This window comes from Suncus etruscus, chromosome 4, assembly GCF_024139225.1.
Source record: "Suncus etruscus isolate mSunEtr1 chromosome 4, mSunEtr1.pri.cur, whole genome shotgun sequence".
Taxonomy (NCBI): Eukaryota; Metazoa; Chordata; class Mammalia; order Eulipotyphla; family Soricidae; genus Suncus; species Suncus etruscus.
Genome location: NC_064851.1, coordinates 44,848,810 through 44,992,988, shown reverse-complemented (window position 1 = coordinate 44,992,988; position 144,179 = coordinate 44,848,810). Strand labels below are relative to the sequence as shown.

At 38.3% G+C, this 144,179-nt stretch overlaps 2 protein-coding genes and 1 non-coding gene across 4 annotated transcripts in view; all 3 read right to left on the bottom strand.

Annotated features, from left to right (window-relative positions):
* Positions 1–48,133, bottom strand: part of EPHX4 (epoxide hydrolase 4) — a 53,073-nt gene extending 4,940 nt beyond the window's left edge. Inside the window, exons 1-7 of the mRNA XM_049772263.1 lie at positions 47,860–48,133; positions 45,301–45,386; positions 26,185–26,342; positions 22,624–22,752; positions 16,634–16,737; positions 10,987–11,135; positions 1–254 (exon numbers count right to left, since the gene is read on the bottom strand). The exon at positions 1–254 is cut by the window's left edge and continues 1 nt beyond it. Of these exons, the coding sequence (XP_049628220.1) occupies positions 23–254; positions 10,987–11,135; positions 16,634–16,737; positions 22,624–22,752; positions 26,185–26,342; positions 45,301–45,386; positions 47,860–48,090 (1,089 nt within the window). The 5' untranslated portion in view covers positions 48,091–48,133 and the 3' untranslated portion in view covers positions 1–22. The remainder of the gene's footprint in view (positions 255–10,986; positions 11,136–16,633; positions 16,738–22,623; positions 22,753–26,184; positions 26,343–45,300; positions 45,387–47,859) is intronic.
* LOC126007436 (U6 spliceosomal RNA) lies at positions 28,846–28,949 on the bottom strand. The gene has a single exon (XR_007495009.1). It is a non-coding gene; the product is annotated as a U6 spliceosomal RNA (small nuclear RNA).
* A 10,948-nt stretch (positions 48,134–59,081) lies between the features above and the next one.
* Positions 59,082–121,239, bottom strand: BRDT (bromodomain testis associated). 2 transcript variants are annotated; one of them, XM_049772194.1, is made up of 18 exons: positions 121,051–121,239; positions 117,593–117,730; positions 107,503–107,617; positions 104,965–105,137; positions 103,961–104,314; positions 100,441–100,569; positions 98,429–98,617; positions 97,291–97,463; positions 96,927–97,213; positions 96,718–96,831; positions 96,486–96,644; positions 77,662–77,723; positions 75,706–75,753; positions 74,357–74,522; positions 68,094–68,194; positions 62,188–62,393; positions 61,088–61,253; positions 59,082–59,150 (listed from the first exon to the last, which is right to left on the bottom strand). In XM_049772194.1, the coding sequence occupies exons 1-18, from the start codon at positions 121,237–121,239 to the stop codon at positions 59,082–59,084; spliced, it is 2,838 nt and encodes a 945-aa protein (XP_049628151.1). The 2 variants fall into 2 exon arrangements, with proteins under 2 accessions (XP_049628151.1, XP_049628153.1); XM_049772196.1 differs by lacking the exon at positions 75,706–75,753 and having other exon boundaries at positions 74,357–74,532; positions 77,669–77,723.
* Positions 121,240–144,179: the final 22,940 nt, after the last annotated feature.

The window sequence follows — 144,179 nt, the reverse complement described above, 5'->3', positions numbered from 1 at the left end:
CCTCATAGATGATATAGAAAAATCAATTTCTTTTTCTTGTTTCTTCTTTTAAAAATGTCCATATCAATTTGTTTACTATGTCAGGTTGTTCTTGTTGAAGCCAGTGACTGGTTTCTGACAAAATGGTTAGCCTGAAATAGTTCTTAACAAAAACTTTTGTGACTTCAGCCATCTCAACCTCCATAAATGCGTCTTTCTCTCCCCATAGAAGAAGGGTTGGAGTGGTCACCATATGATGCTTGAGCGGCAGGCAGCTATGAACACAAAACACTTGGGTGTTAAATTCATGGAAAGGTTAAAATAACATTTCCCCCATAATGCTCCATTTGGCCATAAATTCTCTTTTTTTTGGGGGGGGGGGTTTGGGTCACACCCAGCATTGCTCAGGGGTTACTCCTGGCTGTCTGCTCAGAAATAGCTCCTGGCAGGCACTGGGGACCATATGGGACACCGGGATTCAAACCAACCACCTTTGGTCCTGGATCAGTCATTTGCAAGGCAAACGCTGCTGTGCTATCTCTCCGGGCCCTCATTTGGCCATAAATTCTCAAGAAAGGAAACATTTCTGCCAAAATGATCAAAATGATTATTGGGAATGAAAAAAATCTTATATATATTGTGTATATGAATTTATATATGAATATGCATAAATAATCATATATAAAGAAATGAGTTTACTACAGGTATACCTATCTGATCCCACCAGATAATATGCTGGGTGATATCACCAGGGCTTTTCTTGGACAAGTGGGAGAACCCTCCTCAAATTTCCCTTCTTTAAGAAAAGCCTGGCAGCTGTAACCACACCCACAAATGCGATCACCATATTCCAACCAGACTTTTTAGGAGGACCTGCAGCTCAGTATATGTATAAACATATCAATATGTTTCATAAAAATATATATTTGTATTAAATATATAAACATATGTGAAATCATATATATATATATACAACACATATCTAGTATTTTCTCTCTCCCAAGAAACATTAATTATATTACAATAAAGTAAACATATACAGGCATATGAAATTTTCAAGGAATGAAGGCAGTTAGGAATAAGACATATAAAGGCTCCTTTGGAAGGTTGATGATAAAAAGAGATGATTGAGAAACACTGCATTAGGCAACCAATCTACACCATAAAAATTTTTAAAAGATCTAATAAAATTCTTAATTGTAGGCTAGTAAAATTTATAATAAGGTATAAATTAAATACAAAATGTATAAGTATGAAAGATGATTTGCTTGAAAAGGCAAAACCAATAAGTTTCTTGAATACCTGAAGCTCTCCTCAGAGGCCCAAAAACCTGTCAAGTAGAGGCAGCAGAAGAGTGTGGCCGCGAAGTGAAGTGGAGCAGCCACGTACTCTTTGTAAACAATGAACCCTACCACAACACGCAGGAAAAACCACACTACAAGCATGACAATGGGGAAACCTCACAGGCAAACACCATGCATAGAGAATGAACACAATAGCTCGGATGACCTAAAACATACCAACCATCTGATTAACCTCTCGAATAAGGGACTTAGAATAGAAATATGGAAGATATTTGTAGAACTCAAAGAAAGCATAGATTGATCTGAACAGAACACAAAGACAGAAATCAGAAAACTCCAAACTGAAATAACAGATCTGAAAAACACAGTAGCTCAACTGAAAATATCAGTGGATGGCCTCGCCAGCAGGGTAACAGCAGCTGAGGACAGAATTGACATGCTGGAAGATGAGATGCAGAAAAACTCAACACAGCAGAAGAAATTGGAAAAGAACCTTAAGACAAATGATCAGGCAATGAAAAAAGTACTCAAGGAATGCAAACAGATGAAAATAGAACTCTTTGATAAACTCAACAGAAACAACATAAGAATCATATGAGTCCCAGACACCCAGGTAGGAGATCTCCAGGAAGAATCAACTGTCACAGACATCATCAAAGAGATACTTCCAGAGTTAAAGACTACATGCAATCAAATCCAGCTAAAAGAGATCCAAAGAAAAACACCCAAGATACATCCTCGTTACAATGACAAATCCTACAGATAGAGATAGAATACTGAAAGCAGCAAGATCAAAAAGGGAAATTACATTCAAAGGAGCATCCCTAAGACTTACAGCAGACATGTCACAAGAAACTCTCAAGTCCAGAAGACAGTGGTGGGATATTGTGACAAGACTGAGTGAAATGAATGCCTCACCGAGAATATTGTATCCAGCCCGACTCACGTTCAGGTTTGAAGGAAGGATACATAGCTTCATGGATAAACAATAGCTCAGAAACTTCACAGATGAAAAACCAGCCTTAAAGGAAAAACTGACAGGTCTACTTTCAGACAAGAGAGACCAACAAACACAGCAAACTTATCTACAAAGATGACATTAAGTCCTATGACAATCATCTCCCTCAATGTCAATAGACTAAATTCACCAATTAAAAAACATAGAGTGGCAAAATGGGTCAAAAAGATGAATCCAACCTTCTGCTGCCTACAAGAAACACACTTGAATAGTTAGAACAAACATAGACTCAAAATCAAAGGCTGGAGGAAAATCATCCAAGCAAACAACACCCTCAAAAAAGCTGGGGTGGCCATATTAATATCTGATGACACCAACTTTATACCCAGAAAAGTTGTAAGGGACAAAGACGGACACTATGTACTAATCAAGGGATATGTGCAACAGGAAGAAATCAAACTATTAAACATATGCACCCAATGAGAGACCAGCAAATTATCTAATACAATTACTGACAAATCTAAAAGAAGACATCAGTAATAACACAAAAATTGTGGGTGACCTCAACACGGCCCTATCAACACTTGATAGGTCAACCAGACTGAAACCCAACAAAAACATACTAGTCCTGAAAAGAGTAATGGAAGATATATATATATATATATATATATATATCCATCCCAAAAAACCTGGATACACATTCTTCTCCAATGTACATGGGTCATTCTCCAGGATAGACTACATGCTGACACATAAAACATACCTCCATAAAATCAAGAGGATAGAAATCTTGCAGGCTACCTTTGCTGACCACAAGGCTCTGAAATTAGATGTGAACTACAAAGGCACACAAAAGAAAAAGTTTAACAATTGGAAATTAAACACCCTGCTACTGAACAACCAGTGGGTCCGAGATGAAATTAAAGAGGAAATCAAAACTTTCCTGGAAACAAATGATAATGAAGACACAAACTGCCAGAATCTATGGGACACAGCAAAAGTGGTCCTAAGAGGAAAATTTATAGCTTTACAAGCACACACCAGGAAGGAAGAAGGGGCATACCTGAATAACTTAATGATGCAGCTCATAAAATTAGGAAATGACCAACAAAAGGAACCAAAAATAGAAAGACAGAAGGAAATAACAAAGCTGAAAGCAGAAATCAATGAAGTGGAAAACCAAAAAACAATCCGAAAGATCAACAAAAGCAGAAGTTGGTTCTTTGAAAAAATAAACAAGATTGATAGACCACTGGCAAAACTCACAAAGAGAGAGAGAGAGAGAGAGAGAGAGAGAGAGAGAGAGAAACATGATAATCAGTATTAGAAATGAAAAGGGGAAGATCACGACAGATATTGCAGAAATCCAAAGGGTAATCAGAGACTACTTTGAGAAACTTTATGCTACTAAACATGAGAACCTAGAAGAAATGAAAAAATTCTTGGACACTTATAACCTTCCACAGTTAAGTAAGTAGCATATAGCATATCTAAACAGCCCCATCACTATTAAGGAAGTTGAAACTGTAATCAAACATCTACCCAAAATGAAAAGCCCAGGCCCAGATGTATTTCCTAATTAATTCTTTCAAATCTTTCAAGAGGAGCTACTACCAATCCTAGCCAGGCTCTTCCATGAAATTGAAAAAATGGGAACACTCCCAAACAGCTTTTATGAAGCCAATATAACCTTGATACCAAAACCAGACAGAGATGCTGCCAAAAAAGATTATAGACCAATATCCCTGATGAATGCAGATGCAAAGATCTTCACAAAATCCTGGCAAATAGGACACAATGCATCATCAAGAAGATCATACACTACGACCAAGTAGGTTTCATCCCAGGAATGCAAGGATGGTTTAACATCCGTAAATCTAATAACATCATACACAACATCAACAACAAGAAAAATAAAAATCACATGATCATATCAATAGATGCAGAGAAAGCATTTGATAAAGTCCAACATCCATTCTTGATCAAAACTCTCAGCAAGATGGGAATGGAAGGAACCTTTCTCAATCTAGTTGAAGCATCTACCACAAGCCAATGGCAAATATTATCTTCAATGGAGAAAAACTAAAAGCCTTTCCTCTAAATTCTGGTATAAGACAAGGCTGTCTGCTCTCACCACTCCTCTTCAACATAGTACTGGAAGTGCTTGCTATTGCGATCAGGCAAGGAAAAGATATCAAGGGAATCCAGATAGGAAAAAAAGAAGTCAAGCTCTCACTGTTTGCAGATGACATGATACTCTACTTAGAAAACCCTAAAGACTCTACTAAAAAGCTTCTAGAAACAATAGACTCATATAGCAAGGTGGCAGGCTACAAAATTAACACACAGAAATTAATGGCCTTTTTATACAGCAATAATGATAGGGAAGAGATGGACATCAAGAAGGCAATCCCATTCCCATAAACTCAAATATCTTGGAGTCAACTTGACCAAAGACGTGAAGGACCTATACAAAGAAAACTATAAAGCCTTGCTCCAAGAAATAAGAGAGGACATGCGGAAATGGAAACACATACCCTGCTCATGGATTGGCAGGATTAACATAATTGAAATGGCTATACTCCCCAAAGCATTATACAGATTTAATGCGATCCCACTAAAGATATCCATGACATTCTTCAAAGAAGTGGATCAAACACTTATGAAGTTCATCTGGAGCAATAAACATCTTTGAATAGCTAAAGCACTCCTAGGGAAAAGGAAAATGGGAGGTATTACTTTTCCCAACTTTAAACAGTACAACAAAGCAATAGTTATCAAAACAGCATGGTATTGGAATAAAGACAGACCCTCAGATCAGTGGAATAGACTTGAGTTCTCAGACAATGTTCCCCAGACATACAATCACCTAATTTTTTATAAAGGAGCAAGAAATCCTAAGTGGAGCAGGGAAAACCTCTTCAACAAGTGGTGCTGACAGAACTGGTTAGCCACTTGCAAAAAAAGCAAGCATAGACCCCCAGTTAACATCATGTACAAAGGTAAAATCCAAATGGATTAAAGACCTTGATATCAAGCCTGATACCATAAGGTATATAGAACAACATGTCGGTAAAACACTCCATGACATTGAGAATAAAGGCATCTTCAAGGAGGAAACTGTACTTTCCAAACAAGTGGAAGCAGAGATCAACAGATGGGAATACATTAAGCTGAGAAATTTCTGCACCTCAAAAGAAATAGTGCCCAGGATACAAGAACCACCCACCAAGTGGAAGAAACTATTCACCCAACACCCATCAGATAAGGGGCTAATGTCCAAAATATACAGGGCACTGACAGAACTTTACAAGAATAAAACATCTAATCCCATCAAAAAATGGGAAGAATAAATGAACAGACACTTTGATAAAAAAAGAAACATAAATGGCCAAAAAGGCACATGAAAAAATGCTCTTCATTACTAATCATCAGGGAGATGCATATCAAAACAACAATGAGATACCATCTCACACCACAGAGATTGGCATACATCACAAAGAATGAGAACAAGCACTGCTGGCAGGGATGTGGAGAGAAAGGAACTCTTATCCATTGCTGGTGGGAATGCCGTCTAGTCCAACCTCTATAGAAAGCGATATGGAGATTCCTCCAAAATCTGGAAATTGAGCTCCCATTCGACCCAGCTATTCCACTCCTAGGGATATACCCTAAGAACACAAGAATATTACACAAAAACCCCTTCCTCACTCTTATATTTATTGCAGCACTATTCACAATAGCCAGGCTCTGGAAACAACCAAGATGCCCTTCAACAGACGAATGGAGAAACTGTGGTACATATACACAATGGAATATTATGCAGCCATCAGGAGAGATGAAGTCATGAAATTTTCCTATACATGGATGTACATGGAATCTATCATGCTGAGTGAAATAAGTCAGAGGGAGAGAGAGACACACACAGAATAGTCTCACTCATCTATGGGTTTTAAGAAAAATAAAAATCATTTTTGTAACAATCCTCAGAGACAATGAGAGGAGGTTTGGAACTTCCAGCTCACTTCATGAAGCTCACCACAAAGAGTGGTGAGTGCAGTTATAGAAATAACTACACAAAGAACTACCATAATCATGTGAATGAATGAGGGAACTGGAAAGCCTGTCTGGAGTACAGGTGGGGGTGGGGTGGGATGGAGGGATATTTGGGACATTGGTGGTGGGAATGTTGCACTGGTGAAAGGAGTGTTCTTTACATGACTGAAACCTAATCACAATCATATTTGTAATAAAGATGTTTAAATAAAGAAAAAATATTAAAAAGCCAGGAAAAAAGAAAAGGCAAAACCAATATTTATTAATAGTGTAATAAAATTTTAAATGTGAAATTACACTATACCAGATTTTTTTCACAAATATGGGAAACCCAAGGGAATACTTCTGTCAAGCACTTTTTTCTTGTTTCCTATAAGATTATCATTTTGCTAGATGAACAAAAATTTACCATACTGAATCACATTTTCAAAATCTAAAACTTATCTAGTTCTGTATTTGTTATTTGTACTGATGACAGATGACAACAGATTATAAATACCATACTTTTGTTCTGCTAATATAAATGATCTAATTCTGTATTTGTTATCTGTACTGGTTACAGATGAGAACAGTTTATAGACATCATGCTTTTGTTCTAGTTATATGTTTAGCTCATTAAACATATTTATATTAAAATGTAATATACTTAAATATTATAACATATTTAACTTAAATTTTTCATTAAATAATCTAAAAGATTTACATGAAAAACAGAACAGGTATATCAGAAAAATATAAAATTCTAGATTTAATATTACATGATATATTTATTTGGCAAGAAAAACTTTCAAACAATATTTTCTTTATGTAATTTCTTCTTTTTTTGTTTTTGTGATTTGGTCCACAGTCAGGAATTTTTAGGGTTTACTCATTATGGCTCTGCACTCTACACCTTCCTGGTATCATTCCAGGACAATATGTGGTGCCTGGGATCTAACCTGGGTCAGCAAGGAAATATAGTTACACATTGCACTGACCCCTGTGTAATTTCTTTAATACCCAAAAGTATTTAATAAAGAATAAAACAAGAAGAAAATATATCTAAAACTATCATAAAAAGATAACATTTTGGCTATTTTCTATGCATAATAGTTAAACAATAAATACAATGTAATAAATATATACATTATCTTTTATTCTACATATGAGAATTTTACATTAGGTTAGACCCTTATCACTTCATAAAGTTAAAAAAATAATTATAAAGCACTATGTTAAGGTCTAATGACCCAGAAGTTAGTTAAAAGTCCCTCTATAATTTACTATGTAGATTATAGCATCTCTTAAAACTTTTTTTTGTTTTTGGGCCACATTCATCAGTACTTAGGGCCTGCCTCTGGCTCTGAGCTCAAGATTTATCCTGGCAGGTTGGAGGACCAGGATGTATCTATATCTATATCTATAGATATATGGGAAATATATCTATATCTATATATCTATCTATATCTATATCTATATCTATATCTATATCTATATATCTATATGAAATGCCTTATCTGCTGTATGGCCTTAAAGCATTTTGTTTTAAGTGAGGCTGTGGTAAACTTTTTGTGCTCAAATCTTGTTGACATTTCAGATCACTTCTTTGTTTTGTTTTATTTGGTCATACCTCATTGTGTTTAGGTCTTAATTTCTGACTGCTCTCAGGGATCTCTCCTGGTAAGACTGAGGGGAAGGCATAAGGGATGCTGAGAATCAAACCCAGGTCATCTTCATGCAAGAGGCAAGCACCTTATCTGCCATACTATATCTCAGGCTCTAACAAATTATACCTATGGGCTAGACCCCTGGAAGTAGGACTCTTGAATTCTATTTATTTAGAGATCATCTCTTCCCCATCACTCTCCCATTTAAAATTTTTAAATGGACTTTCAGTTTCAGAAAATTTCCAGAAAAACTTGTTTACAGTTTTGATTGGAATTGCATTACATTTATATTTTAATGAGAGAAATAAAGAACTTTATGTTACTGAAGTTTCAACTCATGAACACAATAAACACAAGCTTATCATTAAGTCTGATTCAATTGTTATGAAAATACTTATATGAATATGAAAATACTTATGTATGACTGGTAAATAGCAACTACCTTACTTACTGTAATAATTCAGATAATTCATAATGATTATCATCTGGTGGAATTATTCCTATATTCCTAATATTTTTAGTTGATATTTTGGTGGTATCTTTGGGTTTCTTTTTGAGGTTTCTAGCTGCCACTAGATTACAAGATCATAACTTCTGCATACTGATCCTGTATATGTCAACTTTACTAAACTAATTTATTTATTTATTTTTGGTTTTGGGGTCACACCTGGTGATTCTCAGGGGTTATACCTGGCCATGCACTCAGAAATCGCTCCTGGCTTGGGGGACCATATAGGATGCCAAGGGATCAAACTGTGATCTATCCTAGATTAGCAAGTGCAAGGCAAATGCCCTACCCCTTGCCCCACTGAACTATTTTTGTTCTAATAATTTTTCAGTAAAACTCTTTATTTTCAGGCCCAGAGAGATAGCACAGCGGCGTTTGCCTTGCAAGCAGCTGATCCAGGACCTAAGGTGGTTGGTTCGAATCCCGGTGTCCCATATGGTCCCCCGTGCCTGCCAGGAGCTATTTCTGAGCAGACAGCCAGGAGTAACCCCCGAGCATCGCCGGGTGTGGCCCAAAAACCAAAACCAAAACCAAAACAAAAAAAACCTCTTTATTTTCTACATATATATAACCATATAGCTTATGAATTATCATGAATTATCCTTGCTTCACAATTCTTACATTTTTATCTTAAGAATTTCCATACAAAAAAGAATTTACATACAGTAATGAATAAATGCAGTTATAGTTCACCTTTAGATTTTAATGTTAAAGTATATAATTTTTAATATTTAGTCACAAAGTTTGTGACACCCTTTTGGAAGATAATAGTTTCCTAAAATTTTTGTAGTAATGAAAATGAATGATGAACAGAAAGATTAATAGAAAATATCACTTTTAGTGACAAAGAAAGAGCAAACTAACATACATAGGAGATAACTATAGATATAACTATAGATAATACTTCTTTCATTCTTTTAAAGTTTCTCATGGAAATAAAATTATGCACTATATCACAGAGTATTTTAACCTTATTTTTTAATTAGTTTCAACTCCAGGAATTATATTTTACATTTCTGCTAGTTTTCAGGTGCAAATAATCATTACAAACATCGCCAATGATTTATTTTTCCCCCTCCAACAAATAAACTAATGTAAAAGTCAATTTTCCAGAAGTACTCCTTAAGGAAATTGAGGCTTATCTGATTCAGTTGGGAAGATGGAAGATTATGGGATCTACCTATCCTCAGAGTTGAGCATTATTGTGTGTGAAATTTTGCTAAATATGTTGTATTAATTTAGTTAGATGATTGTATGTTCTGTTTAACTGTTAATGCTGTGAATATATTTCTAAAATTAGTTATATTTTTTGTTTTGTTTTAGGGCCACACCTAGCAGTGCTGAGGGATTACTCCTAGCTCAACATTCAGGAATTATTCCTGGTGATACTTGGAGGACCAAATGGGATACCAGAAATAGAATTCAGATTGACTGCATGCCTGCATGCAAGGCAAGTGCCCAACCCACTGTACTATAGAACATTCATTCTATTTTAATGCATTTTGGATTAGATTTATAACACCTGATTTTAAATGTATGAACATTTATTTATAATTGATTTTGAGCAACAATCTTCCTGTTAATTCAATTATTTCTTGCTTGAGCAAGAAAATAATGCCAATCTATTTTATAATATATAAGAAAGAGATTTTCTGAGCTGAGGATTTGGCTCAGTGATAGAACACATACTTTGCATGTATAAAGTTCTGGCAATGATCTCCACCCCTGCAGTGTTCCCCAGCACTGTCATAGCTAACAACAAAGGACTGGGATGTTCTGAGTGAAACTTGCCTATAAAATAATCTTAGTCCATTTGTGTGGGTGTGTAAATTTGTGTGTCTGTAGATTTATTTTAATTATATACTTCTATAGTATAGATGGCTACATATTATCTATATACTGTATATGTTATTTTTCCCTTCTCTTTGAAGCTGTTCTTGTAATGACTAGAGCTTACTATCCATTGGCTGCATCACTGCTGGGTCTGATAGCATTAAATATCCAAGATGAACACTAAACTGATTATCTAAGTATCACCAGGAGTGGTTCCTTGAGCACTGATTGGGAACTCTCCTTAAAAGAAAATATTTTCCTCCTGTCTAGGATGCATCCAGGTACAAGTCTCTTATCTTTCATGCTAAACTTTCTTCCTCTACAATTCTCATTTTGGGGAAGCACACCCAGTAGTATACAGGGCTTCCTCCAGAATCTGTGCTCTGGGATCACTCCTGACTGTCCTTGCCATTTAAGATGCTGGAGATTGTACCATTTATAGTCTCCCTAGCCCTGCAAAGAGGAATTCTTGAGCACAGAGCAAGAAGTAAGTCATGAGCACATCCAGATGCAGATCCCCAACATACAACAAAAAGATAAGCAGTGGCTTTTAAAAAATTAGACTTAAATAATTTATTGTATTCATTTATTTTTTTGTGAGTTAGTGAGTTTCAGACATTTGAACTGTGTGCTCTCCTACTGAGCTAATGGCCCAACCCTAGACTAAAGTGTTTTGTTTAACCAGATAGAACTCATACTGACCTGAAGATATTTCGGTAATGATTAATTGGGCCACTTAATGCTCCAGGCTGAGAAAAGACATAAATATAAGCTTCAAGATCTTCTGTGGTCAATCGGCATCCTTTTCTTCCAATGCCAGTGTTATGACTGGTAAACAGATGTTTCAAAGCCTAATTTAAGTGAAGCAAATAATTTTAAATTGTTTATTATGCAATAAATCGAATCCTTAGTATTTGAAAGTCAATATACAGTGCCGAATCATAATTTCTGCTCTAATTGAGTTGGGAACTTTATTTAGTTTGATCTCCAGCATTACATATGGTCCCCTCAAGCACCATCAAGAGTGATTCCTGAGCAAAGTCATTTAGAGCATCACCATCCTAACCTTACGGCCCAAATAAAATTAAATTTACATAGTACTTAATTGATTTACTAATTTATTAATAGGTCCTCACTTACAAATTGAAAAATACTACACTATACCAGAATTCTTTAAGATATGGATCTAAATCTAAACATCAATATCTTCCTATGCCCATTCTAGGAAACAATGTCATTTTCCTTTTTTTTTTCTTTTTGCTATTTTGTTGTTGTTGTTGTTTTAGGGCCATACCCAGTGGTGCTCAGGTCTTACTCCTAGCTCTATGCTCAGGAATCTCTCCTGTAAGGACTTAGGATACCATTGGGTATATATAGAATTTAACCTGAGTCAGCCACATACAAAGCAAGCACTCTCTGGGGGCCCTCAATAATGCTGTTTTGTCTTCACTTACTATTTTATACTCAAAAAATGCAAGTATATGAGCAACTAATCTTGGACAAAGGAGTTAAGAACTTAAAATGGAATAAAAGCAGTCTCTTCAATAAATGAAGTTGGAACAATTGGATAGCTACATGTAAGAAACTAAAGATTGATCCATATCTTACATCCATATCTTACATCTTAAAGTCCCTGAGATTAGACTTACATCCATAAAACTCATCAAGGAAAACATAGAAAACTCTTAGACCTAAAAGAAGTCTTTGATGGTAGGATGCCAATGGCCAGGGCATCAAATCTGAATAAATGGGACTATATCAAACTAAAAAGTTTCTGTATGGCAAAAGAAACACCAGTTAAACTAAAAGACAGCTAACTGAATGGGAAGATTTTTTTTCACTCAACACATCAGATAAAGGTTTGATTTCTAGGATATACACAGTACTCAAAAGGTTAACTCCACAAAACAAAACATCAAAAATGGGGAGAGAAAATGAATTTCTCTGAGGAAGACCAACATATGGCCAACAGACACATGAAAAAGTGCTCACCAGCTCTTATTAGGGAAATCCAAATCAGGACAACAATGAGATATCATCTTACACCAGTGAGGATGATACATATCAAAAATAAAGGGAATAATCTCTACTGTGGGGATGTGGTGAGAAACACTCATCCACTGCTGGTAGGAATGCTGCCTAGTCCAAGCCCTATGGAAAACAGTTGGAAGGTTCTCAATAAACTCAAAAGAAAGCTTCAATGTGACTCAGCAATCCCTCTTTTAAGTATCTATCCCCAGGACAGGAAAAAAAATTCATTCAAAAGGATCTATGCACTATTCATTGTGACACTCAGTACAATAGCCAAGAGATGGTATCAATCTAGATGTCCAACAACAGATGAGTAGACAAGTAGACAAAAACTAACCTAAAAGGTTTTCAATTGAAAAAAAGGAGAGAGGATGGAGAAAGAAAAACAGGAAATAGAGACACCATGAGATCTGAGTGTATCTTGTTTCACAATTTTAACTTGGAATTATATAAATGTCATATAAACTATTAGGAATGAAACAAAAATTTAAATTTTCTGGGAAGTACAAGCTAAGAATTTATGATATTTTTCTCTTTAAAAGAGATTAATGAGTTGAAGGAATATGGAAAAAGAGAGGATATATGTGATTTGAGGAGATATGTCTTGTGTCTGAGAGGCCTGGGGTTCTACCTAGTAGCCCTCAAACATTGCTAGGCCCATGTACTTCTGGATGAGTTCCATACACACGTGTGCATTTAAATTCAGTGTAGAGGAACAATATAGAAACAATGGAAACTCAGCAACAATGATTTGTCACCCATGTTTTGATTTATAAATGCCATTTTTAGAGCTCCTCTGAAAAAGTATTAATTTCAAGTATGGAACAGTAAATAAAAAATAAATCTTGTATACAGGTTTTCAAACATATTTGGCCCATTTCTTTTTCATAAAATAATTAACTAACACCAATTAAAATTTACCCTCTATAAGAAATCAAGCAGAAAGCACCCCACAATTACACCTGAGGCAACTATCAACCCCTCATATCATTCTAGCATCTCTCCTGGGACAGTATTACCCACTTTGGGAAAGAATAGTCTAGGTTCTAGGACATTAAAAATGGCAAGCTATTACTGACTGTTTTTCAGCTTTCGTCAAAAGAACACAGGAGCACAGAAGCCAATTTGAGAAGATTCCCACTTGCCTAATATGGGGCAAATTTAGGCTTCGAAAAGAATAATACCTGTAACTGATTGATGTGGGCCAAATATATATATTTAAACACTGATGAATTTAAAATGATACAGAGTAAAAAATGGTCATTGTCATCACTGGAAGTTTTAACCAAGTCAATAATGTATATATTGTTCAATGAAGGGAAACAATGATGGATTCATCCTACCATCCCTGTGTAGTTCAGTGTTCAACCATATTTTTACAACAGTTGACCACCACCTGTTCAGCATCCCAGACCATGGACCTATAAGTATAATCAAGGTGGCAGAGCAGTAGCATCCAAACTTTCTACATCTTCAGACTAACATATTTTTGGAAAAATTGAGTGAAGATCACTAGTATAAACTATACTTCAAAATAACCAACTAGTAGATAGGAAAAGGCTCTTCATGATAGAAGAACTTCCATTAATAAAAGTAGATGGGGAAAGAATTCCAAACCACTGAACTGTCTAAGATAGAATGATCTCTAGGGAAGTCACAGAACACAGAAACATTCTCACAATGGAAGCAGGTAGAATCACCTCACCCCATCAGAAGGCCCAGAAGCTCCCATCACACGGGAAATCTTCTGGCATAAAAACAGTTCAGCTATGAAAGGAGGTAAAGTGATATGCATTATATACCTTCAGTAACCATATTGAAAGTCAGCGTTTCAAAGGAAAAAAGAAAGAAAGAGATAGAGAGAACAAGAGAGAGAGAAAGTGAGAAGAAAAATGTCTTCATAAAGGCAGGGGTGGGGGGGGGAAGCTAAGGAAATGGCAGAAAGCAAATATGGGACATTGGTGATGGGAGCTGTGCACTAGGGAAGGCATGGATGCTGGACATTATATTGCTGAAATTCAATCATAAACAACTTTGTATAACTATCTCACCGTGATTTAAAATTTAACAAAACGGGCCGGAGCGATAGCATAGTGGTAAGGTGTTTGCCTTGCATGAGGCCAACCCTGGACTGACTGTGATTCGCTCCCCGGCATCCCATATGGTCCCCAAAGCCTATGGTCCCCACAGCCTGCCAGAAGCGACTTCTGAGTGCAGAGCCAGGAGTAACCCCTGAGCATCACTGGGTGTGGCCCAAAAACCAAAATAACAACAACAACAACAATAATAATAAGAATAAAATAAAAGTTAAAACAAAACAAAAAACAGCCCAGCTCTACAACTAATCTAAAAAAAGAACTCTAAGCTACTGACTCTTCCCAGGTCCTGACTCTTCCCAGTTCTGGCTGAGAACCCTGGGGCTTTCTTGGAATGGGGGCATGCAGATTCACCTCTCTGGAAGAAGGCACAGCAGCCCACACCTACACCAAACATCTTCTGGCATAAAAATGACTCTGTTCTATACTGAAACTCATAAAGATACCACTTAAAATTTTGTTGTAACAAGCAATATGAAGTAACTTTTCTTGTGCCTGCTAAGGGGGCACTTTTTGGAAGTGGGTGAGAAAGTAGGGTCATTGGCTAAGGAACAGTCACACTTATGATGGGATTGGGGTTGGAACACTGAATCCCTGACAGTTGTATTATGAATAACTTTCTTTTTCTGGTTTTGGGGTCACACCCGGCAGTGCTCAGGGGTTACTCCTGGCTCCACGCTCAGAAATCACTCCTGGCAGGCACCGGGGACCATATGGGATGCCGGATTTGAACCAATGACCATGCTATCTCTTTGGCTCCATGAACAACTTTTAACATTGTGGTGTTATAATAAAAACTAAAGGAAGAACGATGGGATTAGAACTTCACTATGATATACACACTAATAGTATACCTAGTCAATGATGGTCAAAGTATGCTGAAACAATATGATAAACAGCTGTCAGGAACTTTTGGTCAGGCTGACAACTTTTGAGTCCACATGCCATTTTGGAATTACTAAAACTAAGACGAGCCATTATGTGTGTCTCTAATGTGATGCCTTAGGAAATTTTGTAGTACCCCTATAAACCATTATTATTATTATTATTGTTATTATTATTATTATTTGGTTTTGGGGCCATATCTGGTGACCCTCAGGGGTTACTGCTGGCTATGCACTCAAAAATCGCTTCTGGCTTGGGGACTATATGGAACACAGGGGATCGAACCACAGTCTGTTCTAGGTCAGTCACATGCAAGGCAAATGCCCTACTGATATGCCACTGCTCTGGCCCCTATAAATTATTTTTGTTTAAGTAAAATCCAATCTATTTAAGTCTCTAGATCAGCAACACCTCCAAGCAAAGGAGACAAGGGTTAGCAGAACATGTTCCATAGCACCATGCTGAAATGACCATCCAAATCTAAATTTACTTCAAAAAAGAAAAACTGGGAGATGACTCAGGATTCAGGGATCTATGCTGTGCACACTCAAGGACCCAGCTTTAATTTCAAATACCCCTCAGTAAGCCCTGATGGCCTTTAGCATTACCAGGTAAGTAGTCTTGCACTGCTGATGCAAAGATAAAAACCATACTTCCCTGTTGCCAGAGTAACACTAGGAGTGGCCACCAGGCTCCTTATGAACTGATGAAATTTAATACATGGATAACTTAGGAGGTCACTATCTGAGGGATCTGTCCAGGAAACTTAGAGAGTTGTTGTTCTTGTCAGGTTTGACAATAGTAATAGAATTGAGATGGGGGTACAGTGAAGGGAGTCCTTATTTGTCAAAGTTATATATAGAAGTATTTCAGATAAAATACTATTGCGTTTTTCAAATCTCCCAGATATCCAATATGAGAAATATTCAGTTAGTCTCCAACAATTACAAGCTACCCACAACTTGTCTATGGAAGCACCAATAATACCTGTGTGCTTATTTTGTTTTGAATATTTTGTTTATTACCACTCTACTGCTCTACTACTCTTCTACTCTACTACTGGTGAATTCATCTATTTGACATTCAACTTCTCTCTTCTGTCCATGAGACATTCTCTAAAAAATATGTGTTCCTGTAGAGGCACAGACTTACCAAAAAACTCAACAAGAGCCACATACTACAAATATAAGGCTCTAGGAATAAGTAAACTTATAAATGATGCCTTAGAAGAAATACTTATTTATTGAGTTCTAGAAGTGGTCTATTTTTATTTCTGAAGGACATACTGTAATTTGAAATGTCTTTCATAATAACAATACACTATTTGTTCGGCTTACCTTGAAGTCATTTATTGAGAGCATAAATTCTGGGAACCAGGGTATTTGGAAGAAGTAATAATAGCTGGATTTGAACAGCTGAGCAGGGTGTCGTAAAATATATTCTGAAATTAAAATGTCATGTTAGACCTTATGCAAGGCTATAAATTACTTATTACTGAAAGAGTTTCTTTGTAAGGCAATTTCACCTTTAAGATAATCCCATAAAAGAATCCTCACAGCTTCTGTGTGTTTCTCTTTAAAACAGCTTCTATGCACTTATATTTTATTATGGGAATTTCTGTCTATTCAAAAAATTTGTAGTCAGCAAAAAAAAGCTTCATTTTAGAAAGTCTTGACTCAAAGGACCAAATTAACATTGCTTTTCCCCAAGGTTATTATTATTTAATTAATATTCTTCTTGGGAATATATTAGTGGTCATTTCCTGTTGTTTAAAAGATTTCCTTAAGGGCCGGGAAGGTGGCGCTACAGGTTAGGTGTCTGCCTTGCAAGCGGATGGACCGCGGTTCGATCCCCCCATGTCCCATATGGTCCTCCCAAGCCAGGGGTGATTTCTGAGCACATAGCCAGGAGTAACCCCTGAGCGTCAAACGGGTGTGGCCCAAAAACCAAAAAAAAAAAAAAAAAAAAAAAAAAAAGATTTCCTTAAGACTGATCTAAATATTATACTCTTCTGGCCTCAACAGAAGTTTAAGTGTTTTCTAGAAATTCATTCATTAAGCTAGATAATTTATTCCTTCAATGAATATATTAATATCTTCTGTTTGAGAGAGTATTTAATAGTGATCTAGACAGAAAAGCTTCCCACAAAAAAAGGAATATTCATAAGTCATAAGCTTTTCTCAAGATTATTTTAGATAGTAATATTGCCATTTTAAAAAAAGCAAGGTCGTCAGAGAGAGGCATAGTGATGTGCTGTAAGGGGCCTATTGGTTAGAGTAATCTCTGGGAGTATGTGGGCTGAGTTCTGAATGGCAAGAGAGCGTCAACTAGTTGATGATCTAAGAAGAGCTGCAGGAACAAAAAGCAGTGTGGGCGTGACACTTAGAGGATGAAATTGGAAGACAGTGAGACTCAGCTGTGATACAGGAGGAAAATTATATGAGTCAGAAAAGAGTAAAGAAGTTGGGTCAGAGAAGACCAGAATGATGACTATTTACATTCTCTGGAAAAAATGCAAAAGTTTTACACGGGAGCCTAATGTAATCATACATATTAAAAAATAATGTGCTTCTTGTATATGGTGTTGCATATATTTTTAAACTTTTCTTGAAAATAAAGGTCATTATTATTAGTTTTGTAAGTATATTTACTAGAGTTGACGTTTCTAGAAGTGGAATTTTCAGGTAAGTAGAGTATTATTATGGGATATTTTTTGTAAAATCATAATCATACAAGATTTGATTCAGTTCTGCTTTTAGGGGCATCAGGTGAGTTACTTAAAGACCTCACATTGACTTGAGCAGGGTTAAGTCTTTTACTGTTAAAACTAGTTGCAGAAATATATGACTGATAAAAGCATTGCAGAAATGTTCAAGCTAGCCTTGTACTGGCATGACTAATATGGACTAGTTTGACCAGATCCTGATCAATTGAACAAATATGTATCATGACTTCACTATCTAATGCAACTGAGACTATGATAAATCTTAGTATTATACTTCAGTCCTAAGTATCCATCCTATTACCTCAACATATTGATCAATTCAATCTGTAGTTAGAATTTAAACTGTAATGTATTGGTCTCTTTCTCCCTCACTTGTTCAGATAAAAAGAGAAATTGTTCTGGATATTTTTCATTCTCTATAAAGTTGCCATTGAATTACATAATATCTGAACCTTAGAAAAACTGACAAGAAAAATTTAGGGAAAAAAAGGAAAAAATTATATATTTTTAGTAGATTAAAACATGCCTAGCCATTACTTACAAGTAGGTCTTTTTGTTTGTTTTGTTTTGGGACTATACCCAGTGATGCACAGGGCTTAATTGTGGCTGTGCATGTAGGAATCACATTATAGGCTCAGGAAATTATATCAGGTGTCAGGAATTGAGCCTGGGTTAGTGGTGAGAAAGGCAAGCACCTTATTCACTATCTCTCCAGTTTCTTAAGCATTCCCTTTAAATCAGAGGTTCTTAAAGAACATTTTATTGGATACTGGAGGGCCTCAAAACTCTTTGAATGGACCCAAACTATGTCAAAATCATATTAAGACATTGTTCTCCTTTATTTTGTTACATTTTCACAGTTAATAGAAGAACAATAGTAGGCAAATTACTACTATCTTGGTATAAATCAAGGTGATGGCACTAGCAATACTAATCATCATTGTATTCTTTACCACACATGGTAATTTAAAAAAAAAAAGTAAAAAAATAATAATGGAATATAGTAATCTCTGGGCGCCTTTAGATTGTGGCCAAAATAAACAAACAAAAATGATCTTGGTTAAAGAGCAAAACTTAAATAAGTTAAATTTCAAATTTTGAAGACAGAATTTTTTTTTTTTTTTTTTTTGGTTTTTGTTGTTGTTGTTTTGGGGCCACACTTGGCAGCGGCACTCAAGAGTAACTCCTGGGGCCGGAGATATAGCACAGTGGTGTTGGCCCTGCAAGCAGCCGATGCAGGACCTAAGGTGGTTGGTTCGAATCCGGGTGTCCCATATGGTCCCCCGTGACTGCCAGGAGCTATTTCTGAACAGATAACCAGGAGCAACCCCTGAGCACCGCCGGGTGTGGCCCAAAAACCAAAACCAAAACCAAAAAAAAAAAAAAAAAAGAGTAACTCCTGGCTCTGGGATCAGAAATAGCTCCCAGCAGGCTCAAGGGATCATATGAGATGCAGGGAATCAAACCCGGGTCCGTGCCAGGTCACCAGTGTACAAAGCAAATGCCCTACTGCTGTGCTATCTCTCAGGCCTCAAAGACAGATCTTTTTTAACATTCCATGTAAGGAAACAGAAAGTACAAATAAAGAAAGCAGTTCCAGTGAACAACTAATCTTGAGAAAAATATTATATTTCTTTGCAAATATTTTCTCCTCAATAAAAAAAGAAAGAAAATTGTTATATTTCCACAATTAATTGATGAGCTAAATTAAAATAAAATGTAAAAATGCATTTTAAGTAGAATTCCACTTTCTATTTTTTCTTTCTTTTTCTTTTTAGAATTCCACTTTTACTTGAAATAATACTATCAGCAGAAAGTCTTAAGATGTTCTGCAAATATTTTCATAAAAATGAACAAAATGGGGCAGGAGAGATAGCATGGAGGTAGAGCATTTGCCTTTCATGCAGAAGAATGGTGGTTTGAATCCTGGCATCCCATATGGTCGTCTGTGCCTGCCAGGGGCGATTTCTGAGCGTAGAGCCAGCAGTAATCCTCGAGTGCTGCTGGCTGTGACCCAAAAACCACACACACACACACACACACACACACAAAGAACAAAGTAAGCATGACACTTAAACAATTCAGCATTTGTTGTCAAAATTTAAGCTTACAACTGAAAATAAAAATTTTGGAAACTTGTATATGCTATTGTGAATTTGACACCTTTAAAGTGTGTTTAAAGTTTAAAGACTTTCTTTATAATATTGGGGTAATATTAATTAATGTGAGTCTTTGATATTATATAATAAAATATGACCCAAATCTCCCTCCTCCCCACCCAACCCCTGCCTGTACTCTAGACAGGCTTTCTATTTCCCTCGTACATTGGTGATGGGAATGTTGCACTGGTGATGGGTGGTGTTCTTTACATGACTGAAACCCAAACACAATCATGTATGTAATAAAATTGTTTAAAAAAAAAAGAAAAAGTACTTTGCCTCTAATGTTTAAGGAGTTACATAACTTTTATGGCTTTAGATTGCTTTGTGTGCTGCTAAGAAATATTATGTATTGGGGCCGGCGAGGTGGCGCTAGAGGTAAGGTGTCTGCCTTGCAAGCGCTAGCCAAGGAAGAACGCGGTTCGATCCCCCGGCATCCCATATGGTCCCCCCGAGCCAGGGCAATTTCTGAGCGCTTAGCCAGGAGTAACCCCTAAGCATCAAATGGGTGTGGCCTGAAAAACCAAAAAAAAAAAAAAAAGAAATATTATGTACTACAATCTGGGGACTTGAGGGACAAAGTAATTGTACATGGGTTCTGTTTTATTTTTCTTAATGTTCTTTGGCTGAAAATTCAAAGTTAAGATTTCAGCAATGGGAATACTGAGAATTCTGTTTATGGGTGATTGTCCTTCCACTGTAACTTTACCGTGTATTCTTTCTTTGCATCTTTGTTCTCATAATTAAAAATAAAAAATTAATAAAAAAGAATTTAAAAATGGTAAAAAAAATAACATAAAATATGACCATTTATAAAGGATTTGAATAAATTTATGAGTCACTATATTCTCCTTCATGATGAAGAAAATAAAACATGGATATAAATCTATTTAAAATTCTAGAGAAATCAATGAATTTTAAAGTAACAATACAAAGTATTAATTAATATATCAGATCTATACTATTATTAATCATTAAGAAACCACCAACAGTCCAGAATGATAGCACAACAGGTAGGGTCTTTGTCTTGCAAGTGGCCTATCTATAATTTCTTTTATTATCTTATTTTTTTTGGTTTTTGGGTCATACTTGGCTGTGCTCATGAGTTACTCCTGGTTCTGCACTCAGAAATCGCTCCTGGTAGGCATGGGAGACCACATGGATGCTGGGATTCAAACCACCATCTGTCCTGGATCGGTTGCATGCAAGGCAAACACCCTACCAATGTACTATCTTTCTGGCCCCAGCCAAGTGTAATTTATGAGTGCAGAGCCAGGAGTAACTCCTGAGCACTGCCAGGTGTGGTTTCAAAACAAAAACAAAACAAAAACCCACCAATATTTAAGTTTCCTCTAGCATTAAAGAAAAAACCATTTATATGTAAAAACTATTACAATATTTATCTTTGATTAGAAGATTCAATTTCCAGCACCAAAACCAAACAAAACCAAATTAAAAAAAGACAAATAACCTATATGTGGCAAGATTTCCTCACATACTTCAATTCAGACAGCATATTATAACAATTCAGACAGCATATTATAACAGATTGAATGTAAAAATTTATCTATGAATCCAGCTGTCTATTAAACAAGGGTTTGAAAAAATATGAAACAGTGACATTCTTTTCACTAAAATTTTGTTTTAAAAGATGTTAATTTTATTTAAAGTGTTATTTATATTAACATGCATGGAACTTCTTATTTTTTAAGAAATATTATTTAATACATGGATATTTTAAATCTGTCATTTTCAATTTCATTCACTGTAAAAGACTGTGTATATGTACCTACAATCCATAAAACAAATCCCACGGTGAGGATATTTAAAAAAATTTTAAGAGTAGAAATCTTAGGACTGGAGGATAGTAGATCAGATAATATGATTGTCTTGTACCTGGAAGAAGGTTTGAGTCCTGGCATCCCATATGTTTGTTCGCTGAGCATTGCCAGGAGTGATTCCTGAGTACATAGCCAGAAATAACCCCTGAGAGCCACAGGGTGTTTCCCAAGGACAAAAAACAAACAAACAAAAAAAAGAGCATAATGAAGTCTTGAGACCAAGATTTAAAAAAATTGCTTTTCAGAGTGTGCCATTCCCGAGAGCCAAAGCAGTCAGGCAGGAAGAAAATTTATCTCTAGGCTGTCAAGATTCATTACTCTCAAAGTATTGTCACAACAGTTTTCCTTTTATTCTTTTCAAATTAGCAGTTCAATGTTTTCTAAAATAATAAAAAGTTACATAAGCAAACACAAAGCTAAAGATTTTTAGACATCAGGAATATTGAAAGTCAAGATTATTTGACATTGTCATGAAAAATTTTAGTTCTTTGATTTTTAAAAATGTAGTGCTAACCAAATACTGCTGCTTTTAATCTAAAATGTCACATACCATAGTGATTTGACACATTAACAAAGATGTGTTAATAAAATCTTAAACTTACCTGTAAATACATTTGGATGAGGGAAGTTAATAACAATGAGCTTCATTATCATTTCTGGGTAACAGATGGCAATCAGCCAAGCAATCATGCCCCCCCAGTCATGGCCAATTAGAACACATTTGCTATAGCCTGTGTCAAAAATAAAATATATTGACATCATTAACAGGAAAGAGGTCTATTATTGCTTACATTACTTCTGGAGCTATCTTCCTACTAGCTTACCTAAATTATGCACTTTGTATAAATATTGAGTTTGGAGGTTCTAAAATCTGTATGTCTGAATTTACCCTGGCAGATTTTTAGAAAATCCTCATATAAAAATTCCTCCACTCTAGTCCTACAAATTTTCTACCAGGAATACATATATATTTTAAGCATAAGATAGCAAGCTCAGACTTGATCTCATGGATAAGAGCCTAGACCACAGTAAAAACTACTACATAGAATTGGGTCATGAACATGACTGCATTTTCTTTTCTCTTCTTTTCTTTTTTAATTTTTGAGTCACACCCAGCCACCCAGCAGTGCTCAGGAATTACTCCTGGCTCTGCTCTCAGAAATAGTTCCTGGCAGACTCAGAGGACCATGTGGGATGCTGGGGAATAGAACCTGGGTTCATCCTGGGTCAGTCACGTGCAAGGCAAACACCCTACCCACTTTAAGGACTGAATTATTTTTGAAAAATAAAACATTTCTACTTAAAGTAAAATTATAAGTGCCCTTTTGATATCCAACTGCTAAATCTTTATTTCTAAGAAGCCTCTCTTTTCTCTAAAACTGCAGAATTCTATCTAGTATTGTAACTCCACACAGTAAAATGTTACTAATTTGGAACTGTGAATTAAATCGAATAAGTAGAAAATCTAATTATAGCACCAATTTTAATTTTGTAGCAACAAGTTTCATTTCATGTTATCGTTATGGTAACTTGAATTATGTTAAAATACTAATAGAGATTCCTACAGAATTTCTTTTGTGTAGATGGATAGGATCATTTGTAATATATTCACAAAGTATTTAAATTACTTAATTTTTCAAGTTCTCGTACCAATCAACCCCCACAACTATACTAAAAAACAAAGAGAGAAAAAAGATAATGAGAGAAAATGAAGAAAATTTATCTTGTATTATTAACTTTTGTATAAAATTGAATAAAGATGTTTTAGGAAAGATTTGAGCAAAAAATACAAATAAAAGATAATAATGATGGGCCAAAGGTGATAGCACAGCAGTAAGGCATTTGCCTTGCACACAACAACCCTGGAAGGACTCTGGTTCAATTCCCGACATCCCATATGGTCCCCGAGCTGTTAGGAGCGACTTCTGAGTCAGAGCCAGGAGTAACTCCTGAGTGTCCCCGGTGTGACCCAAAAACCAAAAACTAACAAATAATAATAATAATAATAATAATAATAATAATAATAATAATAATAATAATAGTGAAGTATGCCAGGAATGGCAGGGGATGGAGACAGAATGCAACAGGTAAGGTACATGTCTAGCATGTGGCTATCTCAGGTTCAATCCCCAGCACCACATATGGTTCCTAGAATCTCACCAGAAGTGGTCCCTGAGCACAGAGTCAGGAGTAAGGCCTAAGCACTGCTGGGTATAAAATACAAAAATACTGCTTCCTCAAAAAAATAAAATATAGATGTTGGAAATCAGTATCTCTAGATCTATTTTTATTGTAATCAGACTAAAAGACAACAGTACATTGGTACCCCTGACCTCCTGCATTTATCGTCTTCTAAGAATATTGGTCTGAACTACAATAATCTCACAAAATACCATACTGATGATAGACCTAGATTTTTGACAAAAGCAGTACAGAGATTATTATTGTTTTTAAAATTCTATTTACCTATATACTCAAGTATAAGTACAAATTTTGTGCTGAAAAATTGAACTCGGTTTATACTCAGATCATACAGGTTATTTGATTTGGTGCAATATACATAGTCTCCAGTGATTCTTCTGCCGTCTGGTGGAGAGGGCGGTGCTTCAGCTCAGTCCACATGTCATGGCTGAGCTGAAGAGGTAGGCGGCTCAACTGAACTGGATGCCACTGAACTATTTAACCCACAATATTCTGCACTTTGTATGAGACTAATAGCGGTGATGATATCTGTGAAGTCAATGATGACAATGTCTATGCTGATATCCTCACATCAGAGACTGCTGATGATGAGGAGGAGAAATTTATGTTTTGAAGGATTTTAACCTTTGTGATTTAGCTTGATTACTTATTAAGCTACGGTTTTCTGCACTTTATTTAAAGTTTTAGAGTTATTGTTGCTAGTTTACAGTTTTTCTTTAGCAATAAACAATGAAAAACATTTAACGTACTGATTCCTCAATTATTGTTATTGTTTTAGGTATATATTTTTATTTTTGAAATTTACCAGAGCCTGCTGCATTTTCCACCTCAGCTTATACTCAAGTCACTAAGTTTTCCCAGTTTTTAGGGTAAAATTAAAGGGGTCGGCTTATACTTGGGCTGGCTTATACTCGATTATATGTGGTACTTTTTTCTCCATTGCTCTAGAAGTTTCTTGCCCCTTTCATTTGGGATTTACTTTTGTCTTATGACTGGTGACTCATGGCTTTGAACTCAACTATTTAACTTATTTGCACCAATGGACTGGTATCAGAAACTTATACAACTGGACTCCATTCTCTTGCCATTTGTACCATAATCAGGAAGAAACTTTCTCTTAAGAAGCTACTTTTCCATAGCTTGTGCTCCCATAGCTTGTGCTCCAGCCCAACCATGAAGAGAAGTCAGTGCATTTGAACCTATGACCTGAGGTAGAGATCAGAAGTCCAACCTCTAATGGACCTGTAGATCCAAGAGCAAGGGAATATATACCCATAGCTATATACCACTGAGTTTGGAATGATTTCACATGTTCCATTATTGTTGTCCTAATTAATCAATACATGAAAGGTAATTCAAGTGTTTCTGTATTTTAGCATTAAAATATTTAAATATTGATTCTAAAAATTTGATTTCCTTAGTATAAGAATAAAATTTTCAATTTCAATAATGACAATTTGTAAGATTAGGAATGTTTTTTAAAAACAGAAAATTAAAGTCATTCTTGGAAGGCAGACTGAATCATTATTCTGAATATATTAAATTCCCTGCATAAGTTTTTTTAGCTGTATATCTGAAACCATGGTAACAGAATGCAAATAGCAATACAGGTAGATAAATATGTCCTCTCCAGGTTATCTGGGGCCAGAGTGATAGTATAGAAAGTGGGATGCTTGCTTTGCATGAAAAGATTGAACTTGCAACCCAAGTTCAATCTCAATATCATCCCCTGAGCTTGCCAGGAGTGATCCTGAATGCAAGTAGAGCTAGGAATAAACCCTAAGTTTTACTTTTTGGTCCAATATTGGACCAAATAGAACCAATATTTGGATCAATATTGGTCCAATATTTCTGCCTCCACATCCAACAAATAAATAAAAACAACAACAGAGAAATTTGATTATCAATTAAAAATTGGTTGAATGTATCCTAAAAATATTTAAAAAAAAACCCTAACCTACCTAAAGAATCTAAAATATCCTTTATGTCTGTTATTAAACAGTCCAGTTTATAACTCTCTCGATGAGTGGGAGCATCTGTTTCTCCATAGCCTCTCAAATCCAGTGCTACAACTCGATATTCACTTTTAAATTCCCTTAGTTGGTGACGCCAAGAATACCTGTAGGAAATATGAAGAGTAAAAATAAAAATAAAAAAACCAAACCACAGTAAGTAATATAAAGAATAACGTTAAAAATTTCTTATTTTGGAAAGTTTAGATGGTTAATTGTGAGCAGAAATGACAAATTCTATTTGAGAAGGGATCATTGATTTTTTAAATTCAAATTATTTAATCCTTTTAAGCAGCTCTAGTAAAATGTAACAAAAGGCTTATGTTCATAAAAACTGAAAAATGTCAAAGAGTAAAACCAATATGCTTACAAATGTACTTAATAAATGAATTTTCTCAGCTTTTTCAATGGGGGGAGATAACACATAAAATTGCATGCAGGACCTCACACATGCAAGGCAAGACACACTATCACTGAATCAGTCACAGACTGAGCTTTTCTTCAATTATGCTTATAGCTATCAGAGAATCTCAACCAACAAATGCTTCAGTATATTAGACTTATTTAATTCTTTAAAAACAAAGATTAAAATTTACTTCCCTAAATTGTAAATTTTGATTTAACCTTACTCAATGGTCAAGTAGAGCTCAACAGTTTTAAACAACAATAACAATTTACTTCATATAGAAAAGTCTGAAGAATTCAGCTACCTTTTTTTTTTTTTTAAGTTTTTTGTGTGCTATATATATTTATACCTAGTGGTGCTCAATCGAAAGTGATAAAAGGTCTTTGAGGAACCAGGGATTGACCCAAGGAATTCAAATGTGCAAAAAAACATGACACTTAAATCACATCTCTAATCAAATCTGAAGATTTAAGAAAAATGATTATCACAGATAAACATCTTTGTTAAAAATTTTTCTTCTGGGGCTGGAGAGATAGCATGGAGGTAAGGCGTTTGCCTTTCATGCAGGAGGTCATCGGTTCGAATCCTGGCGCCCCATATGGTCCCCTGTGCCTGCCAGGAGCAATTTCTGAGCCTGGAGCCAGGAATAACCCCTGAGCACTGCCAGGTGTGACCCAAAAAACCAAAAAAAAAAAAAAAAAAAATTTTCTTCTGTGTATAAGATTCTAGATCATGAGCAAAACCCAACAAATATTAACACACAAACACACACATTCTCTCTCTCTCTTTCTCTCTCTCTCTCTCTCTCTCTCTCTCTCTCTCTCTCTCTCTCTCACACACACACACACACACACACACACACACACACACACACAAAACACTGATGATTATAGTCAAACCCTGTAAGTTTGTGCTTGGTCAGGTATTTATCTGGTGAGAGATTTTCAGCTTTAACTGAATACAGAGATGCATGATATTTTATTTTATTTTTGCGCTCCAAAGCCATTAGTAAAAAAGAGAGAGAGAGAGAGAGAGAGAGAGAGAGACACAGAGGGAGAGAGAGATAAAAGAGAGAGACACAGGCAGAAAGAGAGAGAGAAAGAGACCTGGATTTTTAAAAGTGAACTCACTATGTTAGGGAATTCAAAATATGCAATAAAGAATGCATCTGTATGCACATCTGTTCATGGAAACAGCGTAAAATTAACTTAGACAAACCAAATGAGAGATAGTTTTTTTGGGAAAAAAAGTGGAGTTTGGTAGGCAAGTGAACACAATGTTCTGAAATTATAAAGCACTCATGAGCTAAACACTGCAAGGAGAAGAGAAAGATGCAAGATTAATGAAATAAATTAACCATTTATAAATAGATTATTAAGAGGTTGGATACATATTTGAAATTATGAAAGGGTATAGAATATTTAATTTATCACTAGGATATTTATGAAAATCTGCAAAAGTACTGCAGTTAGGAAGAATTTAAAAATGGTAATAAAATGTTTTAAGATTCTTAGCTAGCTTAATCTTGCTTCTGGTTCGTAACAAACACAAAAGCCATTACTTTTTTTTTTTATAGATACTCATCTGGAGGGCCAGGGATATGACTTGGGTGATGAAGCGCAGTCATGAGTAACGGGATTTTATCTCTGGCGCCACTTCATGTACTGAAAGTGATCCTGACTATACAAAGAGGGGTATTCATCTACTAACTTAATTTTTTTTATTTTTCTCCCTACTTAAAATATTGAATTGATTTTTAAAAGTCTTTGAAATTGAAGCCTCTTCATAAACCCTAGTGCCCAATCAATAAAGTTCTAAAATTCAAGTTTTTAAATATTTATTGAATCCCTTTTCCTATCCATCCCTGTTTCTATTAGCTTAGACCCCATTAATGCAACAAATTATTGATTGACCTGTCAATTTTTATTCCCATCAGCTCTATTTTCTACTAAATCAGGTTGTTGTAGAAAAAGCACTCATAGGGCTGGAGAGATAGCTCAATAAACTAAGTACCTGCTCTTCATGGAGGAGGCCTGTGTTCAATCTCTAGCATTCCACGGCATCTGATTACTGCTAGAGATTTATCCTTCCCCTTACTCCCCAAGCATACAGAAAAGGGTTGCCCTTGAGCATAAACAGGTATGTCTCAAATAAAGTCCCTCCCCCCAAATAAAGAACCCCAAACACAGCCTTTGTCATTTTTTTTTAATATGGAATGCTTCACGAATTTGCGTGTCATCCTTGCACAGGGGCCATGCTAATCTCTGTATCGTTCCAATTTTAGTATATATGCTGCCAAAGCGAGCACTTTAATTTTTTTTTTTTTTTTTTTTTGGTTTTGGGCCACACCCGGCGTTGCTCAGGGGTTACTCCTGGCTGTCTGCTCAGAAATAGCTCCTGGCAGGCACGGGGGACCATATGGGGCACCGGGATTCGAACCAACCACCTTTGGTCCTGGATTGGCTGCTTGCAAGGCAAACGCCGCTGTGCTATCTCTCCGGGCCCAGTCTTTGTTATTTCTTTAAAATATTTTCTTGGAGCTGAAGATTTATTTGTTTTTATAATTCATTCATACATTTATTTTATAGTCCAGAGGTATTTTCTTTTTTTTAAAAAAATGTCACTCATGGAGCCAGAGTGATAGTGCAGTGGTAGGGTGTTTTTGCCATGCACACGGCTGACCCAGACGGACCTCCGTTTGATCCCAGGCATCCAATATGGTCCCCCAAGCCAGGAGTGACTTCTAAGTGCAAAGCCAGGAGTAACCCCTGAGCTTCACCAGGTGTGACCCAAAAACAAAAACAAAACAAAACAAAAAGGCCCTCAAGGGATATTACAGCAGGTAAGGCACTTGTCTTGCATGTGGCCAGCCCAAGTTCGATCCTCTGCAACACATATGCTCCTGCACTCATCAGGAGTAATTCCTGAGTGCAGAGTTAGGAGTAACCCCTGATGATTGCCTGCTGTGACCCAAAAACTGAAATAAAAAATATGCCCATTAAGACCAGATACTAGAGCACAGCTTAAGCAGACATAAACTTACAAATATAGAAATCATTTCAAGCATCCTATAATAACACAATGTTATGAAGATATAAACTAACCATAAAAAGTGAGGGAAATCTCCAGTACTCACTAGCTAAAACTGAACAAAATGCTTCTAAATAACAACTGGATAAAATACAAACTTAAAGAATACATAAAACGATTCCTTGAAAGAAATGAAAATGAAAAAACAAACTATCATACTCTATGGGACACAGTAAAAACAATAGTAAAAGGGAAATTTATAGCAATACAGGCCTTCATTAAGAAAGAAGGAAAAGGGGCCAGAGAGATAGCATGGAGGCAAGGCATTTGCCTTGCATGCAGAAGGACGGTGGTTCGAATCCGGGCATCCCATATGGTCCTCTGAGCCTGCCAGGAGCAATTTTTCAGCGTCGAGCCAGTAGTAACCCCTGAGCGCTGCCGGGTGTGACCCAAAAACCAAATATAAATAAATAAATAAATAAATAAATAAATAAATAAATAAATAAAAGGAAAGATAGTGTGGGTGTACCTATTTAAGACCCTAGACCCACCCACTTCTGGGAGGGGTCTTGGGAACCGGATAGTAGGTGTAACCTTACCTGCTAGACCCTCCCATTCCTGGGAGGGGTCTGGGAAATGTTATATAAGGCTTGGACCAAGGGAATTCGGGCCCCCTTTTGGCTTTTTGCCCTTTTGGCTCTTTGCCCTTTTGGCTCTTTGCCCGTTCTGCGCTGCTGGGCGCTCTGGCTTTTGGGTTTCTGTGTTCTGGTCTTTGACCAGCATGGAGCCCAAAGGGAAGATGGCTGAAAGGAGTTTAGATGCAGGGCCAAGAATAACTAGTGCTTAAAAGGTTATGAGATAGGCCACACACATGTGGTGAATAGGACATGAATAAAGTTAATGCTTCCTGAAGCCTGCCTGTGAGTGAGTCTTGATTACGCCGATTACCTGGGCCTGGAATCCGCCAGCTGGATGGGAATGAAGCCACGTGGCTGGGGCCTAAGCACAAAGGCCTCCATCCATCGCCATCCAGCCCCATCGTTAATTATTCTATGCTACAGATAGAAGAAAAAGTTCAGATGAAACAACCTAAACAGACTTCTTAAGCATGTTGAGAAGGAATAAGAAATTAATCTCAAAACTAGTAGAAGGAAATAATATAAAAATACACCAGAGGGCCCGGAGAGATAGCACAGCGGCGTTTGCCTTGCAAGCAGCCGATCCAGGACCAAAGGTGATTGGTTCGAATCCCAGTGTCCCACATGGTCCCCTGTGCCTGCCAGGAGCTATTTCTGAGCAGACAGCCAGGAGTAACCCCTGAGCACTGCCGGGTATGACCCAAAAACCAAAACCAAAACCAAAACCAAAACAAAACAAAAACAAAAAAACAAAAAAAATACACCAGAAATCAATAATACAGAAATTGAGCAAACAATGAAGCATGAGCAGACTATTCATAAGAATAAACAAGATAGACAAACTTAGCTAGACCATATGAGGAAAAGAGAGAAAATGCCCAAATAAATGTGATCAGAGATAAAAAAGCAATTACAATAGTTCCCTCAAAAATTTAAAATATGTTGAGAAGTTATTATGTACAGCTTAATTAAGCTGGAGAAACTAGAAGAAATGGAAAGATACTTAGAATCATACAACTTCCCAAAACTGAATGAGAAGGAAATAAAAAATCAGAATAAGATAATCACAAGTTAACAAATTTAAACAATAATTAAAAATATTCCCAAGAATAGAAGTCCTCACCCATATGAGCTTACTGGTGAGTTCTAGAAATTCTTCAAAGACTTACTAACTTTATTCCTCAAACTCTTCCAAAACACAGTCCAAACAACTTCTATGAAGGCAACATTTTGCTAATACCCAAAGCAGATAGAGATACTACTGAAAAAAAAAATCAGATCAATTTCTCTAAGGAACATTGATACAAAATCCTCAACAAATTCTTAGTGAACCTAATCAAACAACATGTCTAAAATAGTTCACTCTAGAGACACAAGATTTTTAAAAATACACAAACCGGGGCCAGCGAGGTAGCGCTTGAGGTAAGGTATCTACCTTGCAAGTGCTAGCCAAGGAAAGATCGTGACCATGGTTCGATCCCCCAGCGTCCCATATGGTCCCCCCAAGCTAGGGGCAATTTCTGAGCCCTTAGCCAGGAGTAACCCCTGAGCATCAAATGGGTGTGGCCCGAAAAACCAAAACCAAAACCAAAACAAAAGAACAATAAAAATACACAAACCAATTAATGTAATACACGATATAAATAAAAGAGATTAAAATTATATGATTGTATCAATAAACACAGAAAACTTAAAAGCATACAACATCCACTCATAATAAAAAAAAACCCCTCATCAAAACAGGTATATAGTAAATTTTCCTTAAGATAGTAATGGCTTCCTATAACAAACCTATGGCCAGTATGAGTCCTAATGATTAAAATAAGAAGTACTCCCTTTGAGATCATGCACTATAAAGGATATCTACTGTCTCAACTTTCATGCAATATGTTATCACAAGTCCTAGTAACAAAAATCAGGTAAAAAATTGAAAAAGACTCATATATTAAAAACCATTAAACTATTAGTATTTTTCAGATGACATAATAACATATATATAAAAAACTTCAATAGCTTACTAAAAGTTCCTAGAAACAATAAACTAGTATAGGAAAGTAGCAGGCTATGAAGTCAATACACAAAAATCGGTTGCATTCCTTTTTGCAAATAATAAACCAGATGAGAAAGAGATTTAAAAAAAAGACTAAAGGAGAGGGTTCAGAAAGAATTTAACAAAAGATGCAAGAATCTTACACTTTGCATGTGTTTACAACAATACTAACAGCATGCTGGGTAACACTGTGGGAACATTTGTGATCCTTCCTTTTCAAACAGTGCTCATTTCCTTCATCTGCACAATATTATCTTCCTTGTATATGTATCTGCATTTGTATCTGCATGTATATGGCCAAAGGAACAACTCCGTGCTTTTATAAAGGTCAGAGAACATTTAGCAGGGGCCTCTCCTCTTTCCCTTTGTGTTGGTCATTCTGATGATTTACTGGAAGAGAGTGGTTCTGGCTAAAAAAAAACAAAAACAAAACAAAACAAAACACCACCACCACGGGGGCCGGAGAGGTGGCGCTAGAGGTAAGGTGTCTGCCTTGCAAGCGCTAGCCAAGAAAGGACTGCTGTTTGATCCCCCGGTGTCCCATATGGTCCCCCCAAGCCAGGGGCGATTTCTGAGCGCTTAGCCAGGAGTAACCCCTGAACATCAAACGGGTGTGGCCCAAAAACCAACCAACCAACCAAACAAACAAACAAAAAAAAAAACAAAAAAACACCACCAACAACAACAAAACAAAAACAAAAAGGCAGTTTTTAACTCCATTTTACTTATATAACATAAAGTACAATATTTTTTTATTATTCTAGATTAAAACCTCCAAGAATTGATTATTACACTATTTTTTCCTCTTGAATATTTAATACACTGTCAGTCACTGTAAAATGAGCTAGCATCTGAATCATTCTTACAATATGTTAAGTACAATTCTAAGTGCTTCACAAATGGTAATGTTGATATTCAAAACAAATTTAGGTTCTGAGTTGACTGCACAAGTGTCAGCGCTGAGAGACAAAGACCACCTCCCATAATGCAAAATGCAAAAGGGAATTCATTTGGCTAGCCGAGGTCCAAGTCTCATTCAACCAGTGGAGTCTTGACAAGGACCTCAGCTAGCCAAATAAACTCCCTTTTGCACTTGGCATTATTGGAGGTGGTCTTTGACTCTCAGCACTGACTTTGGGGTAGTCAACTTGGACAACATTTGGAGGCTCATCCGAGATTGACTCTCCATTGACCTGGGGTCTGGCCAGCCCTGATATATGGAGGATTAAAAGACTTGCAGGCAATCAAGAGTGGTCTTTGGGTAGACGGGCCTGACTAAGGGTGTCAGGAGCAATCATGGATTGCACAGTCTGAGTGTCAGGAGCAATCTCCAGATTGCATGGCCTGACTCAAGGGGAGGCACTGAAACTGGAGCTGGTTGGGAACTCCTGGCAGAGTGCTCAGGAAGATATTCTTGGCACTTTGTGGGTTCCCTCAGAATGGTGAACTTCATTCAGTAAGATCAGGAGGAACTTCATTCAGTAACTAAGGAAGGGAAAAGGCCTTGGGTTACCATATATGCCATTCTAGTGTTTGGTCTCATATGTGAAGCAGTGTCTATCTTCTCCTAGTCACATTCTGTGTTTTGCTTGTGTGTGCTGGCTGTTTGTACTGATCGTTTACAGTCCATTTATTGTTTATAACCTTGTCCATAATGTGGAACAGAACCACTTCACACCCATAACCATTCTTTTGGAGCATTTTTCAGCAGTGAAGGCCAAAGGCCAAAAGTTAGGTGTGACAGTGAAGAAAGGTAAGTTATAAACCTTTTGCTCCACAGAATGGCTTACCTTTCAGGTTGGGCACATTTGAACTACTCATAATACAGAAGATTCAGGATATCATAACCTGGCCTGGACCTCAGGGGCACCCTGATCAGTTCCCATATATTCTTCTTTAGCAGGAACTTGTAGAAAATCTTTGGATTTGCTGAGGACTTATGTGCTCTGGCAGGACTGAGGATGGTTACAGCAGCTCCAGTTCCCATAGAAAATTTGAGGGTGCTGGTGGCTGAAGTGAAATCCAGGAAGATGGAGGAAGAGAAGCTGAAGAAATCTCCCCTCCCAATCTTACCCAATTCTAACCATTACCCATCTCTTATAGATTTGGAGATCCCCCCTTCTTATAATGTAGGAGATGGACCGGACCTAGTGCTCCCTGACCCATTTCCTCCTCTCCTTCCCCCACTTTCTCCATTGGATCCTTGGGTGACCTCAGTGGGTCTGGAACCTACATCCCAGGAGACATGGGGAAGGACTCAAGAAAAATCAACTTTTCTCCACTATGATACTCCCATTTCAGGCCATTGGGTCCCCAAGGCCCATACTTACCAATATTGGCCCTTTTCTTCTAGTGAACTGTACCATTGAAAAGCCCAGAATGCCCCATTTTCAGAGAATCCTGGATGAGCCCCAAATGTAGGGTCTGAGTTGACTACACAAGTGTTGGTGCAGAGAATCAAAAACCACTTTTGATAATGCAAAGTGCAAACGGGAGTTTATTTGGCTAACCGAAGTCCTTGTCAAGACTCCACTGGTTGTATGAAACTTGGACCTTGACTAGCCAAATAAACTCCCTTCTGTGCTTTGCATTATCGGAGGTGGTCTTTGACTCTCAATGCCAATACTTGGGTAGTCAACTTGGACCCTACAAAGCTAAAAAGTAGTAATGTTATCTCTAATTTACAGATGAATAAACAGAGGAACAGAACTCTAAATTGATGTGCCAAAGCTCAGATAATTAGCAAAAAGCAGAGCGAAGATTTAAAAACCAATAGTTGGACATCTGAGTTCTCAGTCTACTGCCTCTGTGTTATAATATCTTGAACAAATATGGGTATTGTATTATTGCTGTTATTTTGCTTTTATGATATTTGTTCATTTGCTTTCCTTTATTTTAAATTTCATAGTTCACAACTCTGCTACTCCTCTAAGCCCTTGCTGTTCACTCATCATTGAACTCTTCTTCTTCATGTTGGAATTTATTCTAGGAGATTTCCCAGACAATTATCTTTCCAGTAGTCAGGTTTACCCCCTTCTAAACTCTCGTACCTGCAAATAGATTTGCAATGCACTTAATGATGAACCATTTTTGTATCGTACTTTAACTTGATTGTATGATTCCTCAATTGTATGCTAGGGTGGAAATCATTTCAAAGTGCTTAATAAAGATTAGTTAAATACGTGAAACAAAAAATAAAGTATAGAATCATGATATGCTGAGTACCATATATGTTACAATTCAAGTTCTGAATCAATGCCTATTAAAATCCCATCCCAAATTTCTCTTGGGGAATTATACTCAGTTTTTAATAAAACATATATTGTTGCTTATGCTATATGAAGAAAAAGCAAATTAGCTATTTCAAAGTAGATAAAGTATGCATGCATTGCTATAATGTCTTGAGTAGCTGCAACTTTATTTAGAATTAATTGTGAGATTTGAAGTTAGAGATTTGTTCAAATTAATGTGTGTAATTTTTTTTTTGTTTTTTTTGTTTTGTTTTGTTTTGTTTTTGGGCCACACTCGGCAGTGCTCAGGGGTTACTCCTGGCTGTCTGCTCAGAAATAGCTCCTGGCAGGCATGGGGGACCATATGGGACACTGGGATTGGAACCAACCACCTTTGGTCCTGGATCGGCTGTTTGCAAGGCAAACACCGCTGTGCTATCTCTCCGGGCCCTAATGTGTGTAATTTTACAGTAGTTCTACACTTAAATTTGTATAGGACATTGTGAATGAAGCCTCAGGCTCCAAAACCAGGACCAAGGGGCTGGAGTGGTAGCACAGTGGTGGGGTGTTTGCCAGACACAGGTTTGATCCTTAGGCATCCCAAATGGTTCCCTGAGTCAGGAATAAACCCTGAGCACTGCTGAGTGTACCCCCCCTCCCAAAAAACAAAAACAAAACAAACAAAAAAAAACAGGAGAGATGCGGGTCTGGAAGCAAATGACGATGCAGGAAAGAGTAGGGTAAGAACAGGGTCAGGAATTCTAACACTCAATCCAGGAATTCTTTTTCTTTTCCCTTTGGTTTTTTTGGGTCACACCTGGCGTTACTCAGGGGTTACTCCTGGCTGTCTGCTCAGAAATAGCTCCTGGCAGGCACGGGGGACCATATGGGACACCGGGATTCGAACCAACCACCTTTGGTCCTGGATCAGCTGCTTGCAAGGCAAACACCGTATCTCTCCGGGCCCCAATCCAGGAATTCTAACACAAGCCTTCTGCTCCAAGGCAGCTTTGTGGAGGAAGATCAGTGAATGAATGCACTGCTTTCCAGAGACCTGGGCTTTTTATTAGCAAGAAGCAGACCACACCCTGGGGTAGAGAACAAATACTGAGTAGGGAGGGACCCAGCAATTCAACACCAGATCACTCCCTGGGGTGGAGAGTGAATACTGAGTAATGTAGGACCCAGTAATCAATTCAGCAGGAGGTTATGTGAATAGACTATCTGCCCATTTCATTGCTTTATAAATTACTTAAAGTATTTTTTTTTTAGAAATTCAACTATTCGGGGCCGGGCGGTGGCGCTAGAGGTAAGGTGCCTGCCTTGCCTGCGCTAGCCTTGGACGGACAGCGGTTCGACCCCGGCGACCCATATGGTCCCCAAGCCAGGAGCAACTTATGAGCGCATAGCCAAGAGTAACCCCTGAGTGTTACCGGGTGTGGCCCAAAAACCAAAAAAAAAAAAAAAAAAAAAAAAGAAGAAATTTAACTATTCCTTTTATTAATTATAAAGACAAACAATAAATTGAGCTTTGCTTTTTTGGTGGGGCAGTGAAGAAGAAAGGGTTTGGGTCACACTTATCTGTGCTAAGGGCTTACTTTTTGCTCTGAGATCAGAGATCACTCCTGTTAGTACATAGGTATGATGTTAGGATCAAACCAAGAAACCCCTGTAATCCTCATCTACATTCTTTTCTGGTAACTTTGATTATTAACAGATAACACATTTTTAATAATCAACCAATTTCCTCTTAATATAAGGATGACTATTTTTACATGTGGAATTTCCTCTGCAAAAAGGAGCAAAGGCTGTAGTTTTCAGCCTCTATGTTCAGCTGTAAGCCCTCACTTGCCTCAATGCTTAATAACGAATGTGCTTCATATAGTTGCTGATAAAGATGAATCAAAGAAACTGCCAGCATCAGCTCAAAATATTTTTAAATTGAGATGGAGAGAAAGTGGGGAAAAGATCTTACTTTGGCAAATATCCTTATTTGGAGCTAATTTTGCTCAAGATCTCATAATCTGCATTCATATTTTTATTTTTATTTATTTATTTATTTTTGGTTTTGGGGCCACACCCAGTGGCACTCAGGGGCTACTCCTGGGTATGCACTCAGAAATCACCCCTGGGGGCCCGGAGAGATAGCACAGCAGCGTTTGCCTTGCAAGCAGCCGATCCAGGACCTAAGGTGGTTGGTTCGAATCCCGGTGTCCCATATGGTCCCCCCGTGCCTGCCAGGAGCTATTTCTGAGCAGACAGCCAGGAGTAACCCCTGAGCACTGCCAGGTGTGCCCCCCCCAAAAAAAAAAAACGAAAACAAAAACTAACAAAAATCACCCCTGGCTTAGAGGACCATTTGGGATGCCAGGGGATCGAACTGTGGTCCAACCTAGGTTAGCAGATGCCTTACCTCTAGCGCCACGCTCTGGCCCCTGCATTCATATTTTTATTATTTGGTTATTGGTCCATAGCCATGTGGGTTTAGGGATCACTCTTTTTTTTTTTGTTAGTTTGTTTTTGTTTTGGGGTCACTCCAAGCAGTACTCAGGGGTTACTCTGTGCTCAGAAATCTCTCCTGGCAGGCTCAGAGGACCATATGGGATGCCGGGATTCAAACCACATTTGTCCTGGTTCGACTGTGTGGAAGGTAAACACACTATTGCTGTGCTATCTCTCAGGCCCCTCAGGGATTACTCTTGCTTTGCATCCAGATTCTTTCCGTGGTGGGGCTTGGAAAATTATACATGGTACTGGGATCAAACCCAGGTTGGATGCATGCGAGACAAGCACCTTATGTGCTGTACTATCTCCATGGCCCCATAAATATATATCTTGCTTGATGTTTCCTTTAGGTTTTAGAAAAGAACACTCAGTTTTATTTTTTAATATTTTTGTGTAACAACTAAAAGTATATATTAAAATTTACTGTTTTTTTTTTTTTTGCACCAGAAAGATAGTACAGGGACTGAGGCACTTGCCTTGCACTTGTATAATCTCAATCAATCCCTACCTCTACATGTAGTGCTCCAACACAACCAGGAATGACACTAGAGTAAAGAACCGGAAGTAAACCCTGAGTATGACTGTTTATGGTTCAACTTTGCTCCTCCCAAGTAATTATTTTTCAATACTAATTTGAGGTAATGATAAAGTTATAGAGTACATAAAATTTGTATAATCTTCTGTTTAAGAAGTTTTAAAATCACAGAGATAGAACAGAGTAATATGACTTTCCTTGGATGTGCTGAACTCTAGTTTGATCCCTGGCACCACATATGATCCCCGAACTCTGCTAGGAGTGACCCTTAAACACAGAACCTAGAATACTGAGTTCTGTTACGATGGTCCAACACTCCCTCACTTCCCCAAAAGCAGTTTTATACATTGTCAATTTTTACTATTTACTAAGTAATTTTTTTTATTTTTTTAAGTAAAATATTTCTAACCTATTATATCTATTTATAGGTTTATAATTTCACATGTTCATATTTAGGCCTAACTGTATTAATAAATTAATAAAACTTATATTTATAACAAAATGAAACTGGCTTGAAATGCCAGACATAAAGCTTTCTGACATTTAAAGAGGAGAGAAATTCAGGAGAAGGAAGGGGTTTTTGGAAAGAGAGAAAATACAGATACTAGAATAGGTTAAATCCAAACAACTGTCCCTAAACTATAATTTAAGTCAATGTTTATCTGAAATGGAGGGCCTGCATAAAACAGACTTGTCTTCATGATGGATAATATAATGACATTTTGAGTAAAAGGAAAGACAGAAAGTATCAATAAAAAGTTCTTGGTTTAGGGAATGATATACTTGGAGTTTCCATAGCTGTTTTAGGGCTAAACGACCAAGGAGGTTTTATTTTATTTATTTTAGTTTAGTTTAGTTGTTTAGGGGCCACACTTGGTAGCACTCAAGGGTTACTCCTGGATCAGCACTCAGAATTCATTCCAGGCAGGCTTGGGGGACCATATGGGTTTCCTGAGATTGAACCCAGGTCAGTTGCATACAAGGCAAATGCCCTCCCTGCTGTGCTATTGCTCCAGCCCAACCTGGGAGATTTTAGTTTAAAATCCAACAATATTCCGTGACTTCAATTAGGTATATTTGAGTAACTAAACTATCTATGATTTGTTATTTAAAATCATCGCAAGCATAAGAGGGATAGTACAGCAGGTTTGCCTTGCACACAGTCAACCAGAGTTTAATCCTTGAATTCCATATGGTCTCTCATGTCTTCCAGGAATAACCTCTGAGCAAAGTTGGGTGTGCTTTCCCCTGCTTAAAAAAATTATAGCAAGTCTCAAGTAACAAATGGTAGAACTGGTGAGCAGAAGGGACTTGTTCAGTAGTCTACATATATCTCCCAATTTATGTATGCTCTTCACAATAAATATAACTTTAAAAAAGTTTAGGTTTGTTTTGGGGGCACACTTGGCAGTACTCAGGGCTTGTTCTTTGTTCTGTGCTTAGGGATCACTCCTGGTGTGTTCTTGGGGCCATATGCATTGCTAAAAATCGAATCCAAGTCAACTATAGCAAGACAAACACCCTACCCACCATACTACCACTGTGGCCCATAAAAACAAACAAACAAACAAAAAACCACTGTAGTAGAACAAATGCCTTTTTGTTGCTGTTGCTGTTTTAGGGTCATACCCATCAGCACTCAGGGCTTACTTCTGGCTCTGTGCTCAGAAATTTCTCCTGACTGTCTCATGAGACCATATGGGATGCCAGGGATCGAACTCAGGCCAGCCGTGTGCAAGGCAAATATCCTACCCACCATGCTATCTAGCACTCTAGCTAGCCCCTAGTGCAAATGTCTTGCAAATGTGAGGCTCTGATTTCCTGCCTGGCACCTCAAATTTTGGTGAGAAAAAAAACCCCAAAACTTAACTATTGCTTAACTATTGATTAATCCAAAAACTTAAACACTGCTACTGAAAGCAGCAGTACAGGGGTTAAAGCTTTGCATGTGGTCATCACTAGTTCAATACCCAACCATCACTGCAACTAGCCCTGAGGTCCTGAGCACATCATGACACCCCATATAATCTTTGGTACTAGGGGACCTGAGTAGCACTAGGCAGTCCCAGGAAGATAAAGAGAATGGGAATACAACAGAAATACATTGGAAATAAAGCAAACTGAAAAAAAAAAAAAAAAAGAAATGGAGAAAATGCACAGTGGGTAGGGCATTTGTCTTACATGTGGCTGACCCAGGGTCAATCGCTGGAATCCCATTTAGTATTGTCCATGTTCATATTCATACAGCTGATTAAGTTTCTAGTTTCCTACCCCCTGTTCTATAGCTCTGGCTCCTGCCTTGTACTCAGTATAGAGGAATAAAACAATATGATAAAATAAAGAGATTTTTAACCTTCAAATTTCATACCTTTATGAGGGGAGAATATTCCAAGTGGTACCCAGAGGACCTGGGGAAACTCCTGGGATCCAGTGGTTTAATATGAAGGCCTAAAGATATGCTGAACCACAAAACATACCTCCACAAAATTAAGAGAATAGAAATTGTATCAACGATCTTCCCAGACCATGATTTATTAAAAATAGAATTGAATTACAAACAGAAAGGGAGAAATAACTTTAATACATAAAAATTAAAGAGCCTACTCCTGAACAATCTGTGGATCAGAGAGGAAATAAAAAAATCCTGGAAGCAAATGAGAATAAAGACACGAAATATCAGATTTTATGAGACATAGCAAAAGTAATATTAAAGGAAAACTCATAGCTTTGCAAGCATTCATCAGGAAGGAAGCATGAGCCTACATAAATAACTTGATGGCACAGCTTAAGATATTGGAAAATGATCAACAAAATGAGCCAAATGCAGGAAGGCGAAGAAAATTATAACTTAGAGCAGAAATGAATGAAATGGACACCCAAAAACAATCCAACAGATCAATAAAAAATTGGTTCTTTAAAAAAAATAAACAAGATCAAATGCCATTAGCAAAACTCACAAATAGAGAGAACCCTAATAAAAAATAATAATAAATATAAAGGGGATATTAAATCAGATACTATAAAAATTCAAAGAGTAATCAGAGATTACTTTGAGAATCTTCATGCCACAAAACAAGAGAACCTAGAAGAAACATAAATTTTTGGACTCCTAGAATCTTCCAAGCTTGAACCAAGATGATGTGGAATACCTGAACAGACCTATCACAATCAAGAAAATTGAAATAGTTATCAAATAGCAAAAAAAAAAAAAAAAGGCAAAAAAGATTCTCCAGTGAATTCTTTGGAACCTTAAAAGAGGACCTACTGCCAATCCTCTTCTTTTCTTTTCTTTTTTTTTTTTTGCTTTTGGTTTTTGGGTCATACCCATTACCAGTGGCACTCAAAAATTAATCATGGCAGGCTAGAGGAACCACCTGGGATGCCGGGGATTGAACCTGGGTCAACTGTGTGCAAGGTAAATGCCTCCCCACTGTCCTACTACTGTCCTATTACTTCACTGTCCTATTACTCCAGTCCTGCCAGTTCTTCCAGAAAATTGAAGAAACAGAAACACTAACAAACAGTTACAATGAAGCTAACATCACCCTGATATTAAAGGTAGACAGTAGACAGAGACAACACATAAAAAAAGAGAATTACAGGTTGATGTCTTTTTTGAACACAGATGCTTAGATTCTTATCAAAATGCTATCATATAGAATTCAACCATTCATCAAAAAGGTCATACACCATGACCAAATAGGATTCATCCCAGAGATGAAAGGATGGTTTAACTTATGCAAATCAAGCAGTGTAATATACTGTAAAATGGTACCAAACTTTCAAACCCAAAGGTGTTCACCCAACTTCCTTTTTACTAAGCCTCTTATTTTGATATTTAAAAGCCCACATGGATTACTCGACCTTCCCCCTTCTGGTATTGGAAATTGATTTGAGTAAAATAAGGGCAGTTCTGGCTTTTGGGTCAGGCAGAAAGCACGAAGCAAAAGGCCACCATCCTTTCCTGACTGCTTGGTGTATTATTTCGTCGCCACTAGTCTGGGTCTTCAGATACATCTGCCTAAACGGTTAGAAACATGGTGCATGGAATGAAATCACAACACGTGGATTTACAATATATATACAATATATTTTACAATATACCACATTAATAAAAGAGAAAATAAAACTCATATGATCATATCACTAGATGCAGAGAAAGCATTTATAAGGTCTAATACCCATTCATGATAAAAAAAATTCTTTACAAGATAGGAACGCATTTCTCAATATAGTCAGTTATTTACCACAAGCACATGCAAGCATTATATTCAATGAAGAACAACAAAAGCCTTTCCTCTTGGTATTAGACAAGGTTGTCTCCTCTTGCCACTTCTATTCAACATAGTACTGGAAGTACTTGTCATAGCAATTAAGCAAAGAAAAAAAAATAAAGGGCATCCAAATAGGAAAGAAAGAAGTCAAGCTCTCACTATTTGCAGATGACACAATACCATATTCAAAAAATCTTAAAGACAAAAAAGCTGCTAGAAACAATAGAGTTGTATAGCAAAGACTATAAATTAATATAATTATTAATATAAATTAATATGCAAAAATTTATTAAAGAGAAGAGAGATTTAAAAAAACTCACTTTTCTATATACAAATAATAGGACATATTTAAAAAAAGGAGGGGGTGGAGAGATAGCATAGACATAAGGCATTGCCTTGCATGCAGAAGGACGGTGGTTCGAATCCTGGCATCCCATATGGTCTCCCCAGCCTGCCAGGAATGATTTCTGAGTGTAGAGCCAGAAATGACCCCTGAGCACTGCCAAAAACCAAAAACAAAACAACAACAACAACAAAAAAAAACAACAAAAAAAAACCCAAGTGAATAAAAATTTTTTTTCACTCACAATTGTGCCTCAGAAAACCAAGTAACTTGGAGTCAACTTAACTAAAGAAGTGAAAGACCTATACAGAGAAAGCTAAAAAATCATTGCTTCAAGAAATAAAAGGCATAGGAAATATAAACACACATAGTCTGCTCATAGATTGGGAGGACTAGCATCATTAAAACGGTAATATTTCCAAAGTATTTTACAGTAATACAATTTCTCTAAGGATACCCAATGAAATTTTTTTCCAAACAAATAGAAAAAAAAAAACTCCTTTGAGTTAAAATCCATCTGGAACAATAAATTCCTATAAATAGCTAAAGTAATCCTTGAATAAAAGAAGATGGAAGGTATCACTTTCTCCAACTTCAAGCTGTACTATAAAGCAGCAGTTACTAAAACAGCATGGTACTGGAATAAAAGACAGACCGTCAGATCAATAAAATAGACTTGAATATCCTGAGTCTGACTCTCAGGTATATGAGCAATTAATCTTTGATAAAGGGACAAGGAATATAAAGTGAAGCAAGGAAAGTCTGTTCAACAAATTGTTTGGGAAACCTAGTCGGTTACATGCAAAAAGTGCATGTAAAGCACTTAGCATTAAACACTTTCTGTTTAATGCTGTGTACAAAAGTCATATCAGAATTAATTAAAGATCTTTATTTCAGACCTGAAACTATACAGTACACAGAGTGTTCTCTATGATATTAAAGCTAAAGGCATCTTTAAGGTTGAAACATGACTGATCAAGCAAGTGAAAGCAAAGATAAACAAATGGAACTGCATTAAACAAACAAGTTTCTACACCTCAAAGTAAATGGTGACTAGGAAAAAAAAAAGACTACTCATGGAATCAGAGAAATTATTTACTCAACAACCCTTTCATTCACAAAAGAGCAATTAAAGAATACTAAGGTTATAACTTATTTCAAAACAAATAGATTAAAATCAAGATTTTAGATGACCTAAAGGAGGTTAAAGAAGGTGAAGAAAATGTCAGGGTATAATATTTGAGTTAGGAGTGATAATAATGGAAAAATGCAAGGATAGGACATTATGTCAGACCTTTGAAAAGATACAACATATTCTCTCTTAGAGTCAACTCAGAAACTTTTTTCACCCAAGCATTTTTTTGATTATTCGGTTCATGAATCATCTCAAGCTCAAAGCCCAGTGCTATCAAACATATGTTTTCCTTTTCAACACTTTGATATATACCACCTCCTTTAAAGATGTTCACCTTTGAAATGTTTAATCATGTATTGTTTTCATCTGTACTTATTTAGTTCTGTGGCATTTAAATGACAACCAAAGTTTTTTTTTTTCCTACGTAACTATTAAGTGTTTGTTCTGGGCTATGGATTTTCTTTCTAATGCAAATACTTAGGTCTTTCATTTGCCCTGAATTCATATATGCCTGTTGTTCTATGTATACCAAACAATTCACTTTCAGTTTCTTCTTTCTCTGCCTTTCCCTCATCTCAAATCATAAAAATTTCCCAAGAAACAGTCACTCTAAACCTTTAATTTCTTACAAGCCTCCTTGCCTCATCAAATTTTCTCATTTGTCCATCGCAAACACCATAAAAACTGTGTTGTTACTGAATATTTTAGATATTCAAAACATTAAAAAGATACTTCTTTTAATTCTCAAAAAGAACTAATATGGTAGCATTTAGGTTTCTTTAGAAAAACAATTAAATGATTACTATGATTTGAAAACATATAGAAATAATAACTGAGTAGGGGCTATTAAAATCATTATGAGAAAATGATATTCTGCTAAATCAGGCTTTAATGAAAATAAAATAATTGGTCAATTTACCAGAATTCTGGAAATCCATGAAGCAGCAGCATAAGTGGTTTGCCTCTTTCCCCAGCAGCAACATAGTGAAATCTTAACCCAGAATCCTATAGTAGAAAGGAGAGGGCATAGCATTTTAGGAATGTTTTGTATTGCTTGCCAAAATAGTACATTTATTATTACTATTTTATTAAAAATTCTAATGATTTCTAATATGAGAAAATAAAATATTATTTTAATTACTCCCTCAGATTTAGCACCAGTATAATCTGACAGATTTGTGTTTACATTCTCTTTCTAGAACCATCCCTACTAGGACTTATAAAGTCCATAGTATGAATTTTTGACACAGTGTCACAGTTTATGACTTCATCTTATCGAGGTGTCACATTTCATCTCATACCAATTCTGCAGGACATGTAAATAATTCTGATTGAAATTTATATTCCTGCCATGCTTCCTTCTATGTCAAGTACTTTTCTCAGCTTGCTTGTCAAGAGCTGTGCCATCAGTTATGTAATTCACACCTCCATTCCTTATTTTTAGGTATCTTCTTCCCACATTATTATTTTAAGTTGGGAGTTGTGTGCAGTTCCTCCACTGCTTGTTCCTCCCTTCATGCCCATGTATTTCTAACAGAAAAATGCTCTCAGTGTTCAAGTTTTGAGACTCTATGTGGAAGAGAAGACAGACCTAGGAAAATAAAGACAATGAGAATAGGACAGAAATACATTGGAAACAAAGCAAACTGAAAAAAGAAGAAAATGCAAATAACAATAACAAAACATATGGTAGGGGGGATCCTGAGAATCAAAAGCAATAAATGGGGGTTTATACCCAGTAACTTAAGCAAATTAAATTCAAATGTAAAAACAATCTTAAAGGTTACCGAGTTCAGTTGCATCACCTTTGCAGATTTAGAAAACAAGGACTAGGGGCCAGAGAGATAGCATGGAGGTAAGGCGTTTGCCTTGCATGCAGAAGGACGGTGGTTCGAATCCCGGCATCCCATATGGTCACCCGAGCCTGCCAGGAGCGATTTCTGAGCATAGAGCCAGGAGTAACCCCTAAGCGCTGCCCGGTGTGACCTCCCCAAAACAAACAAACAAACAAACAAGCAAACAAACACAAAAGAAAACAAGGGCTAAAGATATTAACATGATTCTTCATGGTGGTTGGGATCAGGGCTGGGAGCAGAATCCCATCTTGCTCTACCTCTCAAAGTTCATCCCATTTTCTGGTTTCTTTTCTCTCTCTCTCTCTCTCTCTCTCTCTCTCTCTCTCTCTCTCTCTCTCTCTCTCTCACTCTCTCTCTCTCTCTCTCTCTCACTCTTAATTTTTTTAATAAAAATATCTTTAAGCACCACGATTACAAATCATTCCTAGTTTCTGCACAAACTCTCTTGGTGAGCATGGTATAGAATTCCAGGAAACTCACCAAATTCCAAATGAATAATTCATCAGGTTGGATGAAGATACCAGTTCTAACTATGCCCTCAAATATAAATCACCTTCCTAGAAATTCAATATCTTTTATTGGTGCTTAGTCTTTGAAGATGAAGGGCTGTGCATTGATTGGAATCAGTTTAAAATAATTCCTTGCACTTACTCCTTGCCATGTATCAATTTAATTATTACTTTTTTTTTTTTTTTTTGCAAATATCAACTCCTTTAATTGCAATGCCAACAGCAGGCTGAATGAGCATAAGAAAGAAGTGTCCTTGGTCCTTCCAACTCCAGGACTGGCCAATGTAGCTCCTTATAAGAACCCCAGACACAAGGATATAAATGTCTCCTGTGTGAGAATAAATCTGAAAGGCCCTTGAGTCAGACTGCAGGGTGGGTGGGTGGAGGCACCATAAAGTCCACCCTCTTCCCCACAGAAATCCTCATAAGTAGGACTCTCTGTGGGCTAGGAGAAGCCCTTGAGGACTAACATGGACAATCAGAGTCTATGTGCAAGGTTACCAGTTACTTTTTAGCCCTTTCTCTAGGGGGCCCTCCTATTTCTCAAGTATCCCTCCTTCTCCCACAAACACTCCTTTTCCTGACTGTTGCACGTTGCTTGCGCGACCTACTGATGCTCCCAAATCTGCAGATCCGAACGAACAGATTCCCGGCGAGCGACTTGCTCTGTTTACTCTCCAGCCTTTTTTTTTTTTTAAATGTGGCGTGAGAGGAGTCTCCTGAGACAGCGGGGCGCCACCGGGAACCGTTCCCTGCCGCTAGCTGACGTCTAAAGGGCAAAAAGGTGAAGGGAGCCAGCCTCCACGAGATGACGGGGGTTATTAAGGTCAATGGGGGCTCGGGGTGTGGGGGAGACGAGGAGGATGGAAGAGTCACCGAGGAGGATGACAGGCACCCGGACACGCGCAGCCCCGACCCCTCTACCACCGCAATCGCCCCCAACCCATGGGCATCCTCTGGGTACCTGCACCCCCAACCGCGCGCCCTTCGAGCCCCGGCTAAAGTAGGGGACGCGGGGCGGGCGGGATGCCCGGTGCCCTCCCAGCCAGGATGCCAGCCGGCCACGCTCGCTCCCTCCCGGCACAGGCCGGGTGAGCGGCCGTCCGCCTTCACCTTGATCCGCACGTAGCAGTGGGTCCCCAGCGAGGGGTCGTTCAAGCAGGCGGGGGGCTGCTCGCGGGCGGCGCGCCGGAAGGTCTGCGCGGGTCCCCTGCCCAGGCTCCACAAAAGTTTGAGCAGGTAGACGGAGGCGCAGAGCCCGCAGTAGCTGTACACCAGGCACCAGAAGAGCAGGGAGCGGATGGCGACCACCAGGCGGGGCAGGCAGTCCCGCCAGCTCGCCATCGGGCCGGGCGCGCGGGGACCCGGCCGCCCCACCCGCGGAGGAGCCGAGCCACGAGCGCCGCGGTGCGTCAAGGCCCGCCCCGCGCCGGCCTCCCCCGGGCGCCGCTCCGCTCACAAGCCCGGCTCGCCCCGCTCCCGGGGACCACGGGCGGCCCGGCCCCCCACGCTCCGCTCTGCGAGGTCTACCGCGCGCAGATGCTTCTTTCTCCGAATCCCTTGCACCTTGCTCACGCTCGCCGTGAGATCTGGGGGTGCAGGGTGTGTGCGGCCGACCCTGTTGTGCACCCCTTCACCGGTGCAACTGTTAGGTTTGCATTGGATTTTTTTTTCTCCCCACGGATCCTAGAATTGGGGGGATCTGGGGAAGCCCTGTCCATGCTTCTGCTGGACTTGCTCACCTCTTTCCTAGCCATTTGCAGAGAGTGGCATTCTCTCCCTAGCTTCAGTGTCACCAGTGCTCATGTAGGCCTCTCGGCTTCTAAGTCAAGTTCTCCCACTGGAAGGGCATGGACAGAGGCCCATGCATTGTGCCAAATGATTCCTGCCACTTTCTTTCACTTAGAGTCATGCATGCATGGATGGAGATTCTCGGCTCTTTGTTCTATTGCATGTATTTGTTACCTTTACTTTTTTTCATGGCTGAGTCGTAGTATTCCACTGAATGATGTGCTGGAACTTATACATGTCTCAGTCCAGGGGCATTTGAGCTGTGCTTCCTTTTTTTGGTGGTTATGAAGATAACCGCTAAAATATTTATGTGAAACTTTTTGTTTGTTTGGTTGGTTTTGGGGTCACACCTGGCTCTGCGCTCAGAAATTGCTCCTGGCTGGCTCTGGGTGACCATATGGGAGGCCCGGATATGAACCACTATCCGTCCTGGGTCAGCTGCGTGCAAGGCAAACGCCCTAACGCCGTACTATCTCTCTGGCCTCTCATGTGAAACTTTTGGTTCTGGAAATCAAATGAGTTTTCCATCCGCAAAGCATAGCATGCACTCAGTCCTTTGCTCTCTCTGGCCCTTTTTTCCGAGATCTCTCTGGAAGTCCACCACTCTGGTTGAGTTGATAGTTCGTTGTGTTTGGGTGTTCGGGTTTGCATTGTTGACCATCTGATTTTGGGGAAACATCTACTCATCACCTCTGGTTTGGGATGTGTGCGTATGTTTTTTAATGTGTCTTTTAAATATCTTGGATATTAGCTCTCAGTTGTATGAAGTGAATGTTTTCTTCCATTCAGTGGAATGCCTTTTTATTTTTGCTATAGTTTCTTTACCAATGAAAGGCTTTTTAGTTCAATGTAGTTTCATTTGTTTATTTTGGCTACTCGGAGCCAATGACTTTCAATCATTAAAGATGCCTCTGAAGCTAATATTATGGATAGTTCTATGTATTCTTTGGTGTAATTTTTTAGTTTTGATTATAAGGCCTTAAATCCATATTTGAACTAAGTTTTGTGAATGGTGAAATAATGGTCCACGTTCTTTTTTTTTTTTTTTTGGCATGAGACTAACCAGTTTTTCTGGCACACCATTTGTTAGAGGGTTTTCTTGCTAATGAACCTAGTTCCTTTGTTTTAACTTTTCAAATAGCTGAAGATGGAGGGGCGGGACTCCCAATCATATTTTATTGGTATGAGATTCTGTCTATTCTAGTACCACATAGTTTTATTATGATATCTTAATAATTTAAAGCCAGGAATGCAAAGCTTCCTATCTGCTTTTTATCCTTCATAATTGTTTTTTTTTTTCCCCCCAGGGAGTTTTACTACACCATACAAAAGTATTAGTAGTATCTGTTCCCTGTCCTGAAAGAATTCCATGGGAGTTTTGATAGGATTGCACAGTATAGTGATTTAGGATGGTGGTTATTTCAGTGATTTGTAGCTTTGTTTGCATAGCAAGTTTACCCCTTTTGTTAAATTTAGTCCCAGGTATGTGGTATTCACACACAATTATAAATGGAATTTAAAAATATTTTCTTTCCTACCTCGTATATAAAATGTAACATTTCTATATATTCATTTCAGAGCCTCCAGTTTATCATATTTACTGTTTCTAAAATCTGGTGGGCTTGGGATCTTTTTTTGCAGTCTTTAGTTTTTTTTTTTAAATTAATTCACAGTAAGATAGTTAAAATGTTATTAATAGTTGAGTTTCAGCCATACAATGTTCCAACACCCATCCATTCAGTAGTGTTCATTTCCAGTCCCCAAGTTCCCTAGTTACTGTCCCATCCGAAGGGATATTATGCATATCACTTTACTTTCTTTCAATTCCAATTTCGTGTCCAAAGTGGTCATTTCCAAATATTATTGTCATAGTGAGACTTTATCTTAACTGCACTTCCCCTATTTTTTCTATTGTCTTTGGGTATTCTCATTCTCTGAATTTTTTTTTTTATATTCCACAGATGAGTGTGATCATTCTATGTCTGTTCTTCCTCCTCTGACTCATTTCACTCAGCATGATACTCTCCATATCTATCCATGTATAAGAAAATTTTAGGATTTCATTTTTCCTAATAGCTGCATGGATTCCATTGAGTAGATGTACCACAGTTTCATTAGCCACTCATCTGTTCTCAGGCACTTGGATTGTTTCCACATTCTTGCTATTGTGAATAGTACTGCAATGTGCATAGGAGTGTAGGTGACTTTTCAGCATTGTGTTTTTGGGCCCCAAGGGTATATCCAGGATCAGTATTTTTCTAGCTCTTTTTTGAGTAAAGTCCATATTGTTTTTCCCTAAATCTGGACAAGTCAACATTCCCACCAACAGTGAATGAGAGTTCCTTTCTTTCCTCATCCATACCCAGCACTGATTGCTCTTATTTTTCTTGATGTATGCCAGTCTCTGTGATGTGAGATGATACACATTGGTCTTTCATTTGCATCTTTTTGATGTTAATGTGGAGAATTATAGGGTTTTGTTGTGTTTTTTGGCCATACCAGTTGATGCTCAGGGGATACTCATGGCTATGTGGTCAGAAATCTCTCCTGGCTTGGGGGACCATATGGTAACGCTGGGGGACTGAACCACAGTCTGCCCTAGGATAGCACATGCAAGGCAGACACTTGACTGCTTTTGTCACCACTCCAGCCCCATTTTAGGTTTTTTTTTTATATATATCATTTGCAAATACTGATTGTCTCTTTCTACTTGATATCATTACTTTCTCATTTAATTGCTGTCGCATCGACTTTCTGTACAATATTTAATAATATTGATAAGAATGGCATCTCACGTCTGATCTTAAAGCTTTCAGTTGAGTATATTAACTGTGAGTTTGTGATGCTGTGGCCTAGAAAGTTCTATTTGTTCCTATTTTCTGGAATATTTTGGGGGGATTGGTTTATTTTTTTTATTTTTTTAAATTTATCATCATAGTTATAAGGTTGTTCATAATAGTTATTTTTCTCACAAAGTTGTTCATGATTAAGTTACATCTTTACAAATACAATAACCTTCACCAGTGCACAGTTCCTACCACCAACATCCCAGTTTCCCTCTCATCCTCCCTGATGCCCTCTCTAACTTCTTGTCTCTGGGGCATACATTTTTCTTCTCTAAAGCCATAAATGGATATTGAACTTTGCTTAAAATATTCACCTGTGTTTACTGCTATGATCATATATTTTTTTTTCTGCAGGGTGAGACACACCTGGTGGTACTCAAGAGTCATTCCTGGTGATGATTAGGGTATGGTGTTCCTGCAATTTTAACCCAGACTCTTTTTTTTTTTTTGGTTTTTGGGCCACACCCGGCAGTGCTCAGGGGTTACTCCTGGCTGTCTGCTCAGAAATAGCTCCTGGCAGGCACGGGGGACCATATGGGACACCGGGATTTGAACCAACCACCTTTGGCCCTGGATCGGCTGCTTGCAAGGCAAACGCCGCTGTGCTATCTCTCCGGGCCCTAACCCAGACTCTTATATACAGTGATGTGATACAGTCCTATTGAGTCATCTCTCCCTGGCTTATCTGATGTTTTTGGCTTTTGTTTTGGGGAAGACTTTTGATTATTTCTTTTCCTATGCTATCAATTGATTTATTCAGTGTAGTGGAAGTCTCATCCATGAGGGCCTGGAAGCTACACTGACACAGCAAATAATCCAACACAAGGTTGAAGAGATAGAACAGGTTCAGAAACTTCCACCACAAGATATCTACCACCAAGCAAAAGATACGAGCAGGCAGATGGAGGCTTGACCCTTATGGGATGGGTCAGAGCACTTAAAAATTAAAATAAATTTTAAAAATGGTTTAAAAAAATGGGCCAGCATATTGGAGGGGAAAGGTTTCTCAATTTCTACAACTATGAATAGATCTCTGTTTGTCTATAAGTGGGTATTAGTGTGTATGCAGTGGACTCCTCTATGTTTGCCTAATCAGTATAGTAAATAATCCCTGCTTATATATAGCCCTTCTTATTTATCATTCTTCACCCTCCCCCACCTTAACCACCTTACAAAACTCCTATCCTTTCACCTCCTCAATGATCCCTTGCCTCTCCCTATTTAACCCTCTTTACCCTTAGCTCTTAATTCCTTAGGAACTGAGATTGTCCCCTGCCTCATTAAGTTGCCACCTGCCTCCCAAAGTGAAAGGACAGCCTCTCAGCCCCTCCCCACCCCCTTGCCTGGGCAAGAAGCTGCAGCAACAGCTTCTGCTGACTCGTTTTATGTGGTCCTTTTTTTTCCACCTCCCCTCAATATGGACTGTTGCTTGCTACCTGATTCAGCTCTAGAGAAATCCCCAGCTTTAGGACACAGATCCCTTATTGCTGCAAACCATTTATTTCTAAGACTCCATAAGATCATGGTGCAGAATGAAAAATTTCCCCGGGATCTTATCCATCCCCCCAGACTATCTCAGGGGGAATATCAATATTTTCTTTGTATGTTTATTTCCTTAATAATTATAACTCTTGAGGCCAGAGCAATAGCACAGCGGTAGGGCATTTGCCTTGCATGCAGCTGCCCAGGATGGGCCTGGATTCAATCCCCAGCATCCCATATAGCCCCCGAGCCAGAAGCGATTTCTGAGCAGAAAGCCAGGAGTTACCCCTGAGCATCAATGGGGTTAGCCCAAAAACAAAAACAAAAATTTATAACTCGTAGTGTTTATTTCCATATGTAGAAGTAGCCTCCTCCATCCTTTGTTTGTTTGTTTTGATTCTGCTTAGTAAGAAATTCTAGTAGAAAAGTCTTGCTTGGGATAAGATCTTAGGACAAAACCAGGGCACAGAGATTGTATAAGACAATACAATAATAGTGTGAGAATCAGGCTAAAACCCAACAAAAATATACTGGCTCTGAAGAGAGAAATGGGAGAGAATGGCTGTGTGTGTGTGTGTGTGTGTGTGTGAAATATACTGGCTCTGAAGAAACAAGACATTAAAAAACAATCCCATTCACAATAGTGACACAGAAACACATTATCTTGGAGACAACTAAAGAGGTGAAAAGCTTATACAAAGAAACTACAAAACACTGCTTCAAGAAATAAAGAGGACACGAGAAACTGAGACATATACCATGTTCATGGTTGGGAAAACTAACAATTAAAAGGCAATATTCCACAAAGCATAATAAGATCTAATGAAATCCCTCTAAGAATACCTATGGTATTCTTCAAAGAGGTGGACTAGATGCTCCTGAAGAATGGCTAAAGCAATTCTTATAAAAAAGAAGATGGGATCATCACTTTCCCTAATTTTAAACTCTATTAAAAGAACAGTCATTAAAACAGTGTGGTGGAGCCTGATTGCTGCCAAATGTCTAGCAAGCAATGGCTGCTGCCCTGAACCTCAGCTGCTGGTTTTGGGACCAACCCAGCCCAGAAACATCTGCAGAAGCTATGCAATAGAAAGTAAACTGGCACCACCAAAGAAGAGTGGAGCTAAAGGAGCCTGGCCACTCTGCTTTGCTCAGTGGCTGCATGCATTTCCTAGTCAATGATCCCAGCACAACACTCAGAAAACATCACACTGCAGATGTGACTATGGGGAAACAACACAGGCCAACACCATGCATAGAGAATGAAGATGGCGGCTCTGATGACCCTAAAAGTATCAATCACCTATTTAACCTCTCAGATAAGTGGTTTAGAGAAGAAATATGGAGATGTTCATAGAACTCAAAGAAAGCATAGATCGAGCTAAATGGACCACAAATAAGAATCAAGAAGATATAAAAATAAAAATAAGAAGACTCCAAACTTAAATAGCATGACTGAAAAACATGGTAGGCAAAATGAAAACCTCACTGAGAGCCTGGCCAACAGAGTAACTGCAGTGGAGGACCGAATTAGTGAGCTGGAACATAAGGTACATAACAACTCCATACAACAGAAGAGAATGGAAAAGAGCCTTAAACAAATGATCAGGCAATGGAAAAAATCCTCAAAGAATGTGAACAGATGAAAATAGAAGTGTTTGATAAACTCAGTAGAAACAACATAAAAATCTTTGGAGTCCCAGAGACCCAGGAAGAATCAACAGTCAAGGAAATCATTGCAAAGAAACTCTCAGAGCTAAAGAGTGCATGCAACCAAATCCTGCATGCATGAGGAATACCAGCTAAAATAGGTCCACCTCCAAAAGCACCCCAATACACATCCTAGTCACAATGATGAATCCACAGATAGGAATAATGCAGCCATTATCAAAAAGGGAAATTACATTTAAAGGAGCATCCTTAAGATTTACATAGACCTATCATAAGGAACTCTCAAACTAGATGGCAGTGGTGGGACATATTGACAAAACTCAATGAAATGAATGTTTCGCCTATAATACTGCACCCAGCCAGACTCACTTTCAGGTTTGAAGGAAGTATACAAATAGATTAGAACTTTGATATCAGACTTGAAACTATAAGGTATATAGAAGAAAATATAGGCAAAACACTCCATGACATTGAGACTAAAGTCATCTTCAAGAAGGAAACACCCCTGTCCAAGCAAGTAGAAGCAAAGATAAACAAATAGAACTACATTAAACTGAGGAGCTTCTGCACTTCAAAGGCAAGTGACTAGGATACAAAGGTTACCCGTGGAATGGGAGAAACTATTCAACTAAATAATAAAGGTGATAAGGGGGTAATATCTAAGATATACAAGGTACTGAAAGAATTCAACAAGATAAAAAGAATTCTGCCATACAAAAATGAGAAGAAAAGATAAAAAGAATTCTGCCATACAAAAATGAGAAGAAATGAATAATTTCCTCACAAGAAATATCTATGGTAAAAAAAAGGGGGGGCAAATGAAAGAATGTTCCACATCTGTAATCATCAGGAAGATGCAAATCAAAACAACAATGAGTTATCTCACACCAAAGAGACTTGAATCACAAGAACAAAGAGCTACAACACAAAGAACAAGAACAACTAGTGCTGGTGTGGATGTGGGGAGAAAGGAACTCTCATTCACTACTGGTGGAAATGCCATCTAGTTCAGTATTTCTGAAAAAAAAAATACAGATATTCCTCAAAAAACTGGAAATTGAGCTCCCATATGATACAGCAATACCACCCTTAGGGTTATACCTTAGAAACACAAAAAAGCAATACAAAAGTGCCCTCTGCACTTCTATGTTCAGCACTATTTATGATAGCCAGAATCTAGCTTCACCCTGGGTGCCTGTAAACAGATGAGTGGCAAAAGAAACTGTAGTATTTCTACACAATGGAATATTAAGCAGGTGTTAAGTAAAATGAAGTCATGAAATTTTCCTATACATAGATTTGCTGAATGAAATGAGTCGTGAGAGGGACAGAGATAGAAGAGTCTCACTCACCTGTGGGTTATCAGAAGAAAAAAAAAACAGTATGCTAATAATATCCTGAGAGACTAGAGGGCCAATAGGACCAGCACATGATCTAAAGCTTACCACAGATTGTTGAGTGCAGTTAGAGAAATAACTGCACTGACTACTACCATGATAGTAGTAGTACCATGATAGTGATAGAAATAGAATGTCTGTCTTGAAGACAGGTGGGGGTAAGCGCAAGTATACGGGGGGCATTGGTGGCAGGAAACTTGCACTGGTGAAGGGTGGTATACATTCTAAGACTGAAAAGCCCACTATGAACATTTCTGTAACCACAGTGCTAAAATAAATTATTTAAAAATAAAAGCATTGCATGGGGCCGGAATGATAGTACAGTCCAGAGCGCAATTGTTCTGCACGCAACTGACCTCGATTCGATCCCCAACATCCCATATGGTACCCTGAACCTGCCAGGAGTGATTTCTGAGCACAGATTCAGGAGCACCTTGAGGCCCAAAAACCAACAATAAAAAGAGTTGCAGAGAAGTGAGACAGAACAGAGAAAGAATTTTTAATAAAAACAGTATTTTGTTGAAGGAAAACAATTTACATACAATGTTTCATGTATAAAGTTTATAGATGTAAATCCCTAAAGCAATAAGGAATCCATTTTGTACTTCAAAATAATGTCTGATAAATAATGTATGATAAATTATCATATAATAAACCAACATTCTCTCTAGTTCCTCTACTTTTTTGTTTTGGGGCCACACCTGGCGATGCTCAGGGGTTACTCCTGGCAGGCACGGGGGACCATATGGGATGCCAGGATTTGAACCACTGTTGGTTTTGAGTTGGCCGCGCACAAGGCAAAAGCCCTATAGCTGTGCTATCTCTCTGGATTTATAGTTTCTCTACTTTTTAAAACAAGTTTTTTGAGTGTCTATATTGTGCTAAGCCCTTCACAGACTAAAAGACAGGTTAAAGTGTCGAAATGATTAAACTAAACACTCTGAACCATAACACAGCCATTAGAAGAGCTATTCATTTACTTTTTCATTTTTGCAGTGCATGGTGGGGAGAATGCCTACATTTCTCAGTGCTCAGGTGTTGCTCCCTGAAGTGCTCTGTGTGATTATATGGTAGAGGGGATCAAACTTGGTCCCTTTTACATCAAAGCACTTTGAGCCATCTCTCAGCCCAAGTCATTCTCTTGAATATAAAAGGATGTTAATAAAATAGAAATTTGGAGGGGTGTCTTCAAGTGATACTCTGTCTCAGAGACACAGAGACATTCCCAGCAGTATCTGGCCTGGCTATGCAGCCTGTGGGTCATCAGTGCTTAGTGCCTTAAAGGCTACTCAGTATGCTTTTTAGGATTTTTCAATGCAGGGATCCAATTTGGAGTCTAGTGGATGCATGTGGCTCCTGCCCTCTGACTTATCTCCCCTGCCTGGCCATTTTTTTCAGATGCAAAGATTACTGATTGATAGTTTTATTACTTAAAAGTAATTGTTGAAAGACTTAATTTGTACTTGTCCTACATATGCTCTATTTTAATTTTCTTCAAGGTGGAAAATATTCCATAGATCATGTGTATGTAATCAATATTAAAAAGAACCAGAAAATCCAGAAGTATCTAAAGAAAATGAAAATATATCTGTAACCCTAACACCTAGAGGTAATCATTGTATATCTGATATATCTAAAATACATATTAATATATTAAACAGGGATATTTAATATGTGAAAACATAAAAACATAGGTATACTGATTTAGATAGCTATTTTAGGTGAGGTTCATTTGACTATGCTCAGGAATCACTTCTGACTCAGTGTTTAAGGCTTGCTTCTGGATGTGCTTGGTGAACCAAGTGATGAAGGATATTGAACTCAAGCTCTAAAAGAGATATTTTAGAAAAATAAAACAATGCATACCACTAGAGATTAATTTCTTGGTTAAAAACAGTATAGTTGATGGGGGGGCTGTGGATGTGACTCAGCAGAACACACATCTTGCATGTGTGAGTTCTTGGTTCTGATTCCCAGAAATGGCAAAAGGATTAGGGAAAAAATGGTATGGTCAAGTAAGTATAACAATTTCTTTAATTCTGGCTATATCTGATGAAGGCATATAGCCATCATTTTAGCCAGCAATCATATTTTAAGTGACTAACAGTTTAAAGAAATCTAAAAGTTATCAAATTGATTATAAAATGTCAGATAACATTTTTTCTTTTTTCTTCTTTTTTTTTTCTCATATTACACATACTTAACATTTTCACTTAGTATTAGTGCCACGCATATATTTTTAAGAGTCCAAATCTTGGGGCCGAAGTGATAGTGCAGAGGTAGGGCATTTGCCTTGCATGTGGCTGAACCAGGATGAACCTGGGTTCAATCCCCGGCATCCCATATTATCCCTGCAAATCAGGCGTTATTTCTGAGCGCACAGCCAAGAGTAAACCCATGAGCGTCACCGGGTGTAACCCAAAAACCAAAATGAGTCCAAATCTTTTAAAACACATGAAGCTGATACATGATTACAACTTGAGGATAATGAAACAGTCTCTTACAGATTTAAAATTAAAATATAGTAAGTAATGTTTTATACATTAATTTCTCACATAGGCATCATATAATTATCATAAAAGTTCTTTAGTAACTTATGCACATTATTAATATTTTTGTTCGTACTTTGTCTCAAATAGAACAATTTTCAGAAGTAGAGGAATAGTATCATTAAATTTCAGAATAAATTTTAAATAGAGAACTGGTCTAGAAATGTAAAAATAGACACCTAAAGAAACCACACTATTAGTTATAAATATTCTGGAGGCAGACAGATATTTAAGAAGTTATATACTCAGTAGAAATCATGTTTTCAATATATTTCTTATATATTCTTCATTTTTAAACAAGGGTCTATCTTTGTTGAATTTTCATTGCTTAGATAAGGCACGGTAGACAAATATTTGCAGGATGAATAACATCTGGGAATTTATTAAAATTTTAGGTATTCAAAATTATAAAATTCCCTATAAATTATGTCATTAAAATGAACATATTGCTATTAAAATGCAAGTAAAAATTGTTTAATCATTTTAAAGCAATCAAAATTACAATATAGAATTGTTATCTTGGTATCTAAATTATTTTACCATATGTATTTTAACTTCTGTAACATTTACTTTAAGATGATGGTTAATTTAAAAAGTTTTTAATCAAAGTTGTTTTCAAACATTGTCATAATGTCGCTCTGAAGAGTCATATCAATGGTACCCGCCATCTGTAGAAAAGAAATAAAATATAAATGTATGCCTTCATTTCATCTATATAAAAATGATTATGCTTCAATTGGACCATACAAAGTAAATATAATTTAGTACCATTGAGTTTGTATGTAATTTTTATTCTTTTTATTATATATTTTATTTAAACACCTTGATTACATACATGATCGTGTTTGGGTTTCAGTCATGTAAAGAACACCACCCATCACCGGTGCAACATTCCCATCACCAATGTCCCAAATCTCCCTCCTCCCCACCTGACCCCCGCCTGTACTCTAGATAGGTTTTCCATTTCCTTCATATATTCTCATTATGTATTCAAAATGTAGTTATTTCTCTAACTAAACTCATCAGGTGAGCTTCATGAGGTGAGCTGTAACTTCCAGCTCTTTTCTCTTTTGTGTCTGAAAATTATTATTGCAAGAATGTCTTTCATTTTTCTTAAAACCCATAGATGAGTGAGACCATTCTGCTTTTTTCTCTCTCTGACTTATTTCACTCAGCATAATAGATTCCATGTACATCCATGTATAGGAAAATTTCATGACTTCATCTCTCCTGACAGCTGCATAATATTCCATTGTGTATATGTACCAGTTTCTTTAGCCATTCGTCTGTTGAAGGGCATCTTGATTGTTTCCAGAGTCTTGCTATGGTAAATAATGCTGCAATGAATTTCTTGGGTGAGTATGGGCACCCTCTCTGCATCTTTCTTCTTCATGGCAGCTGAGTACATTACCCTAAAAGTTCCGGTTATCAATAATAGTGCTTTAAATTTCTGGACAACTTAATTTGTTCGATGCTGTCATTCCTATATGAATGTGGATAGACAGCTAACACCAAGAACTTACTAAAACTTCTGCCATTGTATTAATGATTTAATTGAAACTACAATAATTTTCACAAATTTGCTTGCTACTGAAATTTTTCATTGTTCTTTTTTATCTTCCTTTTTAATTTTTTCTTTCAATTAACTTTGCTCTCACTTATCTGGAAACAAATGTTTTATGGTCAATGTCAACTATGTGATTCATTTTCTTTAAATAAAGTATGAAAAACTGAAGGAACTCACCACAGAACAAATCTTTAAAAGAAGTTCTTTAAGAAGAAAAATTATGCCATTATGAAAATGGTAAGTACTAAGTAAGCATAAGGTTTTTCTCTAAGCATTAGGGATCCATAACTACTCCAGATCACTAGGGACCCCAAACTACTCCAGATCACTAGGGATCCCAAACTGTGGAGTCATTTTAGCCTCAAACTTGCCCATGATGCTTGAGTCATATGATGAATCCTAATATTTAACACTTTAAGAGACCATCTGACTACTTAAATAATGGTATGCTCCCACAAAAATTTTAGGGGATCAGAAAGATAGTATGAGGGTTACTATGCTTGCTTTGCATAAAGCCCATCTTGGTTTGAGTCCTAGCACAGATTATGGTACTGATCCCTAGCGCTGTATATGGACCCTTAAGCCCTGAGCACAGAGCCAGGAGTAAGCTAGGTATGATCCCCCCAAAAAAGTCCAATTAAAGTACTCATAAAGAAATACATGTAAATGATTCACCTTCACAATACAATTATTACTCCATTTGAAGATAAGGAAATTCTTTAGAGTACTCTAGTATGACATTATAGGTCTTACTTTTGTATGTGTGGGGGTACACCCAGTTGTCTGGGGCTACTCCACTCCTATGATCAGAGGTTATTCCTGAGAATCATTGCTGCTAGGACTGAACTTGGGGCCCTCCTGCCTGCAAAGCGGGTGATCATTGCATTAGCTCGCTGCCTGGATTCTGTCTCTTGACTGAACTTTTTGTGTTTGGCTCTGATCTGAGAGTCTAATTTTCATTAAAGAGATAATCTTCAATATGCAAAATATAAATTTGTTACACCATTTGTTAGGTTAGTAAAAAAAAATAAAACATACTGCTTCTCTTCTCCTTCGTTCTTGTTCTTTCTCCCTTGCTAAATTACGGTCCTTTAAAAGCCAGATTTTGCTTTTATCTTGAGCTTCTGATGGCTGCTGGTATTCTTCTCCAAGGCACTTGTTTTGTATTTTATTTGAAACAGGGTCCAGGGCGACTCCAAGTTCCCTTAAATAAATAAATAATAGTTCAAATAACATTTTCATATCCTTTAAAGTTTATAAAACATTTTATTGAAAGACAAATACAAAGCTATTAAAACAAGTTTGTGTGTGTGTATGTGTATGTGTGTGTGTGTGTGTGTGTGTGTATGCGCGTGTGTGTGTGTCTGGGCATATATGCAGAGGGGTTAAATTCAAAGCCTATGAGGGTATGAGTTCTACCATGAGCCACATATATTCCTTGTAGTGGAATTATTTTAAACGTTATCTTTCATGTTAAAATTTATATTGAAAACCCCTAGTAACAAATTTACATTGAACAACCTATAATATTCAAGATAAGTTCTTAGAAAACTGTGTCCAAAGTAACTAGTATTTTATTACATAAAGAATGGAAATGATAGCATAACATACATGAAAATAATGATACTTTATAATTTAATAATGTTCTGCTTGGCCAGAGAAGTAGCGCGATAGATTGAGCATGCTGGGGTTTGATTTTAAGTATCAAATGGTTCTCTAGGTATCACCAGAAATAACCCCCTAAGGTCAGGAGTAGCTCCCCCTATAATAATGGCACACTGCCACAAGTGGCTCTACAATACAGTTAGTATGCTAAATAACACAACTGATCATTGAATTATTTATAATTGTTAAAGCATATATGCTTTAAATATGCAATAAAGCATATTATATATAAAATATGTTTATATATTGCTATATAAAAATAATTTTCTGTATCCTACTACATGTCTGAAATATTATAGAACAATTCAATATATTTAAAATACATGTCTTATTTTAATATATTTAAATGCATTTATATATAGTTCAATAAACTATAAAACAATTTAAAATATTAAAATGCATGTCTTATTTAAAGTATATTTTAAAAACATTCATTAAAGACCTTTACTACTTTAATACTATATATTACTGACCTCTGGTTTTCTTGAATTGTTTTTGGTTCCTTAGTATTATGTTCCAGATGTTTCCGTATCAGTTCCTGTGTCCTAGCTTTTACTTCCTTTTCTATTGCTGCTTTTCTGAATTGGTTGAAGAGCTCATCTGAAGATTTCAGCACTCCTGATGTTTTTACTGGCTTGCCTAAACTTTTCCAGGAGTCTGCGTTCTTGATCTTTATGTCCTAAAAGTCCAACAAAAGACAAAAAAAATTTAAGTTATATGTCAAATTCATGCGCCAAAGGATTTTGCATAATTTTACAAAATTTGAGTGCTAGTCAGAAAAACATAAGAAAATACCCAGCCCAGAGCAATAGTACAATGGGTAGGGAGTTTTGCCTTGCACGAGGTTGACCCAGATTCCATTCCTAGTATCCCATTTCTTCCTTGTTTCCTGCTCTCCCAGGTCCAAGTTGCCAGGAATAATTTCTGAGTAGAGTCAGGAGTAATCCTTGAGCACTGCTGAGTATGACACCACCCCCCAAAAAAAAAGAGAAAAAGAAAATATAATAATCATCATCTAAACTTATATATTTATCCAAAACCAAGGTAAAAAGCATTTTCTCTTAGAGGTTCATAAGTATTTGTTGCTTATAAATATTCCCAAAGCTTCAACACAATATTATCAGATATTGCTTAATAATGTTTAAGAGAATTATATAATGATATACTATCCAAAGATCAGTGTGATAAGATATATTAATGATACATTAACATGTGGTCAAGAGCTGGGGAGACTTTCAAAAAAAACTGTACTATTTCACATGTTGGAGTCCTACATTCTAGCCTCAGTGCCAAATAGTCCCCTCAGCCATGAACAGAAATAGTCTCTTTGAGCATAAATGCAGAAGTAGCACCTAAACATTGTGAAGCAAATCATATAGTTATCTCAACTAAGCATTAGAAAAAGTCAACATTCTTTTATGGAAAAAATTCTCAACGTAGTGGTTAAATTTTTTTTTTTTTTTGGCTCTTGGGCCACATTTGGTGACTCTCAGGGGTTATTCCTGGCTCTGCGCTCAGAAATGGCTCCTGTCTTGGGGGACCATATGGGATGCCAGGGGATCAAACCATGATCTGTCCTAGGTTAGCGCATGCAAGCAAATGCCCTACCATTTGTGCCACTGCTCAGGCCCCCAAAATGGGTAATATTTTTATGTAATTAAGGTCTTATTGACTAGCTCACAACTAGTATCATTCTTCACTATGAACGCTTTTATTTCTAAGGCAAAGAATAAGATAAGAATGTTCACACTTTTATGCAGCACAGTATCAAAACTCTTAGAACAATCAGGGAAAGAAAAGAAATTAAAGCACTTAGGGGTCAGAGAGAGAGTACAGGGGTTAAGCCCTGCATATAGTCAATCCAGATTCAAACCTCAACAGTGCATTTGGTTCCCTGCACACAGAACTAGAACTAAACCTTAAGTATCTTTGGGTATGACAAAAAGTAAAACAAAACAAAAGCAGCACCTAAATCAGAAGAAAATGTCACTATTAACAGATGATATTCTATTACCATTAAAATACCACAAAAATATTTGAGGAAATAAATTCAGTACATTTACAAGCTACAAAAATCAATATAAATATCTTCTGGGGGACCAGGGATAGCTAGCTAGGTCAGTGGCAGACTGTCTTGTAGGCAATGAGGTCTCAAGTGCAATCTTTGCGCACTTTATGCCAAATCCAAGCCTAGAGGAATTGCCATTTGGGGTCACAGTAACATACCAAAGAAAATGCAGATCCCAGTGAGCATTGTGACTCCATGCACATGACCACCTCAACTTTGCAACACACCAACATATGAAAAAAGGGGGGACATAGACCCTTGCATTTCTATCCCCTGATAAAGAAAATGAGAGAGAAATTAAGAAAACAATCCTATTTACAATTACAAAAAAATAATGATCACAAGTAACTTTAATCTAGAAAGTGAATACATTTAGTACGCTATCAAATTATTGCACTGCTGAAAAAATTGAATATACAAATGAATAACATACTATACTTTGAATTTGAAAGAATGTTAAATTTAAAAAATACTGCTAAAATGTCCATACTGCTCAAGGAACAGAATTAATGTAATCTCTAAATATTTCAATGCACTACTTACGGAAAATAGATAAAATAGTCCTCATTATAAAGAACCACAAAATACTGGGGTCTAGAGAGATAGTATGAGGGTAAGTGCTTTCATTGCACTTAGGTGCAATGGTTCGTTCCCTGACACTCCATGTGGTTTCCCAAACTCTACCGGTGGTGATCTCTGAGTACAAAGTCAGAAGTAAACGCTGAGCACAAAAACAAATAAAAACACAAAGAAGAAAATAGAGGCATTACACTTTCTGGTTTGATGCAATACTACAAAGCTATAGTAATCAAAACAATAAGACATTTGCATAGACACACAGAAAAATTAAACTAAAAAAAGGCCAGAAATTAATTCACATAAATATGGTCAATTTATGCAGCATAGTCAAGACTATAAACTGGGTTAAAAACAAAGTCTCTCCAATAAATGTTACTTGAAAAAAATGAACAGTTTTATACAAAGAATGAAATTGGACCATATCTTATAGTATACCATGCATTTAAAAAAATCCTCAAACTGGATAAAAAAAATCAAACATTAGGCCATGTAAAACTCAAGCCAGAGCAGTGGTTCTCAAATAGTGGGGCACACCCCCCAGGGAGGGCATGAGGCTCTGTAAAGGGCGGTGCATTTGACCTCAGCAAACACTGTCATAACAAGCTAAGCCCCGTGTTTGTCTCTGTATGTCTCTGGAGCTGAGAGTTGCTGTGTCCTGCTTCAAACTCTGCTTCGAAAAGCTATGCATTGCAAAACGTGCTCATTGTAGCCATTAATCCAGACATCACCTCTGATTTAAAAAATCAGCTCAAATTATTTTATGTATTTTTGTTTTGCAGGTTAAATTTTTTTAAATAAAGATACTATTTACAGTCATGCAGGGGTTGCGATAAATGTTTTCTTCTTCCTAGGGGGGCATGACAAAATATTTGAGAAGCACTGAGCCAGACCAACAGTACACCGGGTTTTTCTTACATACAGCCAATCTAGGTACAATCCCAGGCATCCCATATGGTTCCCTGAGCCTGCCAGAGAATTTCTGAGTACAGTCATGAGTAATCCCTCAACACAGTTGGGTGTGGCCCAAAACAAAAACAAAAACAAAAACAAAAAAATCTAGAGGGGCTGGAGTGGTGGTGCAAGCCTTGTGCGTGGTTAGATCCCCTGGCGTCCCATATGGTCCCCAAGCCAGGAGCGATTTCTGAGCGCATAGCCAGGAGTAACCCCTGAGCATCACTGGGTATGGTGCAAAAACTAAACTCCCCCCCCAAAATCTAGAAAAAAACAGGCAATAAGTTCCTTGTTTCTAAGGTACTAGTTTAGATTTGATATTAAAACCAAAGGTAACAAAAAGAAAAATAAGAGGAACAGTATTAAACAAAACGATGTCTACAGCAAAGAATGCTGTCAAGAATGGATTGGCAGGAGCAGTGGTAAGTGAAGTAAGTTGAGGAAGAAGGACATATACTGATGATCTTATGCATATGTGGTATACAGAGAAATGACAGTACCAAATGATGATTAAAAAACAGAATGCAGAGTAAGGGCAAGGGGAATTCTTGGAAGAAAGAAGTGGAGGACAGAGGTAATATAAGGACATTAGCTGAGGGGTTGGAGTAATAGTACAATGAGTAAGGGGCTTGCCTTGCATGTTGCCAACCCGGGTTCACAATCCCTAGTATCTCCTATCATCCTTGAACATCGCCAGGTATAATTTCTGAGCACAGAGTCAGAAGTAAACCCTGAGTACCACCACACATGTCTCCCTCCCCAAAAACCCCAAATAGTAAAAACAAAAAAACAACACAACCTAACAAAAGAGGCTACAGAGAATGTTAAAACAAGTTTTGTTGCTTATTTTTATGCAACCTTTTGGCCCTTTTGAAAAGAATTCTTACTATTTTAAAAGTAGTTTGGATTGGTCAAGATCACACACACTTAAATATTACAACAGAAAATATAATAATAATAAACCAAGTTTGTGTAGGTGGGAGTGGGCAATACCCACTGATGCTCAGAGGTTCTTCCAGGCTCTGTACTTGGAATGACCCCTGGTGGTGTTCAGGGGACTGTATGTAGTGCTGGGGATTGAACCTTGTCCAAAGCTGCAACATGCAAGGCATATGCTTATGCTCTAGCTCCTATTCATGTTCTAATCTAAACCAAATATTTAACAAATTTTGTAGCATTATTATTTCTATCCTAAAGGGGATGGATGCTACTTTAAGTATAACAGAAATTAATAATGTAAGTTTAGCATTAAAAAAAACTTTTAAAATAGTTCTTATCTATAAGAAAATGCCCAACTTAAGTATAGTTAATCTTGATGACAAGTTATTGGTAACGTAAAACACTTAGATACTAAGAAGACACAAAGACAACACAGTATAGTTTTCATGGTGTTAGTCTTATCAAAGAGTACGGTTTCTCTTTTACTTGGAAGAGAAAAGATAAATGGCAGTAAATACTTTCATAGAACATTTCTGAGAATTAGATCCCAGTGCCTAGAATAGTGCTTTTCTAATATATCTCAAAACATATATTCTAGAAACATTTGATTAAAGAATGCCCTTCAACAGACGAATGGCTAAAGAAACTGTGGTACATATACACAATGGAATATTATGCAGCTGTCAGGAGAGATGAAGTCATGAAATTTTCCTATACATGGATGTACACGGAATCTATTATGCTGAGTGAAATAAGTCAGAGAGAGAGAGAAAAACGCAGAATGGTCTCACTCATCTATGGGTTTTAAGAAAAATGAAAGACACCCTTGTAATAATAATTTTCAGACACAAAAGAGAAAAGAGCTGGAAGTTCCAGCTCACCTCAGGAAGCTCACCACAGAGAGTGATGAGTTAGTTAGGGAAATAACTACATTTTGAACTGTCCTAATAATGAGAATGTATGAGGAAAATGGAGAGCCTGTCTAGAGTACAGGCGGGGGTCAGGTGGGGTGAAGGGAGACTTGGGACATTGGTGATGGGAATGTTGCACTGGTGACGGGTGGCGTTCTTTACATGACTGAAACCCAAACACAATCATGTATGTAATTAAGGTGTTTAAATAAATTAAAAAAAAATAAAAAAAAAGAATGATTAGTGTGTGATTTGAGATGAAGTTCATGAAAGATTTGATTAAGAAACCTCCCGAGTTCTGGGATATCCCAGGGATCAGAAATACATGACCCCGAGTACCATAGGGTATGGCCCTCGTGGTCCCCAGTACCATGTTCTCATACCCATCAGCCATATATCATCGGAAGTGGCCCCCCAGAATTCCATAAGAATTCCAAATATTTTGCTTGGGAGGCACACCTCTCTCAAGAAATATTCCACAAATATTTTTATAATGGACAGTTTTGTGATTGACATGATTTAAAATAAGACTAGCTAGCAAATACAGCATAGCAACATAATATAACTTAAAGGTGGGGAGGACAGACTGTTGTGTACCGGTAACTTTAAATAAATGGGTGGAGAGAGAGTTCAACATGTGAGAACTTGCTTTGCAGGAAGTTAGCCAAGACTTGATCACTGGCACTGCATGTTCTCACAGAACTGCCTGGGGCAACTCTGAGCACCGAGTCAGGAGTAGTCCCCAAGTAATATCAGTTATCAGTTAAAAACAAATACTAAACACCACCACCAATAACAACCTGGCCAAAATTTAGTATCAGAGATGCTCTTTTATGTTAGGGCTTAAAGGAACTCTCATCATCACTTCCATATTCAATTTAACTTAAATCCCTCCAAGATTTTTAAGAAAAATAAATAACTTTACTCTTACCTTCTGCACAGGAACTTGACATTCAGATTCTAGCACCAATGGGGCATTATCATCAGACTGATGCATCACCGTCTGATCAGTCACCTGCTGTTCAGAATTACCTAGATGCACACATTTTTAGAATAGTATGATTAAAGTTTCATATTGTTTGTCTAGAATTTGTTATCTTTTCACCCCTGGGTCAGAAACTATGAAACACAAAATGACTAATGTCTTGATGCATCATAACTCTGTATTATTCTTGAGGAAGAATACCAGAAAATAACATTTTTTTAATTTAAAATTAATGGTCTGCTTTGTTTTTCCCCTGGCAGCACAGAATATATAGCTGGTACTCTGGTTCATCCACCAAAATCTATTTGCTCATTCACATGGAATAGCAGTTCTCTAATGTGCAGACAGACCTCAGCTCCAACTGTGAGACCAGAGATTGAGGCTGGTTTGACCACATTCAAGGCTCTGCTGTACTCTCGCTGGCCCTGAATTAAAGAGTTTTTTGGTATGGATTACAGAAAGTGTAAGCGATAAGAATAAATTAAGCAATACTTTATGAAAAAAATTTCAACTTATTTTAAAGCTAAATCACACATTTTCTAATACACATGGAGATGACGTAGGTAGGAGGTTAAAAGAAAACAGGTAACCCTTGAAAATTCAATTTTTAAAATACTTTACATACACTAATATTTGCCAGATTCTTCTAATAAGAAAAGCAGTGAATTTTTTTCACTAAGTTTCAACAGTTTTACTGTTAGAAGATTTAGCAAAAATTTATTCCCATTAACTTCCAGAAAATTCAATAAACATTTGCAGTTTCCCTTGGGTATAGTGCCACCTACAGTTATAAAATGTGAACCACTTTGATAAAAAAACAAAAACAAAAACAAAACCCCGAAAAAATAAATGCAATAGAAAATAAAACAACAGCAACATCTAGATATTTCTCTATACAAATGCTATTACTCAGAAACAACACACAAACAAATATTAAAATTATATAATAAATCCAAAATTAATACAGATATTTATAGATTTTTTATATAGGATGTTTTCCTAAAATAGAAACAAAAGACTATGATGACTGCATTCTGCCTTTTTTGTTTTGTTTTTTTGTTTTTCAGGCCACACTTGTTTGATGCTCAGGGGTTACTCCTGGCTAAGCACTCAGAAATTGCCCCTGGCTTGGGGGAACAATATGGGATGCTGGGGGATCGAACCGCGGTTGCGATCTTTTCTTGGCTAGTGCTTGCAAGGCAGACACCTTACCTCTAGCGCCACCTCACCGGCCCCGCATTCTGCTTTTTTTAAGATTGCCCTTTTCTTCTTCAATGCTACCTTACTGTTATACTACTATGTACTTATTTTAATAAAACAGAAACACAGCCTAGTTTTTGTGTGAATGTGTGCTTGTATGTATGGTTTCATGTCTACTTCAGTTTTCCATCTCTGCACTGATTTATCATAAATAATTTCTTAAATAACTTCAGAGGTATAGCTTAACATGTGCACTGGGCCATATAAGATTCAACAAACTCACCAAACTATTTCTCTAGTCATTTCTTTTTAAAATTAAAATTTAAAATTTTTTTTATTTTTTTATTTTTTGGTTTTTTTTTGGTCACACCCGGTGGTGCTCAGGGGTTACTCCTGGCTGTCTGCTCAGAAATAGCTCCTGGCAGGCACGGGGGACCATATGGGACACCGGGATTCGAACCAAACACCTTTGGTCCTGGATCGGCTGCTTGCAAGGCAAACGCCACTGTGCTATCTCTCTGGGCCCAAAAATTTAAATTATTTTATACACCGTGGTGACAAAGTTGTTCATAATACAGATTATTTTTTAGTTACAAAGTTGTTTATGAGTTTCAGTCATACAATGTACAATACCTTTCACCAGTGCACATTTCCCACCACCAAAGTCCCCAATTTCCCACCCGCCCTTCCCCGCCTTCATCTGGGGTAGACATTTTTCTTCTCTGTCCGAGACTCTCTCTCTCTTTCCTTTAGACACTGGTTTGCAATATTGTTACTGAAGGAATATCATGATTACCACTTTATTTCCTTTTAACACCCATTCTGGTACAGAGTGATCTGTTGGAACTATCATTGTTATAGTGGTTCCTTCTTTGCCCTAATTTTATACCCTCTCCCTCGCTATTTGTGGCAAGCTTCCTACCATGAACTTGTTCTCCTGGTCCTTGTTTCTATTGTCTGTGGATATTATCATCATATTATTTTTTTAATATAAGACAAATTAATATGATTATTCTATGTATCTCTCTCCCTCTGACTCATTTTCATCAGCACAATACTCTCATATCCATTCATGTATAAAAAAATTTCATGGACCCGGAGAGATAGCACAGTGGCATTTGCCTTGCACGGAGCTGATCCAGGACCTAAGGTGGTTGGTTTGAATCCCGGTGTCCCATATGGTTAGCCAGGAGTAACCCCTGAGCACCACCAGGTGTGGTCCAAAAACCAAACCAAAAAAAAAAAAAATTCATGACTTAATTTTTTTTACCACAGTTGCATAGCATTCTATTGTGTAGATGTACCACTGTTTATCCACTCATCTGCTCTTAGGCACTTGGGTTGTTTTCAGATTCTGGCTATTGTGAGTAGTTCTACAGTGAACATAGGAGTGCTGGTGCTTTTTCTGCATTGTGTTTTTGGATTCTTAGGGTATATTCCTAGGAGTGTTATTTGATGGATCATATGGAAGCTCAGGTTCTATTTCTTTTTGTTTTTGTTTTTGTTTTTCTTTTTGGTTTTTGGGTCACACCCAGCAGCACTCAGGTGTTACTCCTGGCTCTGTGCTCAGAAATTGCTCTTGGCAGGCACAGGGGACCATATGGGATGCCGGGATTCGAACCACCACCCATCCCTCATTGGCTGCTTGAAAGCAAAGGCCACCTCTGTGCTATTTCTCCAGCCCCAGTTTCTATTTTTTTTTTTTTGAGGAATGTCTATGTTGCTTTCCAAAAAGGATGGACCAGTTGACATCCCACCAGCAGTGAATGAGAGTTCCTTTCTACTGGTAACCACACCAGCACTGGTTGTTCTTATTCTTCTTGATGTGTGCCAGTCTCTGTGGTGTGAGGTGATAGCTTCTTGTTTTGATTTGCATCTCCCTGATGATTAGTTATGTGGAACACTTTTTATGTGTCTTTTTGCCACCTCTAATTCTTCTTTGAATAAATGTTTGGTCATTTCTTATCCCCATTTTTAGAAGGGTTAGATGATTTTTTTTCCTGATGAACTTTTATATATCTTAGATATTAACTGCTTATCAGGTGAATATTGAATTAACAGTTTCTCTGATCCCATGAGTAGTCCTTGTATTGTAGTAACCATTTCCTTTGAGGTGCAGAGGCTTTTTAATTTAAGGTAGTCCCATTTGTTTATCTTTGCTTCCACTTGCTTGGCCAATGAAGTTTCACCTTAAAGATGCCTTTAACTAGCATCAATATCATAGTGTTCTGCCAACATCTTCCTCTATGTATCTTATGGTTTCAGCTCTGATATCAAGGTGTTTAATCCAGTCTGATTTGACTTTTGTGTACAGCATTAGAAGTCTAAGTTGGGGCCCGGAGAGATAGCACAGTGGTGTTTGCCTTGCAAGCAGCCGATCCAGGACCAAAGGTGGTTGGTTCGAATCCCGGTGTCCCATATGGTCCCCCGTGCCTGCCAGGAGCTATTTCTGAGCAGACAGCCAGGAGTAACCCCTGAGCACCGCCGGGTGTGACCCAAAACCAAAAAAAAAAAAAAAAAAAAGTCTAAGTTGATTTTTGTGCATGCTGACCAGTTTTCCCTCCACTTGTTGAAGGGGGTTTCCTTGTTTTACTTTGTAATTTTTGCTCCTTTAGCAAAAATTAATTGTTCATATATACCTGAGGGTCAGTCTCAGGATATTGGATTTATTCTACTGATCTGAGGGTTTGTTTTTATTTCAGTACCATGCTGTTTTATAGTACAGTTTGAAGTTGGGTAAAGTGATGAATCCCATCTTCTTTTTTCCCTTATGATTGCTTAGTTGTTCCTGGAAGTTTATTGTTCCCTATGAATTTCAGGATTGTTTGCTCTATTATTTTTTGAAAAAAAAATGTAATGGGTATCTTTATAGGGATTACATTAAATCTGTACAATGTTTTCAGAAGTAATGTCACTAATGATGTTCATCCTCCCTATTAATAAGGGGATATGTTTCCATTTCTTTTTGTCCTCTTTTATTTCTTGAAGTATTTAATAGTTTTCTTTGTATACATTTTTTTGCCTCTTTAGTTAACTTCAAGGTACTTGATTTCTGAAAGCACAACTGTGAATGAGTTATTTTATTTTAATTTAATTTTTTTGGGGGGGTCATGCCCAGCAGTGCTCAGGGTCTACTCCTAGTTCTGTGCACAGAACTCCTGGCAAACTTGGAGAACCATATGGGATGCCGGGGATCAAACTTGGGTTATCTGCATGCAAGGCAAATGCCCTACCTGTTGTGCTATTGCTCTGGCAGAAGACAAAGATTGCCCACTTTTGCCACTTTTATTCAATATAGTACTGGAAGTACTTGCCATAGCAGTTAGGCAAGAAAAAGATATTAAGAACTTCCAGGAAGGAAAGGAAAGAAGTTCCCTAGTTATTTCTGATCAACTTTAAGACATAAAACCTGTTTCACAAAAAACTCAAAGCAAAACAAAACCCAAAACTAGTTTCTATCACTGTTAAAACTAACAATTATCTTCCCATCATCTCCATGACAAAGTTATTCAAAAATTTACTTATATTCTTATTTCTTTACATCTCAATTTATAACAAAACAACTTTGTTTGGTTTTGGGTCACACCCAGCAGTGCTCAGGGGTTACCTCTGGCTCTGTATTCAGAAATCACACCTGGTAGGCTTGAGGGACCATATGGGATGCCAAGGATCGAACCCAGGTCTGTCCTGGGTCATCTGCATGCAAGGAAAATGACCTACTACTGTGTTATCACTCTGGCCCTCAACAAAACAATTTCTGTCCCAAACAAATGGCCACTACAAAGCAGCTTTTCCAGTGTAAGGGTTCACATTATAAATGCAAACGTCCCTCCTAACTCTTCATTCTTATTTCAGTGCTTTGTAAGCATATGGTGTTCTTAATGTCTATCTACCTTGGCCTCTATCATACCATCTACTCTATTTCTAAAACTGTTTATTTTCTTCTTTTAGCTTATTATTCTGTTCTACTTTTACAAAGTTTTATTTCTTGCATTTTGCCCTTGACTTTCTTTTTCTGCTCTGCATATTTTCTTAAATATTTCACTCTTTCTCATTGCTTCAAGTATCTCCTACTTATTACAGCACTTGCTATATATACTTAGCTCCAGAAAATTTCTAGTTGTATATTTCTGACCAGATATTCAATAGCACTACAAACATGTCCCACAAAAATGTCCCAGAGGAACATTTCCCCCTCTTTTTCAATACTAGCTTTGATATCTCACAGACATGTGCTCTAACAAATTATATTAATTCTATCATCAAAATTCATATCTAGTTTATCTATGCCCTTTCTATTATTGCCTTATGTAGTTTTGGCCTTCAAAATTTCTTTTCCAGACATTAGCGCTCATTTCTCTACTTGGAATTTCAAAGTAATTTTTCCTTATTTCATCTTATTATTCCCATAGATGCATCATGGAAGTTGGTTAATTAGGGCTCTGGCAGCAATAGGATTTATATAAGGCTCACCTGTTAGTGCAAATAATCCATATAAAAGTCAACTCTATGTTTCACATGATTGAAATAAAAAGTACATTGGGATGCAAAAGAGATTGTATAAGGGTTAAGCTTGCCTTGCTTGTTTTGTATGCCTGAGCAGAGAGCCAGGAGTAGCCCTTAAACACCTTCAATGTGTCCAAATATACCCCCCCAATAATAGTATATTTGGTTATAAAGCAGATAATTTCTAATTTTCATCAGATTATTTCTAATTTACAACTAATCATTTTTAGCACCTCAAATACAGTATGTCGTGTGTGTGTGTGTGTGTGTGTGTGTGTGTGTGTGTGGCACACCTGGTGATCACCAGCTCAGGGCTTACTTCTGGCTCTGTGCTCAGGTATCACTTCTAAAGTGGTTCAGGGTGTTGGAGATTGAATCTGGGTCAGCCACATGCAAGTTAAGCTGCTATTATAGCTCTGATTCCTGTGATATATAGCATTTAGCATTTTCATATATACTTTTAAACATTAAGCTATCTACTCATTTACTTGTTAATATCTTACCTGAGGAAGGCAGAATTTCTAAGGGCGAAATATTTTTTACATTCTGTAAATGTTCTGATTCCTTATTAACTGTTAACTGGTAGTGATTGGGTGGTACTGTGCATGAATGAGGGGTTTGGTGAACTGTAGTTTTCACAGAGGTGGTCTCGTGCACTGAAGATTGTATCTGCCAAACAAAGTTCAATAAAATTATATTTCAGTTTTAATCATATATTAAAATAAATGAAGAAAACAAAACACAAGAGGAAAGAATACTATTTTCTGAATGTAATATTCACATAAATATTCATGGTATAATTATTCACCATACATATGAGAAAAATAAAACTTACAGAGATTCAATAACTTGGCTATCATATACTTTATATGTGGATTAGTCAAAGATATTTCTAAATCACATATATGTTTTAAATTGTTAAGTCTTGGTGTTCCTGCCCAGTTAGAACTAGTCTTAAGTAGGGGGTGGAAGAAGAGAGCCGTGGGTCCACATGTGTGCATAATAATAGGGAAGAGAACACCATGACAATGGTGAAAAAAAGTGGGGTAAGGGGGTACTGAAAAATGGTGAAGTGTTATATATGAAATTCTATCACGTAGCAGTATGGCAAATCAGTGTCTAAAACTTTTATTTCGAAAATAATCTTTACCAACTACCATATTTCTCCAAAGATACATCCTATGCTTATTTTTCCTTTTGCCTTATACCATTTTTTTTTTTTTTGGGTTTTGGTTTTTGGGTCACAATCAGCAGTGCTCAGGGGTTACTCCTGGCTCCATGCTCAGAAATCGCTCCTGGCAGGCTCGGGGAACCATATGTGTGATACTGGGATTTGAACCAATGACCTTCTGCATAAAAGACAAACACACCTTACCTCCATACTATATCTCCGGCCCCTCATTTAAAAAAAAAAAAAGAACAGATGACGAGATGAAAAAAAAAACGGTAAAAAATAACTGGTACATAAACAACAAAACATCACACTTAGCTATATGTAAAAATGAAATCTTGCAATTCACCTCTCTGATAATAGAACTACAGGATATCATGCACAGTGAAGTGAGAAGCAGGTATATACAGAATTATCTCTATTATGTGGAATATAAAGAAAAATAGCAAGGGATTAAAAATTGACCAATGGTAATAGAACCTGAGAATTGAACTACAGAACTGAGTTTTCCACGGGGGACTGAGTAGAGGGGTAAGGAATACTGATAATCTGGTGGTAGATTTGGTGCTGGAACATTATATGCCTGAAATTCTATTAACAGTATAAAATAATAGTGCCTAAATAAACTATAAAATAAAAAATGTATGGTTATGACAGGAGACAACATTAGCTTTAAGGAGCATGCCATACGCCAGGCTGACCCTGATAGGGAAATAAAGCCTCTACTTTCTACTTTGCATGTCTTCCCATTTCTTGTAATTAAGAACTCATTTTAAGTATTCCTTTTCCTTTTAAGCAGCATAAATATTTTTTGATTTTTCATTTTGTCAATGAATTCTAATTGTTATTATAACATCATAACATTATGAACTTTTGGGGCCGGAGAGATAGCACAGCGGCGTTTGCCTTGCAAGCAGCCGACCCAGGACCTAAGGTGGTTGGTTTGAATCCCAGCATCCCATATGGTCCCCTGTGCCTGCCAGGAGCTATTTCTGAGCAGAGAGCCAGGAGAAACGCCTGAGCACTGCCAGGTGTGGGCTCCCCCCACAAAAAAACCATTATGAACTTTTAATGTGACTGCCTTTCTTCTTACAATCTACAACTTCTTTAAGTTAGTATTATTCGTTATACTTCCCTATAACCTTAGACTGTTAAATAAATTTACTATATTCTCTATTTGATTACAGATACAAAGGTTCAAATTTTTATGAGAATAACAACTTGGATTAGTGAAAGAAAATAAAATCCCACTTGTCTCTTTAAAAGCAAGTGAAATACTAATTCAACTCTGATGTGCTAAAATAAGTAGTTGGTGTGGCCAGAGCGGTGGCGCAATCAGTAAGGTGTCTGCCTTGCCTGCGCCCTGCGTTCCATATGGTCCCCCAACCCAGGAGCAATTTCTGAGGGCATAGCCAGGAATAACCCCTGAGCATCACTGGGTGTGACCCAAGAACAAAACAAAAAATTAAAATAAGTAATTGGTGGGGCCGGGTAGGTGGCGCTGGAGGTAAGGTGTCTGCCTTGCAAGCACTAGCCAAGGAAGGACCGCGGTTCGATCCCCCGGCGTCCCATATGGTCCCCCCAAGCCAGGGGCGATTTCTGAGCACATAGCCAGGAGTAACCCCTGAGTGTCAAATGGGTGTGGCCCAAAAACCAAAAAAAAAAGTAATTGGTAATAAGCCTCAGAAACTCTGCCATTCCCTTCCTGCCTCTTCTTGAGAAATTCCACTTATTGTGCACATTCTATTTGGGCCCATGGATATGCCAAAGGTCATTCCTCTTAATGTATATACCCAAGGTTAAGTTAAATCAATGTAAAAATAATTCTATTCATCTGTTCGATTTATATAGCAGTTATATCTTACTAGGAAAATCTAGTGACAGTTTCTGTATTCATTTTCTTCAGGAAGCAATCTTTGAATAAGTTAATTGAGACTGAAGGATGATTATTCTCTTATCAAAAAATTAAAACTTTTTTTGTTTTTGTTTTAGGGCCATTTCCAGTGATACTAAGAAATTACTCCTGGCTCTTCAGTCAGAAATAATTACTGGTGGTACTAAGGAGATCATATGGGATGCTGGTGACTGAATTTGAATCAGTTGCATGCTACCTATTCTAACTATCATTATGACCCCCGCATAAAAAAAAAACCCTTAAAAATTGCTGTACCAATTACGAGATGATTCCATGGCTAAAGGTACCTGCCTTGGAAGGATGAGACTGTCAGGTAGATCATGGAGCCAACCTATCTGAGTCAAGCTTGGTCCAATTGACCCTGCTTGACCCCACTACTGCAGCGGTAATATGTGTGCGTGACTTAAAATCAGCATGATTCGCACTATTGAGTGTGTATGTGACTTCGAGCAAACACCATAGTGAATGTAGGGGTGCTCCACAACCACAATGAACAGAAAACAGGGAAGATGGAGGTATAACAGCAAGTTATTAAATACCCAGTTTTTTTTGTTTTTGTTTTTGGGTCACACCCGGCGGTGCTCAGGGGTTACTCCTGGCTGTCTGCTCAGAAATAGCTCCTGGCAGGCACGGGGGACCATATGGGACACCGGGATTTGAACCAACCACCTTTGGTCCCAGTTTAAAATTCTAAGGTTACAAAAAAATGAAGAAATATTTACCTTTCCTTTCTCTTTAGAAGATGAATCACTCTGCTTTACTTCAGTAAATTTAGGAAGCGTTTCTGCAAATATATGTAAAAGAAATGTTTATATTTGTCAAATAATATGATAAAAAGTTATTATCTAAATTCTATATTTTTTGTATTAGAAAAAAAACACTAAAAAATGTCTTTAATACTAACCTCTTGAGAAAGAAATTTTAAGAGTTCCCAGTTTTTTTCTTTCTTAGAATCAGATAAAACTTTTCAAATGACACTTGCTTTTACCTGGGTTTTCTTTTCTACATAGTAAAATAAATATCCACTCATAAATCAAATTTCCATTTGATTTAGGCAAAAAGGAATGTTACTTTACAGTAAAGAGCTTTTCTAATAGATAGTTTAATAGAACAAGTTACAAGGAAAGAGATAATAAAGTTTTAAACAAGTAGTATCAATCATACTAAAATCACCTTTGACTAAGTAGCCATAATAACCATTAGAGGTTCAAGAAATAAATTGATCATTTAAAATTTACTAAGATTTAGAGGGCATAGCATCTATCTGAGAGGATACACTTTTGGGGGGCATGCCTGGCAGTGATCAGGGCTTACTCCTGGCTTTGTGCTCAGGAATGACTCTTGGTGGGGGGCTCAAAGGATCATATATAATGTTCAGGTTGTTCATGTGCAAGGCAAGGACCCTAGTCAATGTACACAATAGTCTTTTTTAAAATTAATATCTGGCAGCCTCATTGGATATTAAAGAAGACTCTGTCAGAGTGCTAAAACTTTCCCCTTGGGTTATCCTGTAATTGATTATGGTGCTATCCTCCCCAGCCTAATAGCAGCATGGTATATGCATCACCATATATGCATATGGTAGGTAATGTCTTGATACAGCTCCACAGGCCAGTTTTCATGAGTCACATGAGCATTATTTGATTCAGAGGACCAAGGCTGGCCAACACCAAATCTTATTCAAATTTAAATAGTCTAATTGTAATAATTACCTTCTGTTTCCTGAAATGCCATCAATTTCCATTGGATATGCTACTGTTCTTTCCTCTCCTAATGTTTGATGTTGAACATTATTAAAATCGCTAAATGTCAATGACATGCTTTAATTTAAAGAATTAAAATATTTAAAATGGCATGAACCATATTACTGTTACTCCATATTACTGTTACTGTCTTATTTTTAAGTGTTGAAGGCTAAGTGAGAAGGGAGGAAAGATGATAGTTTACAAGACAGAGGATACAGATTCAGGTAAGTTTCACATTTAGGAAAGAAATTAATCAAATTAATTAAGTTTCACATTTAGGAAAGAAATAATTTTCAGCTTGAAACAAAAAAGGGCTTTATTAATTAATTATGATCCTATAACACATGCACATATTGACTGTTAAAATGTGAAATGTGAGCAAAAATCACGTTATATGATTAAAGTCATAAGTCTAAAATATGATAAACCATGCTTTTCTGCTAATTTCTTTTCTTTTTTTTTTTTTTTGGTTTTTGGGCCACACCCGGTGATGCTCAGGGCTTACTCCTGGCTATGCGCTCAGAAGTTGCTCCTGGCTTCTTGGGGGACCATATGGGACGCCGGGGGATCGAACCGCGGTCCGTCCTAGGCTAGCGCAGGTAAGGCAGGCACCTTACCTTTAGCGCCACCGCCCGGCCCCTTTTCTGCTAATTTCAAGGACATTATCTTAGTTTTCTGACATATAAAGCTAAAACTCAAAGATTTTTTTATGAAATTAACACCTCAAATATAAAAATGCATATAAAATTTTCATTTTAAAAATAATCCAAGATGCCAAGAAGCCACATAATTTATAGGGAAGTGAATCATGAGACACATAATGACAGTCTGTAACAACATGCTGCTCCTTGTTCTACTTTTTTGTTTAGTACCTGGTTTCATTTGGAAATTTTGAGGAAGAGGATGGTGAGGTGGAAAGAATTGAATTTAGGGCTAGAGAGATAGCATGGAGGTCAGGCGTTTGCCTTTCATGCAGAAGGTCATTGGTTTGAATCCCAGCATCCCATCTGGTCCCCCGAGCCTGCCAGGAGTGATTTCTGAGCGTGGAGCCAGGAGTAATCCCTGAGCACTGCCAGGTGTGACGCAAAAACCAAAAACCAAAAAAAAAAAAAAAAAAGGAATTGAACTTAAGAAAGAGCATGGCTTCTTCAAACACAGAGACCCCCCAGTTCACAATCCAGTATGAAAACAGGAAAGTGAATCTCAAGAGGAGAGATGCAGGCCCATATGCATGTGGGCACAATGTGCATCAGCTGGTAATACACATGTGCACAGCACCAATACATGGGCCCAAGGGGTGCAAGTGCTTGTTCTACTTTTATAAGGCTGATTTTCCAGGAATATTGTAAAATAAAACTGTACATTTCTGTACAGGAATATGAATATGGAATACAGGAATATGAATTTCTGGCTTTTGCAATTAAAAGGCAAACATAAATGGTTTTCATTATCAGTGTTTTGTCTTGGGGCCACACCCAGAGATCCTCAAGGGTTATTCCTAGTTCTGTGCTCAGGAATCACTCCTGGCGATGCTGAGGGACCATATGGAATTCTGGGGATTGAACCCAGGTCAGCTGTATGCAAGTAAGCACTTTATCCACTGGACTATCTCTCTGACCTGTTTTTCATTATGAAGAGTAAGGCTCCATTTTTTCTTTCTTTCCTTTTCTTTTCTTTTCTCTTTTCTTTTTCTTTTCTTTTCTCTTTTCTTTTCCTTTTCTTTTCCCTTCCCTTTCTTTTTCCCTTTCCCCTTCCCCTTCCCTTTCCTTTCCTTTCCCTTTCTTTTCTTTCTTTCTTTCTTTCTTTCTTTCTTTCTTTCTTTCTTTCTTTCTTTCTTTCTTTCTTTCTTTCTTTCTTTCTTTCTTTCTTTCTTTTTCTCTTTCTTTCTTTCTTTCTTTCTTTCTTTCTTTCTTTCTTTCTTTCTTTCTTTCTTTCTTTCTTTCTTTCTTTCTTTCTTTCTTTTCTTTCTCTCTTTCTCTCTCCTTCCTTCCTTCCTTCCTTCCTTCCTTCCTTCCTTCCTTCCTTCCTTCCTTCCTTCCTTCCTTCCTTCCTTCCTTCCTTCCTTCCTCCCTCCCTCCCTCCCTCCCTCCCTCCCTCCCTCCCTCCCTCCCTTCCTTCCTTTCTTTCTTTCTTTCTTCTTCTTCTTTTTTTTTTTTTTGGTTTTTGGGTCATGCCTGGCAGTGCTCAGGGGTTACTGCTGGCTCTATGCCCAGAAATCGTTCCTGGAAGGCTCAGGGGACCTTATGGGATGCCGGGATTTGAACCAACATCTTTCTACATGCAAGGCAAATGCTTTACCTCTATGCTATCTCTCCGGCCCCGTAAGGCTTCATTTCAAGGTAATGAAGCCCTCCTAAGTTTAGCAAACATTAATGAAAATGTATATTATAGTAAAACATACATTCTTGTTAACACATTTTTCCAGATTACATCTGTATACCTTGAGAATAAAATTGAATAATGTATGTCAATTAAATAATACATATAAAATAAATACTACATAATAGTTGGATAATACATGAAAACTGCAATATGCTAAAAAGCATATCATGCACTATTTTTTTAGGGGAAGGGTTTTTGGGTCACAACCAGTGGTGCTCCAGACTTACTCTTGCTTGACTCTACACTGAGAAGTCATTCCTGGCAGGTTCAGGGCTACATAGGAGGTGTTGGGAATCAAATCCTGGTCAGTCTCGTGCAAGGCATACCTACTGTATTATTGCTCTGGCCCCTCATATACATTTTAATGTTTTCTTTTTTTTATTTTTCTAAAACTCTCAGTTTTTGTTGTTTGGGGCCACATCTGGGTATGCTCAAAGCTTATTCTTAGGTCTGTACTCAGGAGGCCATATGGGGTGCCTGAGACTGAATCTGGATCCACTGTGTGAAAGGCAAGCACTCTATTTTCTGTACTATTGTTTCTGCCCCACCCACTTTATAAATCTTTGACCAACAAGTCAAGTTTTTCTTTGAACAAGGAGATATAGAATCAGGTTTAACTGTTTAAACTGTTTAACATCTATTACATAACAAAGGTCTGAGACAAATAATATCTTAAAAATACCAAATAAAATCAAGTCAGTATTTCTTTAAAACTTGATAAGCTGGATAGAAAACATAATTCCAAATGTAAAACCAGAATAGCATTTTGTAACAGAAAAAAATCCTGAAATTTCTTAAATCAGAATTATAAGCCAAACCCGGTTTACTGTATAGGAGGGGAAAAAAAAAGCATATTTAGGCTTATCATGTAAGTTGTGTTCTATTTATAAAAAAGTCAAGTAATTTGTTTTTAAACTAAAATGTTTTTTACCTCCTTTAGAGAATGTTTGCAATTTTTGTAGAAGTGCTTAATACTAGTTTTAATATACAACAAGTCATTATAGAACACTCATTCCTTTTACCAAGGTAATTTAAACTAATTAGAAAGAAGCAGCAAACAAAATAAAACCAAGATTCATGAGCCTTCTATTATTAGAATTATCTGGGATGCTTTTAACTCTACATATGCTTGGTCCCTCTCAGATATCATGTAAAAGTTGTACAGTTGAGCATAACATGCTGCAATGGTTGACAAATATGAGAGGCTGTTCATTCAGAAAATCTAGTTTGAACAGACACTTTTAAAATGCAAAGACAAGATGTAACATTATTTCAAACACACATATCAAAATGTATATCATTATTTCTAAGACTTATGGTTAAAGGAAAGATTTTAGTGACTTTAAAAATAATACATACAAGTTTTTAATCAAGTCTGTGTCCTTTTATTCCTTCTATTGCTTCAAAAACACTCTGGTTGGGGCCTGAGCGATGGTGCAAGCGGTAGGGCATTTGCCTTGCACGTACTAGCCTAGGATGAACCTTGGTTCAATCCCCAGACGTCCCATATGGTTCCCTAGGCCAGGAGCCATTTCTGAGCACATAGCCAGGAGTAACCCCTGAGCATCACCAGGTGTGGCCCAAAAACCAAAAATAAAAAACCAAAACACTCTGGTTGATGAGAAACTAAAAAGGTTCTAAAATTTATCTTAGTCATTTATTTTAAACTTTCTAGCCTGAACGGCAAATATTACTCCAAAATTCTTCTTATACTTCCTACATTTCTTAACCCATGCTCAATTAAAAGGCAAGGCAAGACAAAACAAAGTTTATTTTTTACCTTTGCATAAAATAAAATCAAGCCCCTATCACTTCCATGGAAGATCTAGGTTGTAGTACTAACCACAGAAATTATTACTTTTTTCATATTTGGAGGCTACTACCTACAGCAAAAGTTTTAAGAATGAACACCATGGGGCCGGAGAGATAGCACAACAGTGTTTGCCTTGCAAGCAGCTGATCCAGGACCTAAGGTGATTGGTTTGAATCCTGGTGCCCCATGAAAAAATAAAAAAAAGAAAGAAAGAAAAAAGAATGAACACCATGTCCATACCATGACATTCATTATAATATATGATTATGCATTAATCCCTGGACCTAGTTCATTACCCATCTGGGTCTGCTCTTTATAAATATTGGTGATGAGTTTAAAAATAAATAAAACACCATGCCATTAATATTTTATTAATACCAATAAAAACAAAATTCCAATGATGAAGTGATAGATCTACTTGTCTTAATAGGTGAAAAACTAATGCCACACCAAATTTCTTTATATTTAAATCTTCAACAATTGAAATTATAAGCATTTATGAACCAGGTATGTGGTTTAGAGGTAGAGCAGAAAAATGACATGTATGAGGATATGGGTTTGGTCCTGGCATGAAAAAATTATGTACTGTATTTTTTGTATCATAAGACACACTTTATTTCCCCTCAATAGATGGGAGAAAATGTCTGTGTGTCTTATGGAGCAAATGACGCCTGGAGCTGAAGCCTGAGTGTAGGGGACTTTTATTTTTCGGGCGGTGGCGCTGGAGGTAAGGTGCCTGCCTTGCCTGCGCTAACCTAGGACGGACCGCGGTTCGATCCCCTGGCGTCCCATATGGTCCCCCAAGAAGCCAGGAGCAACTTCTGAGTGCATAGCCAGGAGTAACCCCTGAGCCTCACAGGGTGTGGCCCAAAAACCAAAAAAAAAAAAAGTATTTAAAATTTTTTTTTAAATTTTCTGATGTAAAAATATATGTTAGGTAAATGTGTTTAACCAGCTGTGGACCAGCATATTGTAAATATACTTTGGTCTCGCAGGCTGGTTGTTCCCAGTCAACATCGCCTTACAACTTGTTTTTCTCGTCTACAAACTATGTACATCTTATGGCCAGGTGCATCTTACAGAGTGAAAAATATGGTATGTAACATTCCTGAAAAAATCCTATTCTTATTTACCTAAGTCAGTTCTTGAAAGTTTCCATAAAAACCACTATCATAGACAACTACTTCATTTGTTTCTTGTACTGTTATCCTCCTCTCTTTTATATCTTAAGCTAGTCACAGGGTTGTTGAATATTTGAGTCCAGCTCAGTGGTTTTCAAACATCATAACATAAAAATTGAAAACCACTGGTGTAGTTAATTAACATAGTGATATGCATCTGGAATTCATCTTATTGTCAAACTTTATTTATATCTTTGGTTTAACATTCAATATTACTTTGGTGATTATGAAAATAGAAAACATAGAGTGCGCTGGGGAGCCAGGGAGCAGCGAGCAGCACCGGAGAGGCGGTGAGGTTGGGAAGGAGGTACCGGGAAGGTCACGAGTGGGCCATCGGAGGGTCAACATAACAGGTATCTCAGGAGGATCCTGAGTCCTGAGAGAGAGGCCAGAGGGAGCTCAAAAACTTTCGCCAACTAGCCAATGTGGCATAGGCAGCCCGGGGGGACAGAGAGCCATGAGTAGCAGTGACTAGAGGCCAAGAAGGAAGCACAGGCTAGCTCCCAGGTGGGGGAGATGACACATCTAGGCTCAACGGCGCCCTCTGCCACTGTGGCCAGGAGCGGAACTACACTGTCTCACAGGAAAGAGAGGTGATAGACCAGGCTTGTCTGGAGGACTGGAGAGGGGCCAAGCCTCAGCAACATACCCACCAGGAACAGCACTCCAGAGAAGGGACCCAGCCCCAACACACAGGTGACAAAAGTAATCTGAATTCAGAAGGCATTGCACTCTAAGCCACACCAATATAAGCAAAGGAATATGGGTAGATCAAGGAAGACCCTGAATCCAGGGGATATGGAAAGGATCCCTAATAAATTTCCAAGTCTCCAAAACGCAGAGACCCAACAGAAGAAGATCGTAAATTAGCCATGAGGAATGAAATGCAAGCCATGTTAAAGTAAATGAAAGAAACACTACCCAGCGAATACAAGAAGTCCATGGACAAACAGATCAACCAACTAAAAGAAGAATTGTTACGAAATATGAGAGACTCCATGCAAACAGAATTAAAAAAATTACATACAACCATAGAAAGCCAGAAGAGCAGAACTGCACAACTCGAGAATCATATAGAACAACTCAAAAATAAACTGCAAACAGAAGACAACAAAGCCAATAAAGAAATAGAAGGTAAAGCGCTGGAAGTAAAAGTCCAGTATTTAATGAACAAAGACAAAAGAAACAATCTAAGAATTGTAGGTATGCCAGAAGGGGAGGAAACAGGGAAAGGAGAAGAACAATTAGTCAGAGAAATAATAGCGGAGAACTTTCCCACCCTCTGGAAAGACACATCTGAACAAAACCAGGAGGTGAAAAGAATCCCCAACAAAATAGACCCTAACAAACCAACACCAAGACACATAGTAATTCAAATGGCAAGAAACAAAGAGAGGGGCCGGGCGGTGGCACTAGAGGTAAGGTGCCTGCCTTGCCTGCACTAGCCTTGGATGGACCGCGGTTCGATCCCTGCGTCCCATATGGTCCCCCAAGCCAGGAGCGACTTCTGAGTGCATAGCCAGGAGTAACACCTGAGCGTCACCGGGTGTGGCCCAAAAACAAAAACAAAAAAACAAACCCCCCCCAAAAAAAAAACAAAAACAAAAAAAAAAGAAACAAAGAGAAAGGCGACCTACTTAAAGCAATAAGGGAGAAAAAAACCCTCATATACAAAGGAAGGAATATTAGAATCAAACCAGATCTCCCATATGAAATACTTCAAGCAAGAAGACAGTGGAACAACATATTTAAATGACTGAATGAAAGAAAATTTCAACCTAGAGTCCACTATGCAGCGAAACTCTCATTCACATGGGAAGGAAGACTAAAATCATTCTCAAATAAAAATGAACTCGCATTATTTGCACAAACAAAATCGACCCTAAATGACCTACTCAGAGATAAATTACATAATCCAAACCCCCTATTGTAATGACAACCACCCTAAACAACACAACTACACAACAGCCCTCTCTGTCAATAATCTCCTTAAATGTTAATGGACTAAATTCTCCCATTAAAAGACACATAATAGAGAACTGGATTAGAAAACATAAACCAGGGCCCGGAGAGATAGCTCAGCGGCGTTTGCCTTGCAAGCAGCCGATCCAGGACCAAAGGTGGTTGGTTCGAATCCTGGAGTCCCATATGGTCCCCCGTGCCTGCCAGGAGCTATTTCTGAGCAGACAGCCAGGAGTAACCCCTGAGCACCGCTGGGTGTGGCCCAAAAACAAAAACAAAAACAAAAAAAAAAGAAAAAGAAAACATAAACCAGATTTTTGCTGCCTACAAGAAACACACCTACAAGTACAAGATAGGCACAGGCTTAGAATAAAAGGATGGAAATCAATTATCCAGGCCAATGGAAATAAAAAAAAAAGCAGGGACAGCCATTCTGATATCAGACCAAATTGCATTCAACTTCAAGAAAGTGATCAGAGACAAAGAGGGTCACTACTTACTGATCAGGGGAACACTAGACCAAGAAGTGCTAACACTGGTTAATATCTACACACCTAATGCAGAGCCAGCAAAATATGTACGGCAACTGCTTGCAAAACTGGAGAAACACATGAAAGGAAATGTGATAGTAGTAGGAGATCTTAATACTCCACTATCACCACTGGACAGATCCACCAGACAGAAAACTAACAAAGAAATAAGAGCCCTAAATAAAAAACTAGAAGAACTAGGACTAATGACTTATATAGGGCCCTCCACCCCCAGAAAGCAGAATACACATTCTTCTCAAGTCCACATGGAACCTTCTCCAGAATAGACCTTAGGATGTAAATCTAACCTGCATAAAATCACAAAGGTAAGGATCATAAGAAACACTCTGTCAGATCACTATGCAACAGAGGTCAAAATTGACTGTAAAAAGAAGCAATGGAGAAAATCGAACACCTGGAGATTAAACAACATGCTGCTCAAAAATAGCTGGATCAAAGAGGTACTCAGGAAGAAATAAAAAGATTTCTTGAGACAAATGACAATGAAGAAACAACTTGTCAAAACTTGTGGGACGGGGGCCGGGCGGTGGCGCTGGAGGTAAGGTGCCTGCCTTGCCTGCGCTAGCCTAGGACGGACCGCGGTTCGATCCTCCGGCGTCCCATATGGTCCCCCAAGCCAGGAGTGACTTCTGAGCGCATAGCCAGGAGTAACCCCTGAGCATCACCGGGTGTGGCCCAAAAACCAAAAAAAAAAAAACAAAAAAAAAACTTGTGGGACAAAGCAAAAGCAGTAATCGGGGAAACTCATAGCAATACAATCCTACGTCTGAAAAGAAGAAAATGACAAAATTAGCAGCTTAAAGGACCAACTTAAGGAGCTGGAACAACAGCAACAAAGAAACCCAAACACAATCAGAAGACAGGAAATAATAAAAATCAGAGCAGAAATAAACAACATAGAAACTAAGAAAACAATACAGAAAATCAATGAGACCAGGAGCTTGTTTTTTTAAAGAATAAACAAGATAGACAAACCACTGGCAAGACTCACCAAAAAATAAGCAGGCTCACAAATGAAAGGGGAGAAATTACAACAGAACCCCAAGAAATCCAACACATCATGAGGGCATATTATGAACAACTATACACAGTTAGGCTAGAGAACCCAGAAGAAAGTGACAGATTCTTGCTTCCAAGGCTAGAAAAGGAGGATTTAGAATGCTTAAACAGGCCAATCACCTCAGAGGAAATTGAAACAGTAATTAAGAAACTTCCCAAGAACAAAAGTCCAGGCCTAGATGGTTTTACAGGTGAATTCTATCAAACATTCCAAGAAGAATTACTTCCACTGATTCATAGGCTCTTCCAAACCATTGAAAAGACAGGAATCCTCCCCAATTCCTTCTATGAGGCTAATATCACTCTGATTCCCAAAGAGGACAAAGATACCACCAGGAAAGAAAACTACAGACCAATCTCACTAATGAACATAGATGCAAAAATACTCAACAAAATCTTAGCGAACCGAATCCAGCACTACATCAAAAAGATTATACACCATGACCAAGTGGGTTTCATCCCAGGGATGCAAGGATGGTTCAACATACGCAAATCAATCAACATCATACACCACATCAATAATAAAAAAGACAAAAACCGGGCCCGGAGAGATAGCACAGCGGTGTTTGCCTTGCAAGCAGCTGATCCAGGACCAAAGGTGGTTGGTTCGAATCCCGGTGTCCCATCTGGTCCCCCGTGCCTGCCAGGAGCTATTTCTGAGCAAACAGCCAAGAGTAACCCCTGAACACCACTGGGTGTGGCCCAAAAACCAAAAAAAAAAAAAAAAAAAAAGACAGCAGCAATTTTTGGGCCCGGAGAGATAGCACAGTGGTGTTTGCCTTGCAAGCAGCCGATCCAGGACCAAAGGTGGTTGGTTCGAATCCCGGTGTCCCATCTGGTCCCCTGTGCCTGCCAGGAGCTATTTCTGAGCAGACAGCCAGGAGTAACCCCTGAGCATCGCTGGATGTGGCCCAAAAACCAAAAAAAAAAAAAAAAGACAAAAACCACATGATCATATCAATCGATGCAGAGAAGGCATTTGACAAAATCCAACACCCATTCATACTGAAAACACTAAGCAAAATAGGTCTGGAAGGAACCTTTCTCAAGATAGTTGCAGCTATCTATGAAAAGCCCACAGCCAACAATATCCTTAATGGTGAAAAACTGAAAGCATTTCCACTAAGGTCAGGAACCAGGCAAGGATGTCCACTCTCTCCACACTTATTCAACATAGTCTTAGAAGTCCTAGCAATAGCAATCAGACAAGAGAAAGGAATCAAAGGAATTCAAATAGGGAAAGAGGAATTCAAACTATCTCTTTTTGCAGATGACATGATGATATACATGGAAAATCCTAAACAGTCCACAATAAAACTCCTAGAAACAATAAACCAATACAGCAAAGTGGCTGGTTACAAAGTCAATACACAAAAGACAGTAGAATTTCTCTATACAAATAATGAAGTAGAAGAGAGAGAGAGATTAAGAATACAACTCTGCTTAAAATAGTATCAAAAAACATGAAGTACCTAGGAATCAACCTTACAAGGGAAGTGAAGGACTTATACCAGGCAAACTTCAAAACACTTCAGAAAGAAATTGAAGAGGATCTTGGGAAATGGAAGAACATCCCATGCTCATGGGTAGGTAGAATCAACATAGTCAAAATGACTATCCTACCCAAACTCCTATATAGATTTAACGCAATCCCCATCCAAATTCAGACATAATTCTTTAAAGACTTAGTACAATCAATCATAAAATTTATCTGGAACCACAAAAGACCCAGGATAGCCTAACACATACTAAAAAACAGGAAGCTGGGTGGCATCTCCTTACCTAACCTGAGGCTATACTATAAAGCCATAGTAATCAAAACAGCATGGTACTGGTACAAGGACAGAGTCTCAGACCAGTGGGTTAGAACAGAATTTCCAGACATAAGCCCCCAGATATACAGCCAACTGATATTTGACAAAAGAGCCAAGAACTTGAAATGGGACAAAGAAAGTCTTTTCAACAAATGGTGTTGATACAACTGAAAAACCACATATAAGAAATTCAAAATTGACCCATACCTCACTCCTTATACAAAAATCAACTCAAAATGGATCAAAGACCTTGAAATTAGATCCGAATCTATAAAGTTTATAGAGAATAAAATAGGTAGAACACTCGAAGACCTATATATCAAAAAGGTCTTCGAGGATGGAGCACCAATGGCAAGAACTTTAGCGTCAAACATAAACAAATGGGACTACATCAAACTAAAAAGCTTCTGCATGGTAAAAGAAACTCCACTTAACACAAGAAGACAGCTAACTGACTGGGAAAAAATCTTTTCACCCACCATATCAGATGAAGGGCTGATATCCAAAATATACAAAACACTCAGAAAGCTGAACCCCCCAAAACCAAATAAAGCCATAAAAAATGGAAAAATGAAATGAATAGACACTTCTCGAGGAACACCGAAAGATGGCCAACAAACACATGAAAACATGCTCACCTTCACTCATCATTAAGGAAATCCAAATAAAGACAACAATGAGGTACCACCTTACACCAGTGAGGATGGCTCACTTCAAAAATAATAGGAACAATCTATGGCAGGGATGCAGCATAAAAGGCACTCTCATCCACTGTTGGTGGGAATGCCCCCTAGACCAAAACCTATGGAGAACAGTGTGGAGAGTGCTCAAAGAATTCAGAATTGAGCTACCATTTGACACCCAGCAATTGTTCTCCTAGGTATCCACCCCCAAATTGGAAGGACATTCATTCCAAAGTATGTGTGCACCCCACTATTTATTGCAGCACTCAGTATAATAGCCAAGTCTTGAAACTAACCTCAATATCCAACAATGGATGAATGGATCATTAAGATGTGATATCTATACACAACGGAATACTACATGGCAGTCAGAAATGATACAATCACAGACTTTGCAGCAATATGGATGGACCTAGAACATATTATGTTAAATGAAGTAAGCCAGATGAAAGATAAACACAGAATGATAGCACTATTCTGAAGCACCTAGAATATACACCTTATATACAACTAATACTCAACAATCAAATAACAGGGTTTAATAGGGTAGAAACCCCAATCACTGTAAGTCAACATAATCCGGAGAGCAGTGCCCAAAACACATGAAAGAGGAACAACACAAACTCTTGACTACACATCATACCACAAAAAAACAACAGCAGAAACAGCAGCATAGAAAGACCAGGTAAGGAATCAGCCTTCTACTACTACAAAGGCCCATAATAAGCCTTTAGGGATCTTATACAGGATTACAGGTAAAGGATACCATGGGAAACCACTGACTCCAATGGAAGCATTCCATAATAATATGTTTTAATGCCTTAATCTTTCTATACTTAAAATAATCTCTCAGCTTTTCTGTCCACAGGCGTTCTTGGATACAAAGCGTGGACAAACTAAGATTGCATCTCGGGGCTCAATCACACGAGATAACATACCCAGCCTACACTATGAGAATGTCCCGATAAAACTCTTTAACATACCCTTTATCTCTAGGTTATATGCTCTGCCACATTTTTTTTTATCTCAATACCATGGCTCTTATATGGTGTTTACCTTTTGTTTTGTTTTGTTTTGGAATGCTCACTGGATTTTATTTGACAGTTCTTTATGTACTGTTGTGGTGTTTCACCTTCTTTTTCCCCTTCGTCTCTCAAACCTAGGATGAAAGCCTCCAGAAGGACTCTGCCCATTTCCGGAGTATCTGAATCTTTTTTTCTTTTTTTTCTCCAGGTTATTACTTTTCTCTTCTTTAAACAAAACCGCATAACATGAACTATCTAGTCCCACCTCCCAATTGTGGGGGGGAATAAGGGAGGTACCAAGACCAAACAGGTGTAAGACCACTAAGTAGTAAGCTAGGCACAGAGGGGACCACTTACTCTAGCAGCTCCGGGGGTGAGGGAATAGGATATGGGAAGTAGGACGGGAACGGAGGTGGAGGGAGGACAATTCAGTGATGGGAATTCCCCTGATTTTATGTTAATATGTACCTAAAATATTATTGTCAACGATATGTAAGCCATTATGATTAAAATAAAAATTATATTAAAAAAGAAAATAGAAAACATAACAATGTTAAATAAATTCTTGAGTTATTTACACATAACAATTCATATTGCTCATATCAATCCAGGAAGATAATTTAAATGATAAAATCAAATAGCAATGGAATTTGCTTACAGTATTACTTTGAGCCCACAGGTCTTGTAATTTCATTATACTATAATTTGAAATTGATTATAATGCTGTTCAAAATGATAAGAATTTTTAAGTAAAACTTCCTTGAAAATCACTTTTCAGCTCTTTGACTACTCCTTTTTTAAACAAAGCAAAATTAACGGCATTTTTCAAAAGTGCATAAAGATTTGAGAAAACATAAACATAATTATTTAAATAAGCATATAGGGCTGGAGTGATAGCACAGTGGTAGGGTGTTTGCCTTCCAAGTGGCTGACCTGGGACTGAACCCGGTTTGATACCCATCATCATATGGTTCTCCAGCCTGACAAGAGCAGTGCAGGTGTGCCCCAAAACAATGGGTGTACCTTAAAACAACAAAAAGCAGATTGGCTTGAGGGGTGGTGGGAGAAGTGGTAGTGTAAATAAATGTAAAAAAAATAAGAGAATAAACAGTCAATTAGGCATACACCTTAAGTGTTTTTCATAGATGCTAGAGATAAAATATTTTGGCCAATACAGAATAATATAGCTTTAAGAGACCAATTCATAATATAAGTTCAATATAATTGTAAGAGACTAATTGATATACAATTCATAATGTAAGAAGCAATAACAATAAGTAACCTAAAAAGTTAATTTAGAGATTTTCCCCTGAAAACACAAATTATAAAAAAATGAGATTATTTTTAAAAGGCTCAGAAAAATAGTATAGGCTGACTAGAGATCATTCCTCGGCACCACATAGATAACCAAAAGTGGTACCTGAGCACTGCTGGCTGAGGACTCACTCCTTAAGGACTCAGCACCATAGCCCATTGTGATACAAAAAAAAAAAAAGCCAACAACAAAAAAAAAACCAGAAAACAATGTGGGCCTAAGTGATAGTACACAGGCTAGTGCACTTATTTTCCACTCATCCAACCAAGGTTTAATCCCTGGCAGCCCCTATAGTACCTCTTCCAGTCCCTACCAAAGTGATCCCTGAAAAACACTGGGTGTGGGCCACCCCACCCCCACCAAAAAGAGAAAATTTTAAGTAATTCAGTTAAAATATAACTCCAGAAAGACTTTTTTTTTTTAACAGTTAGGTTAAGAAAAAAATTACTAAAATATTTCTCAGAAACTTTCAAGAAAGTGGGCTGGAGCAATAGCACAGCAGGTAGAGAGTTTGCCTTGCAATTGGCCCACCAGGATTTGATCCCTGGCATCCCATAATATCCCCTGAGCCTGACAGGAGTGATTTCTGAGCAGTGATTTCTGAGTGAAGTGCCGAAAGTAACTCCTTAAGCAAGGCTAGGTCCCCCAAGAAAGAAATTTTCAGGAAAGTTATTTTTTCTATTATAATTTGTAAAAAAATAAAATTACAGATACATCATGTATCTGGAAAAATCATAATTCTAAAACTATAAAATTTTATAGTCAATTTTTAAACTTTATTGATTGATTGATTGGTTTTTGGGCCACACCTGGCAGTGCTCATGGGTTATTCTTGGCTCTGCACTCAAAAATCGCCCCGGGCAGATTAGGGGACCATATAGGATGCCGGGAATTAAACTGGGTACCTCAGGTCAACCGCATGCAATACAAATGCCCTACTGCTGTGCTATCTCTCTGGCCCCTTATAGTCAAGTTAATTTTTACTGAAATATTTGTAACATTATTGTTACAATTTCATATTCTGAAATTGAGATTTAGGATTTGAAATCTCATTGAGAATCTCATGTGTATAATTAAGAAGGGTAGATACTTCACTAATTTTTACAAAAAAATATTGTTGATATGACCTGTTTTGGTTAAATTTCACAATTTACACACAAGTATTCTTTGGGCCCGGAGAGATAGCACAGCGGCGTTTGCCTTGCAAGCAGTCAATCCAGGACCAAAGGTGGGTTGGTTCGAATCCCGGAGTAACCCCTGAGCACCGCCAGGTGTGGCCCACCTGGTAACGCTCAGGGGTTACTCCTGGCTATGTGCTCAGAAGTTGCTCCTGGCTTGGGGGACCATATGGGACACCGGGGGATCGAACCGCGGTCCGTCCAAGGCTAGCGCAGGCAAGGCAGGCACCTTACCTTTAGCGCCACCGCCCGGCCCATTCTTAGTTTTTATACTTGAAATTATGAACTTTAGGTTCATGTTGTAGCTTTGTGGTAGAGCATACATATGCTTTGCAAGAGGCTCTGAATTTGATCACCAACACCAAAAAAAAAAAATTATGAGACTTACAACATTTTAACAGGCACATATAAAGTTAATGTTTATGTCAAAAGATTCTATTGTTTTACTCATTCTCTAATAAAAATATGATTATCCTGTCCCTCATTATGTTAGGTACTGCATCCTATGCTTAGTTTTTATAACTAACACAATGTTAGTGTTTTCATAGTGAAGTTTACAAAAATGATTAAAAATTTAAATGATACATAGTATTACAAATACAATAATGGTTGAAATATAAAAATATGGTACTTTGACTTTAACAATGATAATTTTTAAACATGCTGTGTATTTCTAGATAAAGATGACATTAAACAAGAATGCCAGTCATTAAAAAATCAAATGCATTACAAGTAAGAGTTCTATTAGAAACTGGTAATTGGGGCCGGAGAGATAGCACAGCGGTAAGGCAATTGCCTTAGACGCAGAAGGACAGTGGTTCGATTCCCAGCATCCCATACGTCCCCCGAGCTTGCCAGGAGCCAGGAGTAAACCCTGAGTGCTGCCAGGTGTGACCCAAAAACAAAAAAAAAAAAAAAAAAAAAAAAAGAAAGAAAAAAGAAAAAAAAGAACTGGTAATTCATATTAGAACTAGGGTACTCTAGTTACGCACTCTTCTATATGGTACTTTTCTTCTAGTACTCAAGGGATTTCCTGATCATTAGTCACATGTAATCAGATAATTGAAACTAATAGTTTCGATAAATTTTATCCTACAAAGAAAAGACAAAGTGATCTAACTTATTAGACCACAAATGCTTTATTAGTTAAAAGTACAAATGCTAATTACAATTTAAAATACTAAATGCAATTAGAAAATTTCCAGTATTTTTGTTTTGTTTTGTTTTTCGGGCCACACCCGTTTGATGCTCAGGGGTTACTCCTGGCTAAGCACTCAGAAATTGCCCCTGGCATGGGGGGACCATATGGGACACCGGGGGATAGGACCACGGTCGTTCCTTGGCTAGTGCTTGCAAGGCAGACACCTTACCTCTAGCGCCACCTCGCCAACCAAAATTTCCAGTATTTTTATGCTTAAATATAAGAAAGTAATGTATAGGGGCCGGGCGGTGGCGCTCGAGGTAAGGTGCCTGCCTTACCTGCGCTAGCCTAGGAGACGGACCGCGGTTCGATCCCCCGGCGCCCCATATGGTCCCCCAAGCCAGGAGCGACTTCTGAGCGCATAGCCAGGAGTAACCCCTGAGCGTCACCGGGTGTGGCCCAAAAACCAAAAAAAAAAAAAAAAAAAAAAAAAAAAAAAAAAAAAAAAAGAAAGTAATGTATATCAGAGCCCTAAATTAAATTTTTCTTGTATAACAAATTCCAACAAATGTAAAAATCTTGTTTATTCCAACAAAAATATTTACCACTATATATTTAAGAACTATAAAAATGGAATAGAATAGTCAGCACATTAGTGCAAGAAAAACAGAACCAAAAGTGAAATATAAAGGGAAAAAAAAAACGACTTTTTTTTTTTACAAACAGAAACTACTCATCTCTTTTAAAATAAACTTTACACACAAAAGAGTACCCATTACTTCTAAATTTGCCTTTTGGTAAATGACAAAAAGCTGGTATCTTAGGGGCAGTGAGTACTTGACAACTACATCAATGAAAGGGGCACAGAGAAAAATAGGAGTGACTTAAAATTGATCGAGTTGATAATCAACTACAAGTAAGTACTTTAGCATAACCAAGAATCTGAATTTGGTGTAGATGTATGGTCTTCTATAAATTGAAATATTCTTCGATGAAGAAATCAGAGAACTGAAAAAATATTGCTTTATACATAAAATGGACAGACTAGTTTTCTTTCTGCTTATTTTTGTTTTAGGGCCACACCCAGCTATTTTCAGGACTTACTCCTAGCTTGAGCTCAGAGGGGGTGGGGGACAATATGGTATGCTGGGATCAAACCTGGTAAGTCTCATGCAAGACAGTGCCTTACCTACTGTACATCTATTGTTCCCACCCCCACCCTTCAAACTGGTTTCTCAACTCAAAATGATTATTTTCAGAATGTGCCACACTAGAACACACTTTGCAACAGAGGAGAGACCTCTGTATCTTGGTGAGTTGAATGAAAGACTCCTTTCGTATTTAATACAAGATGGAGATTAGTCTTATATTATTGGAGACACTGTGAAATTTGGGTCTGCTCTTCTTTCTGAAGAGAATACCCACTTTCAGGGAATTTATTTACAACATCAGAACTCTATAAGTAACATACATTTTATATAAAGTTCCATTTTACATAGTATGTCTTTTAATGAAAATAGTAATATTATCAATATGTAATTAAATAATAAATGTGACAACCAAACCAAATGCTTGGCTAAGTAGCAAATACTTTAAAATATATATATGTGTGTGTGTGTGTGTGTGTGTGTGTGTCTTGATGTGATAAGAGAAAGGCATTTCCCAACAAAAGATGCACATGCAAGGAGCCAGCTAACCTGATTCAGAATCACTGCTGTCAGAGGAACTCGAGTCACTGCTGCTACTTCCAGACTCTCCTGAGCTGCTGCTGCTGCTGCTGCTGCTACTGCTACTGCTACTGCTCTCACTCAGCTGGGACCCACTTGCCACAGTCTTGACTGGCTGTGGTTTCTCACCTGCACAACAGAAATGCATGACAAAATGCCAATCGATGGAAGAGTCTCAGGACACTTCAAAACTGCCACCTACATTTTGCTGGACGTTTTCCACAATTCAATCGATTATTGACTTCCATCAATCGCTTTTCTAGCTCCTGTTTTCTCTGTGCAAGCAGTTCCGCTCTGGATTTCACTATTTTCGGGCCTGTGTGATTGAGGGGAGAGGAAGAAAGGATTAACACAACCCCTACAAACAAATCAAACACTGGTCTGATTTTAGAAATTTCTAGGCATCCCTACCACGAGGTTTTAGTGGTCTTCTTCTTAGACAGGTAGCAACATATTTCTCAAGTTCTCTTAGTGTGGATGCTTTCAGGGTTTCAAAGTCTATTTCGATCTCATCAGGACTGGAATTCCTCATAGCATTCTCTCTTGATTGTATTATGTGAACAATTCGCCCAAGTTTTTCTGCAGGAAGTCTGTTTATATCCAGACTTAACTGCCGTTTTTCATCATAGTTCATAGGTTTTGCATTAATTTCATTGTCAGGTTTCAGAGTAGGGGCCTGTTTCTTCTTCTTGGGTGGACTAAAAACAAACCTTAAATATAGTGAACTTTATTTTTTCCATTATGGATTTATTCAGGATTCATAAAAAAAGCTTACTTGATCTTAGAATTTTCCTTTAATTTCATTTGCATAAGCCTTTTCCTTGGATTTTCAAGTCTGCTATTAATCTTCTCTTTTTTATTTTCCCTTTTACACTTCTCATTCTTTTTCTTCAGCTTACGAAAAGGTCCTTGGGACAGAACCTGCAGCTGTTGGTGAACAGCTTTAAGCTGGAAAAGAAACAAAATCATTAATGTTTCATGGCTCTGCATAATTAAAGACATTCGTAAATCAGGAAGGCATTCAAAAGTGGAAAATATTTATAATTCATCTCATTTATTTCCTTTGTATTCCTTATTTCAAATGTAATGTTTTGAAGGGTATGGTTTAACTTACAAAATTGACATGTATGCACAAGCTGTAATTCGAAATATTAATCCAAAGTCTAACAAAGAATAATTAACCCTTTTAAGTAGTCATAGTTTTAGTCATTGATTTTTCAGGTTTGGGTTTAGCGCAGGTTAACATTTTATTACAAAAGATGGTAACTGTTTAATAAAGATATTCATAAACTGATTATGTCACGAGTGCATTTCAGTGAGTCAACTCTCTATAGCTAGAAAACCAAAATACATACTTTGGTTGCCCCAAAACAAATAAATATATAAGCAAACATTAGAATAGTGTAAGTGAATAAAACTACAGTTGCTAAACGATCTAACAGCTTTTAGTCTACAAAAAGAACCTTTGCTTTGTTTTGTTTTAGGGTCACACTCAGTGGTACTCAGGCATTACTACTGGCTCTGCACTAAGAAATTACTCCTGGGGACAGAGAGATAGCACAGCACTAGGGCTTTCGCCTTGAATGCGGCTGGCCCGGGACAGACCCGAGTTCAATTCCTAGTATCCCATATGTTTATCCCAGTCTGCCAGTAGTGATTTTTGAACACAGAGCCAGGAGTAATCTCTGAGCACAGCTGGGTATGACCCAAAAACCAAAATAAAAAAATAAATAAATAAATTACTCCTTGCAGGTTCCAGGGATGGGATGCCATGCATTGATCCCAGTTTGACCACGTGCAAGGCAACAAATGTCCTACCCGCTGTACTATTGCTCAGGGCCTCAAAAAGGATTTCTTTTTATCATATGAGTAGCATCTCATAAAAACTTACACTGATACAATCAACTACTTACCTGTTCCTGAAGTTTTGTAAGACGCCGAACTCGTTCATCTTCCGAGTCACCAGAAGAGTTATCTTCAGAGGAAGCTCCATTATTGCTTTCTTTATTAAGAGTTTTTGTGCTTTCTGTTTTGAGACAACATACAGGCATGCTTTCAACAGGTTCATCTGGAATCTTCGCAAAAAGCACTTCAAAGACATCCTATAACAGATTAGAGTATTAAGTGTTTCTCCATTTAATACATATAATAATACAGTAATAACACCAGTTAACAAAAAGTACATTTCAGTATCATGTTTTAGCAAGAATTTCTTCCTGGGGCCGGAGAGATAGCATGGAGGTAAGGCGTTTGCCTTGCATGCAGAAGGATGGTGGTTTGAATCCAGCATCCCATATGGTCCCCTGAGCCTGCCAGGGGCAATTTCTGAGTGTAGCCAGGAGTAACCCTAGTGCTGCTGGGTGTGACCCAAAAAACAAAACAAAACAAAACAAAAACAAAAAAGAATTCCTTCTTATTCTGATCAGTTCACAATATGTATATGTACAGTAAATTCAAATTTAAACAATGCTACATGTCAATTAAGTTTCTATAAATATGGGGATTGGAGCTGGAGAGATAGTACAGCAGTTTAGGACCTTACCTTGTCCCATATAGTCCCATGAACCCTGCCAACAGTGATTTCGAAATATAGCCAGGAGTAATCTCAGAGCATCACGGGTTATAGCCCCAAACCAAAGTAAATAAGTAAAAATGATTTAAAATGGGGAAAACAGGTCAAGCTATGCTACAGGGGTTAAATTGCTTGCCTTGCATCCTGCTGATCTAACTTTAAATTCCCAGTGCACCTGATAAGCACCATCAGTGGTCATTCACGAGCAGAGAGCCTGAGCACCATAACACCCCCCACATATTATTTACTAGAAGATAGGATAAAATAGGATAAAAGAAATAAAAGATTCATACTTCCTGCCAGGCCACGTTAGCAACTTTTCTCCACTTGTCTAGTCCCACAAGAGAATTTTCACACAGTCCTCTGCCCTGTGGCTGGAGCATCATTCTACTTCATCTCTATGATTCAGATTCAAAAGTTCCTGAGGCTTCCCTTTTTAGTGAAATCTAGGCACCAGGTTTTATCATACCCCTTATTATCCTTTGAACACATATCTTTCTTGCTTGCTGCTATGTCTCTAAGTGTGGCTTTTCCACTCTAGAGAGGTTTGTGTTCTCTTGAACACTTATTTCTTCCTCTAAGTAAATTTCATTCAATAAAAACTATTCTACATCTATTTCACCTCCTCCTAAAATTCTTTTCTGTGAAGTAAAGGACCCAGAACACCAGTGTCAAGGACTGACTTTCCTTTCCTGCAAAATTAGATTTTTCACTCCATCCTGAATCCACAAATTTTCCAAAAACTGGTTGACAGGGAATCTCTCATATCATGCAGAAAAGGGGAACTTCAGGAACAGCTTAATGACTGTTATCATGGGGATAGCTGGATATAAGCATCTATAGATATGTAGATGCTCGTGAGAAACTATCAGTCCTGAGTCAAGCCATGTGTTTCCCCAAGAGAGGTGGAAGCAGTCTTTACTCAAGTCTTTACTCAAGGCTATCTCCCTTTCTCTCCACATTTAGAAAGCCACAACAATACAGTTATAAATAAGATAAAAATGGCTAGGATGGCGTAAGGAAAGAAAAGGGGTGTCATTTGGGGGCTGGAGAGATGTGTAGTAGTTAGGGCACTTGATTTGCATGTGGCTTCCCTGGGTTTGATCCCTGGTACCACAGGTAGTCCTCTGACCTTCTCCAGGAATGATACCTGAGTAGAGCCAGGAGTAAGTCCTGAACAAGCTGGGTATGGTCCAACTCATTCAACAGAGAGTATAAAATATAGATTATTTTACTGTCTTTGTGGGGTTCGTATGTTGCAAACAGTTGTGCTTTATCTACTGAGTTCTGGATCAGAATTTCTGAGCTATTTTTCAGAGAAAACACATTTGTAGAACACAAGTACCAACTCACTTGGAGCATTCGTGCCATTGCCACTATTTCATGATCTGGAGGATTGTATTTGTAGCAATTCATGAACATAAGTCTAACGTCTGCAGCAAATTCATATGCATCCTTATATTCTTGGTTGTCCATTTTCCCCTAAATCAGGAATAAATTAGAAGATTCAAAAATAACACAATTAGGTTAGCAATTATAATGTTTATAATTCAAATACATATAATACCAAAACATATATCCATTTTCAATATGAAATTCTATCACATTTTTGGATATTTGGATTTTGGGGTAAAATCTATAGAATTTTGACAAGCAGAAATACAGAAGAGGATTCCAAGTAAAGAGCAAGAAGAAAAATCTCAAAACAAAGAAACAATGTTTCTAAATAATCCTATTGACAAGTTTGGCAGTAGAAAACCTTGAACATCAAAAGGAAAGGCTTGCATCTGAAATTCTCCAGGGAACAAGAAGACATCTAAAATATCTTCTTAAATGTTGGTGCTGGAAAATATATACTAGGACTGGTGAAGGGATGAGTATTCAACATCGTATGACTGAGACTCAATCATGAACAACTTTGTAATTGTATTTCAGAGTGATTCAATTAAAAATTAAATACAGGGGCCAGAGTGATATAGCACAGTGGTAGGGCATTTGCCTTGCATGTGGCCAACCCCAGACGGACTCTGGTTCGATTCCTGGCATCCCATATGGTTCCGAGCCTGCCAGGAGAAATTTCTGAGTGCAGAGCCAGGAATAACCCCTGAGTGCCACTGGGTGTGACCAAAAAATTTAAAAAAATATATATATATACAGAATGTAATAAGAAGATGAAGCTGAAAGTACTCATGTGCATGCTTTGTAAGCACATGATCTATCACTGGGAGCAACTCTGCCTGGAGTTAGAGTAACCCCGAACACCATGGGGTGTGATTCAAATATCAAAATTTTTGTCATTTTTGAAAACAAAATTATACATAATAGGGATCAGGTGACTATCTAAAATGACTAGAGTTCACATCTGGCATGAGGAGATTCTCAATTATATGGCCCTTGAGGATCACCAGGAATAACTGGTGGCTCCCAAGCTCATGTCCAAGCTGCCCCACAAAACAGGTGCATATACTGATAACCATCAGGGCTTATATCAAAGCTGATTATTGCCTGGAAAGGCCTCAGGCCCCTGAAATTCTACTGTGGGGTATAGGTGGAAAATATCTGTATGGGTTATGGTTTTACACAGCTGACAAAGTGAATGAAAGAGTAGGGATGTCATGTCAGATATTGCTACATCCTCATGTTAACAAATCCTGAGACCTAGGAAAGCACCGATTTAAAAAGGCCCTAACTGCCAAAGGAAAAAGCTGTTTGCTATTACAGGAACTTTTTCAAAGCAGTCTGTACTTGCAGAGAGGACTTTTGAAAAAAGTAGCACCCGGGGCCGGGCGGTGGCGCTGGAGGTAAGGTGCCTGCCTTATCTGCGCTAGCCTAGGAGACGGACCGCGGTTCGATCCCCCGGCGTCCCATATGGTCCCCCAAGCCAGGAGCGACTTCTGAGCGCATAGCCAGGAGTAACCCCTGAGCGTTACCGGGTGTGGCCCAAAAACAAAAAAAAAAAAAAAAAAAAAAAAAAAAAGAAAGAAGTAGCACCTGTAAGAAAAAATGCTAAAAAAATAACCTGTACTCACAGGCAGAGGGGCCTTGAAAAAAAAAAAACTTGGTTTCCTGTCCATGAGGCATTTGAGAAATAAGGGATGTAGCATAAATATTATTTGAGATATAATTTAGCTGACATTTAAAAATTACTTAGACATATAAGCACACCCTATGAAGAACATTTGCTTAGACTTAAGCAATTTTATTTAGTTTTACAGAATAATTATTCACCCTCAAATCTAACTTTGCTCTTAGCCTATATGCAGTCATAATTGTAAGGGTTAACACTTTAGGCCCCAGTTCAGTATTTGTAAAACCAAAACAATTCTGAATTGACCTTGCTACTAAGAAACTACTGATAGCAGAAGCAACCTCAAAAGTGAAACTATCCTGAGTCAGAAATATGCCTTGAATAATTTGCCCCTGTGCCTTTTTTTTTGTAAATTAGCCTTATGGTTTGTTAAGAAATTGAGTATAAATAGTCCACCTTCTGCTTTGAATAAACAGAACAGAGCTTGAACCCAACTTGACTCCTTAGCCTCTGTTATCCATTCACCGACCCCAGTATAAGCCTTTCAAGGGACCGATTCCTTTATGTCAAGACCAATTGGTCTGTGACAAGGTATCCCTTATAGACAGCCACCAATAAGAAAAGCAAGTATTAACAGTCAAAAAGAGCCTACAAACTTCTAGGTAAAACATTTTGTAACAGATAGATGACTCAATAAATACAATGACAAGGAAACATGAAACAAGCCAGAACACACTGCATGTGGTCTCCAAGCCCCACCATGACTTATTCCTGAAGGCAGAGCCATGAGTAAGCCCTGAACACTTATGATGTAGCCCCCCAGACAAAACAAAGAAATTGGAGTCTGGGAAATGACTCAGTGGTTAAAGTACCTGCCTTGCAAAAGCGAAGCTATAAGTTCAATCTCTAGTGCCATCACAAGTAGCAAGAATGAAAATGGCAGTTGCACAGACTGAGATCCCTAGCACTACAAGCCACAACACAGCCAGGTGTGTTAGATCTTATAAGAAATAAAGTGGTGGGGCCAGTGTGATAGAACCGCGGTATACACAATTAACCCAGGTTTGATCCCCAGCATATGAGGTCCCCTAGCACCGCTATGAGTGATTCTGAGAGCAGAATCATTAGTAACTATGAGCAATGTCAGATGTACCCCCCTCCCCAATAAAAAAAGAGGTGTACACGTTCAATGAGAGAAAACAGTAACACAAAGATCTTGATGAGCACCAACCACCCAATTAATCCTCAATACATTTAATAATATCATTAAGAGATAAGAATAATCAGAAATTTTTTATTGGACTTAAAAAAAATAATTCTAGGGCCCAGAGAGATAGCACAGTGGCGTTTGCCTTGCAAGCAGCCGATCCAGGACCAAAGGTGGTTGGTTCGAATCCCGGTGTCCCATATGGTCCCCCGTGCCTGCCAGGAGCTATTTCTGAGCAGACAGCCAGGAGTAACCCCTGAGCACCGCCGGGTGTGGCCCAAAAACCAAAAAAAATATTAATAATTCTATTTGCTACTTTGTTGTTACAAGCAATAGGAAGTAAATATATTTGCACCTGCTATGGGTGCAAGCTTGGGTGATAGTGGAAAATGGGATATTGATGAAGGAAAGGTCACATTAGTGTCTGAAGCAACTGTATTATGAGCAACTTTGTAAATCATTGTTTTATAAAAGGAAATAAAAAGAATAAAAAATAATAAAGGGTTATAAGCCTTAAGAAGTACAACTAAAAGAGCCAGGAGCACTATGAGACCAACACTAACAATTCAAGTACTATAGAAAGTCCCAGAGTAATGTTAGGGAGAAACTTACATTTTATTAAAAGCCAAAACAGTTACCTTGATAGTTCCAAGGTCCATTGGATTTTTCACAATATCATAGTAGTTATGGAGTCCTAAAGCATTAACATCAACAGGATTGTAAAAGGGCCATGCATATGACAAGTGTTTTTTTGCAAACATTTCTTTAAGAATCTCACTACAATGCCTTAATTGTTCGGTTACTTCAACACTCTTCGCAACTTTACATTGTTGCTGAGAATCTGGCAAAACATTCTTTAGCACGTTTTCTTTTATAGGTGGCATTTTCACTGATTTTTTTTCGGTAAATGTTGGGGAGGACTCACTGCTTGTTTTCACCATAGAAGTTGTAGGAGTAGTTGTATCTGCTTTTCTTTTCACACCCTTTGTAACCTAAAACAAACAATTTAACAAGACATAATTAAGGGAGTGTTTTTGGTTTAATAATTAACCTGACAAAAATTTTTTAAAAAGAAAAAGATTTGGAACTGAAGTGATAGTACAGTGGGTAGTACATTTACCTGGCATGTAGCCATCCTGGGTTTGATCCCCTGAATCCCATATGGTCCCCTGAGCACAGAGCAAGGAGTAATCCCTAAGCACAACTGGATGTGGCCCAAAGCCAACAAAAAAAAGAAAAAGATTATTGGTTCTAAGACTTCTGTGTTTAAGTATTAGTTAATATTAATTTCTCTTTTCTCTGCAAATAAATCAGTTCAGTTTTTACACATACATCCTTAAAATGTGGTTTGTATTCTAGGTTTTACTAACAAAATACAGATAGAAATAATACGACGAAGATTGCTATCTACTGAAAAGCAATTTCCATATAAACTTAAAAAGGGTAGAGAGTCTGACAATAACTCAGTGGTATATAACTCAAGAGTACATATGTAGATTCTGGACTAAATTCCTGGCATTGCATTGCATTCACATCGCACGAGCAAGCACGAACAGGCACGCACACCCCCAAAAATCAAACCAACAAATATATAGATAATACTTCAGTGTTACACTGAACTTTTCAACTACTGTAAACTTACTTGGGTCACTGTTTGTGGAGCTGAGTTGAGAGGAGAGTCCTGTGCAGTATTTGAAGGAGAAACTTTTGTCTCAGTAAATACAGAGGGAGACAATTGCTGCTTAGGTATCTTTTCTGGTGCCTTAGGGGATTTTTTTTCTTTAATAGAAGAAACAGCTACATTCTGTTGGGTGCCTAACAAAAGGGTGAACCAGGGGCAAACAGTTGAGTAAACTATAAAACGATTTCCGTTTTTTCTTTTTTTTTACCTTTCTATTTTAATTCAATTCAATTGGTTGTACTTTTTTTTTTTTTTAGTGAGTTTTTTAAAAATATTTTTTTATTTAAACACCTTGGTTACAAACATGATTGTGGTTGGGTTTCAGTCATATAAGATGACACCCCCCCCCATCACCAGTGTAATATTCCCATCACCAATGATCCAAATATCCCTCTTCCCCTCCCCGCCTCTACCTTTACTCTAGAGACAGGCTTTCTAGAATATAAACATGATAGCTTCCAATTCTATGTTTTGTCTTTTTTTTTTTTTTGGTGTCTACATTTAAAAGTATTCAGCAGTTACTATTGGCTTTCCATTCAGGAATTAGGCTGGTGGTACTCATGGGACATATGGGATGCCAGGGATCAAACCCAGATTGGGTATATGCAAGACAAACACCTTACCCACTCTTCTATCTCTCCAGTCCCCCAATTTTTTTTCTTGAGGATAAAATACAAACACAATACCTCAATATTGAGTCTGATTAGTGTCATATAGATTGTCCTACTACACTTTGGCCAATTATTCTTTTTCTCTCCTCTCACATCTAAGTAAATTTTTGTTCAATAAAATCTATTTTGCTTGAACCTGGAGCAATAGCATAGTGGTAAGGCATTTACCATGCATGCAGCTGATTTGGGTTCGATTACATTCGATATATGGAATAGTCAAGGAACAGAGTTTAAATGACTTAAAGAGAAACCAATATTTGACCAATGATAATTCTGCTTTATTTCTACAATAAATCCATTTGAATTTGACTCCATATTTAAATATCTTACTATTTAGCTGTGCAGTAGCTCCCTCCATAGTTCGTTCTCTCTCTCTCCCCCCTCTCTCCCTCCCTCCCTCCCCCTCTCTCCCTCCCTCCCCCTTTCTCCCCCCTCCCCCCTCTCTCCCTCCCTCCCCTTCTCTCCCCTCCCCCTCTCTCCCCCTCTCTCCCTCCCTCCCTCCCCTTCTCTCCCCTCCCCCTCTCTCCCTCCTCTCTCCCTCTCCCTCCCCCTCTCTCCTCTCTCCCTCTTCTTCTCTCCCTCCCCCTCTCTCCTCTCTCCCCCTCTCTTCTCTCTCTCCTCTCTCCTCTCTCCCCTCTCCCCCTCTCTCCCCCCTCTCCCCTCCCCCCCCCTCTCTCTCTCCACTGTCACTGCACAGGGTCCACAAACAGCAGAGCTTGGATATCCCTCCCTGCAGTGCTCAGAGCTAGTTATCTAAGCATATGCACCTGTCCTTTGAGCTATCAGCCAGGCCTCATTTCTTAAAACCTTTTATCTAGCAAATAAAATTAAAGGGAAACATGAATCAGTGCTGTGGTAGAGCTCTTGCTTTGGATATTTGAGGTCCAGGGTTTGGGTCCAGAACCAGAATGGTAAAAAAAAAAGGGGGGGGGGAGTATTGTAAAAAAAATTCTTCAGACCCAAAATAGTAACATTTAATTTTAAGTTATAAGGTATTTTGGTTGCTTGCTTTTGGGCCACACTCAGGTATGCTCATGGGTTACTCCTGGCTTTTTAACGAGGAATAATTCCTGGTGGGTGCTTGGGGGACAGAGATTGAACCATTTTGAATACATTCAATCTTTCCAGTATCAAAATAATAGGGTACTTTATTAGAGAAAATATTAGCATTTTTATACTATTAGTATAGCACAAACCTTAAAAAAAAAGTGCTTGATGGTATGGATTGTATAATGCTACAGAAAGCCATGCTAGATTCCAAGTAATCTCCCCAATCTTACTGAATATCCATACTGTGGCTCAAGGTCCAGCAAACTAAAGGGACATTTTACTCACCGGGCTAGTGGGGTATGGGGGGGGGGGAAGACAGTGTAAAGTATGGTGTTTGCCTTGCACACAGCCAATCTAGATTCAATCCCAGTCATCTCATGTAGCCCCAAGCACCACCAGCAGTAATTTCTAAGCAAAGAGCCAGAAGTACTGCCAAGTGTGGCTCCAAAACAAACAAACAAACAAACAAAGGAGATAGGGAGAGATAATATTATGGGTAATGAGTTTTCCTTGCATGAAACCAATCCAGGTTTGATCTCTGACATGACATATGTTTGGTCTCCCAAGCCCACCAGAAATGATACCTGAGCACTGAACCAGGAGTATTACACCACATGTGGTCCCAAAACAAACAAAGAATACAGAAATACTTCTGTATGTCCGTCTTTTGAAAAATTTTCATTTCATAAGTCCTATTTATATATACATTTTCCAAACTATTATACAGGCTAATGACCATGTGTGTATATATATGCAAAACAAACCTTTTCCGGCTTACCTTTCTTTGTTCTGTCCTTACCACCTACAATTTGTTCTTCTTGTGGCATTTGAGGTAATTTCTGCTTAAATAATTTTTCCAGAGCTTGTGCCATAACAACAATATCATCTCCAGGCTAGAAAATACATAAAACATAAAGGTTATTTTAGGTATATTGGTACACTGTGCCAAATGTCTTTAATTTAGATAATCTAAATTAATAGTATAGTCTATATTTAACAGTACTTATCACTTCTATGTCAATTTTAGTGTAGCAACTCACCTTTTAGTACTAACAACTTATACCTTTAACTTTTCTTGTATTTACTGGGATAATATTGGTTACAACATTCTATGTTTTTAGAATGTTTCACTTATCTCCAAATGTGTCATCATACTGAACAACAGCAAAACATCAGTAACATTCATCACAGTCCCAATTCCCTTTAAAATCTAAAGAAGACCAAATGGTCCTTTTTTCATTTTACTCATATAAGGTCCTAGTCATTGACATCACAAAATAAATAAGTAAAAATAATGAAAGACGCCCTGTGTGTGACACCAGGCGGGGAAAATCCGCGAAAGTACACCGGCCCAGTGGGGCTCAGCTGTGAAAGACTGTGAGTGTGACCTGTCTATGTCTGTCTACTGTCCTCTTGCGTGAAACTCTTGCGAGTGGGGCAAAAAGAGCCTCCAGAAACCTCGCTCGCCCAGGCGCCATTTTCAGGGAGGGACTTCAGAGCATAAAAGCCGGCTATCCTTTGCAAAAGCTGGCTCCCTGTGTGTGACACCAGGCGGGGAAAATCCGCGAAAGTACACCGGCCCAGTGGGGCTCAGCTGTGAAAGACTGTGAGTGTGACCTGTCTATGTCTGTCTACTGTCCTCTTGCGTGAAACTCTTGCTAGTGGGGCAAAAAGAGCCTCCAGAAACCTCGCTCGCCCAGACGCCATTTTCAGGGAGGGACTTCAGAGCATAAAAACCGGCTATCCTTTGCAAAAGCTGGCTCCCTGTGTGTGACACCAGGCGGGGAAAATCCGCGAAAGTACACCGGCCCAGTGGGGCTCAGCTGTGAAAGACTGTGAGTGTGACCTGTCTATGTCTGTCTACTGTCCTCTTGCGTGAAACTCTTGCGAGTGGGGCAAAAAGAGCCTCCAGAAACCTCGCTCGCCCAGGCGCCATTTTCAGGGAGGGACTTCAGAGCATAAAAGCCGGCTATCCTTTGCAAAAGCTGGCTCCCTGTGTGTGACACCAGGCGGGGAAAATCCGCGAAAGTACACCGGCCCAGTGGGGCTCAGCTGTGAAAGACTGTGAGTGTGACCTGTCTATGTCTGTCTACTGTCCTCTTGCGTGAAACTCTTGCTAGTGGGGCAAAAAGAGCCTCCAGAAACCTCGCTCGCCCAGACGCCATTTTCAGGGAGGGACTTCAGAGCATAAAAACCGGCTATCCTTTGCAAAAGCTGGCTCCCTGTGTGTGACACCAGGCGGGGAAAATCCGCGAAAGTACACCGGCCCAGTGGGGCTCAGCTGTGAAAGACTGTGAGTGTGACCTGTCTATGTCTGTCTACTGTCCTCTTGCGTGAAACTCTTGCGAGTGGGGCAAAAAGAGGCTCAGAGGAGCACGGCCGCTCCGCTTCGCTACGCGGCCGTGCACTCTTTCTAAGGAAAGAACTCCATTGCAACAAGAAGGAAAAATCACACTAAGAACGGCGCTATATCACAGAAGCAAACATTTCTCTCTGGACTGTCTTCTCTGTTACATGCTCGGGCCTAAGATTTGACCCAGTGTGAGGCTTCATCCACGGAGGACTCCCCTCCCTTAGAGGCAAGTCAGCCCATCCAGAAAGGGAGGAGCCAGAGGAGTGTGCTGCCTACATCATATAGACAATGAATACCACTACAACACGTAGAAAAACCCACAATACAAATGTGACAATGGGGAAACAGCGCAGGCCAGCATCAGACATAGAGAATGAAGATGACAATTCTGAGGACCAGATAATGACTGAACAACTAATCAACCTCTCAGATAAGGACTTTAGACTAGCAATATGGAAGGTGCTCAACAGACTCCAAGAAACCATGGATCGAGTTGAACAGAACACTAATAAGAACCAAGAAAATATGAAGGCAGAAATGACAAAACTCCAAACTGAAATAACATGTCAACTAACAGGCCTGAAAAACTCAGTAAACGAAGTGAATGACAAAATGGATAAGCTCTGGGACAGGGTATCAGAAGCTGAGAATAGACTTGGTGCTGTGGAAGATGAGATACATAACAATTCCATACAGCAGGAGAGATTGGACAAAAAACTTAAAGCAAATGAGCAGACAATGGAAAAATTAGTCAAAGAATGGGAACAGACGAAAATAGAAGTCTATGATAAGATCAACAGAAACAACTTAAGAATCATTGGAGTCCCAGAGACCCAGGAAGAAAATTTCCAGGAAGAATCAATGGTCAAGAACATCATTAAAGAGAAACTTCCAGAGCTAAAGAATATATGTGATCAAATCCTGCATGCCCGAAGAGTACCAACCAAAAGAGACCCCAGAAAAACCACCCCAAGACACATCCTAGTCACAATGACAAATCCCACAGATAGAGACAGAATTCTGAAAACAGCAAGATCAAAAGGGGAAATCATGTTCAAGCAAGCTTCCCTGAGATTTACAGCAGACCTGTCACCAGAAACGCTCAATGCCAGAAAGCAGTGGTGGGATATTGTGACAAGACTGAATGAAATGAATGCTTCACCCAGAATACTATACCCAGCAAAACTCACTTTCCAGTTTGATGGAAGAATACATGGTTTCACAGACAAAAAACAGCTCAGAAACTTCACAGACACAAAACCAGTCTTAAGAGAAAAACTGAAAGACCTAATCTAAGACAAGACTACCCAAAAGACACACCAAATTTTGAAATAAAGATGGCGTTAAATCCCAGGACAATTCTTTCTCTCAACGTCAATGGACTAAATGCACCAGTTAAGAGACACAGAGTGGCTAAATGGATCAAAAAACTCAATCCAACCTTCTGCTGCCTACAAGAAACGCACCTGAATAGTCAGAACAAACATAGACTCAAAATAAAAGGCTGGAGAAAAGTTATCCAAGCAAACAACACCCATAAAAAAGCTGGAGTGGCCATACTAATATCAGATAATGCAAACTTTATACTCAGGAAGGTTGTAAGGGACAAAGACGGACATTTTATATTAATCAAGGGGTACGTAGAGCAGGAAGAATTCACTCTCCTAAACATATATGCACCGAATGAGGGGCCAGCAAAATATTTAATACAACTGCTGACAAATCTGAAAAATAATATCAACAACAACACAATAATTGTGGGGGACCTAAACACGGCTTTGTCAACACTGGACAGGTCAACCAGACTGAAACCCAACAAGAATATACTAGACCTGAGGAGAGAAATGGAAGAAAGAGGCCTAGTGGATATATATAGGACACTCCATCCCCAGAAACCTGGATACACATTCTTCTCCAATGTACATGGGACATTCTCCAGGATAGACTACATGCTGGCACATAAAACATACCTCCATAAGATCAAGAGGATAGAAATTTTGCAGACTACCTTCGCTGACCACAAGGCTCTGAAATTATTTGTGAACTCCAAAGGGACTCAGAAGAAACACTTTAACACCTGGAAGTTAAACAGCCTCATGCTCAATAACCAGTGGGTCCGAGATGAAATCAAGGAGGAAATAAAAAGGTTCCTGGAAACAAATGACAATAAAGACACAAACTCTCAGAACTTATGGGACACAGCAAAAGCAGTACTGAGAGGAAAATTTATAGCTTTGCAAGCACACATCAGGAAGGAAGAAGGAGCTTACCTGAGTAGCTTAATGACACAGCTAATAGAACTAGAAAATGCTCAACAAAAGGACCCAAGAACAGGAAGACAGAAGGAAATAACAAAGCTGAGAGCAGAAATCAACGAAGTGGAAACTCAAAAAACAATCCGAAAGATCAACGAAAGCAGAAGTTGGTTCTTTGAAAAAATAAACAAGATTGATAGACCACTGGCAAACCTAACAAAGAAAGAGAGAGAGAGAAACTTGATAACTCGTATCAGGAATGAAAAAGGAGAGATCACTACTGATATGACAGAGATTCAAAGGGTAATCAGAAACTACTTTGAAAAACTCTACGCCACTAAAAATGAGAACCTGGAAGAAATGGATAAATTCTTGGACTCTTATAATCTTCCACGGTTGAAGGAAGAGGATGTAGCATATCTAAACACCCCCATCACCATTGATGAAATTAAAACAGTAATCAAATGTCTGCCGAAAAACAAAAGCCCAGGTCCAGATGGATTCACTAATGAATTCTATCAAACTTTCCAAGAGGAACTACTGCCAATCTTGGCAAGACTCTTTCATGAAATTGAACAAACAGAAACACTTCCAAATAGCTTTTATGAAGCCAACATCACCTTGATACCTAAACCAGACAGAGACGCTACCAAAAAAGAAAATTACAGACCAATATCACTGATGAATGCAGATGCAAAGATCCTCAACAAAATCCTGGCAAATAGGATTCAATGCCTCATTAAGAAGATCATCCACTACGATCAAGTAGGTTTCATCCCAGGAATGCAAGGCTGGTTTAACATCCGTAAATCTATCAACATAATACACAACATCAATAACAAGAAAAATAAAAACCACATGATCATATCAATAGATGCAGAGAAAGCATTTGATAAGGTCCAACACCCATTCTTGATCAAAACTCTCAGCAAGATGGGAATGGAGGGAACCTTTCTCAATATAGTGAAGGCCATCTACCACAAGCCAGTGGCAAATATTATCCTCAATGGAGAAAAACTGAAAGCCTTCCCTCTAAATTCTGGCACAAGACAAGGCTGTCCTCTCTCACCACTCCTATTCAACATAGCACTGGAAGTACTTGCTATAGCGATTAGGCAAGAAAAGGATATCAAGGGAATCCAGATAGGAAAGGAAGAAGTCAAGCTCTCACTGTTTGCAGATGACATGATACTCTACTTAGAAAACCCTAAAGACTCTATCAAAAAGCTTCTAGAAACAATAGACTCATATAGCAAGGTGGCAGGCTACAAAATTAACACACAAAAATCAATGGCCTTTCTATACACCAACAGTAATAAAGAAGAAATGGACATTAAGAAAACAACCCCATTCACAATAGTACCACACAAACTCAAATATCTTGGAATCAACTTGACTAAATATGTGAAGGACCTATACAAAGAAAACTATAAAACTCTGCTCCAAGAAATAAGAGAGGACACACGGAAATGGAAACACATACCCTGCTCATGGATTGGCAGGATTAACATCATCAAAATGGCAATACTCCCCAAGGCATTATACAGATTTAATGCCATCCCTCTAAAGATATCCATGACATTCTTCAAAGAAGTGGATCAGACACTTTTGAAATTCATTTGGAACAATAAACACCCTCGAATAGCTAAAGCAATCATTGGGAAAAAGAATATGGGAGGAATTACTTTTCCCAACTTTAAACTGTACTACAAAGCAACAGTTATCAAAACAGCATGGTATTGGAATAAGGATAGGTCCTCAGATCAGTGGAATAGGCTTGAATACTCAGAAAATGTTCCCCAGAGATACAACCATCTAATTTTTGATAAAGGAGCAGGAAATCCTAAATGGAGCAGGGAAAGCCTCTTCAACAAGTGGTGTTGGCACAATTGGATAGCCACTTGCAAAAAATTAAACTTAGACCCCCAGCTAACATCATGTACAAAGGTAAAATCCAAATGGATTAAAGACCTCGATATCAGCCCCAAAACCATAAGATATATAGAACAGCACATAGGCAAAACACTACAGGACATTACAGGCATCTTCAAGGAGGAAACTGCACTCTCCAAGCAAGTGAAAGCAGAGATTAACAGATGGGAATATATTAAGCTGAGAAGCTTCTGCACCTCAAAGGAAATAGTGCCCAGGATACAAGAGCCACCCACTGAGTGGGAGAAACTATTCACCCAATACCCATCAGATAAGGGGCTAATCTCCAAAATATACAAGGCACTGACAGAACTTTACAAGAAAAAAACATCTAACCCCATCAAAAAATGGGGAGAAGAAATGAACAGACACTTTGACAAAGAAGAAATACGCATGGCCAAAAGACACATGAAAAAATGTTCCACATCACTAATCATCAGGGAGATGCAAATCAAAACAACGATGAGATACCACCTCACACCCCAGAGAATGGCACACATCACAAAGAATGAGAATAAACAGTGTTGGCGGGGATGTGGAGAGAAAGGAACTCTTATCCACTGCTGGTGGGAATGCTGTCTAGTTCAACCTTTATGGAAAGCGATATGGAGATTCCTCCAAAAACTGGAAATCGAGCTCCCATACGATCCAGCTATACCACTCCTAGGAATATACCCTAGGAACACAAAAATACAATACAAAAACCCCTTCCTTACACCTATATTCATTGCAGCTCTATTTACCATAGCAAGACTCTGGAAACAACCAAGATGCCCTTCAACAGATGAATGGCTAAAGAAACTGTGGTACATATACACAATGGAATATTATGCAGCTGTCAGGAGAGATGAAGTCATGAAATTTTCCTATACATGGATGTACATGGAATCTATTATGCTGAGTGAAATAAGTCAGAGAGAGAGAGAAAAACGCAGAATGGTCTCACTCATCTATGGGTTTTAAGAAAAATGAAAGACACCCTTGTAATAATAATTTTCAGACACAAAAGAGAAAAGAGCTGGAAGTTCCAGCTCACCTCAGGAAGCTCACCACAAAGAGTGATGAGTTTAGTTAGAGAAATAACTACATTTTGAACTGTCCTAATATTGAGAATGTATGAGGGAAATGTAGAGCCTGTTTAGGGTACAGGCGGGGGTTGGGTGGGGAGGAGGGTGATTTGGGACTTGGGTGATGGGAATGTTGCACTGGTGATGGGTGGTGTTCCTTTTATGACTGAAACCCAAACACAATCATGTATGTAATCAAGGTGTTTAAATAAAAAAAAAATTAAAAAAAAAATAATGAAAGACACTTTGATAAATAATAGAGTTCAAACCCAACAATGCAAATATAATTACAAAAATTAAAAATTAGAACTTTCCTTTCAAGAATACATTTTTTATAGATATACAAACAAACAAAACCTTCACAGTTTGGCTTCATGTCACTATTTCAAATACTATTTATTATAAATGACCAATGACTCTGTAGCACTAACAGTTTTAAAATCTTTACTGCATGCTTAAAGTTGTCTTTCACTTTGTTTCACTACTAAGAAAAATAATAAATTATAAATCAAAAGCCTAAAGCAGAGAATTCTTAAGTTAGACAGTCTGGAAAATCACTAAATATCTTAAAATGTTAGTATCTGGGCTTGGAGAGAGTATGGAAGGTAAGAGTGCTAGCCTTGACTGTTCTATCCTTGGCATCCATAAGGTCCCTTGAAGACTGCCAGGAGTAACTCCAGAGTACAGAGACAGGAATTACTCCTGAGCATCATCAGGTGGGGCTTTAAAACAAAATAAAAAGAAAGATGTCCAAGAACCACTTAGAATTGTTAAATGAAATTAAATGTTTATGCTACTTTGACAGTACTTTGGCTCTGATTTTTTAAAAATAATCATAAGGGTTAGAAAGGGTTGGAACATAGGGACTAAAGGGACTACATAGTGGAGAGGAAGTTTCCCTTGCACACTGCTGACCCAGGTTCAATCCCCAGCATTCCATATGGTCCTCCAAGCACTGCCAGGAATGATGTCTTAGCAGAGAGCCAGGATTAACCCTAAGTACCACTGGGTGTGGTCCCCAAAATCAAAACAGAAAGGGCTGGAACATGTATTTTGCATATTGCAGGCTCAGATTCAATCCTTGATACTGCATGATCTCCAAAGCTTCACTAGGTGTGACACCAAAAGCACCAAGACCCTGACCACCACCAAGTAAGTAGGGCTCAAAAAAAAAAAAATTAATGTAGCAAGTAGTCTTTTTTTTTTTTTTTTTTTTTTTTGGGTAACACCCGGCAGCGCTCAGGGGTCACTCCTGGCTCTAGGCTCAGAAATCGCTCCTGGAAGAGGACCATATGGGATGCCGAGACTCAAACCACCATCCTTCAGCATGAAAGGCAAACGCCTTACCTCCATGCTCTCTCTCCGGCACCAATGTAGCAAGTAGTCTTAAGAATTTTATGAAGATAAGGAACCAAATCAAAATTTTAATCACATTTCAGAGTCTAATTCAATGATATATGTCTTTAAATTTTCAGATATTGTAAGCAACTTAAAAGGTGCTTTAGAAAATAAGAATACTCCTCCCCCACTTATTAACATTGACATGATTGTTGTTAGTATAGTTATTTCTCTAACTGCACTCACCACTCTGTGGTGAGCAGCTTCATATAGTCAGTTGGTCTTTCCAGCCCTCATCTCTATTGTCTTTGGGTGTTATTACAATAATGTCTTTTATTTTTCTTAAAACCCATAGATGAGTGAGACTATTGATAGATGAGTGTTTATCTCTCTTCTTCTGACTTATTTCACTCAGCATAATAGTTTCCATGTCCATCCATATATAGGAAAATTTCATGACGATGGGGGACATTGGTGGTGGGGAGGTTGCACTGGTGAAGGGGGAGGGTTGTTCTTTTTATGAATGAAACCCAATTACAAACAGGTTTGTAATCATGGTGCTTAGATAAAGGTATTATAAAAAATAAAAAATCATAAAAATTAATAGCATTAATAATTCTATATTTATATAACAGTAAAAAAAGAAAATAGGGCCATAGAAATAACATGGAGGCAGGGCATTTGCCTTGCATGTAGAAGGATGGTGGTTCGAATCCCGGTATACCATATGGTCCCCAGAGCCTGCCAGGAGTGATTTCTGAGTGTAGAGCCAGGAGTAACCCCTGAGCACTGCCGGGTATGACCCAAAAACAAACAAAAAAAAAAGAAAAGAAAACAAGAATACTACAATGGAGTAAGAATTAAATATATAAATAAAATTCTATGAATGAAACTGTGAAATGTATTTGATATTTGAATTAACTTGTTAAGAGGTTTAATAAAAGTGATTTGGTTTCTTAAATTATAACTGGTCAAGGGATCCACATCCTAAAAATTTAATCATGGTTTTCCATTCAAAATTCTCTTTTTTAATCTGAGATATTGGTTTTTAATCTGAGATATTGGTTTCATGTTGACATCATTCCAACACCACAGCCATCACACTAGTGCCAGTTTCTCTCTGTCAAGATCCCAAAGGTCCCTCTTTCAACACTCTCAACCCAGCCCCAACACTGCCCAAGCTCAGTTCTGAGGATCAACTCTCTAGTTCTGTTGACTTTGGCCATTTGTTGTTTCTTTACTGTGTATTTTTAAATCCCACACATCAAGAGAGATCATTCTATCATTTTTTTTCTCCCCTCCCCTCCCCTCCCCTCCCCTCCCCTCCCCTCCCCTCCCCTCCCCTCCCCTCCCCTCCCCTCCCCTCCCCTCCCCTCCCCTCCCCTCCCCTCCCCTCCCCTCCCCTCCCCTCCCCTCCTCTCCTCTCCTCTCCTCTTCTCTTCTCTTCTCTTCTCTTCTCTTCTCTTCTCTTCTTTTCTTTTCTTTTTTATGGCCATACCTGGCAGTGATTGAGGGCTACTTCTGGCTCTGGACTCAGGAATTACTCGTGATAGTGCTTGAGGGATCATAAGGAATGCCAAGGATCAAACCCAGGCTGGCTGCATGAAAGGCAAACATCCTACCTACTGTATGATTGATTGTTCTGGTCCCATCATTATGTTACTATTGGCAAATTCAAGCATACATCTCTTAATTAAAAAGGTACATTAAAACTTTAAAATAATTCATTATTTACTGAAACTAATTTTATAAAACAATTACAGCTGTTAAATAAAAATGATAGAAATACATGATAATTATAAAATCTGGTGAAAAATATTATCTTGGAAAATGTGTAAAGTACACAAAATTAAAGATTAATTACTTATAGACATCTAACGTGCGACAGAAAAAACAAGCAAGTATATCATAAACTTTACCCACCTTGTTGTATAAATAACAATTTGAGAACATTGTATTAAAGTCTTCTATACATTCTGAAGCTTTCACATAATATTTATGTTCCAAACGCTTCTTAATTGTATTTAAATCCATTGGGTTTTTAATGATGGTGTAATAATCCTATAATTCAAAAAGATTCTAAATGTTAATAAATTAATTCACCATAATTACTGGTACAAAGAAACTTAAGAACATATGCTTTTAACTAGGAAGATCCAATGACTACTTTCAAAAAGTCTAATCGGTAAAACAAAACATTTGATAATAAGAAATTAAGTTGAGTACTATGTCATTATCTTTCAGAAGAAAATAAAACCAAATAAACATATAACAAATAAAGATAGGAAGAGTAGATAAATCCTGAAAAATAAAAATAAACAGCATTAGTTTATTTCTAAAAAATTATTTAAACTCTGTGGTTACAAGATAGTTCATAATACAGTTTTTTCTTCAGATAAAGTTGTTCATGATTGTATAACTAACACAATCATGAACACTAACACAATGTACAACCACCTTCACCAGTGCACATTTCTCACCACCAATGTTCCCAGTTTTCCTTTTACCCTGATACCCTCTCCCCTTCCTGTCTCTAGGGCATAAAAGTTTTCTTCTGTCTCTCTCTTCCTTTTTTTCCCCTTTTAGACACTGATTTGCAACACAGTGCAAATATCATGCCTGCCTCTAATGCCCCCAGTTTCTCTCCCACCCACTCCACCTGCCTCTGGGGCAAGCTTTTACTCTCTCTCTCTCTCTCTCTCTCTCTCTCTCTCTCTCATCTCTCCTCTCTCTCTCCTCTCTCTCTCCTCTCTCCTCTCTCTCTCCTCTCTCTCTCTCTCTCTCTCTCTCTCTCTCTCTCTCTCTCTCTCTCTCTCTCCTCTCTCCTCTCTCTCTCATACTGTTTTGTTTTTCCTTTCAGACACTTTGGTTTTCACTATTGTTAAGGGGTGCCATGTATGTCACTTTCTCCCTTCAGCACCCAGTTTTTGTCCAGAGTGATAAGTTCCAACTACTATTGTCATAGTAAACCTTTCTCTATTCTTTTTTTTTTTTGTCATAGTAACCTTTCTCTATTCTTTTTGTTTGTTTGTTTGTTTTTGGCCACACCCTGCAGTGCTCAGGGGTTAATCCTGGCTACCTGCTCAGAAATCGCTCCTGGCAGCCTCGGGGGGACCATATGGGATGCCAGGATTCAAACCAACCACCTTAGGTCCTGGATCAGCTGCTTGCAAGGCAACCGCCTCTGTGCTATCTCTCCGCCCCCACCTTTTTTTTTTTTTAACCTTTCTCTATTCTAACTGCATTCACCACTCTTTGTGACAAACATTCTATTATGGACTGGTCCTCAGGATGCTCATCTCTATTGTCTCTGGATATTACCACATACTATCTTTTATTTTTCTTATATTCCACAGATGAGTGAGGTTATTCTATACCTCTCCCTCTGACTCATTTCACTCAGCATAATTATCTTCATATCTATCCAAGTATAAGCAAATTTCATTTTCCTAATGGCTGCGTAGTATTCCATTGTGTAAATGCGCCACAGTTTCTTTTGCCACTCATATTTTTTGGGACACCTGGGTTTTTTCCAGATTCTGGCTAACGTCAATAGTGCTGTGATTAACATAGGAATGCAGAGGGCATTTTTGTATTGCATTTTTGTGTTCTTATGTTATATCCTTACGAGTGGTATTGCTGGATCATATGGAAGCTCAATTTCCAACTTTTTAAGGAATGTCTATATTGTTTTCTAGAAAGGCTAGACTAGACCGCATTCCTATCAGCAATAAATTAGAGTTCCTTTCTCTTCACATTCATACCAATACTAATTGTTCTTGTTCTATGTAATGTGTGCCAGTCTCTAAACAATACTAGTTTCTAAAAACCAAACCAAACCAAAGGCAGAGAGATGGTACAGGAATGCCTCACATGTTGCTGGCCGGACTTCAATTCTGGCACCACATACAGTCTTCAAGTACAACCAGGAATTACTGAGCAGATAGCCAAGAGTAACTTCTGGGTACAGATGAATCTTACACCCCTCCCCTTAGAAACAAAATTAAAATCCCTAGCGTTTATAAAAGCTATCTGGCAGATCTAAGGTACAATCTCAGTTTTGGTTTACTAAATATTCTGCAATCACGTAACCAGTCATTTTGCTATCAAGTATCTTAAATATCTAATATAAAACCTAAATTTGAATGTTGATGAAATTAATCTACCAGAAAGTATGTGGGGCTATTCCATGGTGAAGGTGACATTCATGACAACCCTGTATGAATCATAAGATAGGCTAGAGAGAAGCTCAACTGACTGACCTCACACTTTGTATTAAGGAGGCCCAGGTTTGAGTCTCCGCACTGCATGATTCCCAAATGACTCCTGAGCACAAAGTTGGAGTTATACTTATCACATCCTTCACACACACTGACACACACGCAAAGCAAAACAATTCCCATCAAATCAAGGAACATATACTATAACAACATTATATTCTATTGTTCTATAATTTACCACAAAAATTAAAACATACTTCTGATCAGAAAAAAATGAGGTTTGTTGTTTAGGAAAAAATAATAACCATTGAGATATTTTTCAGTGGTGCTGATTAATCTAGTTTAGTAACTACACAGCATTAAAGAATAACTGCTGGAAAGTACATGAGCAAGATAGCAATTACAAGAATACAAATCTCGGGGCTGGTGAGGTGGCGCTAGAGGTAAGGTGTCTGCCTTGCAAGCGCTAGCCAAGAAAGGGCCGCGGTTCGATCCCCCGGCATCCCATATGGTTCCCCCAAGCCAGGGGCAATTTCTGAGCGCTTAGCCAGGAATAACCCCTGATCATCAAACGGGTGTGCCCAAAAAACAAAACAAAAAGAATACAAATCTCAGTTTCACAATGTCATTCACAAAGGGGAAGGAAAGAACATCAAGTTCAAGTTTCTTTCAGAGATTTAAAGTCTTTCTTAATTAGATCACTGTAAGACAGATGATTAAAAAATTACTATGGAAGGGCCGGAGAGATAGCAAGGAGGTAAGGCGTTTGCCTTTCATGCAGAAGGACGGTGGTTCAAATCCCAGCATCCCATATGGTTCCCTGTGCCTGCCAGGGGTGATTTCTGAGCATAGAGCCAGGAGTAACTCCTGAGCACTGCCGGGTGTGACCCAAAAACAAAAACAAAAACAAATTTACTATGGTAGTTTCAGTCTATAATGTTGACACCCATTTCTTCACCAATGTACATTTCCCCAACTCCAATATCCCCAGTTTTTCTCCTGCCCTACCCCCACCTGTCTCTATGGCAGGCACTTTTCTTCTTTTTCTCTCCACCCCCACTTTTTTTTCCTTTTAGGTACTATAGTTTCCAATACTGTTACTGAAAATTATCATGTATATATCACAAGACATTTTTTTAAATAAACATAAAGCACACTTACAGGTAACTTTAGTTTCACAGCATCCACAGGTTGTTGAAAAGGCCATGAAAAACTATGTTTCCATAAAGCTTTCAGGACAACTTTTTGTAGATACTGTAGCTGATTTGTCAATCGCCCATTTTTCTTCGTATTTATATACTCTGGTGGTGGAGGGTTAACAATAGCTGTTTGCCGACTTGGCAGTGACATCCTTAGTACTTCAAATTCTGATTATGTGTTTTCTACACATACATAGCCTAAAATTAAAAGGCATTTTAAAAATGGCTTCAATAGGAACTAAAAATGTTAAGCATATCAACCCACTTTTAGTTTAGTATTTTTAGGTTTTTGTTTGTTAATTTGTTTTTAGTTTTCAGACTGTGATGCTCATGGGTTACTCCTGGTTCTACATGAATTTTCTTAGCTGTGTGCAGGGGACCCCATGGGATGCCAAGAATCAAACTGGGTCAACTGCATTCAAAGCAAGCATTTTGCCTGCTATATTATTTCTCCAGCCCCACAGGTTACCTTTAAAATATATTAAGACAACAAAAAGAAACAAACTATAAATCTTTTTTAAATGATTTAACACGTAAGTATTGATACAAACCTTTTTCTATACAAGTACTTAAAGTTGCCTCATTATTTATGTCTTAACTTGGATGACAAGTTATTTCAAACTTTCTCAGGATTTTTTTCTACTTATTTAAAACAACTGAAGTCTTATCAAGAAGTTTAGAAGTTGCTGGTTAAAAAAATACAATGGGAATGTTAAAGATAATTAGTATATAGTTATACTACAGATATTAATTCAATGAAAGACGAGCAAGGTAAAGAGTATTTCTGATCACTTTAAAATGAATTTATTTAAAATCTAATTATGGAGGAAAATATTGTTACTCATTTGGTATGTTACCACTTTAAATACTTTAAAATTCTCAGATATTTAAGACAGTAATATTTACTCCTGAAGTGTATAATTTAAGGGATAAATAAAAGTACAAAACCAAGCATAGTAATAAAATGAAAAATACATCAAATATATTGTCTGTTCTTAAAGATCAGTGTTAATTTTAATAAACATAACCTTGTTTGCACTGAAATGTTATTAAGTCTTGCTGTGTTCGTTTCATTTATGGTAAAATACATATAAAAATTTATCGACTTGAAGTTGGAGAAGTACAGTAAGTAGGATGTTTGCCTTGCATGCGGCCACCCAGTTGAATCCTTGGCAACCCACATGTTCCTGAGCTCCACTGGGGTGATCCTGAATACTGAGCTAGGAATAAGCCCTGAAGACAGCTATGTATGGTCCCAAAATAAAACAAAAATTTATCAACTCAATGCTTTCTAAGCATATTTCATTTTTTTTTATTTGGATGGGAAAGGGGGAAACACCCAGAAGTGTTCAGAGATCACTCCTGGCTGGTACCAAGGACCATATGGGATGCCAGGATCACACCTGGGTTGCAAGGCAAGCACCCTATCCACTGCATTATACCTCTAGTTCCTCACACTTTTTTTAAATTTTTTTTTGTTTTTGGGTCACACCTGGCAGCACTCAGGGTTACTCCTGACTCTATGCTCAGAAATCGCTCCTGACAGGCTCAGGGGTCCTGGAATTATGGGATGCTGAGATTCGAACCACCGTCCTCCTATCCTCCTGCATGTGAGGCAAACACCTCCATACTACCTCTCTGGCCCCAAAAGGAAAATATCATGCTGCCCCCTCTGAGGTTTTTATTTTTTATCAAGGTACTTTCAGAACTTTGTCTTGTAAAAGTGACACATTTATCAAAACAGCTCATCATCTGTACTAGGGAGATGGTTCCCAAGACTGAAGCACATGCTCTGCATGGAGTTGGGCCTTACAATCAAACTTACTTCCCACCTTTGGGTGCTGCACCGTGCCTCAACAGAACCAGGTTTATAATCCATTTTGTCTATCACAGTTCCTAGAAACCGACATTCTATTTTGTTTATATGTTTATGACTATCTGAGGCATTTAATTGGAATTACAATATACATCATTTGCCTTTTTTGTGACTGGAATATCTTAGCATGTTGTTTCTATCTTAGCATATCAGAATTTCCCTCTTTAAGAACCAATAATACCCCATTTTATGTAGGTACTATGTTTGGTTTTATCTTTTCATTGATGAAGTAGTAGAGTTCATGTTCTCAGGGTTGATAATGCTGCTGTGAAACATTGGTATATAATTCTCTATTCAAGACTTTTAAATTTGATATATGCCCTAGATAACTGAAATATCAGTAATTCTATTGTGTATAAATTAATATCTTTCAGCAGCTGAACCATTTTACATTCCCATGCGCAATCTACAGGGGTCCAATTTTCCACATACTCTTAAAAAAAACCTATTTTCTTAATAGTAGCACTCCTAATAGCTGTGAGGTGTTTGGTATCTTTTAAAAAAATCCAAATGCTCAGGCCCCAACCTCTAGATATAAGGACTGGGAATCAGTATTGTTTATAAAGTGTCCTGGTATTTCTGATATGTAGACAGGATTAAAACAAATTAACTTTTAACCTTATTATCTTTATTTTACCTCATTTTACTTTTTCTACACACTCTGGTATCACACCTGGTGGGCTCAGGGGACTATATGGTGTGTGTTGGGAATCAAACCTATGTCTGTCATGTGTAAAGCAAGCATCCTACTTGCTGTACTATTACTCCAGTCCCCAATAACAACTTCTAATGCAATAGATGATTGTTAACTTCATATTATTTCCTATAATTGTATCCAGATCTCTTTATTTTTAAGATTTATCCATGTGGGGCTGACGAGGTGACGCTAGAGGTAAGGTGTCTCCTTGCACGTGCTAGCCAAGGAAGGACCACAGTTTGATCCCCCGGCATCCCATATAGTCCCCCCAAGCCAGGGGCAATTTGAGTGCTTAGCCAGGAGTAACCCCTGAGCATCAAACGGGTGTGGCCTGAAAAACAAAAACAAAAACAAGATTTATCCATGTAACTGCAACGCCATTTGTTTATTTTTCAATGTGTTTAATAGGGTCTACTAAATATTATACCATAATTTATCCATTGCTACTGGAACTTTTGGGTTGTTTACCAGCTATCTCATGCTTGAAATATGTACTCATTACATTGGATATGAATCAAAGTGAAACTGTTGGTGTAAAAGCTATACACATATACCTTAGAAAATGCCACACATGGACACAGCAATAGGGCATTTGCCTTAGATGTGGCCAGCCCTGGATGGACCCAAGTTCAATCCCCAGCATCTCACATGGTCCCCCAAGCCTGCCAGGAGTAATTTCTGACCACAGAGCTAGGAGTAACCCAAGTGCAGCTGGGTGTGGCCCAAAAACAGAAACGAAACAAAAAAAGCCACACCAAACAGTTTTCCAAAATATATAATTTATATACATACACAGCAGAACAAGAATTGTAATTATTTCATATCTGTGTCAATGCTTATTATTAATGTCTTCCATTTCAGCCATTCTGGTAGATGGATGTGGGGATATCATGATTTTAATTAGCATTTATTTGATGTGTTGTGAACCATGTTTTAAGGTTCTTTGATCACATGGATAGCTTCTTTGTCAAACACCTACTTTTAAGTATCCTACTTATTTTTCTAACTAATTATCTGCCACATGATTAATTTTTATAAATTCTTCATATTTTCTGAAAATTTTGTATATGTTATGTTGCATATACCTTCAATGTTGCTTACATACTCAGCCTCTTAGTGTTACCTTTAGATGAATTAAAAATTTTAATGTAATATTGATGGATAACCTTCACAAAATAGTCTGAATAGTTTATTTTTTTAGTACATCTACAAAATTTTGATGCTTAGTATAACAAGAAGACTTAAAATAAATTTTCAGGGTTAGAGAGGTAGGGAGTTTGCCTTGCATGCAGCCAAGACTACCAAGTTCAATCCTCAGCATGCCATATGTTCCCCTGACACCTCCAGGTGTAATTTCTAAATGCAGAGCCAGGATAATCCCTGATCCACTGAGGAATGTGGTCCCATACACTCCTCAAAAAACCAAGGATTTAAAATGTTGTGTTTTCCAGAAGTTGCCAACCTTATATTTCTACCATCAATGTGTGAAAGGAAGAATTTTAATTTCTAGGAAAGAGAACCTTTGAGGTGGTTTCAATGTTTCAAAGTTATTCCCAATAAGTATTTAGAGCAAAGATTTCTGGTAACAAAGGTTTTCAATATGTGGAAGGAAAAAAAAAGTTAAATGAACACGTAGACATATCAGAATTTAATCTGGTGACACTTTCTTCTAGTCAAAGACAAAGAACACCAATTTCTTTTTCTTTTCTTTTCTTTTCTTTTTTTTTTTTTTTTTTTTTTTTTGCTTCTTGGGTCACACCTGGTAATGCTCAGGGGTTACTCCTGGCTCTGGGCTCAGAAATCACTCCTGATAGGCTCAGGGGACAATATAGGATGCTTGGATTCGAACCACCGTTCTTCTGCATGTAAGGCAAATGCCCTACCTCCATGCCATCTCTCTGGCCCAAGAACCAATTTCTTAAGTTTGCCAAGAAAAAAACTTTAATTTTCCCAATTATTATAACTTCAGAGGTACTGGCATTTAACTGTGTTGCCCTTTATGTAGACTGGAATCTCAAAAAATTAGGTTGATTAAAAGAAATAACTAATAAAAGTTACCAGATCTTCAGCAGCCTCAATCTTAAGAAAATATAACAGGGGCCCGGAGAGATAGCACAGCGGCGTTTGCCTTGCAAGCAGCCGATCCAGGACCAAATGTGGTTGGTTCGAATCCCGGTGTCCCACATGGTCCCCCGTGCCTGCCAGGAGCTATTTCTGAGCAGACAGCCAGGAGTAACCCCTGAGCACTGCTGGGTGTGACCCAAAAACCAAAAAAAAAAAAAAAAAAAAAAAGAAAATATAACAGAAAAATATGCTTTTGAATCACACTCAAACTGATTCTAGGACTTAGAAGACCAGGTGCTAGAGGGATGGAACTTGGGAGTTCCTGCACTAAGTCATTTGCTCCAGTCCTTGAGACATCTCCCTAGCACCAAATAAGAGTTGAAGTTTTTGAGTAATTAAGAGAGATCACTTTAAGAATCATCTTGTAGGGGCCAGAGTGATAGCACAGTGGGTAGGTCATTTGCTCTGCATGCAGCTGGCTCGAGTTCGATACCTGACATCACATATGGTCTCCTGAGTCTGCCAGGAATAACTTCTGAGCACCAAGCCAGGAGTAACCCTGAGCACTGCAGAGTGTGGTCCATAAACAAACAAAAAGATTCATCCTGTAAGCAATATAAAGGTTACTCAAAATATCTGGAATAAAAATACAATTATTATGGAGCTATTCCATTTTTGATGCTCTAAACCAGAGTTTCTCAGAGTGGGATATACCAAGTTCCCATAGAGTGGGGAGGGATGCTAATAACTGGGGGAGGCACTAAGTGACTTTTTTCTGAAAAGGGGTAATACATCAAAAAAAATATGGGAACTTCTGATCTAGATAACACAAAAAATACTAATGTTCTAAGAAATAATAAAGGGCTTATGGCACTTGCTTTGCATATGGCAATCCTAGTTTGATCACCAGCACCACAAGGTCCCACAACACTACTGGGAGGGAACCCTGAGCACCAACAGGAGTGATCCAAAAGTAATAAATAAATAAATAAGTAAATATAAGTCAACCACATTAATATTTTCAATTACAATATTTGGAAATAATCTAAATTTCAAGTACAGATAAATGAATAAAGATGATGTAATAGGCATACACAAGAGTATACTATTCAAGTGTATTATATAAACTCATACTTATATTTAATATATGCACATATTTAAAAGATGTAATCTTGCCATTTGCAATAATCTGGGTGAACCTTGAGAGAAATTACATCAAATGAAGTTAAATGAAAAACAAAAATAGCCTATTTCACTCATATGTGAAAGATAAAAATAAAAGAAAAAAGGAAACAGGCCGACACAATAGCGCTTGAGTAGGGCCTTACACGGGTTGACCCAGTATGGACCTGAGTTCCATCCCCAGCATTCCATATGGCCCCCCATGCCAGGAGCAACTTCTGAGCACATAGCCAGGAGTAATCCCTGAGCGTCATTGGGTGTGACCCAAAAACCAAAAAAACAAAGAAAGGAAACAAATACAAAGAACAAAAAACTATAAATAGAGCAGGAGATACAGAAGTGGATTAAAGCACTTACAGCTGACCTCAATTTGCTTTCTGGCACCTGAACCCTGCCAAGATTTGATCCCTGAGCAAAGTAAGCCCTCAAATAAAAACCAAAGCAAATTATATGAGCAAATAACCAGAGGAAAGGAAGCAAGCAGGGACAAGGGAATCAAGTAAAGGAGTTGACTCTATAATGAAGAATGTAAGCGAGTCATTTTTGGGTGACAATTTTATACAGATGCCTAATTATGTTATATAGCTGAGATCTCAATAATGTTATAAAGCATCACTACTTCAATAAAACTTTTAGAGGAGGCTGGAGTGATAATATAACAGGTAGGGTGCTTTAACAGGTAGGGTGCTTGCCTTGCTCATGGCCAATCTGGGTTCAATTCCTGGTATCCCATATAGTTCCTTGTGCCTGCCAGGAGTAACTCCTGAGTATAGTGGAGTCACAATGGGTGTGGCCCAATAACCAAAATATAAATTGTAAGGACCAGTGAGATAGTACAGCACATAGGCACTTGCACCTGGCCTCTCTGGCACTCCATCTGCTCTCCTACCCTTAATTTTGATCCCTATGCTGATCACATCCAGGGCGCCTAGAAATAAACAAAAAAAATTAAGTATTATTTACAACTATTTCAAAAATGACAAATATTATTCTGGTATGCCAGTATAATAAGTGAAGTGCTTGCACTTCACAGGAAGTTGTTTTTTGGTTTTGCTTTTAAACTTTATTTATTGATAATTTTTTTTTTTTTGGTCACAACCAGCTGTGCTCAGGGGTTACTCCTGGCTTTGCGCTCAGAAATTGCTCCTGGCAGGCTCGCAGGACCATATGGGATGCCAGGAATCGAACCATGTCCCTCCCGGATCGGCTGCATGCAAGGCAAACACCCTACCACTATGCTCTCTCTCTCTCCAGCCCCCCACAGAAGTTTTTAAACATGGAGGAAACAGAAAGCAAAGTAAAAGGAAATATTTGGCTACAGAATTCAAAAAGGGAAAAAGTAATCTGCCCTGTTTATAAGTTCAAATATGGATTTCAAATATTGTATCATAAAATGGTCTGGCTCCAGTTCAAAGGAGAAAAGAATTTCTTTAAAAATAAAATCACGGTAGGGCCCGGAGAGATAGCACAGTGGCGTTTGCCTTGCAAGCAGCCGATCCAGGACCAAAGGTGGTTGGTTCGAATCCCGGTGTCCCATATGGTCCCCCGTGCCTACCAGGAGCTATTTCTGAGCAGACAGCCAGGAGTAACCCCTGAGCACCACCGGGTGTGCCTCAAAAACCAATAAATAAATAAATAAATAAAATGAAATAAAAAAAATAAAAAAACATAAAATAAAATCAGGGGGCCGGAGAGATAGCATGGAGATAAGGCATTTATTTGCCTTACATGCAGAAGGGCGGTGGTTTGAATCCCGGCATCCCATATGGTTCCCTGAGTCTGTCAGGAACGATTTCTGAGCATAGAGCCAGGCAGGAGTAACCCCTGAGTGCCACGGGGTGTGACCCAAAAAATAAAAAAATCAGGCTTCAGTTGAGGTCAAACAGAAAATTTGTAGATAACATAGATTCATCATTGTATGTCTGAAACAACTTTGTGAATCAGTGCCTTTATTAGGAAGGAAAAAATAGAAAATGTATATTAATCACATCTCCCTTCAAAGAATACGGTATCACTCCAAATCTAGAGCTCTGCTAAGTAAGAGTAATCATTACTCTCTACTACCTCTTTGTGACATTTCTATACTATCTTACCATCCACACAAACATTCAAGTCTCTTTAAAAATTCTTCTCTTGATCTTAATGTCTCCTGGGAGCCTCAGTCTTCTCTCTTCTGTACCTCACACCAGAGCATCCTAAAAAACAACAATGTCTTTACTCCGAACCTCACATTTGCCTCTCCCTGCCATTCATCTGAAACTTCCCTTACACTACATTACTACTTACCACAATGTGTTATTAAATTCAAGGATTCTTGATGAATCCCTATTTTCCTTGATCTCTCAGCCATTATCTGCCTCCTAACTATTGTGACTCTTAGAAACTCTTCTCTGGTTTCTAGGCTACCACTTATTCCCCCCAAATTCCATTGTTTTTTCATTTACTAAATATTCAGAAAGTACCTATAGCACTGCCAAACACTGATTTAGGCACTGAGGATCTGTTCTCTTAACATTTCTGCTGACAAAAGTTATAGGAGGCTCACACACTCCAGGTCAGTGCTCTGCCCTATCCCACACCACTCAAGAAAACAAACAAGAACAAAAACACCCCAAAACAGGTCAAAGAAATAAAGGAAACAAATTGGAGTGTCAGAGCAGAATTCCAAATTCTTGGTGTCATTTGCAATAGGGAAATTTACCAAAGGATAACACTTTGATATCTCCTTCACAATCTCATTTTTTGCTAATCCATTAACATTCCTTAGCACTCTTCCTTATCCTTTTAAATTTTACCCATACTCCCCTTGACACAATTCCAGTCATAGTTATTATTAAATACCTCCACACACAAATAACTCCTAAATACAAATTCCATTATTCTGAATACTTAAAGGTATTCCTCTCTCTCTTAGCCGCCCTACTGCACTCCTGGTACTACTGGGTCTTTCCAAAGGCATTGGTCCAGTGGTGATGCTCTGCCTTTGGTTCTCCAATTTTCGACCTTCCTTTTGTTTTACCCATCTGCCCTCATGGTAGGTGAAGACCAGATCAGGGCCCCTAGCTTTAAGACTGAGCTCAAGGAGTGACCACTGACTATCCAACTTCCCCAGCCTCATTGGGACCCACCACAAGAAAAAGTCCGTTGCTCACCCATCCCAGTCTGCCCTGTGCTCACCAAACAAGTCCAAGCCCTGGAATATTTCCCTCATCCTCTCATGGTCTACCTTGGACCTTCTGCCAAGATCCCATCAACGCATCTCCGCAGACTGCCCCTGCTCCCCAGCCTTCTCCCTTCCACCCCTAAGCTCATCTTAATTCCTGGACAGGCCTTGCACCCCTTACCCTCTTAGTCCCAAGGAAGTTTTCACAGGCATCAAGGGCTTTGTGATGTCCGTTAAATTAAGCGCCCAAGGGTAGGTGAGTGAGGGTTCAATTCCAAAGGAGGACACCAAGAATCAACACAAATGGCTAGCCCTGGCCAAAGCTCTGCACCGTGCCCAACATTCCCCGAGCCATATACAGAAAGGCAGCACCTCATTGAAACCCAAGGCCAAGAGCGTTTGATTTTCCAGGTGGGAAGGTGGCGGTTGGGCAAACAGATCCACCCACTCACTCGTCCAACGTTCTCTTTCCCACCTCCATCCACTAGGAGTGGGGGTGGGAAAGAGAACCCTCAAATAAAGGGGAAAAACAAAGCTAAGAGGAAGAAAAAAAGTCAAGGCTAGTGGCCCAATGTACTTACTCTTTGCCATGGGGCAAAGAGCTTGCAGTTCTCAGGCCAAGGAGATCAGGGTCCCCGTGTGCTCCATGATGGTCTCCCTAACGGTCTCACCCATGGGGGAGGGGCCAACGGCTGTTTCCCACCCTGGACTGGGGTTGGGGTGGGGTCGGGGGAATCTAAGGCTACGTTACCTCTTATTAATAAAAAGGACCTTATCTGATCATCCCTTCAGTTTGCACAAGATGAAGCGGTGCAGGGCAGCGGTTCTCCACTGAGTTCTCAACCGTCTGTCGCTGCCAGCTCTCACCCTAATGGCGGCCAGTAGCGGGCAGCAACAGGCCCCTTTATGGGAGACCCCCGGATGAGCTGCTTGCTCATTGGTCAGGACACGTCACGTGGTTCCACCCAGCTACCTATAGGATGCTGCTCCGCCCAGCATCTAAGATGCTCTACTCAACCATGCGTGTAATCCTTCCCAAGCACACTGCTTTAAGGGGTTTGAGTGGGAGTGGCACCCTGTGATCCCCTTAAGACAAACTCTGTTGGCCCTGAATTGATACTATGAGAGTTGCAGCGTTGGTGCTCAAGCTGACTTCTTTTTTTTTTTTTTTCAACCCTTCCCAAAGAACTTAGTGTTTTACAAGCAGTGAGCACTTAGTATTAGCAGCTGAGGTTGGAATCAAATAAAATCTTTGGGTTTCATCTGGTGCTGAAGGACTGTTTTCACAGTTGCAGGTGTGATTTAAGGTTTGAACATCCTGGTGACTACCTTTCATTATTTGCTGACTTGTCTAATCAGTTGCCCTTTGGATCCAATAGCATGTTTTGAATGCCTGTTCCCAAATTGAAGAGTGGAAGCAAGGATGACTAGAGGGGAGATAAAAATTGCTGAAGAGCTACTGAATGAACCCGTCAAAACACAATCTCCAATCCTGAAGCACAAACCTGATCTCATTAAAAGTTTATGTCTCAATGGAGTTACTTTTTTATAAGATTAAAAGACCTGATGACTAAGTGTTCAAAAGTAAGCAAAAGTCACAAAAATAATTGGTTTAGTTTGGTGATATAGCACCAGCATAGCTTGAAAAAAAGCTCTTGGTTTTTCCTGTTGGAGACAGACACTTTTATGTTTGATGCTTCTTACTCAAAACATAGCTTATTTATTTAGAAAAGTCTTTGCAAGTAACCCGGGAATCAATAATTGTATATATGTATCAAATGTCCATATCAATTGGAAAGGTTTTATTTTTATATTGTTTTTGCTTTTAAAATTTTTATTCCAAGCAGGAGAGCTAGAGATAGGCGTAGCCCCTTAGCACCACTGGGTGTGACTCCAAAAACAAGACAAATATTACTATTCAGGGGAAAGATGTGTGTGAATCACACCTAGAAAGGCTTAAGGGAGGTTCGAACCCAAGAATGATTGATGCAAATCTTCTTACTGTCGATTTTCTTGACTTTCTTCTTGAGAATCAATGGGAGAGCACATTTCACGAAGAAGTCAAAACAAATTTTTTTGGTTCAAGTTAATTTTTTAAATCTCGTTAATTGTAACTAATTTCTAACTGATCTCCAAGGTTTCTGCTTCTTTTGTTATTCTTCCACTAGCATCAACTTGGCAACAGCAATCCATTCAAACCAATTTGGAACGATGAACTTTTTGTTTGTTTGTTTGTTTGTTTTTGGGGGGGTCACACCTGGCAGTGCTCAGTGATTACTCCTGGTTCTGTGCTCAGAAATTGCTCCTGGCAGACTCGGGGGACCATATGGGATTCTGGGATTCGAACCACTGTCCTTTTGCATGCAAGGCAAAAGCCTTTTACCTCCATGCTATCTCTCCAGCCTCAGAACTGTGAACTTTTTAGGGGCTTTCTACTTCCTTTGTAGTGATCTCCAAGCTTCTCATTAGCTGTTCCCTATTTCACTATTCCTCTACCACTATTCCTTCTATTGTTTGTTTATTTGGGCTATACCTGTCAGTGCTCAGGGAGTACTTCTGGCTCTGCACTTAGAAATTGCTTCTGGCTCGGGGAAAATATGGGATGCTAGGGGATCAAATCCACGTCTGTCCTGGGTCAGCCGTGTGCAAGGCAAACGCCCTACCACTGTGCTACCATTCGGGCCCTATTCCTTCTATTTAACTCCTGATCATTATACAACTACAACTAAACTTACCTCCTCAATGGTCCTGGAACACACTAGTCGTAGTCCTGGACCCAGCTGATGCATTTGTTCTAGAAAATTGAAAACCCCTCTTCCTATTTATCTCCCTGCTTTTCATTCAGTTTTGGCCCATACTCAACTATACTCAAGGCTTACTCCTTGATCTGTGTTCAGAAATGTCCTGGCAGTGCTTGAGAGACCATATACTGTGCTGAGGATTAAACTAGGGTTAGCGCATGCAAGGCAATCACTTTAATCTTTAGTATATCTCCAGTCAAATTTCCTCATATTCTACAGATATTTATTCATCTGTCAAGTGTGGCTTCTCATCCCCAAGTCATTTATGTAGAAACATCAAGTGGAGGAGCTGGAGAGATAGTATAGGGGTTAAGGCACTTTCCTGTATTTGATCATTCCTGGCTTGAGGATTTAACAAATTTATTTTGAAAATAGTATTAATAATTAAATTTGCTACTTAATAATTAAATTAATGATATTTAAATGTGACTTAAGGCATAGGTTTAGGTATTAATACATATTTATAGTAAATACGTTATTTTAGTATGATCATTTAAAATATTACAAACTATTTGAAGAGAGTATACAAGAAACATGGAGCACATTTGAAGAAAGAAGTAATACATATTCTATATACATACAATATATAAATATAACATGTATCTGCCACAAATCTTAAGAAATAAGCTAGTCATTTATGGGCTATGGAAAAGCTCAAGGGTTGTGGTGCATACTTTGCATGCTGGAACTCCAGATTCATGGCATGATATTTGCCATGGCATAAACTCTGCCATGGCATGATACACTAAATATGCAGAAAGTAACCCCTAAGCACTTCTATGTTTGTCCCCGAAGCAAAAAATATTAATCTCTTATGAAAGCTTATTTGTAAGGTTGTCTCTTTAATCCTACAAATTGTTTATAAGTTAATGTTATATATCAAATAATATGTTATTTTAAAAATAATAATTCAAATACCTCAAAATTATTTTTTTTGCAGAATAGTAAAATAATATGACAAGAAGAACTTCAGTCATTAACAAAATATATATAAGGGCCAGAGAGATAGCACAGCAGTAGGGCATTTGCCTTGCATTTGGCCAACACGGGAAGGACCCTTTGGGAGATTTTGATATATATATAAAGCTCTATAGATTATACTGGAAATATTTTGGTATAGACCAATTCAATTTTCTTTGCATGATTACTAATCTCATTAATAAAAAATAAAAGTCTTAACCATAAAATCAACCTTGAACTCTCTTTATGTTTTGTTTTTATTTTTGTTTTTGGGCCGCACCCGGCGATGCTCAGGGGTTACTCCTGGCTGTCTGCTCAGAAATAGCTCCTGGCAGGCACAGGGGACCATATGGGACACTGGGATTTGAACCAACCACCTTTGGTCCTGGATTGGCTGCTTGCAAGGCAAACGCCGCTGTGCTATCTCTCCGGGCCCGAACTCTCTTTATGTAACCAGCAAAATTTCATGGGCCAGATCCTATTAAAAAAAAAAAGTGGGATTATAAGAGTCATACATTCACATTGGTTTTAAAGCACACACATGGGACTAATAACACCTATTGTTGCCAGAAAACTACCAGGGCCACACCTGGAGGTGCTCCAGGGGCTATGCAGATTAAATGCAAGGCTGTGTTCTACCACCAGATGTATCTTTTCTGTTTTGCTACTGAAGATAAAAATCTAGATTAAAGCTTTGTGATAGTAAATTTAAAAAGATCTAGTCCAGGTTTTTGATCTTTTATTTTAAGCACAGTCCAAGCTGACGCAAGATACATAAATTCTAAAGAAAATACACTGTAAAATCTTGATATTTGTCTTTCACTTCAATCGTTAGATTGAACATTGTGGTTTTTATTAAAATTTCTTTGGGCCTAGGATGTGATTCAGTAATAGAATGCATGGCTTTCAGCCTGTAGTAAGTGAGGTCATGGGGGTTCAATCTCTGAAATGTAAGCAAAGAAAAAACCTGGCTAGATGATGTATTTTCTGATGCCAGTATTTAATTTTAGTTTTTGAAGTTTGTATTTTAATAGGTTCTATAGACCTCTGAAACTTGTAGGTAATAAAGAATTTCCTGGGCCAGATAAATAGTAAGACTGTTAGGGGGCTTGCCTTACACACAGGTGACCCAAATTCAATCCCTTGCATCACAGAAGATACCCTGAGCACCACTAAGAGTGATCCCTGAGCATCACCAGGGTGGCCCCCCCATACAACAAATAACAAAAACAATGAATCATTTATAAAAATTTACTACATAGGTGAGACTTAAATGTAGTTATTGTCTGGGGAAGCAAAATTACCAAACAATGGAAATAATTTCACACTCTAATTTTCACAACATTCTTTTTTTTTTATTCTTTATTTTCCCCACAACATTCTTTTCAAAGATTTAAAAAAAAAAGTGATAGCATAGCAGTAGAGTGTTTGCCTTGCATTCAGCCAACCCAGGAACAACCTGGGTTCGATCCCCAGCATCCCACATGATCCCCTAAGCCTGCCAGGAGTGATTTCTGAACGAAGATCGAGGAGTAACCCCTGAGTGCCTCTGGGTGTGGCCCAATCCCTCCCAATTATTTTCTTACCCATTATATGACAGTTTATAATATAATTAGTATCATAACATTTTTTACCTGGTTGATGAAAAGCCCAAAATATGTCAGTTTTGTCTTTTTTTATAAACTAATTTGCATGACTGTTTTCAATACTGTTTATAATTCTTAACTTTATTTACATATTTATCTTTTTAGGTCTTACAAAGTAAAAATAAGTTACATACAAAGTAGATGGGTAAAACAAAACTAAGGATACAGAGAGGACATGGGTGGGTGTAGGTGAGAGGTTAGGTGAAGGGGATATTAGGGATGGTGGTATTTAAAAATTAAATAAAATTGGGACTGCAGCAAGTGTACAGTGGTGCTTATCTTGTACTCAGTGATTCAGGTTTCATCCCTGGCACCATTAGGGTCCCCAGAGCCTGATGGCCAGGAATGATCCTTGAGTACAGAGCCAGCCCTAAGCACAGCAGAGTGTGACTCAAACCCTCCCCTTCCCAAGTTAAAATAAATGCGTTCAATATAGTAAAATTAGGTGACATATGGTGTGTTTTTTCAGTTCCCACGATCGATTCTCCAATTTTGCCGCAATGATTGGCTTTCCAGTGACAATTCAGTTCTGCCATTAACCTGTCAGACAAGATACTTGGTCCCACAGTATTGTCCTGACCCTAGATGTAATTCATAATGGCATACTTATGTTTGGCTAACTACAAATCTGAGGGTTTACCTCTTCAAATAAGAAATTTACTAGAGGGCCCGGAGAGATAGCACAGCAGCGTTTGCCTTGCAGGCAGCTGATCTAGGACCTAAGGTGGTTGGTTCGAATCCCGGTGTCCCATATGGTTCCCTATGCCTGCCAGGAGCTATTTCTGAGCAGACAGCCAGGAGTAACCCCTGAGCACCGCCAGGTGTGACCCAAAAAAACCAAAAAAAAAAAAAAAAATTACTAGAAAGACTATCAAAGGATGTAGACAAAAAGACACTTAGGTTTAGCAGTTTACATTAAAGATACAACTCTGGAACAGCCAGAGTGGGGGCTAGGGAATGGTGGTATAAGGGGAAAAGGGGACAGAGTCCATGCCCATCCCAGACCGATACTCCCATTGTACCTACCTCCATCAACCGGAAAGCTCTGGCAGCTCCTTTAGCAGAGCCCTCCTAGAATTCCACTCCTCGTCCCTCCACCTCTCTCTAGAGGTTTCTGGGAAAGCTGACATTTCCAGCCTCATGTTCTTTAGAATGAGCAGTTCCCATTTGGAAGCTATGAGTGGCTTCATATTGTGCCTCAGAGTAGTATAAACTCAGATGAGAATAGTTGAGAGAGTGAGTAGATAGTGAAGAGATAGTGCTGAATGCAGGCTTTGCCTGTAGGAGCTTGGGGTTTTATCACTGGCAATGCTTGGCTTCTGGAATATCACCAAGAATGATCCCTGAGATCAGAAAGATGGGAGTAGTCCCTGAACACTACTGGGTGTGGCTCAAAAGCCAAAAGTAAAATAAACATGGATGTGATCAAGGGGCTTGCTGTGAATAACAACATTAAAAACACTGTTAATCACTCAGGACATTTCAATGGTTTTAGAAACTGTAACAGAAACAGGAAAGGGGAGCACTATCCCACTCTCTCTTTACATATATATAACATATATATATATTTCAATAGTACATAATACCACATATAACTTTTATTTCTTCACCAGCATGCACTTCCCATCATTATAGCTTTTAAAAGTAGACTCATGCCCCAGAGGATAAAAGTTCATTGAACTTGAATTTTTTTGTTTGTTTGTTTTGGTTTTTGGGCCACACCCAGTGACACTCAGGGGTTACTCTTAGTTATTCGCTCAGGAATCGCTGCTGGCTTGGGGAACCATATGGGATGCCTGGGGATCAAACCACAGTCTGTCCTAGGTCAGCTATGTGCAAGGCAAATGCCCTACCTCTGTGCCACTACTCTGGCCCCTGAACTTGAATCTTAAGAAGTTTTCTTAAGCCATATTAAAAAAAAATAGGCCCACAGAAATTTTAACTGCAATACACTTCATCGTAATATTTCAGGTGTGACCCAACTGCCTCTCCCACAATTAAAAGAAAATAAATACTTGTGCAAATGTGTCCCTGCTGGATCCCAGTTATGCCAAGATATTTCACTCCATAAGTTGGAGCTCTAAATGCAATAACAGAACAAGCAGAAAAAGGTGCATTCATATTTGTCAAGCTGATGGTAATAGTTACTACTGGAGACCCAGGGAAACCATGCAGAGCTGGGGATGAGATCTGGGCCTCCCCCATGCAAAGCATATGACCTAGCTAGCCCTTTGAGCCTCTCCTACCCCGGGAAACAGTTTATTAAAAGGTGTCTAGGGGAGTTTGGGCAGTAAAGCAAGTCTTTAGCATGTCAGAGGTCCTTGGTTTCATTGTCCACACCAGACAAAACAAAAAGGGCTTGGGAAATACTCAGAGTCATTCAGAGCATGCTTTGCATGTAAAAGCCCCAGATCCACTCCTCAACACCTTAGGGTTCCTCTCAGCACTGTCATGGTTTTGTGAGGTATGGAAAATTAACAAGTGACTTGTGCAATACAAAATTTCAACTGGTGTGATTTCACTGTTGACTTTGCCACTAGCATCTGCTAAACTTTTATGTCAAATTATTTGCTGTTTTCTTTTGTTAGAGAGTTACTCAGAATCAACCTGTGTTAACCCTACTCACTGAGGCATCAAGAGTTGAGCATGAGTTCCTGAGGCTTGAAGCTCACTGGCACTGTCTCTCTGACATCATCCTCTACCGAAGCACCTCATCTCTTTGCTTACTGACCTCCTGGCTTCAGTCACCTCGGTTCCACCTCAGAGCTTTGTATTTTCTGTTCCTTTAGCCTAAATATTCTTTTTGTTTGTTTGTTTGTTTTTGTTTTTTGTTTTTGGCCACACCCAGCAGCGCTCAGGGATTACTCCTATACTCCTAGCTTTGCGCTCATGAATCACTCTTGGCAGGCTCAGGGCACCATATGGGATGCCAGGGATCTAACCCAGGTTGGCTGCGTGCAAAGCAAACACCCTACCAGCTGTGCTATCACTCCAACTACCCCCAAATATTCGGGGTTTTTGTTTGTTTGTTTGTTTGTTTGTTTTTTGGTTTTTCGGCCACACCCGGTGACGCTCAGGGGTTACTCTTGGCTATGCGCTCAGAAATCGCTCCTGGCTTGGGGAACCATATGGGACGCTGGGAGATCGAACGAGGTCCGTCCTAGACTAGCACGCAAGGCTGACACCTTACTGATTGCGCCGCCGCTCCGACCTCAAATATTCTTGTCTCTTGGTCTCAGCTTGTTTGTTCTCTTTCCTCTCCTTCAGTTTTCATAGTGACTGTGCCAGACCCGAAGGAAGAACACATTGTGTGGAGCCATCATTCTGGTCCCTGCTCAGCATTGCTTCTCTTCATAGAAACCGTCCTCCACCAACATAACCATGTGCCTATTCTGTTGCCCCTCTGTTTTCCCAATATCAGTGTAAGCACTATAGAAAGTAGAGATGAGGTTTAGGTCTGAGCTAATCCCTAGCTCAGATGCCCACCTATTCTTATGTAATATGACTATTGATGAACACACAAGCTATGTGATTTTTGAAATACTTGGAGTTGGATCAAGTTATGAATTTTAATTAAAAAGTGGACTGTTTGAAAGATTCTTAGAAATATTCACAATACCCTTTTTATTAATTAATCCAGAAACCAGGAACAAAGTTCTTCCATTTGGACACTAGGTGGCAGGACATGCACACCAAGTTTTTCATCCAATGGCCTTTTCCTCAATCCACCTTTAAGAAGTTGTGTAAATCCCTCGTACTGATTTGCAAGGTCCTTTGTAATAGGCAGAAATTTGTATCTATTTGTTCATTTATTTGTTCATGTACTTTGACCTATTTATTTATTTTGAAGGGAAGTGTGCCAGGGATGAAACCTGAGGTTTCATTAGTGCAAAGCATGTACTCAGTGGGTTAAATCTCTGGTCCCAGGACAGTCTTAAACAAATGATCATGCCACTGTGACATAGGGAAGACAAATATTTTTTGTTTATTTTTAATTTGTATTTTTTGGACCACTCTGACTGTGCTCAAGGATACTTCTGGCTCTGCATTTAGAATTTCTGATTCAGAAATTACTCCTGGCAGACTTGGGGAACCATATGGGATGCTAGGGATTGAACCCAGGTCGGCCTCATGCAAAACAAATGCCCTATTCATTGTACTGTTGCTCCAGCCACCAGTCTTCTTTAGAAGCAGGAAAATGACTCCCAGAGTTAAAAAGATTTTCCTAAATCAAAACAGCTAGAATTAAAGCCTATGTCCTGAGTACTTCAGTCCAGGAAAGATTTCACCATTGACTTTAGAGAGGGAACCTGGCCTTTGCAGAAACTTGAGGTCAGTTTTATTTTATTAAACTAAAAAATTGTCTAAAATTACAAGTGTTTTTGAGATTATATATACACATATATTGTTTTTTGGAGGGGCCACACACGGTGATGCTCAGGGGTTACTTCTGGCTATGCACTCAGAAATCGCTCCTGGCTTGGGTGATCGTATAGGATGCCGGGGGATCGAACTGCGGTTTGTCCTAGGTTAGCGAGTGCAAGGCAAACACCCTACTGCTTGAGCCACTGCTCCGGGTTTTTGGGCCACACCCGGTGACGCTCAGGGTTTACTCCTGCTATGCACTCAGAAATCGCTCCTGACTTGGGAGACCATATGGGACTCCGGAGATGGAATATTGAACCGAGGTTCATCCTGGATCAGCCGCGTGCAAGGCAAATGCCTTACTGCACTATTGCTTTGGCCTCTGCTCTTACCAATTTTTATTAAAATCTTAACATTATATTTATTTCTGTCCTTGGGGTCACACCCTACAGTGCTCAGGGAATATTCCTGGCTCTGTGTTCAAGAGTGATGCTGGTGGTGTTTGGGAATTGGTAGTGGTGCAGAGAATCTAAATTAGGATTAGACACATGCAAGAAAAGTGTCTTCCCACTTATGCTATCTCTCTGGCCCACTGAAATCTTGACATGTTCAAGCTAAAAGAGCCGTGAAATAATTTGGTCTCTGTGCCCTCCTTAACCTACACACCTTTATTTTTCCTCTTAGAACTTGATTTGGAAAACAGTTTTTTTCACATGTGTGATTAACTTAAGGATGTCCAAATGGAATCATCTTGGATTATTTTTTTAAAGGTACATATAAAGTATATCATCTTGGATGATTTACATCGGCCTTAAAGAAGAGCAAAAATCTGCCATACAAAAATACATAGCATTGGGGGTCTGAATAGAGAGTAGAATGACTTAGAATTCATGTCTTACAAGCATGACACAGGCTCAATCCTTAGTGCTATTACTGTTTATACAGAGCAGCAAAGAACATGCCTTGCTTTCATACAACAGTTTTACCATCTTAGAAGTGCACAAAAAATATGAGGAGGATGGAAAAGTGACTCAGTAACAGATTACCTGATTTGCATGTGGAAGACCTGGATTTGATCCCAACACTCCTCTCCCCCACATATAACAGGGGGATGGAGAAATAGAAGAGAGGAAAAAAGGAAGGAACATTTCTGTTAGGGCGGCTTTATTTCTGACCTGTATTGGAAGGCTTATAACACTTCACTGGAGAGGCAGAATGTCAACATCATGACAGTCCTGCCTTTGTTTACTGTGCTTCCTTGGCAACCTCCTACCTTATCTTCTGCTTCTCTCATCTCAGTTTGTCTTTGCTGAGATTTTCTGACATTGTGTGTGAACTCACTCAAAGAGTCTTAGTGTCCGTGCAGTCTCTCCCACATCTACAGAAGATAAAATGTATTAATAAACTTCCTTTTTCAATTTTCAACCTGATGTTTATTTTATTTTTTGTTTTTACTCTAAAGAACCCAGAGAGTACAGGATGATTCATTTGAACCCCCAAAGGCCCTCAAGGAAAAGTATTTTATAAGACATACAGGCAGAAGTGGGGAAGGCACGTGGGAAAGGTTTGGAGGCAAGAACTGCAGCCCTGATAAAAGCTATTGGCCACAGATACAGAAAAGGGCACCTGAAGCCTATAAAAGGGAGTGACTTTTGGCACTTGTTTCTAGCTATCTGCTCTCCTGGACTGTGAGAAAAAAAATTTAAGTCCTTGAGTGAACAGTAATTTGTAGTATTGCAGTTAGTTCATTGTGAGAGGAAGGAGTTGGGATTACTTTCAGGGGTGTGGGGTGTGCAGTTGTCATTTATTGAGTTGGAGGAATCTGAGGACTGTGGGATGGGGAGATCAAAAGTTATAGTTTAAGATGCCCAGAGATAGCTCAGGGGCTTGCTTAGAATACCTTCCTATTTAGCACATAGCCTGCACAATAAGAGATTTTCTGTCACATCATAGCACTTGTGACCAAGCACTACAACTAAAGGGGTTGAACCCCAGTGACCACCAGAACACAAGTTCTAGAAACATCAGGGCCAGGAAATTAGATCACTGATGAGCTCCTGCATAAACACCATCATGACCTTAGTAAGCACAGAATCTCTACTACAGGAGTATTATCTTTGCCAACCCCACAGACAGTTGTGTGTGACTTCTGGTTACCCCAACAAGGAGGTAAACACAAGGAAACACAAGGAAAGGAATGAGGAAGACAGGGGAGGGGAAAGGAAAGGAGGAAGAGGAGGGGAGGCAAGATAAGAAATAGGGAGGGTCAGGAGATCGAAGGGAATGAGGGAAAAAGAAGAGAGTGAAAGGGAAGGAAGGGAAAGGAGGAGAGTATAGAGTTGAGAAGGGAAGAAGGAGAGAAGGAGAACAGGAAGGAGAATTAAAGAAATGAAGAGAAAGCCTAGTGAAGAAAGCTTTGTTCACCTCTCTTCACACCTTCATCTAGGAGGCTCTTGCCCTCCCACACCAGTAGCACACATGGGGGTTATTACAAAATGCAAATTTGGGCTCCTTGAAAGAACGGGGGAAGAGCAATAGAAGCGTTTTAAACAAAAAGAACACAGGGACTAAATTTAATCAAATTTCCAACAACATTCATTTAGGGCAAAAGTCTCAAATAGCTCAAATATTTCTTTTTTAATGTCCAATCTCCAATGTGAGAAAGGCTTTAGAGCTCAAGTGATGAAAATATGGTGTCCATCTGTATATTTGTTTTCTTCTGGTTTGTGTTTAATTATCCACAAAGAAAAAATGTGCAAGATGTTTCAATTGCTTTCCTTTTAACTGCCAAAATAGCAACTTCTGAGGCTTTCACAGGATTGGTTGTTATCCCTTTGAAAGTTTTATTACAGAGATGGAGTATGTTTTTAATCTTCCATATTTTGATCATGAAGGTTTGTTTTCTATGATTCAATCTAGCTTCTACCATACTTTTAGTAAACAAGGAGTCAGTAGTTTTATTCTGTGTAATACATTGTACTTTAATAAAAATGCAGCATAATTAATAAACACAAATAATAAATCAGAAGATACTTCTTTGTCTAAAATGGAGAGGAAGTTTTGAGATCCTTGAGAGATTAAAATATGCATTCATTTTATGTAAACATTAGAGACATTTTACCATGAACATATTTTTCTTTTAAAAAATATTCTGGGGCCGGTGAGGTAGTGCTGGAGGCAAGCACTAGCCAAGGAAGGCCCATGGTTTGATCCCCCGGCGTCTCATATGGTTCCCCCAAGCCAGGGGCAATTTCTGAGCACTTAGCCAGGAGTAACCCCTGAGCATCAAACGGGTGTGGCCTGAAAAAAACAAAAAAAATTCTATATATGAATTCTATATTTTCTCTGTATTTGTGGATATAGAAATATAAAATCCTTGCTCTTTTGGTCTCAGCTGATATTCTGAGGCAGCAGTTGAAACTTAAAGTAAGAAGTGTTCTTATATATACATACATTATATATACATACATACATTCTTATATATACATACATACATACATATATGTGTGTGTGTGTGTATTTGGTTTTGTGTCACACTTGGCGGCACTCAGGGGTTACTCCTGGTTTGCACTCAGAAATCACTACTGGCAGGTTCGGGGGACCATTTAGAATGCTGGCGATCAAACGCGGGTCCTTCCCAGGTTGGCTGTGTGCAAGACAAGCACCCTACCACTATACTATTGCTCCAGCCCCTTAGTATCACATTTTTAAAATTGAAAACATGTATTAGAAAGTTTGATGCACTTCCTACAGCTAATCTGGAGTCCTAATTACTCTTTTTTTTTTTTTAATTTGCCTTTTTTTGGGGAGGGGGATCCACACTTGGTGACTCTCAGGATAACCCCTTGAGAGTAATTCCTGGCTATGCACTCAGAAATTGCTCCCGGCTTGGGGGACCATATGGGACGTTGGGGGATCGAGCTGTGGCCCATTCTACCACCACTCTGGCCCCGTGGAGTCCTAATTACTTTTGCCACTTCAATTTTGTGGAGTTTCATCCCAAAATCATGGTCTCATTTTTAGGGCCTATTTAAAATGATTAGGGCACAAGTGACTAGCTACTTCTTAGTAGTTGCCTGGACAGAGGAAGACGATGCCTTCTCTTCCAGATGAATCTGTAGGGAAATTATATCTTAAACAAGACAACATTCTTTGATTTATATTTATTAATGAGTGCTTTTGGATGGTGAGGCCTCTGCAGTGGTGCTCAGCAGATCCAAGTGCCCCACCAAGGTTCTTGGCCAACCAGGCATGGTGGATCAATGCAGAGATTCCCAGGCTCTGTGGTGGTGGCAATTACCTGGGCTACATGAAAGATGCTCAGGGGAACCATCCAG

What these genes read in the sequence shown, in the direction of transcription:
- BRDT (XM_049772194.1), bottom strand. Translation starts at nt 121,239, where the DNA reads ATGTCACTGCCAAGTCGGCAAACAGCTATTGTTAACCCTCCACCACCA. An exon ending in CTGTGAAACTAAAGTTACCT is followed by an intron (nt 117,731 to 121,050) that starts GTAAGTGTGCTT and finishes TTTGAATTATAG; the next exon opens with GATTATTACACCATCATTAA. An exon ending in GTCAAGTTCCTGTGCAGAAG is followed by an intron (nt 62,394 to 68,093) that starts GTAAGAGTAAAG and finishes TTGGACTTTTAG; the next exon opens with GACATAAAGATCAAGAACGC.